This window comes from Narcine bancroftii, chromosome 6 (assembly GCF_036971445.1).
Source record: "Narcine bancroftii isolate sNarBan1 chromosome 6, sNarBan1.hap1, whole genome shotgun sequence".
Lineage (NCBI taxonomy): Eukaryota > Metazoa > Chordata > Chondrichthyes > Torpediniformes > Narcinidae > Narcine > Narcine bancroftii.
Window position 1 is genome coordinate 9,314,266 of NC_091474.1, and position 121,896 is coordinate 9,436,161.

The 121,896-nt window shown below is 39.1% G+C and overlaps 1 protein-coding gene across 1 annotated transcript; it reads left to right on the top strand.

The window, feature by feature from the left end:
• Nucleotides 1-48,791: 48,791 nt before the first annotated feature.
• On the top strand, nt 48,792-97,190 carry slc2a4rg (SLC2A4 regulator). Its single transcript, XM_069883861.1, has 8 exons — nt 48,792-48,814; nt 67,315-67,424; nt 74,657-74,895; nt 83,225-83,325; nt 85,885-86,143; nt 87,225-87,329; nt 92,125-92,240; nt 94,832-97,190. The coding sequence occupies exons 2-8, from the start codon at nt 67,337-67,339 to the stop codon at nt 94,941-94,943; spliced, it is 1,020 nt and encodes a 339-aa protein (XP_069739962.1). The 5' UTR covers nt 48,792-48,814; nt 67,315-67,336; the 3' UTR covers nt 94,944-97,190.
• The last annotated feature ends 24,706 nt before the right edge of the window (nt 97,191-121,896 follow it).

Consider the following 121,896-nt stretch of genomic DNA (forward strand, 5'->3'; position numbering starts at 1 on the left):
CCCTCATCTCTTCTGTGCCATTTATTCATTCCTTGACCTATGAAATATTTATCCACCTCCACTTTACATACTGATGATACAGTTTCCACCACCTGCTGGGGGAGAGAACTCCAGTAATCCAGCATCCCCGGCAAGAAGAAATGTGAATATTATCTCATTTTCAAATGACTGGCCTCTTGTAGTTATGCCTCCTTGTTTGATAATCTTTCAGTCATGAAAACATCCCAGCATCTTCACTATTGAGGTTTTTATGTGTGAAAAAGTTCACCCCTTATTCTTCTAAACTCCAAGGAGTAAAGGTCCACACTATTTAGTCTCTCTTGCTCTTTTTTAAAAAAAAAAACTTGTTTCCCAGAAATTAGTCTTTCTATCTTTTTATATTGCCTACAGGATTACTAAATCTTGAATAAGAAGACAAAAACTCTGCCCTGTCCTCGGTGAGGCCTTACCAACAGCCTGTACATTTGCAATAAAACTTTGCCTATTTTAAACTCCGACTCTTTTTTTTGCAAGCTGACTTGTATCCATGTTTCTGGCAACCTTGGATCTTTCTATCCCTTCCACAATTCTTGTTATTCATTATGATGAAGATGTATCTTCCGTTTGCTTTTATGACGAACTCTTTAAAAAAATTGTAGGTAAGACAAAGCTGAGAAGTGCAGCAAAAAGTGAAGGGGATAGGAATAGACTGCTGGAGAACATAAATAGATTGGCTCAATGGGCACAGAAGTGAGAGGTGAAATTTAATACAGAAATATTCTTTCTGTCCAAGTGTGTCAATTCATCAGGAGAGACAGATAAATGGCACACTTCCAGAGACATGCAGAAATGGAAGGAGCTAGTATCTGTGAGCAAGGAATGCAGTAAGAATTGTTAGCAAAACACAAGATCTCAGAATTCATAAACTGAGACAGAGTATTGTAAATTTTTAAAACCCTAGTTTGGCAGAAACAGATTTCAGGATAAATGCTAAAGTGGTGTGGAAAAGGTTTTTTTTTTTTTTGGAAAGATTTTTCAGGGATAAAGGATTCAGCTGTAAATTTAAAATGGGGGTTGGTGTTGTTTTTGGAGCCAAGAAGGCCAAGAGATTATGGCAGATTTAGAAGGAATAAACGAAGGAAGTTGTTTGTAAGTGAATAATTTTTAAAAAAATCAGGGGCTTTTTAAAATTCACATAGGATATACTAAGTTTTATTTTGACGTGGCATATAGTTATGATCTGAAATGTGCTGCTTATGGTGAGCCAAATGAACTGTATACAAAAAGGACAATTGGATAGTTGTTTGCAGGTCCATGTGTAGCACAAAATTGGCACTCAGTGATCCTTTCTCAGTGAAGAAACATTTCCACATTTGTAGAAAAACCTTATTACTTGTGGCTTGCTTTGCTTGTCAAATGCATATAAATGTTGGCTTAAAGATTTTCATAACGTATGTTGCAACTAATCTTCCCTTAAGTGGAAAAAAATTGCCCCTCAGGTTCTTTAAATTTTTCTCATTTGCTTTGAACCTCTAGTTTTAGACTGCCTTGACCTTGGACAAAATGACCACCATCCAAAGAGCATTACAGTACAGAAAACACGCCCTTTGGCACTTCTAGTCTATACTGAACTATCATTCTACCTAGTCCCACTGGCCTGCACCCAGACCTAGCCCTTCATACCACTCCCATCCATGTTGTTGTCCAAATTTTTCTTAAATGTTGAAATTGAGCCTGTGTTCACCACTTCAGCTGGCAGCTCATTCCACACTCCCACTACTCTCTGTGTGAAGAAGTTCTGCCTTGTATACCCCCTCAACTTTTCCCCATTCACCCTTGACCCATGTCCTCTGTTTTATATCTCACCTATCCTCAGTGGAAAAAAGCCTATCTACATTTACTTTGTCAAATCTCCTCTCTCTTCTATGCTCCAAGGAAAAGTTCTAACCTGTTTAACCTTTCCCTGTAACTCAGTTTCTAAAGTCTCGTAACATCACAGTAAATGTATGCACTCTTTCAATCTATTGATGTCTTTCTGGTATTTAGGTGATGAAAACTGCACATAATACTCCAAATTTGGCCACAACAATGTGTTGTACAACTTTAACATAACATCTCAAAGCCTATACTCAATACTTTTATTTATGAAGGACAATATACAAAAAGCTCTATTTACAACCCTATCTACTTGTGACACCACTTTCAGGGAATTGTGTATCTATATTCTCAGTTCCTTTTGTTTTACTGCATTCCTCGGTGCCATACTATTTGCCTTTCTTGGTTTGTTGCTCCAAAATGCAGCCTCACACTTGACTTTATTATATCCCATCTGCCATTTATCAGCCGATTTTTTTTTTCTCTCTCAATCTGCAAGCTTTGAAGTCATTCCTCGCTGTTCACCACACCTCTAATCTAAGTCACCTGCAAACTTGCTGATCCAATTTACCAAGATCATTGTTATAGATGGCAAAACAACAATAGACCCAGCTCCTGAGATACATCACTAGTCACAGTCCTGCAATCCATCTTATCTATGCCCCTCATGATATTATAAATATTATAAATCTCCTAATGGCTCCCTCAGCCTCTTATTTTCTTGAGAAAGGAGTCCCAGCCTCCCAGGAGATCGTTGTAACTCCAGCCTCAGCAACATCCTTGTGAATCTACTTAATCAGTTCCTTCCTATCCTATGGCAACCAGAACTGCACTCTCAACTCGAGTGGATTGAATACCATCTCGTGACATGATAATCTTTCAATTTTTCACTCATCAGTTTTTAAAACAAATCCCCTTTGCATCAAATTCTGCTTTCACTCAATCCAGACATCCAATTATATGTCCCCCTTTGCTATATTTCTGTATCAGAAGTGCTGTATATTGTAGAACAAAGAACTATTTAAAAAATGACAGGAATAAACTATTTGACTCTTCAAACATGCTCCATTATTCGAGAATCATGGTTGATCTTGATACCATTTATTTTATTCTCTCCAATATCCAATAACATTTATTTGGAAATCCATCTATTTCCTTAAATACAGAATATTCATAAATTTGCCTAAGTTTTCTGTGCTAGAGAATTCCACAAGTTGCCTACTAGGGGCGGGGGATAAGAAAGAGTTTCAGTCACACATGTCTTGCCTCATATCCAATGAAATCCTGACCCCTGGTTCTGGTGGACTCTCCAGTTAGGAGAATTCTATTCCCTTAATCCAGCCTGCCAAATTGTCACAGAACCTTTTTTTTTAATGATTCAGAGAACACAATCTAGACAAACTAATTTCTCCCCACAGGATGGCCCTGTCCACTGAGCCTTTATTGCATCCTTCTTGTGACCAATATCTCCTTTCTTGGGTAAAGAGAGTAAAACTGCACACAATTCTTTGGCCCTGTTTAATTGCAATCATTGCTTCCATTTGTACTCAAAACAGCCTTTTAAAGAACTCCAGGTTTTCCTTCCTTATTGCTTGCTGCACCTACCTCACCTTCAACTCTGCTGTTACTGCCTCTCTCATTTCATTCTTGTCAATTATTATCCCAAATCCATTCTCAGGTTCTTGAATCTATCATAACCTATTATCACTTGGGCTGCCATCCCCAATTCTGTGACCCTGTGGGACCACAATGGTTGATTTACCATCCTCCAGCTTCTCTAGTAATGACTTCTCAAGCATTGACATAAAAATGTGGACTACTGACATGGTTTTCTGAGAACATTAGTGTTTGAATTTTATGTATAGTCCATGTGCAGGCATTGTGCACTTCGAAGACTCCAATTGTGTATCTTAATTTCAGGTGTTCTGTGTCTTTGCATTAGTGTCCTGTTGCCTGCATCTCGTACAGGAATAATAATCACTAAATTCATTGACTTGGAGAGTTGAGATTTTCTTCATACATAATAGTAAGATCAATATTTAACTTATTACTATTAACTTAACCTAACTTGATCCCTTTCTAATTCTCAGCTCATGTATATGTAATGTGTATGTGTTCAGGAAAGTTCTTTGTTTCACTGTCCAATCATTCACTTTTCACTTCTCCAAGTTCACTGGTATCAGGCAATTTTCCATAGAACTTAATATTTATGATCTTCACCAAGCTCTGGTTCTTTAACTTAAATTGTTACTGCAAAGGAAGGTTTTTGTTCCATTCCACTGTTCTGTTGCCTATCATGTTGAAATTCATAGGGTTTCGTCCATATTTCCAATATTTGCCCATCCAAACTGGTGTTTTTGCTGGTTCCGTATAATAAACTGGTGAAAACTTACAACTTTATGATCAAGATCTTTTGGTAGTTTCTGTGCAATTTTTGTTTTTTGGTGTAATACCAGATTTTTCCTGTTCATGAAACAATTGCACCAGCCTATTGTAGCCTCAAAGTCATCACTGAGGTCTGGTTGCGATTTGGCCCACTGCAGTGCAAATGTTCTTATTTTATTTCTGGTAACTTTGTCGCAATCTTGCCTCTGTTCACGTACCCATTCTGCAACGTGATTTTCTAACTCTGGCCAATGAGTGATTCCTTTTCTCAAAGAACATTGCCTTTTTGGTATGTTTCTTAAACTCTCGTCTTTCTTCCTCCAGTCTCTTACCAATTTCTTATGCATATCAAATGTTCTTGCAGCAGCGCTTTGAACTTAAAGCTTGCTTCATATTTTCGTTGCGTGCTGCGTGGTCGATAGACACTCCATGATAGCAATCACCTCCAGCCAATGGCTAGCAGATCAATCCGCGCGTTATATGGGGGTTGATGTATATGCCGGTCACTGGGGCACCAGAGGCAGCCAGAAAATTGGGTTTCGTCTTGTATGCCAGATATACCATAAAACTCTTAAAATGAGGCTGAAAAAAGGGGGTGGAATTATACATCAGTCGACTTAAACACTAAAATATGCGGTAAGCCCACACAATCTACTTTTTTAAATATGTATTTTATCCTAATTTTATTAACCCATTCTGTAGTAGTGGGGGAGGGAGCAAGTCAATTCATGCTGTTTTCCATTGTTGGCATGGGTTGCAGCTCTGAGCTCACTGTTAACAGCTGGCACACATCAGTTTGTGCAGAAGTCCTATTCCTTTTTAATAAAGATTATCTAATTTTTAGATAGTCATGCAGGAAAAGCAGCATGAAAACACTAATCCTTTTGCATCAGTAACAATCATCTGTTTCATTTGTGTGGAACAACCTCTCAAGGAAGATTTTGACCTTGGTTCTAGAATTTCTCTATAGACCTCTTCCTTTCTTAATAAGATCCTTTTTCAGAAAGTAGGATATATTTGCATTTTATTATTGTATAATTATCTTGTTATATGTAAGTGTTGAGTTGAAGAGTACGTAAGCACTTCAGTGAAGTACAAAAAAGCACCGTTCCAAACTATAAGGCACTTCCAGTTTCTTCCCCTCCCCACACCTCCAGCCCACACAAAGTTATGAATCTGAATTGTCAGATAACCAAAAAGCAGAACTTTCCCCTTAAATCAAGAATTTTGAAAGATAGGCAATAGACTATAACCTTGTCGTGTTGAGAAAATGCTGCTTTGGAAATGTAACCTTTTGGATCTGATGAATGATCCTGGCTACATTTCAAAAGTATAAGGGATGAAAGGTGGAATATAACTTGCTCTTTTTTGCCATGTTGATTAATAGCTAATTAATTATCTATTATCAATAGTTTTGTTTCTCCAGTACCTGTTGGAAACTGACAGTGTCCAATATGGCAGCACAATTTCCACCACAAAACTAAATAAAATTTGATGTGGACAGTTCCTCGCGCATGCATAGTGATGTGGATCAGATTTCTTTATATACAAAGTATTGAAATTTTAAAAATGTGTACAATGTCCCTCTTTCAGTCACATTTAGGGCATTTTTTTGGCCACCATTTGCAAATTGTACTTTACCTTGTGCAAGTTGTAATAGTTTTGCAAATTATCAATTAGTGCTTCCTTTTTCAAAGATGTCCAGGTTTAAATATTTCCTTGTGTTCCACAACAAAACCTTTTGCATTCTATCAAAATGAGTAATTTGAAAGTTTTAAAAAGACTGACCAGATTTGCATGGAATATCCCACAACAATGGAAAATAATAATTAGTAATTTGACTTTAAACAGTTGCTCAATTTATAAAGACCTAAACTTTTTAAACAGAAAAAAAATTACATATTTTAGTGTTCCTATCCTCGAGGACATGCATTTGTAATATTTTAACTGTTCATTTGCATTCTGGACTTGCTTGAAAATAAATTATTTGAGAACATAGCAAATTTATTGCCTCCCTTATAACTCCCACACACAATCCCTCTAACTGTTGTGATTTTTATTTTATTTTTTCACTAATAAAGCTATTTGCTACCAGAAATGGTTAGCTCATTTATCTGATCTCTGTAGTCACAAGTGATGGATGCATTCTTGTCGGCTGTAGTTTGAAAGCTAATAGGCATTGAGTCAAATGATAGTCACTGAAATTTAGACATGAAACAGTTTGGAATCCAGTATCGGTGGCTATTTATTTGATTAATAATGATCTGTGGGGGTGGAGATGATTGATCTACATAACTCCTCATTACAGTTTACTGAGTAATAATGACGGTATCTTTGCTTTTAATCTTTTGTAGTTTTTGGGCGAGTTAAATTTTATTATTATTTTTCTCAGAGTCATGTTAAACAAGCAGTAAAAGGTTTGTAATGTGGTTGGGTATTTGGTCAGTGTAGGAATGCACTGGTGAACAAGTGGAAGGAAGTGGTGCCACTTGCCTTGAGACTGCTGGTCGATGCAAGGAAACATACCCCTTTGGCTAACCAAGTCCACATTGACCAGAAAGCACCCATTTGAAGTTGAAACTGAGCTTTTTGTGAACACCAGAATTAAATCTTGTATGGAGAGAAAGAGGTGTGTCACAGATTGCCTTTTATTTACTAATACAGTACAAAATGCTAAATGACATTTCTATTCCTATGGAATTTTAGCACGCACAATAATTTTTTTTTTTTAAAAACCGCAAGTTTCAGTTGATCACAAAACTTGTGGGCTGCCAACTGGTCTACCACCCCCTTCAGCTGGATGATGGGAATACTTGGAAACTGACCAATTTTATTTATGAAAAATAAATTAAGAGCTACATTTTTTTCTGTTCAAAGATGATTGAAAGATAGTTTTAGTTACACTCCAATAGAATAACCTGAACATAAGCCAGGAATTTACCAGGCGTGTTTTAAATGAGAACTTAAACACCAGCATGTTCACTTCTTCATAAATGACTGATTATTGAGAAGATAAAAACAGGCATAAATATCATTCTGTTGTTTGGATTTAATTTTCTTTTATTCCATTCACTTTCTTTCCTCCTTTTAATCTTGTTGCTTCAGACATGATGTCATTCAAGTGTCTAGTTCCCTGGGGGTATTTGGCATATTTCTCATGCCTTACATAAGTAACTATTTAAGATTGGGCACTGAGTGCTGGAAGATGTTCACTGGCTGGACCTCTAATCAAACTCATTTTCTATTCACCTTGCACTCATAACTTTCCAATGGGAGCAAAAATTAAACTACATTTGTAATACTTCACATCCAATAAATTAATTTGAAATACTGTACTACTTACTGTTGGGAAATGTGGTGGGTATCAGTACTGTGATCTTTCTTCTAATGGTAGTGACTCCAGTTTGTAATTCAGGGCTTGGAATAGCCCTTGTGTCTATAAACTTATGGTTAAGAACCAGCAACTAACCCAAATTCAATTGGGTTATCCTTGCTTTTGCGACTAAGACCAGATGACCAGACCTACCTTAAATAGCACCCAAATTATTTTTTAAAAAGTGTAATACAGGTCTACATAATGATATATACTTAATTTATCTCACAGGCCGTGTGGAAAGTTCTTCAACTGTTGTTATGTAACTAAAATCGCTGGGAATTTTGTTGGGGTTTTCAATGAATTGTTCTTATTTAAAAAGTTCCATCTGTTGTCTGTCTAAACTTGTTTTTGAATTTGCCCATTCCTTTGTGTAAATCCTAGTTCCAATGCCTAGAATTGAAATAGGATTTACACAAAGGGCTGATGCAATCTTAACAATTTTAGTGACCGAAAGTAGACTGTTCAATGGCTGTAAATAAGTGGGGTGATCACCTTGTCCAATTAACATTTTGTTTTTATCAGATTGAGATAGGAAGTTTCTTTCCCTGAAAGACATTGATGAACAGGATATTTTTTGTCATCCTGTCATTGTGTAATCACCACTCTTATGATTTTTATTCCAGGTTTAGATGTACTTAAATTTCCCAGATGCCTCAGAATTTGACTTCCTTTCTTAAAATAATTTTCTATCCTTTTGCATATTAGTTTAGACATTTAACCTTTAAGCTGCTGTCCTCTAAAGAATTTTATGATCTTGCACAGGTTGGACAGCATCTGTTGGAGTGAAGGGGGAGAAAGGAATTGATGATGTTTTGTGCATCAAGATACAGTTCCTCCAGCATTTTTTAAAATTTGCTCTGTATTCTGTATTTTTCATCTTTGAAAAATCCTAATCTTGATGTCACATTTAACTCCAAGCTGAATTTGTAACCTTTTAAAGATCAGAATTTTTACCTTTATTAATTTTTTAAAAATTTAGACATACAGCATGGTAACAGACCATTTCTGTGCCGCCCAAGTTAAACACAATTAACGTATACCCCTGGTTCGTTTCGAACGATGGATGGGAAACCGGAGCCCCTGATGAAAACCAATGCAGACATGGGGAGAACATACAAACTCCTTAAAGATGGTACGGGATTTTATTCATGATCGCTGGGGCTGTAAGCTAACTACTGTGTCACCCCAATGACACGGTACAACTCTAATTCCAGTCTTTTGTTCTTTTATCACCAAAATTCTTATGTTAGATTTTTTTGTTCTCTGCACACCTGTAATCTTGAAGTTGCTCAAAACTCACTTGTTCATGTGCTAACTTGTACAACATGCCATGAACATGTCATCCCATGCTGGATAACCAACTTTGGTTCTGAGTTACACATTGGTATTTTAAAATGCTTATCCTTGTTTTGAAATCCCTTCATTCTTTTACCCATCACTATCTCTTTAGCCCTAAAACACTTTTAATGTGTTTACCCTCCTCCAAAATTGACCTTTTTTAGAATTTCCTTAAATTAAATGGCTGTACCATTAGCAGCTATAACTTCAGCGAGCAAAACATCAGCGAGCTGTAATTCCCTCCTTAAGCACCTTTATTCCCTTTTTTAAAGCTACTTTGACCAAGCCATGGTTATCTGTATTCATATCTCCAAATGTAACTTAGTATTTTTCTTGTTATACAATGGCCATTTTGCCCTGCCAAAGTTGCTGTTTGACTAGAAGTGTTGATGAAGCAGACTAATGTCAAATCACCATTGCACACTGAAGTTGTATGATGATTAGCTACATACTTTTCAAAGTCTTCACCCATATTATGTCTAGCTCTGCCACGATTTCATGGACATCTTCAATCTGTCCCTGGCCCAAGCAGTTGTTGCCATGAGCTTAAAGATTGCCACCATTGTACAAATACCGAAGCATCCTACCACCATGAGTCTGAATTACTTCCATCCAGTTGACTCATCTCCATCATTGCAAAGTGCTTTGAGAGACTGGTTTTTATCATATTTGTTTGCCCATCACCTTGGACTCTCATCAATTTGCCTATCAAACCAACAGATTGATTGAGGATACCATTTCCATGGCACTACATTCTGCCTTGACCCACTTGGACAATTCCAACTCTTGTGTCGGAATGCAGTTCATTGACTTTAGTTTGACATTCCCTCCAAACTGACTGCCAAAGTTCATCAGCTTGGTATTAGCTCATCCCTCTGTAATTGGATCTTAGACTTTCAGACTAATAGACCCCAATCTCTTAAGTTAGGCAATCTCTTCCCTTCCATTTTCACCTTAAACACCCAGGTCTCGTGTATTCCCTTTTCACCTATGACTCTGTTCCTGTATATGGTTCTAATTCCATAAACAAGTTCACAGATGGTAGTTGGCCTGATCAGAGGGGGTGATGAGATGACCTATAGGGGTAAGGTCCAGCACCTAGCTATGTGGTGTGCTAACAATGACTTATCATCCAGAAGTCCGAGATCATTGTGGACTTCAGCGTGCTGGAAGCCGCATTCACATCCCTATTTACATCAGTGCAGTTGCGATGGAACATGTATGAAGCTTTAAATTTCTTGGTGTCTGGATTTCTGATGATCTCACCTTGTCCCTGAACAACTCCATTCTGATCAAAAAGACTTTATTTTCTGCGGAGCTTGAAGAAAGTACACCTCTGTCAAAGGATATTGATGGATTTTTACTGCCATACTATTGAGAGCATACTTACTTATGGCATCTCAGTGTGGTGTGGCAATCGTCTTGTATTGGACAAAAAAGCACTTCATTGGGTGGTGAAAACTGCCAAGCAGTTTATTGGCATTAATTTGCTCACCATTGAGAACATCCATCAGGAATGCTGTCTTGGGCAGGGCGAAGATCGTCATCAAGGATGCATCACACCCAAACTTTGGACTTTTTACTCTTCTCCCATCTGGTAGGGGTTACAGGAGCCTTCACTCTCGAACCAGCAGGCTCAAGAGCTCCCCCCCCCCACTCCGCCCCCCCCCCCCCCCCCCCCCCCCGAGGCTGTTACCCTGCCGAACTTTAAATCACAATGTTGAGTGTTCCTACACTCACATTGTACTGTCAGTGCTTTTCTAATTGTTTGCTCGCTGTATGCACTTGTTTTTATTTGCACCTAGTTATTTGTATATAGCACTTTTTAAACTTCTGGTTGGATGCTAATTTGTATTTCATTGGCATCATATTTTACTTTGCTCAATGACAAAGTTTATTTTAATCTAATCTAAAAAAGATTGTGTGTGCTTGCATTTGTCTATTGGCCAAGCAAGTATTTCTATGGTTGCAAGTCATGATTAGTTCAGAAATTAAACAGAGAAGCCCATTGGCTTACAGAGCAATCCAATTTCCTCAAAAACCCTAACCTATTCTCCTCACCATTGTTCATTTCCATCATTGCTGCTCTTGCCCCTATTTAAATTGTGATCACCAAATGCAAAGGAAGCATTCAAGCTGTGTGACTTGGAAAAGGTCTAAGTTATTTGTATCAGAAGGTGGAAGAAACCCAGGCTCCACTATTAATAGTACAGTATATCACAAAGAAGAGATCTCGTGAGTTGCATCGAAAGTAAAAGAAAGAGGAAGTCAAAGAGGAGGCCATGATAATGGCTGTTGGTGGATTTTTAAGATGGAGAACACTGAAAAAATAATTGATTTTTTTTTTAAATCATGATTTTTTTTTAAAGGTTATACTCTGAAATGAAAGTATTTTGGTGAACTAATAGATCCCATGTCACTATCTGAGCAGAAGCCAAGGCAAGGTTCTTTTGGCCAAATATTTCTCTCATTTCATTTGGCATCATTATTTTAATCAACTGATTTGTTGTTTGATGTGACTTGAAAATTGTCGACATTTCAGTTCAATTCATTTTAAACACTACTGTAATCACATCCTCAGAATAGCATTATTTAAATTAATTTGGCTAGACAAGTATGCTTTTTTTTTGCTCAGTATGCAAGTGTGGTTAATGTTATTTCAAGAATTCTGCCTTGCCTATAGAAAATTATTTAAAATGAAAGGGAAGGTGCAGTTCTCCAACTTGCCCATAATTTTTGAGGGTGGTAAAGACTAGCTGTTTCTATGTCCATCTTTCTGGGTATCCCTGGTATCAAATGCATTTGAAGTGGTGCCAGTGGCTCCAAAAATTAGAGGATATCATGATCTGAGAGGGTAGAATTGTTGTTACCTGCAACTTCACAAATATTTGTACTTCGTTTTTTCATTGCTAAAAGAATAATTATTCTGATTTTGAAATTGCTGTAAAATCTGATGATGAGGATGTGTTGAATTCTGCAACACTTAAATTTTAAGAACTTTCACCGGTTCTAAATTTCTTCTTGTTATCTGGTTCAGTACAAGTGCTTCTCCATCAGGGATGTTCTGAGGACAGTACATCTACTGCTCCCTTCAAGTTAGCCAAGAACTTGCAGAACAAAAGCAATTACACCAAATACTACCATAGAAGAAGGGAACCCAATTGAATCACTGAGCGTGATTGGGTGGGGGTGGAAGATGGTGTAAATGTTTACAGTGTTGCCAGGAAGGGTGCACAAGAAGAGTTGTAAAATAGAGAGATTTAAATCTATTTTGCACTGTTAGAATGTAATTGAAAGAAAGCTGGGGTGTTTAAACCACATACCAGTAAATCTAATTAAATATTAACAACCTATATTCTATCCACAGATTTGTCAAAATATTATCTGCAAAATGCTGTTTACTTTTGTGGAAACTATGTTGAATCCTATTAATGATAGTAATTTACTTGGAATAGTTATGTATTAGCATTTACAAATGTTTTAGATGATGAAAGCCGTTCAGCTGATGGATCTAATCTTTCTGGTCTTTGCTCTATTTCTGGCATTGATCACCTTTTGTGACAACTTTTTTAACTGTATAGAGATGCTTCCTATTAAATGTTCCGCATACATTAGATGTGATCTAACAGGAACATTCAATAACATCCCAGATGATCCTTGAAAATCTGTACTTAATTAATTTAAAAAATTAAAATTTAAATAAAAGATCAAAATCTGTACTTTATTAAATTTTACATTTTCTAAATTAATTAAAGATCATTTTTAGTTGCCTCATCCTGAGATTCTTTGAATGCTTGGCGCCTATTAAATGAATGAAAGATTTTCACTCAAAGTTCTTAAATTCTCATTTTCTCTTTCTTGAAAATACTTAACTTTACTGGATGTTGCTTTTTGTGATTTAGATCTTCCCAAAACTTTTCCACTTTCTCACATTCCCAAATTGCATGTACTGTTGTTCCCGTTTCCTTCTTACAACGAAAACATCTGTCTGATACTGTTGGATCCCATTTATTTAACTTTTGGGGCGTGGTGTATAGCCTGTGTAACCAATTATATTGTATCATGCATAACTTCGTGTTTATTGTACTTCTCATAGTTCTGGAGTATAGCTTTTCCCATGTTTCATTCTTTATCTTTATGTTTAGATCTTGTTCTCATTTTTGTTTGGGTTTACAGCTTGTTTCCTCGTTCTCTTTCTCTTGCAGTTTGATGTACATGTTTGTTATAAATCTTTTAATTATTGTGTCTGTAATCACATATTCAAAATTACTTCCTTCTGGTAACCTCAGCCTGCATCCCAATTTGTCCTTCAAGTAGGTTTTCAGTTGGTGGTATGCAAACATTGTACCGTGAGTTATACCATATTTGTACTTCATTTGTTCAAAAGATAATAATTTATTTCCCGAAAAACAATTTTCTATTCTTTTGATCCCTTTTCTCTCCCATTCTCTAAAGGAAAGGTTATCTATTGTGAAAGGGATTAGTTGATTTTGCATCAATATTAATTTTGGTAGTTGATAATTTTTTTTTCCTTTCTATGTGAATCTTCCAAATGTTGAGTAGATGGTGCAGTACTGGTGAATTCCTATGTTGCACCAGCTTTTCATCCCACTTATATGTTCAGGTACCTTCTCCCCTATTTTATCTAGCTTTAATCTGGTCCAATCTGGTTTTTCCTTTGTTTGATAAAAATCTGATAGGTATTTTAATTGTGCTGCTCTATAATAATTCTTAAAGTTTGGTAGCTGTAAGCCCCCTTGTTTATACCATTCTGTTAATTTATCTAGCACTATCCTCGGTTTCCCCCCTTTCCATAAGAATTTCCTTGTTATTTTCTTTAGCTCCTTGAAGAATTTCTCTGTTGGGTGTATTGGTAATGATTAGAATAGGTATTGTATCCTTGAGAAGATATTCATTTTAGTGCAATTTACCCTTCCTATCAGTGTTGGTGGTAAATCTTTCCAATGTTCTAAATCGTCTTGTAATTTCTTCATTAATGGCTGATAATTTAGTTTGTATAGATGGCCTAGTTGTATACCTAGGTATCAGATTGCTTGTGTTTGCCATCTAAATGGTGATTCTTTCTTAAACTTTGTGAAATCCGCATTATTCATTGCCATTGCTTCACTTTTATTTGCGTTGATCTTGTATCCCGATACTTCTCCATATTCCTTCAATTTTTTATGTAATTCTTTTATTGATATTTCTGGTACTGTTAAGTATACTATGACGTAATCTGCAAATAGACTGATTTTATATGCCTTCTCTTTTATTTTTATCCCTCTTATTTTCTGTTATCAGTTCTGCCAGTGGTTCTATAGCTAACGTGAACAGTGAGGGAGATAGTGGAGATGCCTGCCTAGTTGACCTGCTTAATTCAAATTGGTTTGATATATATTCATTTACTGTGACCTTCACCACTGGTCGCTTATATAATGCTTTAATCCAATTAATATATTTCTCTGGTAGGTTGAATTTTTATAGTACTTTGAATAAATAATTCCATTCTACTCTGTCAAAGGCTTTCTCTGCATCTAAGGCAATCGCCACTGTTGGCATCTTGTTTCTTGTACTGCATGGATTAAGTTAATGAACTTACAGATATTGTCTGTTGTTCATCTTTTCTTAATAAATCCAGTTTGATCTAGAGAACTTGGACTCGATTTGGATGGAGCACAAAAAAGATTTATTATGATAGCCTTAGCTGTAGCAAAAAATGTATTATGTCGACCTGGAAATCAGAAGATAGCCTGAGGATACAGCAATGGTACATAGAAATGAATAAATGTATTCCATTGGAAAAAAATAACAGATAATTTAAGAAATAACATCACAGTATTCGAACAAATTTGGGAACTGTACATGGAACACAACAGAGTAGTCCTACTGTAGACCTCCACCACCTAAAATGTCAGAAGGAGAAGAAGACGAAATGAACTGACCCAGTATGTAAAAGTAGATGACACAAATTTCTTGTTTATTTTCATTGTGTGATGACATTGTTTAATGTATCATATATGTTGAACGTGAGTGCGTGGGGAGGGGGGGGTAAAGGAGGGAGGGAAGGGAAGGGGGGAAAGGGAAGAATATGACACTGTGCATATTCAAGAGGGAGATGTTTGTGTGTATTTTGGTCAGTATGGTTCATAGTGTGAAAAATAAAAAAAATTTAAAAAGAAAATATGTAACTTTGACATCAATATGGCCAGTGGCATTTTACACTCCCCATGACTATAATGTTATTATTCTCTTGTCTTGTTTATAACTAATACTTTTAATTCAAGATCACATTTTTTTTTTGCCTGGGTCTTGGCTTATCCAGTGTGGCTTCATTGCAGCTTCTTAAGCCCTTTAGAGGCTAAAGCCAATTTCGTGGTAAAAATGAGTTGTTCATTCTTATTGCTCTCTAGTTGTTGCTTAACACTTGCAAGCACAGACTTGATCATCTGTTGAAGCACACCCTTTTCTACCTGTTTACCATGTAAAGGTCTTTCGCCGTGTTGCCTACTGCTATATATATTATATTTTGGGATATTGCACTTCTGATTATGTTCCCACTCCAAGTTATGTTGCTGTTGTCTTCAAACAACAAAACTGGCAGATAGCACTGTAAATTAAATATCCTGACCATATATCTGGCTCCTCTCCATTACTCATGCATGTGTATCACATCTGTTTGTTGCCTTCCTAAGTAGTTTCAGCTCATTGCTTTGTACTGTTGAGTTTCAGAATGTTACTGTTCCCATATCGCAACACATCAGTCCTTGACTTTCTCAGTCAGAATTCTTTTTTTCCTGTATCAGCAGTTTAAAGGAGTGAAATAGAACTGGAGAATGTTTTTGAAATCAGTCAATACGTGAAACTTGCACACATAAAAAATCTAACCCTCTTTCTCCACCATTTTGAAATTTTTGACTCTGCCTCTGTTTCTCTCTGCAATTTTTCAAAATATATTGTTGTTTTTTAATGTGCATGTCTGTCAATTTGCAAAATGTATAGATGGTTGAGGCAGAAGTATGCTTGCATATAAGCAAGAGCTTGACATTCCTTTTAACATTGATGTTGAGCCCTTTGTTTTTAAGTGTTTTCTTAGATGCCTGTGATGGTTCTCTTTTACCTGTGGCATATAGAATATGCTTACTCTTCAATGGAGAAAATGCGTTTTTGTAGTGTCAGAATATTTCAAATGCTTAAAACGATGCTATATAGTTGGCTGCCGTGGTAGCCTCTTGATAGAATGGATTACAATGTAAAATGCTCTTGTATTGGTGCTAGGACACTGAGCCTGCAAATTTTGCTAATTAAAATTATTGCTAACGGTTCACTTTCACTGGAGTCAAACATTCTATCTCTGCATTCTTTAACACTGATCCCTGAAGAATTGGAAAGTAGTGAACAAATATCGAAATTGACCATATGTTGGGGGGGGTATGGTGCCATGGCCGTGCTATGGAGTTGCTAGATTCATGAGCATTATCGATCAGAATCTGGATTTATTGTAATGAAATTCATACATATTATAATCATCTTACGACATTGCTATAACAATAACAGTGCATGAAAAGTAAGGCAGTGTCTTCAAGAATCTGATGGCAGTGGGGAAGAAGCTGTCCTTGTGCCACTAAGTGTTTGTCTTTAAACTCCAGTACCTTTTTTCCCCCAATGGTAGCAGAGTGAAAAGGGTGTGGCCTGGGTGGTGGAAGTCTTTGAGGATAGAAGCTGCTTTTTTTTTTAAGACACCACCTTATGTCGATGTCCTCGATAGAGTGGTCTGGTTGCTATGATGTTGCAGGAATAGTTAACAATCCTCTGGAGTTTATTCTTGTTCTGAGAGTTGACATCTCCATACCAGGCAGTGATGCAATCAGCCAGAATGCTCTCTACAGTACACCTTTTTGACCCTCTCCTCCACTGAGCCCTCGATGAGGTCTGGGTCTTGTTTCCCGGTCTTCCTCCTGAAGTCCACAATCATCTCTTTTGCTGATGTTAACTACAAAGTTGCTGTCCTTACACCATTCATCGAGCTGATCTATCTCCCTCCTGTATGCTTCCTCATTGCCGTTTGTGATTCTGCCGACAACTGTGGTGTCATCGGCAAACCTGTAGATAGCATTGAACTTGTCTGGCCCCACAGTCATTGGTGTAATACGAATAGAGCAGTGGGCTAAGCACACATCCTTGGGGTACACCTTTGTTGATAATCAGTGAGGAGATGCGGTTTCTAATTCATACTGACTGGTCTTCCGATGAGGAAGTCAAAGATCCAGTTGCAGAGTGGGGTACAGAGGCCTAGGGTTTGTAGCTTCTTGACTAACACTGAGGGAATAATAGTGTTGAAGGTTGAGCTGTAGTCGATGAAGAGCAGCCATATGTATGAATTGCTGTTTTCGAGGTGATCCAGAGTGAATGGAGGGCCAACGATATTGCATCTACTGTGGAACGATTGTGGTAAATGGTCATTATTTTTTCCCCAAAATGGGGGGATCTAAAACTGGAAGGTATAGATTTAAGGTGAGTGGGGAAAGAATTCAAGCACCTTCTTCACACTGATGGTAGGTTATAGAACTAGCTGCTGGAGGAAGTGCTACAAGCAGGGACAATTATTAAAAGACCGGTCAAAAGACCGGTAAGCAGACAGAAAAGTATTATCGGGGTTTGGGCAGGCAAATGGGTCGAGCTGAATTGGCATGGACAAGTTAGGCTGAAGGGCTAGTTTTCATTCTATAAAACTCTGACCATGTTTGTTGGAAATTGTCAGATTGAATGAGAAGCACTGAGTTGAACTTCTATTATGAGGTCTTTCAATCTTGTGTATTGTTTGTTGGTGTTTTAGGGCCATGTTGATGGAATTAACAGAATAGATCAAACCGTGATCTTTTGAGCATCTTTGGCTTCTCTCCTGTTGTGGACAGTTGAGCGGTCCCAATTGTTGTATCTTCACCAAAGATGTCTAAGTTCTGAACTTGATAAGAAAGTTGTTATCGGTTGTTGTTTCAGTTAACTGCGAAGTGCTAAACATAACGTGCCTCAAACTTTATACTGAAAAGCAGAAGATGCCCATATGTGATTTATTTTGTTTTGATGTAGATTAACTATTGCACACTGGCAAGCTGTGACTTTTCAGAGGGAGGGTTTGGTCCAGTGGTAAGGATGATTGTAGATTGGGCTCTGCTTTTTGGCTTTCACACATGAGAGCACATAGACACTTATCTGCACACCACCCATATGGGAACGCTACCCATGCATGAATATATTGTGCTCACTGGAGCAGATGTGCTTGCATGTGACTCTGGCTGGTCTCATGGAGAGAGGCCACTCCTCTCTCCTGGCTGCAGCAACTGACTCACTTCAACACCACCCAACTATTCCCATTTCATCCATGTTTCCAAGTGTTATGAACAAAGCTTTTGTGTTTTTTTTCTGACTTTTAGTTATATCATTCTTGGGCTCCCAGGTGGGCTGTCTACTCCTCAAGCTCTTTTAAATTCATCAGGTAAACAAGTGGGTAGCACGGTTGGCTTAGCGATCGGGACAGGTGTTCACTTTATCTGTAAGGAGTTTGTATGCTGTCTCCATATCTGTGTGGATTTTTCCAGGGGCTTCGGTTTACTCCCACTGCTTGAAACATACCAGGGATATAGGTTAATTGGGCGGCATGGACTTGCAGGCCGAAATGGCCTGTTAACGTGCTGAATGTTGAAATTTAAAAAAAAAAAAAATTTTAAGAAATCAAGTACCTTGAATTAATAAACCATTCTGAAAAATTTTGGCAATGTTTTACTTTTATAACTTGAAGAATACACATGGCATCTAGTTTAATTAAAAAATGCATTATTAATAATCAAATTGAAGAACCTAAGAGGAACAAGAATAGGCCATCTGCCCTGTCAAGGCTGCTTTGCCATTCAATGAGATCATGGCTGATCTGATGACAGGCTCATCTCCACCTAGATGCTTTTTCTCCCCATATCCTTTAATTCCTCTCCTTTATAAAAAAAATCTATCCAACCTTGCCTTAAAAATATTCACTCAGCTCTGGATCACCTAGAAAACAGTAACTTGAACATACGGCTACTCTTCAACTATAGCTCAGCCTTCAACACCATTATTCCCTCAGTGGTGGTCAACAAGTTCAAAATCCTCTGCAACTGGATCCTTGACTTCCTCAGTCAGTACAAATTGCAAACAATGTCTCCTCCTCCGTGATGATAAACACAGACTCCCCTCAAAGATGCATTCTTAGCCCACTGCTCTACTCATTCTGCACCCATGACTGTGTAGCTAGGCATAATTCCAGTCCTATCAACATATTTGCCTATGACACCACAGTTGTCGCAGAATCAAAAATGGCAGTAAGGAGAAATGTACAGGAGAGAGGTAGATCAGCTAATTGAGTGGTATCACACCAACAACCTTGCACTCAACATTGGTAAAACCAAGAAAATTATTGTGGATTTCAGGAGGAAGTCAGAATACGAACCAGTCCTCATTGAGGGCTCAGCAAAGGAGAGGGTCAAGAACTTTAAATTCCTGGATGTCAGCATCTCTGAGAATCTGTCCTGGAGCCTCCATGTCAATGCAATCATGAAGAGGGATAGCCAGCAGCTATGCTTTGTGAAGTGTTTGAGGAGGTTTGTATGTATGTCACTGAAGTCTCTTAAACTTCTACAGCTGTACCATGGAGAGCATTCTGTCCGGTTGCATCACCGTCTGGTACGGAGGTGCCAATGCTTAGGACAAGAATAATCTCAAGAGGGTTGCAACATCACTGGCACCAGTCTTAACTCCATTGAGGACATCTACAAGAAAGCAGTCTCTATCCTCAAGGACCCTTACCAACCAGGCCATGCCCTCTTCACTCTGCTATCATCAGGGAAAAAAAGTACAGGAGCCTGAAGACTACCACTCAGCAGCACCTTCTTTCCCTCTGCTGATTTCTGAATGAACAATGAACCGCAGACACTGCCTTACTTTGACCTTTTCATGCACTATTTTTATTTTGTAAGGTGGTTGCACTGTGATGCAGCTGCAAAACGATGAGTTTCGTGACATATTCATGACAATAGATTCTGAGGTTGCCTCCACTGCTTCAATGGGTAGCGAATTCCATAGATTTTTCACCCTCTTGGAAAAACAGTTCCTCCTAATCTCCGTCATAAATCCCTTACCCTGGATCTTGAGGCTATGTCCCCTTGTTCTCATCTCTTCCACCAACGGGAATAACAACTAAATCTTATCTATGCCTTTCATAATTGTAAACATTTTTATAAGATTCATTCTCATTCTTCTACATTCATGCAAGAACAGCAGCAGACAACTCAATCTCTCCACACAAGCTAATCCCCTCATTTCTGGCATCAATCTGGTGAACCTTTTCTGGACTACCTGCGAAGGAAGTACATCCTTCCTCCTGTAAGGAGACCAGAAATGCATGCAGTACTTCAATGTGGCCTCACCAGTATCTTGTACAGTTGCAGCATATCCTCCCTTGCTCCTTCATTCAATCCCTCTAGCAATGAAGACCAACATTCCATTTGCCTTCTTGATGGCATCTGCAAACCAAGCTTTTGTGATTCATGCACATTCCATCTTACAAATCCTTCTGCATGGCAGGATGCTGCAAGCACTTTGCATTTAAATAATAATTTGTTCTTCCATTCTTCCATCCAAAGTGGATAACCTCACATTTACCAACATTTATTCTCCCAGACCCTTGCCTACTCACTTAACCTATCTCTGCAGACTCTCTGTATCCTCTGCACAATATGCTTTTCCATTCAGTGACATCATCAAACTTAGATACACTAAAGCGGTCCCCTCTTTCAGATGTATAATCATGAAATTTATAATCTGGATGTTAAGCAATGAAGTTTGTGTCATTTCATTTTAAAATCCAGAACCCTGCCAAACTTCCAAACTTGCTACCAAAGTTCTTCAAAGGCAGTAGAAAATGGCTGCACTTTCCTGGCATGATGTGTTCAGTTGAGCCACCACAGCCCTTGTGCAAAGGTTGCTGCGAATGTGCATTTGAGGGGAAGCTGATGTCAATCAGGATTCACTTTTGGCAAAAAGCAGCAAGAAATGCTGATTTGGTTCTTGTTGCAGTCAACACAGCATACATACACCGTTCTCTCTATAGTTCAATCATGACAGGTGAAATGCAACATTTCAGCAGGCCACAGAAGCTGTTGAAGAGTGGAATGTTTGATTTATGTAGAGATTGGAAGAAAAGAAAATGTTATGTTCATATCACAAGATCTGATAGAAACCATTCCTGTCTGAGGCAGTTCAAATGGATAAATATGCTATATATTGGGGTAGAAAGCAGTGTTGCCAGAATCCTTTTCCCATCAATGTGTTTTTGCCAAAAGAGTTGTAGCAGAGCATATTGAAATTTTTTTGTAATCTGTGTTGATTTAATCTTTTTCCTCTTCTACCATTTTATTTCCCAAATGGAATAAGTTTGGATACTGGCTTTGCATTATTCATTTATTTTGCCATTAAAACATAAACAGTAATTACTTTTGTTACATTGCCACATTGTCTGCAATAATGCACAAATTTGGGTTGACTGTATTTTTGTTTGTATATAAATATTTTGCAGAGAAATTGGAAAGGACATAATTGTGATTTTTTTTCTCATTCTCAAAAGCTTGCCTATTTTACAACTTTGGAGGTGAATGTGGTTTGCAAGGAAACAATCCCTTGTCTGTCTGAGCATTAATATAAAATGGCATCATAATGCCTTTGCAGAAAAGTGTATGCATTAAACGTTGCTGTGTGTGCCTTTTATAGATTCCAATATAATATGTTTCCAATTATCCGAAAACCACTTAATTGAAATTTTAAGTTATTTGAAATGTTTTTGGCAGCAACCTGATGTCACAAGTTGAAACATTCTTTTCCCTCTTGACGAGCTCATGTCAGGCTCTGACATGCTGTTAGCGCCAGTTTGGTAACATCAGTGAGCGACTGGAGGAAATCGGCGGGTCAGGAAGCACATAGGGAGATTGTCCTCGTTTCTGGTAACTCCCTCCTCCCTCTTTCCATTCATTTTTTTACCCTCCACTGAATTTGGTTCTCCTCTGTCTCCAGAGTTGGCGTTGGAACAAATCTAATTGGGGAAATAGGGTAACTGGGGTGGGGTGGTGGCACTGATTTTTTTTTTTTGATGGCAGCAGCATTGGACCGTGGCGGGGGTTTGGCGGCGGCAGGAGTGGGGATCTCAGGTTCTTGGGCAAGTTCGGTGACGGCCATGGGGAGGTGTCTGGGATCAGAGTCGGGACCTGGTTCCTGGGCAGGTTTGGCAGTGGCAGCGGGGAGGTGTCGGGGATCAGAGTCGGGACCTGGTTCCTGGGCAGGTTTGGCAGTGGCAGCGGGGAGGTGTCGGGGATCGGCAACAGCCGATACAAGTTTTCTGCTGATGCTACTGGTCTGCTTAAAGCCATTTCTCGGTTATTCAAAAAAGTGCTGGTCCCAAGTGTTTCGGATATTCGGAAATGACGGTACAAGAATTTAGATGTATGCATTGAACTCTTAAAAATATTTTTCATGCTTCTTGCCTTCTGTCAGAGCAGAATTAAGCCATGTAATATTTTGTGGATTTCCCTGTATGTTTGTGGATGGTATTTATTGGTAACAGCTCTTGAGCTTTTTTTTTTTGCAATTTTTTAATGACTATATTTGTTGTTTTTTGGACTACTACTTTATGCACCCTGCAGTTTATAATTAGCAATGTAATCTCTTCATTTTGGCTCTTCATGAATTAAACTCTTTAAACCCATTTAATTTGGTCATCTTTCGTAATGGTACTCTATTTAGGATGTAGTATGTAGATTTCATTGGTGATGTTTTGGAAGATTTGAGCGTTTTAGAAGCTTTACTAATCTAAAGCTTAACATGTAGCTTACAAGATTGGCTTGCAAGGCTAAATGAATCAAATTATGTTAATTATTCTTGTATAATTTTTCCAGTATGCATACACAATCCTTGTTTGGGGTGATGGGGGTGGGGGGGGGGTGGGGGAGAGAAGTGGATTTTGGAATATTTGGGAGGTTGAATAAAAATGATTAAAAAGATAAAGGTTTTATATATTTAAATTTATATTTTCAAAGACAAATCCAAATAAACAAATCTGCATTTCTGTCTCTCTTCTTTGGCTTGGCTTCGCGGACGAAGATTTAGGGAGGGGGTAAATGTCCACGTCAGCTGCAGGCTCGTTTGTGGCTGACAAGTCCGATGCAGGACAGGCAGACACGGTTGCAGCGGTTGCAGGGGAAAATTGGTTGGTTGGGGTTGGGTGTTGGGTTTTTCCTCCTTTGTCTTTTGTCAGTGAGGTGGGCTCTGCGGTCTTCTTCAAAGGAGGTTGCTGCCCACCGAACTGTGAGGCGCCAAGATGCACGGTTTGAGGCGATATCAGCCCACTGGCGGTGGTCAATGTGGCAGGCACCAAGAGATTTCTTTAGGCAGTCCTTGTACCTCTTCTTTGGTGCACCTCTGTGACGGTGGCCGGTGGAGAGCTCGCCATATAGCATGATCTTGGGAAGGCGATGGCCCTCCATTCTGGAGACGTGACCCACCCAGCGCAGCTGGATCTTCAGCAGCGTGGACTCGATGCTGTCGGCCTCTGCCATCTCGAGTACTTCGACGTTAGGGATGAAGGTGCGCCAATGAATGAAACTTGTCCGTGAACTACTCTTTGCAGACGATGCCGCTTTAGTTGCCCATTCAGAGCCAGCTCTTCAGCGTTTGACGTCCTGTTTTGCGGAAACTGCCAAAATGTTTGGCCTGGAAGTCAGCCTGAAGAAAACTGAGGTCCTCCATCAGCCAGCTCCCCACCATGACTACCAGCCCCCCCACATCTCCATCGGGCACACAAAACTCAAAACGGTCAACCAGTTTACCCATCTCGGCTGCACCATTTCATCAGATGCAAGGATCGACAACGAGATAGACAACAGATTCGCCAAGGCAAATAGCGCCTTTGGAAGACTACACAAAAGAGTCTGGAAAAACAACCAACTGAAAAACCTCACAAAGATAAGCGTATACAGAGCCGTTGTCATACTCACACTCCTGTTCGGCTCCGAATCATGGGTCCTCTACCGGCATCACCTACGGCTCCTAGAACGCTTCCACCAGCGTTGTCTCCGTTCCATCCTCAACATTCATTGGAGCGCCTTCATCCCTAACGTCGAAGTGCATTTCTGTATTCCATCGTGTAATATATAGTTGGGAGTCAGACTTCCAATTGACTGCTATACACTTCCTGGCTACCGACAAGGCGACAATCACAAACTGAATTTGGTATCTGGACAGTTTAAAACTCACGTCCTTAATGTTTTCCAGAAGGTACAATTCCAGATCCTGTTGAAAATACACCTTTGTAATTTTTTTTCACAATGTTCCCCAGGTCTTCCCAGATGGATCTTACCTTTGTACACAGCCAGGTTGAATGGATAAAGGTTCCAGCCTCCACACCACACCAAAAGCACATTTCTGAGATTTCTGCATTAAATTTATGTAATATTTGTGGGGTGAGGTACAGTTGACGCAGGAAATTGTATTGCACCAACCTGTAATTGGCATTAATAACTGCTGTTGTGCTGTCCAGACACAGGTCTGACCAGCACCGACCGCTCGTGGATTGTTATGCCCAAGTCCGATTCCGAAGATAAAGTATTTAAATTTTTTTAGTAGGTGTAGTGTGGTGGCCCCTTGCAGCCCCCTCTGGGTGCTTCACAAAATAAAAGATGAATGCAAAGATCCAGCAGGCTGCACGAGACCCACAGCACTGCATTGGTCACAACTAAAGGAGCATAACTGGCCTGTCAAGGAAAGTGGATTGCAAATGCACCAATCAGCGCTGAGGGAATTTTGACCACACCCCTTAGTTTGAGAATAAAAGCAGGGCTGTGAGCCCAATAAAGTTCAGTTTAAACGACATGAAACTGGGATTCATGTTGTTCTTTTTCAGCTAACCTGCATCCATACAGCTATAACCTCTCCTGCACTATAGGCTCTGCAGAGCCATAGCTTGTAATAGCCAGCTACGGTAGTATGATTCAAAATGGGAGTTGAAAATATAGTGAGGCATATTTTTATGATTACCCATGTGGGCTTTTCATTAATCTTGGGGGGGGGGGGGGGGTGATGAGGAAAGTCTCTCTTCCTCCTTGCTGTACTTATTCCCACCCATAAAGAGGGGAAGGAGAGAGGAACTGAGAGAAACTGATCTGCATTGTTATACTCTGCAGTTTGCTTTTACTTGCCTTGCTCCCTTTTGAAGATAGAAGGGAACAAAATTGCATTGAATTAGTATTATTGAAAAAAAAATAGTGGAATAAGAGTGCTTGCCACAGTGTTTTTTTAATTTTGCTTAATTGTTATACTGCTCTTGTTTTTCTGGCTTGGTAGTCATACACTAATTGAAAAAAAATTAGTTTGGGCTTGTAATCATGGACAAGCCAGGATTAGTGTTCGTTAATGTTAATTGAGACAGAAGAATGCTGTTTGTTACTAACTCTGAAGCACAAGATGCCAATTTTATCTTTCTTTTGCAAATGCTTTTCCAGTTATTTTTCTTTTTTCTTTTCTTTGGCTTGGCTTCGCGGACGAAGATTTATGGAGGGGGTAAAAAGTCCACGTCAGCTGCAGGCTCGTTTGTGGCTGACAAGTCCGATGCGGGACAGGCAGACACGATTGCAGCGGTTGCAAGGGAAAATTGGTTGGTTGGGGTTGGGTGTTGGGTTTTTCCTCCTTTGCCTTTTGTCAGTGAGGTGGGCTCTGCGGTCTTCTTCAAAGGAGGTTGCTGCCCGCCAAACTGTGAGGCGCCAAGATGCATGGTTTGAGGCGTTATCAGCCCACTGGCGGTGGTCAATGTGGCAGGCACCAAGAGATTTCTTTAGGCAGTCCTTGTACCTTTTCTTTGGTGCACCTCTGTTACGGTGGCCAGTGGAGAGCTCGCCATATAACACGATCTTGGGAAGGCGATGGTCCTCCATTCTGGAGACGTGACCCATCCAGCGCAGCTGGATCTTCAGCAGCGTGGACTCGATGCTGTCAACCTCTGCCATCTCGAGTACTTCGACGTTAGGGGTGTAAGCGCTCCAATGGATGTTGAGGATGGAGCGGAGACAACGCTGGTGGAAGCGTTCTAGGAGCCGTAGGTGGTGCCGGTAGAGGACCCATGATTCGGAGCCGAACAGGAGTGTGGGTATGACAACGGCTCTGTATACGCTTATCTTTGTGAGGTTTTTCAGTTGGTTGTTTTTCCAGACTCTTTTGTGTAGTCTTCCAAAGGCGCTATTTGCCTTGGCGAGTCTGTTGTCTATCTCATTGTCGATCCTTGCATCTGATGAAATGGTGCAGCCGAGATAGGTAAACAGGTTGACCGTTTTGAGTTTTGTGTGCCCGATGGCACACAGTTATAAAGCATTCACAATTCCCCTCCTTCATTCTGCTCCCTCCCCCTCCTCCACTCTCCTCTTTGGTCAAAGTTGTCATGGATCTCTGCCCAGATGTGGTAATTTGGAAATGTTGATTACAGAAATGATTAGGACTACAGGAAATCTGAAGTAAAGCTGAGGTTTAGACTAACAAATAACTAAATGAAACAAGGTTAGTCTTTTCAGCTGGCTTTTCAACTTTTATTTATAGTGACTGCTTTGTCAGGGATTATTATAAACATGTATCCCATAAAATGATTGTGCACTTTGGAATGATTATTATATGTGTTTTAATAGAAATATCTAAATTTAGTCCTTGCCTAATATTGACAAGGACAAAACTATTCTGAATCTATTTGGGTAAATTGATTTGAAGTTGATCATTCACTTACTGTTGCAAAATATCAAGATAGTAAAGTTTGGATGAAGAATTGAAATAGAGTTCATTGATTTAGATTGCTACATTAACCGCATGAAGGGTAATATAGGCACAGCTTGAGAGCTATTACATCAAACATTTTTGTATGCAACAGTAGGCGTGACTGTTGATGCAGTGATGATTTAAACATACTATTTCAATACTGGTCATTATTGATCAAATTAAAAGCAAGTATAGTAAAACCGCTGGTATCCAGAATTCAAGCAACCAGCAAAAGAATCAAGGAAAATAAATAAGTAAAAAATACAAAAGATTAAAATTGGTGTGCCTCACCATTAGTTTGTCAATCATACAACACACAATCTCAATCAACTGAAAAATATACTCATCTGGCATCTACTAATTCCCATTGGTGCTGGGTACCAGGGGTTTTTACTGTATTTGATTGAGTTCAGTTTTGATAACTGGTCAGATCTCTGCAAAGGCTTGTATATTTCATTCTCTCAATGTGTTGAATGCTTTATCATATGTACTATAAAATAACTAAACCTATCGGACCAAATTGGGCTTCAGATCTACTTTTCATTTTCAAGTCTATAATCTAAAAGTCTTCATCTGGTGTTCTGTAAGCTTTATCATCTTTCTTCATTTGCCTTATCAATCTAATTTGATTACCTTTATCCTATTGGTTAATCGCTTGCTAGTTTACCAGTAATCTCCACGATAAAGTCCTATGTACAGGTCAGTATCCATTGTGTCACATCCCAATTAGTAACCTCGGAGAAACCGCAGCTACTTCATTTACTGATGCAGCTCCAGTTCATTCTGGTATCTGCATGGGCTGGTATGTATGAATGAGTGTCTACATAATGCAGCATAGATCTTTGAGGTTAGAAGGAAGTGCTTCTTGTATCTCATTCTGCCTCCGGCTTCCCACTTTAGATGCACTCCATAAATTACTAAATGGATACAGATCATAAATGACAGCTCAGCAGCCAGAGCAGAACCGTGTCAACAAACTTCATTTAAAAAGATGTTTTGTGCTTTTAAAAAAAATTATTTTAAAATGGTCACATTGTTTTAAGCAAATAAATTGTTCATATTTATAAATTTTAGTTAATTTCTCAGATGATTACATAATAAGATATAGAGAAAAAGGTCTTTAGCAGCCTGAGCTATCAGAAAGCCTTCAAGGCGATTCCCAACCTGCTCTGCCTCATTGATTTCGGGAGTTGCAGAGCTGCAGAAGATAGCTACAAGCTCCGACAGTGTGAACACATGACACATGCCGCTATTGTTGCATTCTGTTCATTAGCATACCTTTTAGAATCACCATTCTCAAGTGCCTGTTTTCAGGACTAAACTTAAACTTCTGACGTTAGCCTTTTTGGCTTTGCAGCGTTATTTCTCAGCAAAAAGAGACAGAAACTATACTCAGTGATCCATCAGCCTAATTTGTTCATGCCTATTGGGCTAGTCCTATTTGCCTACAATTGATTAAAGTCTTCTAAACCCCTCCTATCCATAAATCTGTCCACATGCCTTTTGAATGAGAAAATTCTGCCTATTTCTAGTTTCTTCTGGGAGCTTGTTCCAGGTACAGACTACCCTCTGGGTGGAAAAAGTTGCTGCTTATGTCCCCTTTTTAATCTCTCCACCCTAGTTTTATAATCGCCTACCCTGGGGAAAAAGACAGAGCATTCCCTTCATCCATGCCCATTTATAAACCTCAACATGATTGTCCCTGAGACAACTGAACTCCAAGGAATAAAGATGTAGCTAATCTCTCCTCTTCATATGATTCAAGGTCTCTCGTCTCAGTAACATTTTGGTGAATCTCCTTTGGACCCCTTCCAAATTATTCATAAACTTTCTACAGCTGTTTGTTCTCTATACCCTGCCCATTGAAGGCCAGTGTGCCAAGCTCCTTCACCATCTTATTCACCAAAATTGCAACTTTCAGGAACTATGTACCAGTACCCTTATGTCTTTCTGTTCTACAGCACTCGACGGGACCCTACATTTGACCATGCAAGTCCTACCCTGGGTTAACTTGCCAAAGTGTATCACCTCATAGAGTTAAATTCTATTTGCCACTCCTTAGCACATTTTCCCAATTGATCTAAATCCTGTTGTAACCTTGGATATGCTTCTTCACTGTTCAAGACACCACCAATTTTGGTGTCACCTGCAAAGTTGCAAATCATATCACTGGTAACTGCATTACCAGCCAAATAGTTGATTATGGATTACAAACAGTATACCCAGTACCAACTCCTGTGTAATACCACTGGCCTCCAATCAGAACCCCTCCCCCACAAAAAATCCTCTGACTCCTTCACGCAGATGATTTTTGAATCCAATAAGCCAAGTGATCAATCCCTCCAGACTAACCTGCCACATATGGGACCTTGTCAAGGGTTCAATATTTGATCAAAAGTTCCTCTGAGCCATATTCTACTCACAGCTGTCATTCAAAGCCAACAAAATGTTGTGGTTTGCCATTTTTTAAATTTAATTTTTTAAAAATTGTTTTTAGTTAAGACATTCCTCATTTAAGATCATGTTTGCATTCATTACATTGTTGATCTTCAAGGTTATACTTGATTTCCTTTATAACTTTGGTTGCATTTTAAAATATTTAAATAACTTTATTGTACTTTTTTTAAAAAAAACTGCATATGGGGAATTTGACATGGTTGATAAGGGAAATGGAGTAGGCAGTTGAATTCTTATCAAACTGAAGTGACCAACACAGCCTGAGTTCCTTGTATGATTGAAAGTGAGGCTGAACGCTGTGGGAAAGTATGGTTTAGGTGAATGGTAACTGCTGGAGAAAATGCATGGAAGTTGTTAGTTGTTTTGGCATTAGCATGCTCTGCAATGTTGACAAAAGGGTGTAGCCCAGCGGCACATAATGTAACCCAGCCAGATATGACAATAGATGATTAAACCAGATATACATCAGATATACAGTACTCAAATCTACACCCATTAATAGAATTGCTTCACTAATAGGTGGCATTGGGAAAGAAATTAGAGTAGAATTTAGATAAGATGTGATTATATATTTAAAAATGAAAAAATATAGGTGTAGTAATAGCCCAATGGTTATGGTAACCTAGTGATCATAGTTTAAATACTATCATCTAAACTTTACAAGTTACATTAGTGGATCAGATTCAGAAATGACTTGTGCGGAGGAGCTAGTGGAGTTGTTCAAGTGAACCGGTATGGACTTGAAGGGCCGACATGGCCTGTTTCTGTGCTGTAAACAGTTATATGGTTATATATGGGTCTGGATTTGGAACCTAATGGACTTGGTTATAAATCTGTCCTCCCAATAAAATTTCTGAATGAGATGCAACTCTGTAGTTAACTCTTGTGTCGTCGACTTTGAGCAAGTACCCTGTGGTTGAGCACAATTTGTATTCACTCCAGTTCTTTCAGTTTTGAGGTGATGAGACACATGTGGGGCATGCAGGCCCAGCCACAGATGTTTGAAGCTGTCTGCGAGTGGCTAGAATTGGAGGGGAAACATTCATTTTTATTTTTTTGGATTTCCACAAGCTCTCAGTAAAGAGACTTGCTGGTTCTTGATTCCTTTTTCCAAGGGGCAGGAATTCCCACAAATTGGGGAGTCTGCTACACATTTTTGAAAGGAGTCTCTGAGAACATCCTTGAATTGCTTTCACTGTCCTCCTTGTAATTTCTTGCTGCACCAAGCTTGGATTAGACCATCACTTTTAGGAGTCTGGTTAACAAGTGTGCACCCCTCACAGCATTGAAGAGATGTACAATATCGTCTGTATCGATATTGACAGGAACATTGAAGCAACATCAACATTCTCTCCAAAGCTAAGACTCTTAATGTCAAGGTTCTGTTTACACACCGCAGCTATGATAGGCATAGGAAATTGATATTTGGGAGATTTTATGGAGACTATATTAGCAGGCACTGATTGGAGAGAAGCCACCATAAGTAAAGCATGTTCTGGAAGCTAATCTTCTGTCCTGTTGATCATATACAAGCTTTGAACTTTTAATCCTGATTTTCATCACTGGTTTGTGCCCTCAATGACATGACTCCTGAAATGTGGAAATCCTGTCATATTTCCAGGACTTATCATGGACCCATATTGCCAAAAAATGATGTTGCTCAACAGGGGCAGGTTAGCATCTGCAGACACCTCGTGCAGGACATATTTAATCAGTGATGACTTGGAGCTTGGCCTTGAAGTGCACATACAAGTATTCTGTCATTTGCAGCTTGATGATCAGCTTTGAGTGGCATTGGCTGTGGAATGGAGATGTGAAAGGTTAAACATTTTCCCATTTGGCCTTTTGGTAAGCTTGGGGCAACGAGAATAGTGAAATAATTACATCTTGCTAGTTTTGGCCACCCCCTGGGAAAAAATGAATAGAAGAGAACATGCTAGTCTCATCTGAAGAGTGAAATACGAACCCACATCCTGGGACGTGTCCTTTAACTTGGCTTCGCGGACGAAGATCTAAACAACAATTTCACTAACAGAGAGACAAATTGGAGTTCTGAATGGTCCAATAATGAAAGACAATGGGTGCATACACATTTACACCCAAGGGGAGTGTCTTTAACGGTAGAGATAATACACGGCCAATGTCAGTAAAGCAGGGCTAGGCAAGTGGAAGACTGACAGCTCAGCATAGATTCACCACAAGTTCAGAAATCTAAAAGTTGCATTTTAGTTATTTTTCATTGTGCTTTCCATACTGGTTCAATTGGTTTGGCTCCTAACAGTTCGTTTCACTCTTTTCATGACACTTGAGAAGGATCTCCCATTTTATTCACTGGTTTTTCTCAAGAATCTTGGGAGTAAGTTGCTCATGCAGAAACAACAAGTCTATTGAACCCTTTCAAAAATCTTAATTGGCACTTGATCAAAAGTTTATAACTACCCTCAATTTATCTTTTTAAAAAAAAACTTCTCTACATAAATGTTGTACTTGACTGCCTACATACTGAATAACCAGATAACACTGGACCATTGAATTGCGGTTACCAATGTAAATGATCAGATATTGTAATGTATGTATCTTGCAAAATCTTTAGTAACAGCAAAATAGAACATCTTCAAAACTGTTTTTTTCTTTGTTTAAATTTGGACAGGTTATAACTTAGCAAGTAATATGCCTATCAAAGTTTTGAGCAGCAAAATATAATGTGGAAGGGAATAGTTTGTGTTAAATGTTGAATAGATGACAAGGTCTTACCCCTCCATGCAAAGGAATTTTGAGAATAGTTTCAGTGCAGTAATTTTAAATGTGTTAATCTAGAACAGTATAACATGGAAACAGGCCTTTGAACCCATGTGCGAATGCCAAAAACTGTCCATATGAAACTAAAAATCTGCTGCTTGCTTCTGATAAATTTCTCTCCATCCCCACCATATCCATATGTCTGTCTTGAAATGTCTGAAATACTGTTGCTGTATCTCTTACACCACTACACCTGATAGCCATTCCAGCCAGCTACTACTCTAATTTAAAAAGAAAAAAAAATGCCCTGCACTTAAATATCTTTAAATGCATGTCCTCTCGTGTGTAACACTTTTATGCAGGGGAATAGATGCTGACTGTCCATCTTAATCAATGCCTCTCATTATTTTATACATCTCTTTCAGTCTCCTATGCTCCAGAGAAAACAACCCAAGTTTGTTCAATCTCTCCCCATATCTTCTAGACTAGGCACCATCCTTTGTATCCTCTACAAAGCCTCCTCATCCTTCTTGTATTAGATGACCAGAATTGCACTGAGCAATCCAAGTGTAGCCTAACCAAAGTTTTATATAGCTAAATGTCTACCTATCTAAGCCTCTGGTATCAAATACATCCCAGTCATAATTTGGGAAATTAAAATCTCCTACTACTATGACACCCTTTTACAACTTTCCATAATCTGTCAATGTATCTGTTCCTTAACCTCCCGGCAACTATTGGGAGGCAGATAGTATAAATCTTGTCAGAGTAATTGAACCTTTCTTGTTTCTGATCTCAACCCACAATGCCTTAGTAGTTGAACCCACCATTCTCTGAGTGCAGCTGTGGCACCCTCCTCATTAGCAATGTTCTGCCTCCCCCTCTTCTATCATACCCTATTCCATCCAAGACTGAAAAACCCAGTCCTGTCCCTTTTTTGGCCATATCTAACAGACACATCATAATTCCAAGTTCTGATCCAAGTGCCTTACCCACAATACTCCTTGCATTTAAAAAAAAAACACACTTCAGCCCCTGGTAGGGAAGTGATCCTGAGATTGCAATCCTGGAAGTCCCGGTTGTTAACTTGCTACCTTGCTCCATGAACATGTGCTGTAGGACCATATTTACTTTCCAACCAAATCATTAATACCATTGCAGACCAGTGACCCTCAGCTGATCTCCTTCCCCTCTCAGAATGTCCTGGACCCTGGCTCCAAAGAGGTAACACATTGTGCTCGAGACTCTCTCAGCCACAGAAGAGCCTATCTGTGTTCTCAACTATGGGGACTCCTACCTCTATCACTCTATCTGACTTCACCATTCCCTGCTAAGCCTCAAAGACAGTTGTGGTGCCGATGATGTTACTGCTGCACCATCAGTATCCAAAGCGGTATACTTGTTACTGAGGAGAATGGTTACAGGGTGCTCGGAACTGTCAGCCTTCTCCATTTACTCTTCTAAATGGTCACCCAATTGTCTGCAGCCTATACATCAGGTTTGAACACATTACTCTATGATCTTGTCTGCCTTGGATGATCCTGAGTTCATCCAGCTTCAGTTCCTTAACACTTTCGTTGAGGAGCTATAGCTAAACACACAAAGTTTATTATCATCTGACTGCACGGTACAACGAGATGAAACAGCATTTCTCTGGATCTCTGTGCGTGCACACTCTACATTTTTCACGCAGCACATAATATGAAATAAATGTACTGGATAATTGTTTAATTTATAAGAGCCTAAGGTTTCAGGACACTATTCTTCAATTTCACAACCTGCAGGATGAAACTATTTTCCAGCCTGGTTGTCTTGATTTTGTTGCTCCTCAACCTTCTTGACGGTTAAAAAGTCAAGGATACTGTATGATAGATGGTAGGGATCCTCAATAATTCTTTGAGCTCTATTGAAGTAACAGTCCTGGTGACTGCAGTCTCCCTTTCCCTTATTGAGAACAGTGATCTTTTTGGCAGGCGTTGTCGTCAGTGATGTTAGAAGTCTCCCTGATATCCCACATCTTGCAGAGGGAGCAAAACTCTACCCCAACTGATATTCCCACTGTTCTGAACTAAACTGCACTGTCTGAAAAGCTGAAAGACCTTAGCTGTTCTTACCTGATCATCTTCTCAGTCCTTTTTGTTGAAGCCCAATGTGTCAAAGTCTGCATTTAATCATGGCCCCTTGCCCTCAATCACTGCCACTCCCAAAGCTAAAACCATGGTTCATCTTTGAAAGAAAAACTGAAGGCAAAAAATCTGCATCTAATTGCAAAATAATTGAGAGGTGTAATGAACTAATGGGGCTGAGGGTTGTAGGTAAGGGTATCTGGGGAGGGCAGAGACTCAAGTATAGGGAGAGGAGTATGAACCATCTTGCACCCACCCCAGTCTTTGTCAGAACTTTTCTTGATAAAACTTGCTTTTTGTTGTGGATTTTCTAGCAGTGAGATGAGGAATCAGCATTGGTTTTTTCAAGAGTGTTTTCCATCACCAGCATTTGAATTCAAGGTCTTGGGATACAAGATTCCAGTTTGGTGAAAGGTGCATTGGAATTTGGGATTTAATGAGATGAAAGCATGTTGGTACTCGTCAATAAATCTGTTGGCATCGATGTAGACTGATAATGGGAAGGATCATGAGAGCAAAAAACTGCTCTATATCACATAATTGAATGGGGGAGTTTTAAATAAAATGTGTTTCCATGGAATATTCTGTAATTTCATTAAGACATGGAAGTTAGGTATTGACTTTATTGTGCCCAATCAATACTGCCACCCATGCTCACTTTCCCCACCCCAGCCCTGGCACTTCTACAATGACAAGACATTCCTTTTGTGTTTCTATTTTGTGTATATAAAACCTTGCCACACCCATCCCACAAAATGAGCTGCGATTTGGGCAGTGATCCCGACTGTCTACTTTTGAAAATCTTGATGGCTTTTGTCTGCTCGTCCCACTTCAGCATATTTCAAAGCAAAGTTTGTAAGTCTGAGATGACTGACAAAGGGCTATACCTAGCCAAGGTAAACTGGATCAAGCTCAAGGCTCTGCTTGCTACATGAAATGAAATAAGCGTGGTAGTGCAGATCTATCACCCATGTATATAGTGTATTTAGTTACTGTATCTAGACTGTGCTTACAGCGATTGGCTGAGAGCTAAGCCACGCCTACTGTCTGGGCCTTAAAGGGTTGTGTCCCTAGCCAGGTCGGATCATTCTGGACTGGTCGGCCACCTGTGAAGAGCTCCGGTCTTTTGCTAATAAAAGCCTTGGTTTGGATCAACAAGTCTTTGATTCTTTCGACGAGCTCTACAATAAGATATTGAACAAAATGTGTATTTCTCACTGGCAGTTAAGTGGAGATTTCTATTTCATTGAGTAGCACAATATTGCATTTATTCTAAATACTCTGTAGTTCATGCAGCATCTGTAAAGACTGAATCGGATTTAACATTCTAGTTGCTTATCTTTGTGTTGGAACACAAGATAACGCTGAACATAAAGTTGGAGTGAAATATTTGTTTCAGTGAAATGAGCCATTGTTAGAAACTTGCATGTTAAATCAAGGTATTATGGCAAATGTAGCAAACAAAAATGTGATTTTACAACTCCAGAGTCCAGAAATTGCTTTGCTGTCTTAACACCATTGAGGCAATGTTGTGAATCACCTTAATTTTGATGGTGAAAGTTGCATCAAGATTGATTTTTTTTTAATCTCCCTCACTGTTCGCGTTAGCTATAGAACCACTAGCAGAACTGATAAGAACAGAAAATAAAATAAAAGGGATAAAAATAAAAGAGATGGAATATAAAATCAGTCTATTTGCAGATGACGTTATAATATACATAACAGAACCAGAAATATCAATAAAAGAATTACATAAGAAATTGAAGGAATATGGAGAAGTATCGGGGTACAAGATCAACGCAAATAAAAGTGAAGCAATGCCAATGAATAATGCGGATTTCACAAAGTTCAAGAAAGAATCACCATTTAGATGGCAAACACAAGCAATGGGACACCTAGGTATACAACTAAATAAAAACCTTGGCCATCTATATAAACTCAATTACCATCCATTAATGAAAAAATTACAAGACGACTTTGAGCATTGGAAAGACTTACCACTAACACTGATAGGAAGGATAAACTGTATTAAAATGAAAATTTTCCCAAGGATACAATACCTATTTCAGTCATTACCAATACACCTAACAGAGAACTTCTTCAAGGAGTTAAAGAAAATAATAAGGAGATTCTTATGGAAAGGGGGGAAACCGAGGATAGCACTAGATAAATTAACAGAATGGTACAAACAAGGAGGCTTACAACTACCAAACTTTAAGAATTATTATAGAGCCGCACAATTAAGATACCTATCAGATCTTTATCAAACAAGGGAAAAACCAGATTTGACCAGATTAGAACTAGATAAAATAGGGGAGAAGATACCTGAACATATACTATATAAATGGGATGAAATATTGGTGCAACGTAGGAATTCACCGGTATTGCATCATCTGCTCAACGTTTGGAAGAAGATTCATGTAGAAAGGAATGAAACAAATTACCAACTACCAAAACTAATATTGACGCAAAATCAGCTAATCCCTATTTCTCAATAGATAACCTTTCCTTTAGAGAATGGGAGAGAAAAGGGATCAAAAGAATAGAAAATTGTTTTTCGGGAAATAAATTATTATCCTTTGAACAAATGAAGGATAAATATAATATAACTCCCGATACAATGTTTGCATTGTTTGCAACTGAAATCCTACTTGAAGGACAAATTGGGAAACAGTCTAAGGTTACCAGAAGGAAGCAATTTTGAATATGTGATTACAGACACAATGATAATTTAAAAAGTTTGTAACAAACATGTACATCAAACTGCAAGAAAAGGAGAACGAGGAAACAAACGGTAAACCTAAACAAAATTGGGAATAAGATCTAAACATAAAGATAAAGAATGAAACATGGGAGAAGGTATGCTCCGGAACTATGAGAAATACAATAAACATGAGGTTATGCATGATACAATATAACTGGATACACAGGCTATACATCACACCCCAAAAGTTAAATAAATGGGACCCAACAGTATCAGACAGATGTTTTCGCTGTAAAAAGGACACAGGAACAATAATTCATGCAATTTGGACATGTGAGAAAGTGGGAAAATTTTGGGAAGATCTAAACCTGATATTAAATAAAATCACAAAAAGCAATATACCAAAAAACCCAGAGATCTTCCTCCTAAGTAATATAAGAAACAAAGAATTTGGACTCGATTTGGATGGAGCACAAAAAAGATTTGTTATAGCCCTAGCCGTAGCAAAAAAATGTATTATGTCAACCTGGAAATTAGAAGACAACTTGAAAATACAACAATGGTATATAGAAATGAATAAATGTATTCCATTAGAAAAAATAACATATAATTTAAGAAATAACATGACAATATTTGAACAAATATGGGAGCCATACATGAAACACAATAGAGAAATCCTACCGTGGACTTCCACTACCTAAAATGACAGAAGGAGAAGATAACGAAAAGAACTGACTCAGTAAAATTTCTTGTTTATTTTTATTAAGTGACAACATTGTTTAACGGGTTTAATGTATCTTAGATTGAACTTTAAATAAATGGGGAAGGGAGGGAGGGAAGGGAGGAGGGGGGAAAAAGGGGGGAGAAAATGACACTGTATATATTTAAGAAGAAAAATGTCTGTATGTATCTTGGTCAATATGGCTTATAGTGTGAAAAATAAATTTTTTTTAAAAAGATTGATTTTTTAAAAAAATTATTTATAAATTTATTAACCACAAAAATTCAGATACATTAGCTTCTAAAACTAATGCACGTGTGTGTGTGTATATAGGATAAGAGATTCACAACAGGAGTACTTCATAATTCATATTCTTCTAATGTAAAGAGAGCTTTAGGAGAAAGGGAATGTCTGAATTTCTTTGTAGATATGGGCACCATATTTTCCAAAATGTATAGCTATATGTAATTTTTTCAAGTGGTATGCAACTCCGAACTTTTGCATGCTATCTTTGCATTCCAAATCTGTATTTGATTTCCAACTTTAGAGTAATACATTTCCTAGCTATTGCTAAAGCAATTTGTACAAATTTCACTTGATACATAATCAATTTTAATTTGTGTTTAATTCCTTTAATATCCCCCAATAGAAATAACACTGGATCCTGTGGGAATTTAACCCCCTTTATTCATTCTAACAAATTACCTATTTCCATCCAAAAAGGTTTAAACTTATGACATTGCCAAGTTTAAGGTAAAACTGTACCAACCTCCTGTCGACATCTAAAAAATAAATCCGAAAGTTTTAATCTATTTAATTTTTGAGGTGTCAAATATAATTGATGGATAAAATTGTACCAACCTATATATCAGGTTATACAATTAATTGGGATGAAAGTGAAATGATGCCTTTAGTTAATGGGGATTACATTCAATATAAGTTATTGACGGCCAGATGCTGGAATAAAATATTTGGTAGATGGGTGGAGGCAGAGTTAAAAAAATAAATTAAATTACTCACCATTATTGAAGGAAATAAGAGGACTTGGAAAGATAGAATACGTTACCTATAACTTTAATAGGTAGAGTTAATTGTGTTAAGATGAATATCTTTTCAAGAATACAATATCTTTTTCAATTGATGGCAGTTCCTCAAAAATATTTTAAGGAATTAAATGTTTGCATTTGGAAATTTTTATAGAAAGTGAACATGGCGAGGGTTTCCTTGGAGAAATTAATGTGGAAGTATGATTTGGGAGGTTTGCCACTTCCCAATTTTTATGAATTATTATAAAGCAGCCCATTTGCAATTTATTAATGCAACGTATGATTTAAATAAAATTCCAGCTTGGGTGAATATAGAATTCAGTAACATAGGAGAAGCAAATCCACAAGATCTTATTTATAAATGGAATTCAAGTTTGTTGGTAGCAAACAGAGAAATTCCCATTTTGAAGCATTTAATTGAGCTTTGGAATAAAGTTGTTAAAGAGATTGGGGGAGGAGCTTTGATGTCAGGGAAAATGCAATTATTTCAAAATAGATTTATTCCATTTCCTATGGGGGAGTCAATTTATAAGGATTTGGTAACATCATAGTATTAAGAAGACTGAGGATTGTTTTGAAGCTTTCAGTAGAATGAAGGAAAAGTTTCAGATATCCGAGAATACTAGACTTTATTATTATCAGGTTCTGAACTTTTTACAGGATAATTTTGGTCATGATTTGTTATTGCCAGCAGGGACAGAGATGAAGTCATTGATATGTAATGGCGATTTATAAAAATTTATTTCAGAAATGTATAACTTGTTACAAAGTAAGGCCCAGAAAGAAGGGGTTTATAAACCAAAACAAAGATTGGAGATAGACTTGAATAGGGAAATGGATGAGCGTAGTTGGATTGAATTGTGTAGAGAAAGATTGATATCTTGATGTAACTTTCTTAAAGTTCACAGGGCAGCATTTTTGGGTTTCCTTGTATAATATTGTCAGTTTGAAGTTGATGTTTTTTCAAATCCTTAAAATGGGTTAGCATCTTCACCCAGTTCTCAAAGGGGTATGCAACATTGCAAGCAATAGCTTTTTAGTTAGGATGAAGAATTGCACCTTAAAGAATAGATGCTATGATGATGTGTGGGGTAAGATGATGCTCTCAAGAGTTTGAAAGGGCACAAGAAATAGGTGATGAGCATTAGATGAAGGGGCATATTCTTTTCAAAAGGGGGCCATGGAGATCCTTCATGGATGCAGCCAGATGCCACTCCTGAAAGGTTGTTAGGGAGTGTGAGAACTAATAACATTACAAGTGCAGTTGATAAAATCCTGTTTTGAGGTATCTTATAATGCAGCTAAATACATTTTTTCAATTCTGGTTCTTTCTATGGGTGAAGAAATAGTAGAAGTTTCGAGATGCTGCTCATCAACAGGCCCTTCCTGCCCATGAGCCTGTGCTGCCCACAAATACACCAATTAACCCAAAAAGACTGCATATTTTTGGAGGGTGGGAGAAAACAGAAGGACACAGAGCAAATACAAAAACCTTACCAACAGCACTGGATTTGAACATGGATCACTGGCACTGTAACATCGCTGCAATTTGGTAAACCTAGCTAGTTTAGCAAAACAAAAAGCAGATTCAGAATCAGAATTTATTGTCACGAACAAGTCATGAAATTCAATGTTTTGTGGCAGCGTCGTAGAGCAAACATTCATATTATGACCATCTTATAACATTACTGTAAATAAAAATACTAATGCACGAAAAGTAAGACAGTGTCTTTGGTTCATAGATTATTCAGGAACTTGATGGCAGCAGGGAAGAAGCTGTCCTTGTGCTGTTGAGTCTTTAGGCTCCTGTACCTTTTTCATGATGGTAGCAGAATAAAGAGAGCATGTCCTGGGTGGTGGGGGGGTCTTTGAGGATAGAGGCTACTTTTTTAAGACACCGCCTCATATAAATGTCCTCAATAGAGTGAAGTCTGGTGCCTGTGATGTTGCAGTTAACCACCCTCTAGAGTTTATTCTTGTCCTAAGTTTTGGCTACTCCATGCCAGGCAGTGATGCAACCAGCTAGAATGCTTTCCATGGCACATCTGTAGAAATTTACAAGAGTCTTCAGTGACAAACTGAATCTCCTCAGACACCTCACAAAGTATAACCACTGGTGATATTTCTTTGTGATTGCATCAACATGGATGCTCCAGGACAGATCCTTGGAGATGATAACCCTAGGAATTTGAAGTTCTTGACCCTCTCCACTAACCTTGATGAGGACTGGGTCATGTTCCCCTGACTTCCTCTTAAAGTCCACAGTCATCTTAGTTTTGCTGACGTTGATCTGATCTATCTCCCTCCTGTATGCTTCCACATTGCCGTTTGTGATTCTGCCGACAACTGTGGTGTCGTTGGCAAACTTGTAGATAGCATTGGAATTGTGCCAGGCCACACAGTCATGGGGCGTATAATGAGTAGAGAAGTGAGCTAAGCACGCATTCTTGGGGTGTGCCTGTGTTGATATTTAGTGAAGAGACGACGTGTTTCCATTCATACTGTCTGGTCTTCTGATGAGAAAGCCAAGGATCCAATTTCAGAGTGAGGTAGCCTAGAGTTTATAGTTTCTTGACCAGCACTGAGGGAATAATGGTATTGAAGGCTGAGCTGTCGTCAATGAAGAGCAGCAATGTTCAGCAGAGAAACTTCTCAGTAGTTACTAATGTCCTCTACACCTGGATGTAGGAGATGGAACTGTGAGTTCCTCTCTTCCCCTTTTTCTTTTCAAGTGGGGTGCTCAGTAAAGACAAGGAGAATCCTATGTTTATTACATCTGGAGGCCAGGGTGAATGAGCAGAAATGGAGGAGATGTGGGTAAGGCTGAGTTGATGGTGGAGGGGAACCCACACTTGAGGAAGAAGGCAGATATTTCAGATGATCTTGTCTGGATGATCTCATCTTGGGAGCAGATGTGACAGAGACGAAGAAATTGAGAGAAGGGAATGGAAATCTTGCTGGGGACTGGGTGTGAAGTTGATGGGTTTGTTGTAGCACATCTTGTTTGGTGATGGCCAAATTTTCTTTTACAGTTTTATGTAGATTCCAGGATGCAACTGTGGTGAGATAGCTTGACCACGGTGCTGTTACGTAGATGAATGCAAATTCAAACCCACAACTGAAACAATGAGCCTTTCACAATCATTTGAACGCAGACACAATTTTAGACCAGATTACTCTCATCTCAATTACATAGGATGTCATTACCAACTTTGATATAAGCTATTTTGGTACTGTAGCAGAAGTAGAAACTTGACCCCATTGCCTTTTTCTGCCTTTGTAACTTTGAACATCTGCCTAAATATTTAGATGAACATTTCCTTTTTTTAAAAAAAACGCAGTTGCCTCCCCCACACACAGTCACTCTGTAGCAGACCTTGCAATTCATAGAAACAGTGCGATTACTTGATTCTATTTGCTGAGCGCCCTCATCCTCCACTTATCCAGGAGGTGGTGAGCTGATTATATGCCCTAACTTCCTTTCCCAGTGTGAGAGGTTGTGCCACATTAAAAGAGTTGTGTGTAAGTACTGTAGTTTCTGTGCAGCATTCAAAATCAAAGTAGGGACATGTATTGCACAGACACTCCAACAAGAAGTAGATGTGGGCTAGCTATAATCAAATGAACTGAAGAGAAAGATGAAATTCAATGCTATATCTAAACTTAACATTAAAATTATTTATGGAGAGGTAAGCTTTTTGGAGTTGAGGCATAGTGTTTTTCACTTCCATGAGAAAGGATAACAGCTAAATATTTTGTATTCTACATTTTAAATATAGACATACAGCACGGTAACAGGCCATTTCGGCCCATGAGTCTATGCTGCCCAATTTACACCCCCCTTCTCTTCCCCCCCCCCCCCCCGGAATGTTTTGAACGGTGGGAGGAAAGTGGATTCCCCCAGGAAAAACTCCTACAGACACGGGGAGAACGTTCAAACTCCTTGCAGAGAATGGGGGATTTGAACACCAGTCCCATTTGCTGGCACTGTAAAGTCGTTGTGCTAATTGTGCTGCCATATGTGAGGCCACATTTGGTTAGCCTGGGGTTTTGGCAAAGTACATTTGGGTTGTGTACATTTACATCTGTTATAATTCATGTTGTGCGCTGGTCTCCCTTAATAACTGTGCTCCTTGTCAACCTGTTTCTGTTAAATCAGAATTGTTATATTTGACATTTAACCTTGTCCAGTGCAGAGTCCTTAAATTAGTCTCTGATTGAATTTGTTGTTTCTGAGTCTGATGGTGAAGGCATAGCAACATTTCTTGAACCTGGTAGTAAAAGTCTCGTAGCACCGATACCTCTTTCCTTATGGCAGCAGCAAGAACGGAGCACATGCTGAGTGGTGTGGATCTTTCATTATTGTTGCTCTCTGGCAGCAGCGTTCCATGTAGATTTTCTCAGTTAAAAACTCTCCCCAATACTGTGATGTACAAAGCTATGTCCTCTACCTTTTACAGGGCTTTTCCCTCAGAATGTCCCCATACCAGGCTGATCAGCACACTTTCCACTACACATCTGTAGAAGTTAGCGTAGTGGTTAGCTGTTCCAGTGATCGAAATTGGTGATCACCTGTAAGGAGTTTCTACATTCTTCATGGGTCTACATGCGATTTCCCAAGGACCTCCAGTTTTCTCCCACCATTTGAAACGTACTGGGGCTGTAGGTCAATTGGGTATAATTGGGTGGCATGGCTGATGAGCCAAAAGGGCCTGTTAGCATGCTGTATGTCTAATTTTTTTTTAAGTTTTCCGAGATTTTCGTTGTCAAATCCCTGCAAACTCCTGAGAAAGTAGAGGCACTGACATGGTTTCTTCATGATGATAGTTGTGTTTTGGGTCAAGGCAAGGTCTTCTGAGATGGTAATACAAGAAGAAGCTTGTTAAATATGGAGAAATAAAACCAATTGTGTGTAATTAGTTTTGAGAAGCATTGTCTTGATGTAAGCAGAATGGTTAATAGAAATGAACATCTTCAAAATGTTGCAGAAATGGATTTGATAGCAATGTTAAAAATGGAATTTGATAGGCACTGAAAAGGAAACATTTTCTGAGTGGGGCCAATTGGATAGCTCTTTCAGTGTTCCAACACTAACAGGCAATGGTAGATTGAATGACTTCCTTTCTGTGGAGTGTGATTCTGTTCCCTTTCACTAGCCTTAAGGTAAAATTAGATCTGTGCGCCTGGGGGCAAGAAATAAAACCCTAGTTCTTGTTCAGCTACAACCATATTTGACTATATTTATGTGTCACAAATGCTTTGTACAAGCAGATTTGTAGATTATCTCTAACATTCATACAGCCATTAAAATAGCCAATTACAGAGTATAGGATTGCAATAGGAAGACAGATCAATTAGCACCAAGTAAGGACAGTGTGATAATGCTGTTAAGAGGTTCATCAAGAGCCTGATGAGTGTGGAGAAGGGACTATCGGTGCATGCTTTCACACTCTTTTAAGCCTTCTCCCCAACGGAGTGTGATGGGTCTTTCAGTATGTTGGGTGCTTTTCCTAGGCAGTAGAAGATGTAGATGGAGTCCATGGAGAGAAAATAATTTTTTGTTCTGAGCTGCATTGTCTACCTTTTGTATTCATTGGAACTCGAGAAGAGCTGCTTCAGTGCCATGCTGTAATGCATCCAGTAAGTAGGCTTTCAATGCTGCACCTGTAGAAATAGTTGAGAGTCAAGTGGAACATATCATGCTTTCTTAGTCTTCTGGGAAAGTGGAAGTGATAGTGTGCTTTATTGTCCTTCACGTCAATATCTTTGTCCCAGGAACTCTAAGAATTAGCTATCTACTCCTTCCACTTAAGCTCCAATGAAGTGGACTGGGGTATAATCTCTGCCCCAACGCCTAACGTCAATGAAAATCTATCATCTTACTGATATTGAGAGAGAGGTTATCTTGGCATCAGTGCACTAGACTTTCAATCTCATTTTTTTGTATTCAGTCTCATCATTAGTTCCAGTAAGCTGAGTATAATCAACGAATTGGAAGATGGAGTTAGAATGGTATTTGGCTGCGTAGTCTTGGGTGTAGGGGAAGTATAGAAGGGGCCTGAACGAACATCCTTAAGGAGTGCCACTGTTGAGTGTGATCTTGGAAGAAGTGTTTTTACTCCTCTTTTACTGATTTCTTGTCAAACAGACTCCAGTCAAGGATTGACTTGCAGTGGGGAGTGCTGGGCCTAGATCCTGAGAATTATTTTGCTAGGGATCATGGTATTGAAGATGGAGTTACATGCTGACATGGGTGTCAGAGTGGAGAGCTCAAGAGATGGCATGTGATGTAGATCTATTTCACAGCTCGGTAAATTGAAGTGGGTCAGGCTGGTTGATAGGCTAGAGTTCATGTGAGCCATGCCCAGCCTCTCAAACTACTTCATGGAGGCACATGTCAAAGCCGATTGGTTGTTATCTTGGCCCGATTTTATCCTTCTGCTATGGTGGGCTTCTTGAAGTAAGTGGGGATTGTGGGCTGATGAAGGAAGAAGGTCAAGATGTCTGTGAATATGTTCAGAATTTGATATGTGGAGATTCTCAGGACACATAGAACACTACATCACAGTACAGGCCCTTCAGCTCAAGATATTGTGCCAATCCATATAAACTAACTCCATAGCATTCTATTCTTTCTTCATCTTGCACCCATGACCCTCTATCTTTCTTGTAAATATAGGATATTGGTTGTGAGGTACAGAAAAATTAATTGTTGTGGAGTAGGTTTATATGGATCAGGATCCCAAGACTTCATCTGGGCTAGTGGTTTCCTCGGGCTCATCCACTGGAAGGTCACCCTGACTTTGGCAGCAGTGACAATGGGTGCAACATCACTTGTGGTTGATGTGGATGTCATCTCCATGATGGCTTCCTGTTAACAAAGAGCATAGAATATTTTTAACTCGTCTGGCGCTGTTGCGTGTTGTGCTGCTCAGCTTTTAACATTGGTAGCATGATCGACCTGTCATGATGTTCTTTTGGGATTACAATTTGGTGCACTGCCATCTTGACTTCTCTGATGGCCTTGCAGAGATCATATTTGGATTTGAATTGAATGTCTCTCACCTGGTCTTCAGCAATGAATTGAGTGAAACAAGAAAATCTGCAGATACTGTGATTGTAGTAAAGACTCACCGAAATGCTTGAGGAACTCGGCCAGTCTCGCAGTTTCCATAGGAGGTAAAGATATATTGCTGACATTTTGGGCCTGAGCCCTTCTTCAACGAACAAGTAAAAAAACAGGAAGGCATCTGAATAAAGACTGAATAGCAGGGGGAGGGGTCCAGACCAACAGTCAAAAGGTATTAATTAGATATGATAAGAGGAAAGGTGAGAATTGATTTTAGCTCTGTGAAGGAGACCGAGGGAAAGGGAAAAGAGAGAGTCAAAACTAGAGGAAGGAAGACAGGGAACAAATAATGGTGGTGGGGGGTGGTTTAACAGAAACTGGAGAAGTCTATGCTAATGCCATCTGATTGGAGAGTGCAAGACTGAATATGAGGTATTGTGTCTCCAATTTGCGGATGGTGTCAGTCTGGCAGTGCAGGAGATCATGGACAGACATGTTAGCAACAGAATGGGATGGGGAATTGAAATGGGTGGCCACTGAGAGATCCATGCTATTGAAGCAAACAGAGCCGAGGTGCTGCACAAAGTGATCTCCCAGTTTGTGCCAGTCTGTGGTCTCCTCTACATTGGTGAAATTAGGCACAGATTGGGAGATTACTTTGTGGAGCACCTTGCCTCTGTTCACCACAATAGCGTGGATCTTCAATGGCTACCCATTTCATTTCCTGAGGTTGCTAGACAAGACGTTATGGGAAAGGTACTAATGTGAATGGATAATTGGATGACTGGCAGAAAGAAAAGAATAGGAATAAAAGGGGCCTTTTCTAGCTGGATGCTAGTGATGAGTGGTTTTCCGCAGGAGTCTGCATTGAGCCCGCTACCTTTCATCTTGTATGTAAATGATTTGGATGACATAATTGATGCTGTCTGGCCAAGGTTGAAGATAATGCAAAAATAGGTAAAAGGGGTGGGTAGTGTTGTGGAAGTAGGTGGTCTGCAGAGGGATTTGGGTAGATTGGAAGAAAGGATAAAGAAGTGGCAGATGGAATACAGTGTAGGGAAGTGTATAGTTTGCAATTTTGTAGAAGGAATAAAGAAGTGGACTATTTTCTAAATGTTGAGAAAATTCAAAATCAGAGTGCCAAAGGAACTTTGCAGGATTCTCTGAAGATGAACTTGCAGGTTGAGTCAGTAATAAGGAAGCCAAATGCAATATCAGTGTTAATTTCAAGAGGATGAGAAATTAACCATATAACCACTTACAGCACAGAACAGGCCAGTTCGGCCCTACTAGTCCATGCTGTAACAAATCCCCACCCTCCTAGTCCCACTGACCAGCACCCGGTCCATACTCCTCCAGTCCTCTCCTCTCCATGTAACTATCCAGTCTATCCTTAATTGTAACCAATTAAAGGAAAAGATGTCATGCTGAGGCTTTAAAGATGTTGATAAGACCGCATTTGGGTTTTTGTGAGTAGTTTTGGGCCCCATAATTAATGGAAGGATGTGCTGGTGATGGAGAGCGTCCAAAGGAGGCTTACGAGAATGATCTCAGGAATGAGAGGGTTAACCTCTGAGGAGTGTTTGATAGCTCTAGGCCTGTAGTTGCTGGAGTTCAAAAGGATGATGGGATATTGAAAGTCGAGATAGAGCAGATGTTTCTAATAGTGGGAGAGTTGAGGACCAGAGAGCACTGAATAAAAGAATGCCCCTTTAAAACTGAGATGAGAAATTTCCTTGACCAGAGGGTAGTGAATCTGTGGAACTCATTGCCACAGATGGCTATGGAACCCAAGTCATTAGGCATATTTCAAGCAAAAATTGACAATTCTTGATTAGTATAGTTATCAAATATTATGGGTTGAAGGGTGGAGAATGGGGCTGAAAGGAAATACATCAGCCATTGTTTGAAAGGCAGAGAAGACTTGAATGGCCTTATTATGCTCCTAAGGCTTGTGGTCTTCTACACTTATATTCTGTGGGTGATGATGGTAGTGTATTGAGCTTATTGGCAGAATCCTGGAACATGAACCAGTCGACCAATTCAAAGCAGTCATGTAGGATGTCATCTGCATCCTTGGGCCATCATTGAATTACTTTCTTCTCCAGGCCTCTCTTTTCCCCTCACCTCTGCTTGTATGATCTGACTTGCCAAAATGTGGATATGAGATGGAATGGTAGGCATTCTTCATAGATAAACAGTGTAAACCAGTGATAATTTGCACTTTGGTTCACAATTGCTGCATCTTATTGTACTGCTGGGTGGATTATTATAACAAAATATAATTCCAGAACTTGAAGGGTTAAAAAAAAATTGAGTTGGTTCGAGTAAACTGCAGAAAAGGTCCAAGCACAATTTTGGGCAAAAGATCATCAATACTGAAAGTTTTTTTGCAGCTAATGTGTATTAAGCAAAAGGAAAAGTTGTTAGAAGTAAGTGAGCTGCAGTGGTTTTGATCCTGCCAACAGTTTGCTTTTTATATTTCTCTTAAAGCCCTACTTTGTTTGCAGGCCAACCAATAGAAACAGTTGCATACAACTAGCAAGGCACTGGCTGTCAGTACTGTGACCTTGTTTGTTTTAAATTGCAGCCAGTCAAAATTTGTTGGGGGGGGGGGGTGGGGAGGAGCTAATGTGGGAGGTTGTGAACAGTTCTTTGCACCTGGTAGAGAGACCTTTTGCAGAGATTGCAACTTCACTTTTAATGTTCCTATCGTATTTTTAATGTTTTTGAGTTGGAGCTTGGACAAAAAAAAAATTCCATGCTCAAGTTCCAAAACTTTATGATCTCCCCTTTGGCCTGTATATCAATTGACTGACCAAAGAAAAAGGCATTTTGAAATGCTGTGCTCAGCATCCTGCCAAGTCTTTCTGCTACTTGGCTCAGTTTGCAGTCAGAACCAGTTTGCTCTGGTTGTATTGCATCGTGCATATGGGGGAATATCCTGTGGGTTTTTAAATATTTGTCATCTGGTTTGTTTTCTGTGGATTACAAGGACGTGTAATTTTGTTTCTTTTACAGGGCATTATTTGGATTTTTTTTAGATCTATTAATTGTTTGTGTGTGTGTGTATGTGAATCCTGAAACATTTGGAGGATCAACACTCAAGTAGAGTTTCCAGATGGACCAGGGTAAATGGGAAGGCAATAACTCTTGCTCAAAGCTTTTGATTACTAATACTGTATTATCTTTGGCTTAGTATCAGTTTTTATCTGATCTAGATCTTCTTAACTATTATCAGATGTTATACTAATTGGACAGCACTGTATTGCCAGCTGTGTCTCCATTTGTGGTACTGAGCACAAATCTCAGTTGATCTTCCAGGGAAGGCCTGAGAGTGCTGTGGTGTAGCAGGTGCTGTCTTAAGGATCACATAGTAAACAGAGACCCAATCTGTTTTTCTGGATGGCTATAAAAGATGCTATGATTTTTTTTGATGAAGACAATGGGATGTCCCCATGTTCCAACCAGTACACATCCTTCAATCAATAATACTCAGATAGTAACACAATAATGATTAAACAATCTATTTGTGGGGTTTATTGTCTACATTGTTGGTCATGTTTTAACTATATAATATTGACCATGTAGAAAGTACTTATTGTGATTCATTGATAAAGCACAAAAGTCTGCAGGCACCTTGGTTGAAGTAAAAAACACAATGGTGGAGAAACTCAGCTGGTCAAACAGTATACTTTATATAGCAAAGATAAAGGTACATAACCAATGTTTCGGGCTTGAGCCATACAAGGTATAACTTGATGAAGTGCTTCACCCCGAAATGTTGGTTATGTTCCTTTAACTTTGACCTACTGAGTTTCTCCACTTTTAAAAAATTGTTATTTATTATATGCTGCTTTGTGATTCCATAGTTATTGAATGGTCTCTTTAAATTCTTCACTTTACCACATCGTAGAAGAGAGTTTTTCAATGTTGGTTCCCAGCAGAACAATCCCATCGGTCTGGTTTCCCCTCTTCATATGCCTGTCGTAATAATATGTATTTCTGTCACATGCCCATCATCTTCTCTTGGTTCTTCTGTAATTTAGCACCCTGGGATAATTTACAGTAACAAATTAACCTATCAGTATGTCTTTAGGATTTGGAAGGGAACAAAGGTACAAGCTAGAAATTCTCATATTTGCAGGAAGAACAGGGAAATGCCACATAGACAACAACCATGGACATGGGTCTCAGGAACTGTGTGGGTACTGCATCATGAATCCTAATTCAAGTTCTCAACGTAGATCTGTCACCATCTCTTTGCTTTCACAGATGCTACCTGGTCTGCTAAGTTTCTCCAGCAGCTCATTTTTACACCATGCAAGCTGTTTTAAAGTTTTTATTTCCATTTCGGACAATGTAACAGAGGAGGAGGGACTGAAAATCAAACTATGTTCTGTTCTGTATGACATATTTACATAATTTCCATGATCAGTGGAATGGGAGATTACACTTAGGCAAAAAAAACAAAGAAATGTGCACATTTGCAAGAATAGGAACATTTAAAAGCCATTTTTTTATTTTCCTTAATGACTAGCATACACAATTGGCCTGATAAAATTTTTGCAACAGAGAGGGGAGTCATATAGAATATCTTAACTGGCCACTCTGGTTTTCCAGAACTTTGAGCTCCATGTTATCTTTTGATGGCCAACAAGCAGTAATGTTTTCAACTGTGTGTTGCCACAATGTATGTTTTTGAACCAATAATTGGTAGATCACTCTTTGATATAAAATATCTAAAAGTTATAAAAATCTAAACACTATGTACATTGCCTAGAAATTGTTTGTCTTGATATCATTGGTACACGTTTGATTTTGTACTTTTTTTCAAGTAAATTTTCTTTGCAGAGCTTGCATTTATTTGATTCATTCGAAAATAAGATAATGATAGATAATAATGAGAAATCCAAGGCTTCAACTAAAGCTATAGAGGTTGCCAAACCTTGCTAAATTACTGTACAATTTATGGATATAAATTAATGGGATGTCAATGTGACAGGATGATTGACTGGGGAAGCAGAATTGTTCTCTAAGGAAAAGCTACATTTTTGCTTGCAGGATGGAAAGTTTTGCTCTCTTCCCTGTGTCCATCTTTCTTTAACCACTCAAAATCTGAATGTCAGCATGTCAGGTCATCCAAGCCTTTTGTCTTGGTGATTGTTTATCGCTGCATATCATGGGGCCTCAGAGTCAACCATTTAAATGTAATTCTGTATTGCAATTGTTGCATATATTTTTAAATCTTGATGAAAGATCTATAGAATACGATTTAAATTCTATGTCAAAGACTCCTTTTATAATGCTGTAGGTTAAAAAATGTTGAAAGCTGATTCTTTGGGATTGGAATCTGGATAATTCTTCTTTCTCTTCCTCTTCAAAACATTCCAGTGCTCTGACATTGTTTCATTTGAATGAGTAGTGAGCCATTTTGAATCTCCTGGTTTCTTTTAGAAGTTGTGATGCTGAACGAAATTACTAAATTTAGGAATGAGTCTAAAGTATTGAACAAGACAAATATAGAACATTCTCGCACTGTAATAACACTCAACTCTGATTAGAAATTGGCACATATTTGGGTTCCTGCTGAGAATGTTTTGAAAATAAAATGGTCAAGAATAAGTGTGTAAGGGCATAGTTGTGTTTTACACAAAACAAGCTAAAGCACAGCCCTCACGGTTCACATGGAATTGACACAGCTTAAAAAAAAGCCACTACCTCACAGCGAAAGAGACCTGGGTTCAATCTTGTACTCAGGTGCTATCTTAGTTGTATTTGTATCTTCTTCCTCAGACCTGTGGGATTACTTCAGTTTCTACCCCCCCCCACCCCACCACACCTAATATCCCAAGGACCTACAGATTTGTGGGTTAATTGGCCATTGTAAGTGACCCCTAGTGTGCAGAGGAGAGGTATCGGGGTGGGGGGTGGGGTGGAAATGAAGATGAGAGAATTTGAGACGAATATTGCTATAATATTGGATTAGTGTCAAATGGTGTGGACTCTGTACTAAAAGGCCTATTTCTGTGCTGTGACTTGATTTGAGTCAGTTATTGATGTTTGCAGCCATCAAGGGGAATGTCAGCCCTGTGTGGTACATTCCCCAGAACAACTAGAGAGCAAACACATCCTGTGACCTTCACGAAAGTGAGATGGATTGCAGGGTAGATGGAGAGATTTAAAGAAAAATCCACTAAACAAAAATCATGAATTCTAGGCACTATTTCGCAAGAACTTTGTTACTTGAACAGTTGGACACACTCTGACAGGACTGTTTTGGTGCTACTGAGGAAAGCCACTATGCATCCGTTCAACATTGCCTGATCCCAATAGAGATCTGATCTCTGCTTCATGAAAGCTGCTTGAAGCTTAAAAGGAATATCTTGCACTGCAAGGGAATTGCTTGATGTCCTGCTAGAGCTGAGAGAAGCAACCTGTGAGGGAATTACTGCCCTCAGCGGACATTAATGTCCATGAGTTCCAAAGGAGCAGTTATCGGATCCTAACAAACAGATGCTAAACGTTGGAGAGTAGAGGTTTCTAAAGTGTTGAAACCATTTTAGATGAGCAGCGATGTCACATATTTGACTTTTTATTTGCAGGAACAAAGACCTAATCCTGTTTCCCACCCCACCCCTCCATTGACCCACTCATTGATCAGAAGTACAGTCCTGTTAGGAATGTGCAGAGAAATGATCTCAAGGAGTGAATCAAGTGTTTATCAATTCTTCCCTGCCCTCTCTTGCCTCATATCACCCCCACTACATTATTATTCACCCTTTAATTTCTTGGCTCCATCACTTGCTCAGACACTTAAAAAGTGCTTTATTTCTAACTTTTTTTTGTTCTTGTGACAGATTATCAACCTTAACATCAGCATTGTTTCTCCCTCCATAGATGCAGCCTGATGATATTTACAGTATTTTCTTTCCATTAAAGAACTTTTTCTTCCTAAAGGCAGGCTAGCCAAAGCCAGCGCAGTCACCCGAGAGCAAAAGAGTCACAGAAACCAAAAAAATGTGCTATTACCATTGTAAAAAATTTTTCATGATTTAGGACCACCTCCAGTGCCTTCCATAACGTGTGGGATGAAGGCACTGTTTTTCCTTTATTTTCTCCCTGTGCTCCACAGTTTTATCAAACAATTCACATGTAATTAAGGTGCACATTCCAGATTTTTATTCAAGGTTATTTGTACAGTATACAGTTTGGTTTGACTATTTAGAAATTATAGCATTTTTTATACATACTGTCCTCATTTCAGGATACCATAAGATTTGGGACATTTGGCTTCACAGGTGTGAATACTCAGGTATGTTTAATTGCTTCATTCGTCCAGGTAAGAGAGTTAAGCACCTCTAAGCTTTTGTTCCTTTTTGGAGTCTGCAAGATGCAAACCATGGCTAAGATAGTATGCTTTGAATCTTGGGGAGTTCCTTTACACCTCCACACTTTGCTCTTGCCATGACTCTGATACAGGTTAACCTTGGTCTCATTTCTCCACAAGACCTTTTTCCAGAATTCTGCAGGCTCTTTTAAATACTTCTTTGCAAATTGTAATCTGGCCATCCTTTCTGTGGCCAACTAGTGGTTTACATCTTGTATTGTAACCTCTGTATTTCTGTTCATGGTCTTCGACAGACAGTCATCATTGACAAATTATCCACACCTGTTTCCTGAAGAGTCTTTTTGTTCTGTCTGAGATGCCTTTGTGCCTGTTTCTTCATTATGATGAGAATTCTTCTGTCATCAGCACTGGAGTCTTCTTGGAATACCAGTCCCTTTGCGATTACTGAGCTCACCACAATGCTCTTTCTTCTTAATGATGTTCTAAACTGTTGGTTTTGGTAATCCTAAGGTTTAGGCGATGTCTCTCACCGTTTTATTCTTTGACTTAATAATGCTCTTTCTTCTTAATGATGTTCTAAACTGTTGGTTTTGGTAATCCTAAGGTTTAGGCGATGTCTCTCACCGTTTTATTCTTTGACTTAATAATGCTCTTTCTTCTTAATGATGTTCTAAACTGCTGGTTTTGGTAATCCTAAGGTTTAGGCGATGTCTCTCACCGTTTTATTCTTTGACTTAATAATGCTCTTTCTTCTTAATGATGTTCTAAACTGCTGGTTTTGGTAATCCTAAGGTTTAGGCGATGTCTCTCACCGTTTTATTCTTTGACTTTCATTGGCACAACTCTGGCCCTCATTTTGAAAAATGGCAACTGTAGACTCCAGAGGTGATCAAAAGTTTTGAAGCAAGCCAAGGTCTCTTATTACTTCACCAATGAAGCAATTAAACATACCTGAATACTCACATCTGTGAAGCCAAATGTCCCAAACATTAGATGCTGAAACAAGCCATGAAAGACCTCAACAATGAACATAGGAACTAGGAACAGGAGTAGGCCAAATATGGCCCATCGAGCCTGCTCCGCCATTCAATACGATCATGGCTGATCTAATTTATGACCTAACTCCACCTACCTGCCTTCTCCCCATATCCCCTAATTCCTCTGTGTTTACATCAGGTACCACACGGATGGCAGTCTCTTCAATCTGAGGCGCCTGCATGCTCACACCAAGACACAAGAGTAACTTGTCCGTGAACTACTCTTTGCAGACAATGCCGCTTTAGTTGCCCATTCAAAGCCAGCTCTCCAGCCCATGACGTCCTGTTATGCGGAAACTGCCAAAATGTTTGGCCTGGAAGTCAGCCTGAAGAAAACTGAGGACCTCCATCAGCCAGCTCCCCACCATGACCACCAGCCCCCCCCCCCCCCCACATCTCCATCGGGCTCACTGAACTCAAAACGGTCAACCAGTTTACCTATCTCGACTGCACCATTACATCTGATGCAAGGATCGACAAAGAGATAACAACAGACTCGCCAAGGCAAATAGCGCCTTTGGAAGACTACACAAAAGAGTCTGGAAAAACAACCACCTGAAGAAACACACAAAGATCAGTGTGTACAGAGCCGTTGTCATACCCACGCTCCTGTTCGGCTCCGAATCATGGGTCCTCTACTGGCATCACCTACGGCTCCTAGAATGCTTCCATCAGCACTGTCTCCGCTCCATCCTCAACATTCATTGGAATGACTTCATCACCAACATCGAAGTACTCGAGCTGGCAGAGTCTGCAAGCATCGAATCCATGCTGCTGAAGACCCAACTGCGCTGGGTGGGTCACGTCTCCAGAATGGAGGACCATCGCCTTCCCAAGATCGTGTTCTATGGCGAGCTCTCCACTGGCCACCGAGACAGAGGTGCACCAAAGAAGAGGTACAAGGACTACCTAAAGAAATCCCTTGGTGCCTGCCCCATTGACCACTGCCAGTGGGCTGATCTCACCTCCAACCGTGCATCTTGGCGCCTCACAGTTCGGCGGGCAGCAACCTCCTTTGAAGAAGACCGCAGAGCCCACCTCACTGACAAAAGACAAAGGAGGAAAAACCCAACACCCAACGCCAACCCACCAATTTTCCCTTGCAACCGTGCCTGCCTGTCCCGCATCGGACTTGTCAGTCACCAACGAGCCTGCAGCAGACGTGGACATTACCCCTCCATAAATCTTCGTCCGCGAAGCCAAGCCAAAGAAAAAAAAAGAATTTCTACATGGTCAAAACAAAATGTATACAGATAACCTTGAATGAAATTGGGAATGTGCATTTTAATAACATGTGAATTGTTTGATTTAAAAACAGTGAAGTACAGGGGCAATAAAGGAAAAAAAAAGTGTCTTTGTCCCAAACATGATGGAGGGCACTATACATATTTTGTGAGTGTAACTCCTTTGAGTAAATGAACATATGCCAATTGTTCAAAGCAACCTTTTGGAATGATGAATACAGTCAATGGCTGCCTGCTCTCCAAGAAGCCAAGAATATAAACCCCCGACAATTTTTGCTGATCAGATGGATTAGTAATGGCAGCTAAATTGATCCAAAGGCCAGTAAGTTGAGTTAACTTGGCCACTGTTAATGAACCTCGTGATTAAGAATATAGTGTTTTCCAATTATTACAACTTGAGAAAATCTGAACCTGCAAATGCATTATCCATCAGAGAGTTCCAAATACAGTAAAAGTCCTGGAATCTGTCATCTATGGGGATTGGTACATGCCATTTAAGTGAATTTTCCAGTTGCTTGAGGCTCACTCTTACGATGCCTAACTAATACACCCGCATTAAGAATAAACAATTTAAAAGACAAAAGATCTTGTGGTCATCAGAATTTCCAGTGAACTTCAGTGACATTTGTTTTAGAGATCCATCATAGTAGGGGAATTAAGGCAGGTAGGTGGAGATGTAGCCTAATGTCAAATCAGCCATGATCCCTTTGAACGGCAGAGCATACTCAACAGGCTGGATGGCCTACTGCTGCTCCTATTTCTTGTGTTCTTTGCAGCGTAATAAGCCCTTACAGCCATGGGCCCAGGCCACCCAATTACACACGCTGGCATTATAACAGTGTTGAACTAACCGCTGTGATAACTGTGCCACCAATCGCTTTTGTTTTCTTTTGGACTGTGACTTTAACCTTGGTTTAAATTTTTTGTTTTATTTTTAAAGTTCATCAGAAGTCTTCATTCCAATGTAAATGTCATTTTGTATTAAGAGAGCAGCTGTTTTATAGATTATTGCAGGTGGGTGGGGAGTAAACAATGCAAGATGAAAATAATTTAAGTTGCATATTCTATTTTGGTGCTCAAGAGTTTTTTTTTTTACCATGGCGGCTGCTGCTGTGTTGTAAGGTTGCTTGTTGTGAATTTAGAGAATCTTGCAATATGGAAATGAACTACTTGGCTTATGATTCAGTCAGTCGTGGGGGGGGGGGGGGGGGGGGGGGAAGGTTTGCAGGGAGAGGGAAAGTGGAGATGCTGAAAATCTGAAATAAAATGCTGGAAAAAAAACTTAGAAGGTCAGGCATCACCTTTGGAAAGAAGGTGTTTGAGGTCAGCAATACTTCAGCTGCTGCCTGATCTCCTGATTTTTCCAGCATTTTGTTTTTATTTCTTATTCATTTTCTGTTGTTTAACCAGTGTTGTTGATTTAAAATGTGAGCACATTCTGTAGGGTAAATTTTTGATGTATGATGTGCAGCAGTACCTTGGCCACCACCAAGAATTTTTAGTTATTTATGTCCCCTGTAACTGTTCTAATTCCAACTAATCTGATCCTAGTTTAGATGAATGAAATCCTCTTGCATGAACACAAAATGCTGGAAAACCTTCAGCAGATCAGCAGATTTGTGGAAAGAGAAACCGTTTTTAAGGTCAAAGCCCCTTTGTCAGAACTTCGAAGGGGAATAGGTCTGGAAACACTAAGAGAGCAAAAAAGGGATCCGGCCTGATTGAGAATTCCAAAAAAAGAGCCCAAAAAAAAAGTCCGGTGGTGGGGGAGGTGGTGGAAAGAACTCATGGCCAGAAAAAATAGGCATGAAAATAAGTGGTAGAAAAATAAAGCAACATCCTGTTTGGCTTGAAAATCATTTTGATGGAGATGGAGCAGGACTGAACTGAAGCCTTTGCTAAAGATTGCGTAAGATTTCAAGCAATGGAAGGGTCTGGGGGGCGGGGGGATACTAGAGCGTAGAATTGGCTGGAGAATTTGTGGATTTGAAGGGTCAGGTGGATATTGGAATTCATAAGCAGTTAAGAGTTTGACATCTGAAGATGAGAAGAGAAAAATGATCTGTGGCAACATTGAACATGATGACAGCTTTGAGTATAGTTTTAAGCAGTATAGTTTGAAAGACAGGACAAATGTATGTTTGTGGCAAAGCAAGGTGTTTTGCGTGGATCTGTAAATCTGATTTAAAATAGTGCCTTGAAATAGTGGATGGTTTGAACATGCCTGTGACCCTGGGTGGGTCCAAATTGTAAAGGATGGAATTTTGATGGAAACCAAATAGGGTGAGTTGAGTCCAAATAATTTGAGGGGGGGGGGGTGGAGGGATGAGTTTTGGTCAAGATTAGAGAAACTGACGGAAATCCCAGCAGAGATCACAGCCGAACTTCAAAGTTCACATGAAGGCGAATTCAACAGTAATGGAAAATCTCTGAATTGTCTTCTTTTCAAATTTGCATCCAATATCCTTTCGATACAAATTTGAACCCTTTGGAGTTTGTGTATATATTTTTTAAAAACTCAAAAGAGATATAAATATATAAATAAATTAAAGGATGCGTTTTTGATGTTCAATATTCCATATTTTAAATAATTTCAGCATGCAGGTGTCAGAAAACTGATGTCTACAGCTCAATACCCTAGGCCACTTCTGTTTAGCACCATGGGATGGTGGTGCTTACCTCTGTCTAGATCCTGATTATCTCACTCTTCCATTTTATTAACTCCAGGGAAAATCAGCTATTTTATGAAACCTGTGCCCTCAATTTAACCCATAAAGGCACATGGAATTGAAGTTTTCAGTGGGCTCAATAGTTTTATGGAGCTACTTGCGCTGCTCAATATTACAACCTGTTCTATTACAACTCTGAACCACATCATAGGAAAGATGTATTGGGAGGAAGGTTTACCAAGATTTTAACTAAATCAGAGTTTATAAATATTGCCATTTCCCCAGGAATTTAAAGAGGTGATTTGAATGAGGGCTGAGGGGCCAGTTTCTGTGCTGTAGAACTCTCTGGCTGATAATCCAGGAACATTATCAAGGTAGGAAATTTCCAGAAATTTTGCTAAATGATAGTGGACTTGCCTTTTTTTTAAAAAAAGTATCTGATTATTATTGACAAACTTTTTTTTGCTTTCTCCAATAGTAAGGTTAATATTAGTTTTGGCCAGACTGTGAATTCTTTTCAAACAACTTTGGACTATATTAGCACCACAGAAATCCTTTAACAGAACACCAATTCTTTTGTTTACACAAATCCTCAGTATAGAATATTTTCAGGGAAAATTTGATATTCAAGTGACTGAGTTGTGCTAATGTCACCATGGCTATTTATGCAGATTTCAAGTTGCAAGGCGAGTAAACAGTGTCATTGAATTGAAAAGTATTTAGGAATAGCAGTCCAGATCTTTTTATTATAATGTGATTTATTATCGTTGACTGCCAAACTCCATAGGGGCAGAGGGTGGAGTTAATAAGGGGGTGGGGGGAGAAAACGGCATGAATTGTCACTGCAAAATACCCAGTGACTTGCATTTAAGGAGATCGGTTGTTGGGGATCTGGAGCAGCTGGGAAAAATGGGCTGTAAAATGGCAGATGGAATTTCACCTTTGTGAGGACAAACCAGAGCAGGAGTAGCATGGTAAAAATGATAGGGAACTACAAGAGCCTGTCAGAGGATTGTGGGAGTACAGATGCACAAAGCTTGAAAGTGGTGTGACAGAGAGAGAGAGAGGATCGTAAAAGAAAGTTTTTGGCATATTGGCCTTCACAAGTCATAGAACTGAGTTCAGAAGTTGAAATGTTATGTTGAAAATATACAAGACATTGTTGAGGCCAAATTTGGAGTATTGTATGCAGTTTTGGTCACCAACCTACCGGAAAAATGTCAAATAAGATTGAAATAATTGAGAAAATTTTCAAGGATGTTGCTGAGGCGTGAAGAGTTTAGTTGTAGATAAAGGTTGAATAGGTTAGGACACTGGCGTCACTAGGTGGGGGGGGGGGGTGCAGACCGTGCCAGGTGACGTCGTCAGAGGGGATGACGCCAAAATGACTGTCTAAAATTTTTGTGCAGTGTTTCAGCAATTTGTTATTTTTTTATAAAAATATCCCCGTAGTTAGTTATAATAACAAAAACATTTTTTGTAAGCCCAGCTTACTTACAAGGCTAAAACTCTGTGCTAATTCATTTTTTGAACCTTCTCATGCCCCCACCTCCCCAAAACCCTGCTCAGTGCCACCACTGCCACCCTGGACACACCTGTTTCTTCCATTCTGAAACATTCGTACCTTCAGTGCATGGTGGTGAGGGGGAACAGCGACACCGTGAGTTACCGCGGCAGATGGGAGGAATATTTGAGGGTGTGGTCTGGGTGTAGATCTATAGGACCAGGTGGAATAAATAGTTCACCTTGCACTTGATGGGTTGACAGGCTTGTTTCTGTGTTGTTTGGTAGAACAGGCTCATGGGGCGAAACTGTCAATTCTTGTTCAGTTTCCTTACACCCAGGTTGGACCCCAAGTTTCACTTTGCATCAAACAGACTTCATGTGAGATAGTTTCACATTTTTCATTGTTGGTAAATGTATCTGGAATAAATGTAACCCAAGAACTTGGATAAAATAATGTAAAGCTTGCATCACATTGTACATCCAGATCACTTTTGAGAAATCAATCATTATACTTATAAAAGGTGGCTTTAACTAAAGCTAATAACCAAGGACAAAATGTGCTGTAAAATTCGATCTGTGACAATTTTAACTTTATTTTCAAAATCTATTAAGTGGATTTTCAGAATCAGAATTTATTGTCATGAACATGTCACAAAATTCAATGTTTTGGAGCAGTATCAGTACAAACATTTATATAAACCATCTTACAAAATAAGTTTTTTAAAAGTGCAAGAAAAAGTCAAAATAAAGCATTGTCTGTGGTTTATTGTTCATTCAGGAATCTGATGGCAGAGGGCAAGAAGCTGTTTTTGTGCAGCTGAGTGCTTGGCTTCAGGCTCCTGTACCTTTTTTCCCCGATGGTGGCAGAGTGAAGAGAGCATGGCCTGGTTTGGGGGTGGGGGGGGCAGGGGCGGGGGGGAAGGTGGTCCTTGAGGATAGAGGCTGCTTTAAGACATCTCCTCTTGTAGATGTCCTCAATGGAGTGAAGACTGGTGCTTGTGATGTCTCAGGCCAAGTTAACAACTCTTTGGAGTTTTTTCTTGTCCTGAGCATTGGCATCTCCATACCAGACAGTGATGCAATCAGCTAGAATACTCTCTATGCCACACCTCTTGAAGTTTTCGAGAGTCTTCAGTGGCACACCAAATCTCCTCAAACACCTCACAAAGTATAGCCACTGGCGAGCCTTCTTCATAATTGCACGAACATAGAGGCTCCAGGACAGATTCTACTGTTGACCCTCAAGAAGGACTTCCTCCTGAAGTCCACAATCATTTCCTTAGTTTTGCTAACATTGAATACAAGGTTGTTGTGACACCACTCAATCAGCTGATCGATTTCCTTCCTGTACATTTCTTCCTTGCCCTCTGTGATTCTACTGACATCCATTGACAAATTTGTAGAAAGCATTGGAATTGTGCCCAGCCACACAGTCATGGGTGTATGGTGAGTAGTGCAGTGGGCTAACCACACAACCTTAAAATGTGCCGATGTTGATCATCAGTGAAGAGGAGACTATGTTTCCAATTTGTACTGACTGGTCTTCTGATGAGGAAGGCAAGGAGCCAGTTCAGAGGTGGGTGCAGAGACCAGCACTGAGCGAATAATGGTAGTGAAGTGTGAGCTGCAGTCAATGAAGAGTATGAGTTGTGCTTTCTAGGAGATCCAGAGCTGACTGGAGAACCAGTGATACTTTGTGAGCTGTGAAGCGATTGTGATGGTAGGAGAATTGTAGTGGGTCCAGTCATTTACTTAGGTACATGTTAATTCTGGGCGTGACCGACCTTTCAAAGTATTTCATCACAGATGTTAGTGCTACTGGCAATAGCCGTTGAGGTAGCTCACTCTGCTCTTGGGCATCAGGATAATTGATGCCTTTTTGAAGTAAGTGTGAGCCTTCAACTGCAGCTGAAAATATCAGTTCCATCCAGCTAGTTTGTTGACACAGATTTTCATGACCTGGTCAGGTTCGACATCAGTGCCTGTTGCCTTGCGAGGATTCACCCTCTTGAATGGTGTTCTGATGTCATTCTCAAGGACAGATATCACAGGATCCCCGGCCTTTCCATAGTTATCATAGTAATAAAACAGTTTCATATTGCATGAAATTTCTTTTTGCCTGCTGTAAGGCAGACAGATTTTCTACTGGCAGGAATTGCCTAAGTGTGACTTGCAGTCAGAGAGAGAAGCCAAAGAGAGTCCCCCTTGTATATTTGTAGGCCACCTCTTATAATTGTGATTGAGTTTTTTTGTTTAACATGCAAATAAAAATATTTCTTCGAATGTAGCGGGTAAATATGAGTCTTAAGATTGCTGGCAGGTTCTAAGTATTTTGCCCATCCACTCACACAAATTGCTCTTGATTCATCAGTCCATACAATGTGGTCTATTTAAAAATATTTAATTTTTGTTTCTTTTTCCAAAAATTATACAGTGACATTTTAACTATATACAATATATTAAACTTTTTCTTACAAATGCAACAAACAAAAACAAAACAGTCCCACCCTCCTCCCTTTCCATACATACAGATCCATTCACTGTCAGAGCGTACATTTATTTTAAGTATATAGAGTACATTTGGGGAAACGGTTTTTAAAAAATAGTTACTTTTATATCTTTTTTTTCTTCCTTTTATTACTGTATCTGGGCTCCTATGTGGTCCAGGTATGGCTGCCAGACCTTCACAAAAGTGTCATATTAATTCTTTAAGTTGTATGTGATTTTTTTTCTTTCTCCATAGCTGTTTATTTCTGCAGTCCTTCATGCTATAAGTAGAGGGGAATCGACCTTCCAAGTCAGGGGTGTCAAACTCAAATTCACGGAGGGCCAAAATTAAAAACTTGGACTAAGTCGAGGGCCGAACTAAATATTTATTGAAGATTTTCAACAACATCTGCATGTTTTCTCTTCTTTCAACATATGTAATGTTAAACTTTTTCTTATTAAAATAAATGTTTAATAATAGTTTTGGATAAACTCTTTCATTGTCATTGGCCCATTTCCTTTGGAGTTCTGAAACCGTGCATATGACGAGTCAATGAGGGATGATTAAAGCAGTGGTCTTCAAACTTTTTCTTTCCACCCACAGACCACCTTAAGCAGTCCCTTACTAATCACAGAGCACCAATGGCACAGGGACGCAAGTGGAAAGAAAAAGGTTGAGAACTGTTGTATTGTGGTAACTCCACATCTGATTAGGTTAATTGTTAGGCAAGTGGTCAGAGAAGGACCCCCCCCTCCACCCCAAGAAAGGCTTAAATCACAGGAACAAAATAAGCTTCCGTCTCACTCCTCCCAATCTTACACACAGTCCTGATGTGGAATGTGGGGTCGCAGCTCCACGTTCACCCGAGTTCAGGTGCTGTCTGTGTGGAGTTTGTACGCTCTCCCCTTGTCTTGGACCAACAGGTCGGTCGCCTGACGAAGGCACCCGAACTCCCCGTTGAAACGCCGGCGTCCAGGGCGGTGGAGGAATTGGCTGAGAAGAGCGCGTTGCTCCCACCCCCCTCCCATGGTCGGAGAGGGATTAAACTGTGATCTCACGGCACTGGGCTCATCTCCAACAAAAGGAGCAGGAGGCAGGGTCCACTGCACACGGAGCGAGGGGGAAGGCATCGCCAACGAGACGTTCGGTCTGGCGTCGCCGCTGAAGTGCAGACCCAGCGAGGATGGTCCCCAACTCCAGCCGCGTCTGTGTGTCCGGGAGCCGGGCGGGCTGAGTGCGGCGCTCCGATCTCCAGGATTCGGGGCTCTTGAGATCCCTCCACACCTCCGGTGTCTTCATTTTCACCTTCAGTGTGCATGCGCTATACTGGCGCGGCAGCCAGCGGGCCAACTCTAATATATATTTAATATGATCTTGCGGGCCAAATATAATTATATCGCGGGCCAAATTTGGCCCGCGGGCCAGAGTTTGACATGTGTGTTCCAAGTGATCACAATACATTTTTTTCACCCCTGCCAGTGCCATTTTTATAAATGAGATTTGATATTTGGTCGATTTGTGACTTATTTCTTGAAATTACCTAATAGATGTCGCTCCGGGTCACCTGTGAAGGTCATTCCTGTTATCCTGGTTAACTTTTCTCTGTTTTTTTTTGCCAAAATGGCCTCACTTACATGCAAGACCACATGGCATGTAAAAAAAAGTTCTGTCTCAGACTCACACTTAAAACACATCTCTGAAATTTCAGCTTTTGATCTGTGTAACTGTAATGGGGTAAGATATAATTGATGTCATGCTGTCCTTACACCAATCTGAGCAGCTTCTTTCTGAAATCACCACACCCAAGTCTGACTCCCATCTTTCCCTTGATCTCTGCAACCTTGGTTTTCCACTTTTGCTCTGGAGAGCATGGTACATTTTTGTTATAGATTTGGATGTATTCCCCATCCAAACTATACAATTTGCTCTTGACCAAGAAATTACAACTTGAATGTAAATAATTTATTACAGTAAAAATTCCATACCATGTGTTATGGACCCTGGACAGCTTTCTTTTCGAACCAGGGACAGGACGAAATATGTAGCGGGAAAGAGAGGAGCCCGCAATTTGGGAAGCGCTGAAGCAGTGTACTGAGAAAGCGAACAGCTAATTGGAGTGCGAGAGTCACACACTGGGAGAATTGACAGCTGTCAGAAGCTAGAGAGCCCCACGCTGAAGCCGGTGGGCTCCTGGAAAGCATGCCCACTGTTGTCAACTGCTTTCCACCAATCAGGAGAGAGCTGATGCATGTGGGCAGTTGAAGAGCCCAGCGCATTGAGTTTGAACAGTTAGTCACTCGACAGTTAGTCGGATGGTGGTTAATCAGTCAGTCTGTGTGTGAGTGCTCACCGGGCAATTTCAGCAGGGAAGAGGCTGAGTTGCTTCATTCGTGGGTGCCAACACTGCTGTGAGGAACTGTCTGTCAGTGTGCTCACTCAACAGCTTCAGTTAGAAGAAGACTAAGCAGCTTTGTCCATGGGTGCCAGCACTGTTGTCCAGACAGCAGTTTGTGACACTGATTCCCAGTGTGAGTGTGTCCATCCGACCTGTGCTTCTCCAGTCCCTTTTCAAGAGGAGAACTTTGTGTGGTAGAAGTCATTTGACAACCCTAAAAAGTGATTCGGATATCACTGTGTGAAAATTTCCTTGTGAAGAAATTAAAGGTGGTATCACATTAGAAACTCAGGAAAGTCTCTCATATTCCCCTGTCAAGGTCGTAATTCTGTAGTGATAACAGGCTTTTCTCTCCACATTCAACTAAAAGATCTGTGTGCAACTAAACTAAGAAACCTATGCCTGGAGACCAGATTCTGTGGACTGTTCTTTTGACTGACTGACTTGTGGTTTTGTTTTGGGATTTTTATTTTGGGCTTAATGGTCTGGGTTTTTTCTCCACATAAATGTTACGAATATCTGCTATTAATATATAGTTTCCAGAAAGGCTTATGTTTGGGTGTTAAGTTTTATTGAGTTAATTCTATTACTGAAAATTGTTAATAAATTTTGAGTTAAACTTAGCCCATCTTTTATGCATCTCTCAATTGATGCTGGTGAGGTGTAATACATGAAATATTTGAGATGCTAATTTCTTGACAAACATTTTTAAATTAAAAAAATTAAACCATATTTGTGATCTTCAGTTTTTCTTTTATAGTGTCAGTTGTTCGACACAGAAATTGCTCATCAGCACAACTCATTCACACTTAGCCAAACTGCCTGAATGGGTCTGTTTTAACTGTGTTTGACCCATGTCCTTTTAAACCTGTCCTAACCATGTACCTGCCTAAGTCTTTTAAATGTTGCCTTTGTACCCACCTCTACCATTCATCTGGCGCAGCTTGAACCATAGGCCCATCGATCTTGGGTTCCATTTTAACTTGCCCCTCTCATCTTAAATCAATTGCAATTTCCTGCTGTTCATTCTCAAATTTAACCTTTTTGAATCCTTTCCAACTAATGTATCGCATTCCAACCTTTGTTCTTCTTAAAAAGTACTTGGCAAAGCCAGGATCTACAATCTGTGTTTGCAAAATGTTTACCCTGAAAATTGGCACCCAATCATTCTTTTTCAATCAAGCAGCAATTCCAAGTGTGAAGATGATAAGTTGTCCTCTCAGTCAAGATATTTTCTCACAGGCTTTGCTTGTGTAATCTATATAAAACTTAGAAAACAAGAGTTCATCAACAGTCTATTGAGGTTACTTTTGCTGGCTATTAAGCCTCACCAGCATTAGTTTTCATCGCCGAGGCTAGCATATTATCCATGAATTCTAGGATATAATTATTCCTGTTCCTGTAAAGTAGTGTGTGTTAGGGCAAATGTATAACAGTTTGCCTTGTTGAGATCCAAATGAACAAGTAATCCAAAGGTTTAGATAAAATTTCAGGTGAAATGGATGGAATTTCTCGTTTATCCACTGCCTTGAAATTGAATTTTTATTGCTGTATGTGCAGATATTAGTAGGCTAGAGAAAAAGTTGTAGGAACATTCACACAGGTTGCAGAAAACCAGTTAACGTTCTCTGCATTGATAGCTATGCCCTAATATTAACAGAATGTTGCACAGAAAGCTTGAAGAAGTGCAAGTGTTCAGTGTTTTCTGTGTAGTGTGAATCTGCATCCAGACCTCACCTATAGTTATTAAAAGCTTTGGCATAAATGCACCAAGTGATATTCAATGATTAAGCATTGGGAATATTGCGTTTATTGTCAAGGAATATAGAAAAGTCCAGCTTAGTTTGACAGATATGGTTTTTTTTTTTATTTGTGGAAGATGTTTTGGATGAGATGCATTTTAAACAATGAGTAATGTTATGAGTCCAGAGGGCCCCAAAACCCAGCAGCAATAGAAATTTACCAAGACAAGTGGTTACTTAAACAAAAGTTACTTTTAATTATCTTTAACCATGAAAACAGGATCACACTTTAACTTATTCTTCTTTGGCTTGGCTTCGCGGACGAAGATTTATGGAGGGGGTAAAAAGTCCACGTCAGCTGCAGGCTCGTTTGTGGCTTATTACTATTAACTTATTACTATTAACTTAACCCCCTTCTAATTCTAAGCGCACTTGTTTGTAATATGTGTGTAAGTTCAGAAAAGTTCTTTGATTGACAGACCAAACTCACTTCTCATTCCTCCAAGTGCACCAGTATCAGGCAATTCTTATACTATGCACAGAATTTAACATTTATGAATTTCACCAGGCTTTGGTGCTTGAAAAGTAAATAGTTATCGCTCAGGAAGGTTCTTGTCAGTTTTCAGAAAGAGATTTGTTGCTCGTTGGACACCCACAACTGATTCCTTTAGATCAGCCATTTCAGTGTCTTGCAAAAGAAACTTGCCCCATCAGGGTTTTCCAGATGATAACCTTTCTTTCAGGTCACCACAGAGTTCCTTTTTGTTTCCCTTATTTCAAGTAAAACATTATGCAGCCAGCCCTCTCTTCTTGTATGGACCTCAAGGGCTTTGACCAGGCTGAACTAAGAACTCACAGCCTGTCTTCAAAATGGGTTTTTTCCGCAAGCTGTCCCAGTAGATTTTTTTTTTAAAAATTGAGACTTGCAGCATGGCAACAAGCCATTTCGGCCCACGAGTCCATGCTGCCCAATTTAGACCCATTTAGCCTACACCTCCAGTATGTTTTGAACCAGAGCGACCAGGGAAAACCCACAAAGATATAGGGAGAACAACTTTCAGACAGTGTGGGATTCGAAGCCCGGTGCCAATCACTGGCATTAATCATGCCGCCCCACATTACATCTGAATATAAAAGTAACAATAAATTGTTGACATATCCAGAGTTTTTAAATTACTAATATAATCATGTTCTTTCAGGAAGCCTTCAGAAGAAGCTGACATGGATGAAGTTATGGCAGCTACAGTTTTGACTAGTCTCTCCACCAGTCCACTGGTCCGCAGTCCAACCTCAGGAACACACATGTTGGGTAGGTTTTCAAACTGAGACAATCTTTATGCTCTCTCTGTCAGTTCTTCTAATCATGTTGGAATTAGGGTTGGAATTGATTTGAAAATAAAATGGCTGATGTTTGCACAGCAATTTGATGTTGGCCACTAGGTGTGTGTAGATGGAATTATCCCCATGTGTGATTTGCATATCCTCAAAACTATGCACTAAATTAGTGTCAGACTCTTCCATTATTCTTGATCATAGAGAAATACAGGATTCCTGATACACAAAACATTTTAAATTGTGTATTTGAGTGTGGTTGAGGTTACATCACTATTTTCCTGCAGTTTATAGGCTGTCCGAGTCATTTTCCTTTGGTATCTCAAATAAAGAAGATCTGGAGGGAATTAAATGTACATGCCCCATCTGCCATTGCCAATTCAGAAATGCATGGGGCAAGCGTCAATAGGATATGAAAATGGAGATTAGTTTAGGTATGCTGTCAATTTTTTATTCATTGAGACCCATTGCATGGCTACCACATTGACAATGGCCATCTCAATAATGGTAGTACCATCAACTTTATGGAGATTAGGTCAGTACAGATTTGCTTGTTGCCCTTTAGTTATTGCTGCTTCTGTGTCTTGCCACTTTGTTCTGCAAGAAATGTAAATGCTCTAATTTTTTTCAAACATTGGTCAATCAGTTCTTGGTTGGAGTACTGCATGCATTTGTGGTCATCCCATTATAGGAAAGATATAAAGGTGCTGGAGAGGAATGCAGAGCAGATTCACCAGGAATTTGCCTAGGACAGGGAGTTTCAGTTATGCGGAGAGACTGAAAAGGCTAGATCTGTTTCCTGGGAATGGAGATTAAGAGGTACCAGGTATGTAAAATTGAGGATAGATAGGTAAATGGATAGGTTGACTGGATGGAAACCTTTTCCCTTATTCAGAAGTGGAATTAAGACATAAATTTTGGGTAAGAAGAAATTTAGAGAGATCAAATGGTTTTTTTTTCACCCAGAGAATGGTGAATGCCTTGAAAGTGCTGCTTGGATGAGTGATGGACGTAGGCAAGCACTAAAATTACCACACCATAGGAAGCTATGGGCCAAGTGTTGAAAGATGTGATTAATCTGGATGAATCTCCACTGATCAGCCATGGATATGGTGGGCTGAATGGTCTGTTTCCATTCTGTGTGACTTGATCTCTCTGGAGAAAAGTGAATTGGCGAGTGTCACACCATCTCTTGGCTGAGCTTGAAAGACTGGCAATGTGCTCAAGCTGTAAAATGAGATGTGAAGCTTACAGTGGTGTCCAATATGTTTTGATTTTATGAAGATTCTTGGTAAATGACTGATGAGAAATTGCTGAATTGAACAGCATTTGAACATAGTTGTACAGATAGCAGAAATAATATTTCAAAGAGCATTTGTTTATTTGACCAAGTATATAATAACATTGCATCTTTGGGGTTATCTAACTTCACTGTAAGTATCTAGGTTTAATTCGTGGAATAGGAATGGTGTGAAGTACATTTGGATGTATTGTCCAACCAAACTTGAACAGTTGAATGTGTACTAAATTCTTTTATTTTAAGGTTAGGATGTTAACAGTCTCAAGTAATTATTATGTAGAAGTAAATATTTCAGAATAATTTCAGATAACTGGTATTGATGCAAGGCAACATTGTTCAGAAAATATTCCTCTCTTTGGTTCACATTGAACTGATCAATCTCGTTAACTGTTTTAATTCTGCAATGTGGTACTGGATTCCTCCTGTAGGGGAATGTTAATAGTTTGTTTCAGTCGTTCTGCAACAAGTATTGTATCAGACAATCTTTCCTTTAGAGAATGGGAGAGAAAGGGGATCAAAAGAATAGAAAATTGTTTTTCGGGAAATAAAATATTAATCTTTTGAACAAATGAAGTGCAAATATGGTATAACTCATGCTACAATATTTGCATACCACCAACTGAAAACCTACTTTTTAAAAAAATTTTTTATTTTTCACACTATGAACCATACTGACCAAAATACATACAGACATTTTTCTCTTGAATATATAGTGTCATTTTCTCCCCTTTCTCCCCCCTCCCTTCCCTCCCTCCCTCCATTTATTCAAAGTTCAATCTATACGATACATTAAACCTGTTTAAAAAATGTCATCACTTAATAAAAATAAACAAGAAATTTTTGTATCTTTTACTTTTACATACTGGGTCAGTTCATTTCGTTGTCTTCTCCTTCTGTCATTTTAGGTGGTGGAGGTCCGTGGTAGGATTTCTCTATTGTGTTTCATGTACGGTTCCCATATTTGTTCGAATATTGTGATGTTATTTCTTAAATTATATGTTATTTTTTTCCAATGGAATACATTTATTTATTTCTATGTACCATTGCTGTATTCTCAGGTTGTCTTCTAATTTCCAGGTTGACATAATACATTTTTTTGCTACAGCTAGGGCTATCATAATAAATCTTTTTTGTGCTCCATCCAAATCGAGTCCAAGTTCTTTATTTCTTGTATTACTTAGAAGAAAGATCTCTGGGTTTTTTGGTATGTTGCTTTTTGTGATTTTTAATTAATACTTGGTTTAGATCTTCCCAAAATTTTTCCACTTTCTCACATGCCCAGATTGCACATATTGTTGTTCCTGTTTCCTTCTTACAGTGAAAACATCTGTCTGATACTGTTGGGTCCCATTTATTTAACTTTTGGGGTTGATGTATAGCCTGTGAAACCAATTATATTGCATCATGCGTAACCTCGTGTGTATTGTATTTCTCATAGTTCCGGAGCATAGCTTTTCCCATGTTTCATTCTTTATCTTTATGTTTAGATCGTGTTCCCATTTTTGTTTAGGTTTACAGCTCGTTCTCCTTTTCTTGCAGTTTGATGTACATGTTTGTTATAAATTTTTTAATTATCATTGTGTCTGTAATCACATATTCAAAATTGCTTCCTTCTGGTAACCTCAGACTGTTTCTCAATTTGTCCTTCAAGTAGGTTTTCAGTTGGTGGTATGCAAACCTTGTATCGTGAGTTATATTATATTTGTCCTTCATTTGTTCAAAAGATAATAATTTATTTCCCGAAAAACAATTTTCTATTCTTTTGATCCCTTTTCTCTCCCATTCTCTAAAGGAAAGGTTATCTATTGTGAAAGGGATTAGTTGATAATTTGTTTTATTCCTTTCTACGTGAATCTTCTTCCAAATGTTGAGCAGATGATGCAATACCAGTGAATTCCTACGTTGTACCAATTTTTCATCCCATTTATATAGTATATGTTCAGGTATCTTCTCCCCTATTTTATCTAGTTTTAATCTGGTCCAATCTGGTTTTTCCCTTGTTTGATAAAAATCCGATAGGTATCTTAATTGTGCGGCTCTATAATAATTTTTAAAGTTTGGTAGTTGTAAGCCTCCTTGTTTGTACCATTCTGTTAATTTATCTAGTGCTATCCTCGGTTTCCCCCCTTTCCATAAGAATTTCCTTATTATTTTCTTTAGCTCCTTGAAGAATTTCTCTGTTAGGTGAATTGGTGATGATTGAAATAGGTATTGTATCCTTGGGAAGATGTTCATTTTAATACAGTTTATCCTTCCTATCAGTGTTAGTGGTAAGACTTTCCAGTGCTCTAAGTCGTCTTGTAATTTTTTCATTAATGGCTGATAATTTAGTTTGTATAGATCGCCTAGATTATTATCTAGTTGTATACCTAGGTATCGCATTGCTTGTGTTTGCCATCTAAATGGTGATTCTTTCTTAAACTTTGTGAAATCCGCATTATTCATTGGCATTGCTTCACTTTTATTTGCGTTGATCTTGTACCCCGATACTTCTCCATATTCCTTCAATTTCTTATGTAATTCTTTTATTGATATTTCTGGTTCTGTTAAGTATACTATGATGCCATCTGCAAATAGACTGATTTTATATTCCTTCTCTTTTATTTTTATCCCTCTTATTTTATTTTCTGTTCTTATCAGTTCTGCTAGTGGTTCTATAGTTAACGCGAACAGTGAGGGAGATAGTGGATATCCCTGCCTTGTTGATCTGCTTAATTTAAATTGGTTTGATATATATCCATTTACTGTCACTTTTGCCAATGGTCCCTTATATAATGCTTTAATCCAATCAATATATTTCTCTGGTAGGTTGAATTTTTGTAGTACTTTGAATAAATAATTCCATTCTACTCCGTCAAAGGCTTTCTCTGCGTCTAAAGTAACTGCCACTGTTGGAGTTTTGTTTCCTTGTACTGTATGGATTATGTTAATAAATTTACAGATATTGTCTGTTGTTCATCTTTTTTTAATAAATCCAGTTTGATCTAGTTTTGCTATTTTTGGTACACAGTCGGCCAATCTGTTTGCTAATAGTTTAGCTACTATCTTATAATCTGTGTTAAGTAGAGATATTGGTCTATACGATGCTGGTGTTGGTGGATCTTTCCCCATCTTTGGTATCATTGTAATTATTGCTGTTTTGCATGAATCTGGTATGTTTTGTGTTTTTTCAATCTGGTTCATTACTTCCAGGAGAGGAGGAATTAATAAGTCATTAAATGTTTTATAGAATTCTATTGGGAGTTCCATCCTCTCCCGGCGTTTTATTGTTCGGTAGTTTTTTTAATATATCCTGTATTTGCTCTATTTCAAATAATTTTATTAATTTATTTTGTTCCTCTGTTTGCAATTTCGGTAGTTCAATTTTAGTTAGAAATTCATCTATTTTGGCTTCTTTCCCTTAGTTTTCAGTTTGATATAGTTGCTCATAGAATTCCCTGAAGTTTTTGTTGATCTCCGTTGGGTTATATGTAATTTGTTTGTCCTTTTTCCTTGATGCCAATACCGTTCTTTTAGTTTGTTCTCTCTTACGCTGCCACACTAGTATTGTCTTCATTATGTTTTTCTCCACCTTATATGTTTGTAGTGTTTGTAGTTTTCAACTGAAAACCTACTTGAAGGAGAAATTGGGAAGTAGGCTGAGGTTACCAGAAGGAAATAATTTTGAATATATGATTACAGACACAATGATAATTAAAAGATTTATAACAAACATGTACATCAAACTGTAAGAGAAAGAGAACGAGGAAACAAGCTGTAAACCCGAACAAGATCTAAACATAAAGATAAAAAATGAAGCATGGGAAAAGCTATGCTCCGGATCTTTGAGAAATACAATAAACACGAGGTTACGCATGATACAATATAATTGGTTACACAGGCGATACACCACGCCCCAAAAGTTAAATAAATGGGACCCAACAGTATCAGACAGATGTTTTCGCTGTAAGAAGGAAACGGGAACAACAGTACATGCAATTTGGGCATGTGAGAAAGTGGAAAAATTTTGGGAAGATCTAAATCAGGTATTAAATAAAATCACAAAAAGCCACATACCAAAAAATCCAGAGATCTTTCTTCTAAGTAATATAAGAATATAATATAAGTAATATAAGGGTCCTCTACTGGCGTCACCTACAGCTCCTTGAATGCTTCCATCAGCGCTGTCTCCGCTCCATCCTCAACATTCATTGGAATGACTTCATCACCAACATCGAAGTACTCCGCAAGTATCGAATCCACGCTGCTGAAGACCCAACTGCACTGGGTGGCTCACGTCTCCAGAATGGAGGACCATCGCCTTCCCAAGATCGTGTTATATGGTGAGCTCTCCACTGGCCACCAAGACAGAGGTGAACCAAAGAAGAGGTACAAGGACTGCTTAAAGAAATTTCTTGGTGCCTGCCACATTGACCATCGCCAGTGGGCTGATCTCGCCTCCAACCGTTCATCTTGGCGCCTCACAGTTCGGCGGGCTGCAAGCTCCTTTGAAGAAGACCGCAGAGCCCACCTCACTGACAAAAGACAAAGGAGGAAAAACCCAACACCCAACCCCAACCAACAAATTTTCCCTTGCAACCGCTGCAACCGTGCCTGCCTGTCCCGCATCGGACTTGTCAGTCACTAACGAGCCTGCAGCAGACGTGGACATACCCCTCCATAAATCTTCGTCCGCGAAGCCAAGCCAAAGAAAGAAGATAAGTAAAGAACTTGGACTTGTTTGGATGGAGCACAAAAAAGATTTATTATGATAGCCTTAGCTGTAGCAAAAAAAATGTATTATGTCAACCTGGAAATTAGAAGATAACCTGAGAATACAACAATGGTACATAGAAATGAATAAATGTATTCCATTGGAAAAAAAATAACATATAATTTAAGAAATAACATCACAGTATTCGAACAAAATTTGGGAACCGTACATGAAACACAATGGAGAAGTCCTACCGCGGACCTCCACCACCTAAAATGACAGAAGGAGAAGACGAAATGAACTGACCCAGTATGTAAAAGTAAAATACACAAATTTCTTGTTTATTTTCATTGTGTGATGACATTGTTTAATGGGTTTAATGTATCCTATATGTTGAACGTTGAGTGGGTGGAGAGAGGGGGTGAAGGAGGGAGGGAAGGGAGGGGGAAAAGGGGAGAAAATGACACTGTATATTCAAGAGGGAGATGTTTGTGTGTATTTTGGTCAGTATGGTTCATAGTGTGAAAAATAAAAAAAATTTTTAAAAAAAAGTATTGTATCAGACCATTAGGATAGTCCATGATTGTGTGTCGGTGTAAACCTAAATTCACAGCATATTTTCATCTGAAGTAGTTTCTTGAGTCAATGATGACTTGTTTCCACTCCATTTCTATACTTCAAAGGTGGTTAATGCCTTATGTTCCTATAACAAAAAGAAACTTCAAAAAGTCATTCAGTCTAGTCAACTTTTTGCCCCATTGGACAAAATCAATCAGATTTTGAATTCATTGGGAGATTTTTTGTTCCTTGGAAATAATTAGTTTGATTTGGTAATCATGCCCATTGCTTTCAGCTATTCTAACAAATGACCTGAGCAGATTGCACATTCCTTGGATAGACCTTTTAAGAAGGTAGTGGTCCTGAAAACTCCCCATAGCTCTCTGGCCTATTATATGGCATTACCGCTTGGCAGGCATTCCATACACTGCAACTGTTTCTTCAAATTCCCACTGGGGTGGGAAAGCTTCAAGGAGCTTTTGTTTTGGTTTTTATTTTTCAGCATAGCCCTGAAAACCCTGCTACGTAGAACTCTGGAACCAGATAGTTTTTGTCCATCTCATCAGCTCTTAAAGCTCATTTTAATTTTCATCCTACTGGAAGAAAATAAAACTATTTTATTAATTTGCAAAAAAAAACCTCTTTGTTTCCTTTCCAGATAACTGTAAAGTATCAAAAGAGGGGCCCACTTTGTCTGTCAGCTGTGACAGCAGCACTACTAGTGGTAATTGGAGTTGGGACATTCCAAGTGACCACTCCAATCCGTCTACCCCATCGCCACCACTGCCAGGTGATGTCTCCAAACCTTTCCCATTGTCTGGACAATCAGATGATGGCATTGATGAACCAGAGGCATCTCACTTCCTGTTTGAGGAACCTACTCCAAGGAAAAGAAAGGTTTGGTTTAATTTTTATTCCTGAACTTAATTTATGTAGTGTTTGTATCTTGGACCTACTTCAAAGCTACTTAATTGTCTAATTTACTGTTTTAGCTTTTCTCTGACTGACTCAACACTGTTCAATTTGTTTAATTAACTTGATATGAAAATAGCAGTTTTATTTTGAGCTCTCATTTTTTTCACTGTCAAAGATGAGTTTTCAAGAGAGCGTGCCATTTTATCTTTCTTCCTGTTCCCACTCTGTGTCTTCCTCAGGCTCACCGCGAGAGTGAGGCCTTAACCAAACTAGAGGGGGCAAAATCCTTGTATTTTGTCTTGGTAGTCTACAGCTTAATCGTATGAACATAGAACTTTATAATTTCAGGTAAAGATCCTCCCTTCTCCTTCAGCACCCCTTCTGTACTTTCTTTCTCCCCATCCCCCCTTTTTTTTAATCGCCCTACCCAGCATCCCACCTCATCCCATCCCCTTTCCTCTTTGATTCTTTACCCCTCCACCCCTGTCTCCCCACTAGGTTCTTCCACTCTCTCCCATCATCAGATCCAATTTTATACCACAGTTCTAAATCTCACTACTTATATTCCTGCACTGGCAAGCTTTGTCTTCTAATCATCCACTCAACCATGAATGACTCCTCTTCCTCCACCTGACCCTTTTCTTGCCTCTCTTCTTTTGTCTAACATCTACCAACCCTTGCCTCTGTCTGTCATATTTCACCTCTGCCTTGTTGCCCCAACCCGTGTGGGGGATCTCCCTCACCCATCCCACCCTGCCCTCTCTTCACTGGTTTTGTACTAATTTTCAGTCCTGATAAAAGGATTTGGTTTAAAACATTAACCATTCTTTTTTTTCTCGCACTGATGCTGCTTTACCCACTGAGTGCCTGCAGTAGATTGGGAATTGTTTCACAAGCCTGGATAAATGTAGTATTTGGCTCGAAAACTGCTGAATTGGATTTCCCTTTCCCCTGACCAAACTTGCTACCTCAGTTGAGGATATTTCTATTTGGATCAAGAGGAAGTGCAACTGCCTGAGTTTCTTCACACACTTTGTCCTTCAAAGATTATTTTTATTGGTGCAGTGTGCAAACACTTGGGAAGATGGCTATGTGTCATGTCTGTCTTCTAGTTTCAGATCACAATTGTTTAGTGCTTTAGAACCTGAAATGTAAAACATCCTAACGCCCTTTGAGGGAGGGATTAGTTTAGGGGGAAAAAATATATAGTGGTGGAAGATTATGGGGTCGAAGAGGAGGTTATAAATAGGTAACAAAGCAAGATGAAATGTATTCTTCTATCATAAGAATTATGTTGGCCTGCTGCTGAGAAATGAATGGGGATACATAACTAGGGTATCCAAACAGAAATGTGATGCTAGGAAAATTGCAGAACTAGGGTAGAAGAAAACATCAAAAGTATTGGAATATAGATTGTTCTTTAAGACAGCCTCCATCATCCCAACACCCAAGAGGGCATCAATAACAGGCCTCAATGACTACTGCCCTCTGGCACTGACCTCCACCATTATGAAATGCTTCGAACATCTGCTGTGTTTTTTAAAAAGGTGATGAGTTATCAGACAGAAAATGTGAGAGGTAGAGAGGGAAATACCATGGGGCAAGAGGTTTTGATGGGAATAAAATAAATGCAGATAAAAAAGAGATGGAAATGGTGGAACTGGGTACCTGCAATTAGGAAAAATCAACATTCATACCATTAGGTTTAAAGTGTCCAGGAGGGAATATTATGTTTTTCTTCAAGTTTGTTTGGCCTCAAACTGTTGATGGATGAAGCCAAGGACATGTGTGTATGAATGGTTGGGGGAGTTGAGATGGTTGGTTATAGGAAGATCATGCTTCAATCTATAAACAGAGTGTAGTTGCTCAGCGAAGCAGTCACCCAGTCTACATTGGGTCTCGCCAATGTAGAGGAGGTAACACAGTACACTGAATTCAGTAGATTAGGTTGGGCATTGTGAATGTAAAGCTCTGCCTCATCAGGAGGGTCTGTTTGTGGCCATGGATGAAAGTGAGGGGGGACATTTTTTGCACTTACTGCATTTACAGCAGGAGGTGTCTAAGGGGTAGAAGAGTTGATGGGGGTTTAAGAGCTGTTTGTGGGTTAGTTTGGGGTAAGGCAAATTGGAGTAAATATTGTTTCACAGATAAGATATTACCTGAAAATTGTATGGGGACTTTGTTTTTGTGTACGGTGTTAAAAGGTTATTCCTACATAAGCTGTATTTGCAGTCGGCAGAGTTCAGGAAATATCTTCATGTGAATAACCAAAATAAGAAGATACCATATATGCCAGCATATAGGACGATGCCAAAATTTAAAATTGTCACCTCCAAATCAGGGGTTGTCTTGTATGCCAAGTATAAAATCCGCTCCCTAGCCCTGGTCAACACTAATGGAAGCAGCTATTCTGGTCAAGATGTTGGTGACAGCGAGCCAAGTGAGAGAGAAAATGAGCGAGCTACACCTGGTAATCAGCTTGTGTTAATAGCAGCTTAAAAGTCTCAACCTTGAGACCCAGGAACTGAATTAACTCAACCAGCTGCGGGAGGCAGCCACCAAAGCAATAATCTGGAACAAAAGAAAATCAAACAACAAATTCAAATTACAACAGCAGAGGTTCAGAGATGAGTGATTAGGCACTTTCAGGTGGCCAACTGCCCCGCTTGTAAAGCTGCATATTTTGGCAATGTGCAGCTGTCGGGAGGCCACGTGAATGCGCAGGAGGCACCTGCGAGACGAATTTTGTAACCCTCCTCCGAGAGGGATAATCGTCACACCACAGTGACCTCCCCAGCCATCTGAATGCAGCCGCCTGAAAGCGGCTGCTTTTGGGATGACAGTCAGCTGGAGAGCGCCTGACGGCTCTTCTCCCAGCTGCCCTTCCCCCCCCCCCCCCAGCACAGGACATCAGGGCAGGGGCAGCTGGCGTGGGCTGTCAGCATGGGGACGTCTCTCCCACAGCCCAATATCAGTCCCCACACTGGGGCGGCTGGTGCGGGTTGAGAGCACGGGGACGTCCCATTCACAGCCTGATATCAGTCCCCACACTGTGGGGCGGCTGGCGTGGGCTATCAGCGTGGGACGTCCCCTCACTGATCCCGCTGCCCCGCTCTCCCCGCTGCCCCGCTCTCCCCACAGCCCGATATCAGTCCCCACACTGCGGGGCAAGCTGTCAGCGCGGGGACGTCCCGCCCACAGCCCAATAATGACAGTCCAAAGGTCAGTCCATGGTCCATAACAGTAGGTTTTGAGCTACTAAATAAGACACTGCAAGTTTTGATGCTGGTCATGGACCATGTCTGCTCCATGCTTCTCTAGAATTGGCCAGTACCAGTAACTAGTTAAGGATAGGTGCAGCGCTGATAGCCTGCGCTGGCTGTCCCAGCTCTGACAGCCAACCATCCCAAATCTGACAGCCCAAGGGACAGGAGCCGGAGTGCGCTCAGCTCTCCCTTCAGGTGCCCAGCGCTGTACTTTTAGCACAGCCACCTGAATGATAATTCAAAGGGCCACTTCCTCTTCTTCAGACACATTCTTAGGGCACAGACTGTAATGATCTGGGTTTTTCACATATACACTGTCTACAACTATATCATCTTTATATTTGCTATAGATAGTTATAGTGGGGTTAATAGTGTTCTGACATATTGTTAATAATCATTAACACCTTTTTGAATTGTCTTCTGTTGTTTCTGGTTTGAGACGTAGCACTACACTTTAAATGGAAATTCTGGGGCAGTCTTGTACAGAGTCATCTTTTATGCCCCCATAAAGGGTAATTTGACTATATGGCACAAGTCTTGTATTAAGAGCTTTAATTGTGAAAATCCATTATTGCACATTGTATCACTGCTTTACTGCAAAATTGTTGTCAAGTTTTAAAAATGTTATTTTAGCTAATTTAAAAAAATATATTATTTGATCATTTCAAAAATGCTATTTGTTTTTTTTAAACTTTAGTACATGTGGTTTCACCATTTCATAAAGGTGGTATACATTCAGAAACCTAATAGGTTTTGTACTAAAAAGCTTCATTGAAACAAAATTTCACAAAAATATGAAGTAATTTAGCAAGCTTAAAAAAGTGATAAGAATTGTTTAATGTAAATAAAAATAACTATCCATAACCTGTAATACTTAGTTATAAAAATAATGCTAAGAAGACTTGAGTTTGGGATGTACTGTCAGCTGTGGACTGTTCCTTCTTGGCACCATACGTGGTGATATTTTTGGTTCGTTTTCAATATGTTCCAGAAATACCTCCTACTGGAAATCATTTCACCATATGGAAAAACTGCCTCTTTCTCAAAAGCATATTGAAAGTGTAACTTCAGCTCCATTGAATTTGTAGTAAGTTGCCAACCAGAGTGAAACACTAAAGTCTGTAGATGCTGTGATTGCAGCAAAAAATTAAATGTTGGAGGAACTCAGCTGGTCTCACAGCATCATCAGAGAGGTAAGGATACACTACCTGAGCCCTTTTTCAACCCCTTGACACTGCAAGACCTGTTGAGTTCCTCCAGCATTTCTATATTTTAACACATTACCAACCAAATTTTGTTGCATTTTTACACTAGGGTGATGCCAGAACTTTCTCTCATGCCCACCCTTTGTATTTTGCTTTGAATGTACCCGAAGCACAGTTTCCATTTTTTTTAATAAAATGGAAAGATTTCATTGAATGTATTCTTAAAAATGAAATTTAAATAAGTTTTTTTTTCTTCACAAGATATTTGAGAAAAGTTATTCGATTAAAATGTAAATTATTTTGGAGAAATTGAAATGCAAATTTGTAAAATTTCACACTTTTCTTCTTGCATAAATGTTTTTCATTTCCAAAATCTGTACAGGATTCTGTAGTGGCTGGAAAAATGTGACTGGAATTTCTGCTTCATTTTATTAAGCAACTGCCAGTGCAATTCATGGCACAGTTTATCTTTGAAAAATATGTAAAGTAACTCCCTTTGATAAAGTTTTTATGATAAGTTTGAATTATCTCCATATGTATACTTTAATAATTTTTTTAATGTTTTGGTCTTCTCTGAATGTTTAATTTGAAGGTTGGTATTCTGGAATTGCTTCAGCAATTGGTCTCTGCAGCAACCACAAAAGAGAACAAGCTTTTTTTTTTGTTGCTTAGTTTTTTTTTGTTGCTTTTCATATTCCCTTACAACTATTTTGTTAACAGAGGGAGGAGACTTCTATTGCTCTTTCCAGTATATTAATTAGCTGGGAAGGTCTAAATGCATGTCATTGCCATTTTTTTAAGGATATATTCAGCTTGTTTTTACATGGTGAGGTTAAAACATTACAGATCAAGAATTTTAAACATGAATTTCTTAAAGGATAAAAACTAAAATGTGTAAGGACTGAAGTTAAAGAGAAGGATATTTGAGCAAAGGTAGTTGCTTTGGACAGAAGCTGTGTCCACCTTGACTTTCTACTTTGTATAATATATGGTGATGCATTGTTTTTGGGTGCAAGTTAAGTAAAGTGTGGTGTAATGCTCTTTTTCTTTGCATGAGTAAAATAGAACTTAATTTCTTAAGAATACATTTTTCATCATGTCCATTTTTCTCATGGCCTTTGCCAGCAGAGCCCCAGCCGTTTACAAAAATCTAGAGAGCCATGTGCTTTGCGAATCTCTTGTTTTAACTTTGATTGGAGAACATTGGCAAATGGAGTAGTATAAACTGACATTTCTTTTTGCATAATTTTGGCATGGACAAATTGTGGGGGTTGTCCAAGGCATAGATTTAAAATATCCTTTTCAAATACTTGCAGCTGGATGTGGGCTGAAGAAATAGTTTTCAAATTATTTGAAGAGTTTTCACCCTTTTTTAAAATTTTTGACACTGTGAACCATATCAATCAAAATACATACAAACATTTCCCTCTTAAATATACACAGTGGCATTTTTTCCCTTTTTTTCCTCCCCTACCTTCCCTCCCCCCTTCCCACCCCCCTCCAAACCCATTTAACGTTCAACATCCTCACACAATGAAAATAAACAAGAAAATTGTGTCATCTACTTTTGCACATTGGATCAAGTCATTTTGTCTTTTTATCATTTTAGGGGGTGGAGGTCTGAGGCAAGCCCTCTCTGTTGTGTTCTGAGGGCAATATTAACACTATTTCTTAACACGGTGGCGCTCTTCCATTTCTGTGTAGTAAATTCAAATAGTTTTAATTTTTATTAAAAAGCTATCCATTGAATAATTATGCTGAGGAAGCGAGATTGATGATGTAGTGATAACCCAAGCTCAATTTTGGTAGAGTTCGGGAGTGGTACTACAATCAAGTGGAAGTTTGAGCAGATTGTTTGTAACAAATAACAGCCATCAGAAATTCAGTAGATAATTTCAAAGAAAAGATTGTGAAGCAAGGTGAAACTTTCCTCCTGTTTAGACCAATTTCAAGGTTGATTAGGGATTTGTACTGGCGAGATCCTTCCCCTTTTATCAAGCACTGGCTTTGGTTTTCTCTATTGCCCCTATCTTAATACTATATACAAATAGCACCTGGTGTCTCAACTGCAATTGTACGTAAATCTGAATCAACGATACTGCAGGAGTTTTTCAGTTTGAGGATGCTGGCTGGCCTCCAAGCCACTACAGTAAAGCCACTTTCCTCCTCTGCCCTCTCAAATATTAATGAAAATCAGCTAGGAAATCCACTGAAATACTTAAAGATGATGTTAAATAACACTCTACAGTAAAATCCCCATTATCCGGAATTCAAGCAACTGGTAAAAAAAAATTGCGGAAAATAAATAAAATTGGTCCTCTCTAGCAATTAGTTTGCCAATCACGCAACCCGCAATCTCAAGCATTTGGCACATTCACTTATCTGGAATGTATCTACCAATCCCAAGAAGTGCTGAATACTGTGTGGGGGGGGGTGGGGGGTAGGGGTTTGCTGTATTTTGAACTTCTGCAAGTAACAATGCCACAAAGAAAATTCTGAGCATAGCATCAAAGTAAGATTTCAAGGCAAAAAAAAATCTGAACTGCTAGAGGTTTCGCTATCAGGCAGCATCTGTGGAGGGAAAGGATTGTTGGCTTTATTTTTGAGAGCCTACATCAAGGTGGAGCAAAGTTGGGAGGTGGGGTTGCCGTGGTGAGTGTAGGAGCAGAGTTGGGAGACAGACTGAGGAGGATGGGTGGAAATAGAGAAATAAATAAAGGGCAGAAGGAGCCAAGAGGGGGTGAGGGGAAAGCAAAAGGTGGAGACAGAGATTGGAGGCTTGTGTGGAGGCACAAATGCTAGACTCAAAGTAAGATAAGTGGAACTAGATAGGAAAGGGCTGATGTACAGCTTAAACCAGATAGAGAGAGGATAGGAGACCCTGTAGAAAGATGTGTGTGAGATGGGTGGCGGGGGCGGGGGGGGGGGGGGGAAACAAAGTGATGGTGAGCTAGAGTGTGTTATGGAAAAAAGGAAGGTGGGAGGACCAATGTGGATCAGAAGGTGAAAGAGAGTGGATGTACAGGTGACAATGGTCACGAGAAGTTGGAAAATTATACTGTTATGCCATTCAGTTTTAGACTATCCAGGAGAAATAGGTGTTCTTCGGGTTTGCTTTTTCCTTTGGTGATGGAAAAGGCCTAGGACAGACACACTTGTGTAGGAATGAAAAGGGAAACTGAAAATGTATGTAACTGAGTGCTCAGGATGGCCATTATGTACAGAGTGCTGATGTTCTATGTGGTCCATGATTCTTCTCTCCAGTGTAGAGATCATTTTGAGGGCAACAAATGTAGTAGAAGGATTTGGAAGAGATGCATATGAATCTTTGCCTCAGCTGGAAGGGCTGTTTAAGCCCATGAATGATGGTGAGGAGGGAGGTGAAGAGACAGGTGTTACATGTCTGAACAGTAGCAAAGTTCCTGGGGAGCAGGTGGGTAGATAGGAAAGGATGAATGGATCGAGGAATTACAAGCGTGGTCTCTGCGATTAAGTTTAAAAGAAAATGTTGAAGGGGGCACGAGGGCAAGATGTGGCATATGGTGTGATCCCATTGCAGCTGGCAGAAATGATGGATAATCTGCAGAATATGGATGCCAGTGGGTTGAAAGGTGAAGACTCCATTGTCTGTATGGCTTGGAGGGAGGAGATTTCAGTACTAAAGACAGGGAAATGGAGGAAACGTGAGAAGTCTTTTTGATTGAACTTGAGTCTCTAAAAAACTATTTTCACCATAATTTATCTTGGCTGATGTTTCACCTTGCTAAATTTTCCACTGGTTCTGGTTGAGATTTAGTATCAATGCTTTGTTCATTTGGCTCCATCTGTTCCATTCTGCAGAACTCCATGAAGGTCATGTTTAAATGTTTGTGGAAGAATTGTGGGAAAGTTCTAAGTACGTCATCAGGGATACAGAAACACGTACGCACACTCCACTTGGGGTAGGTTTGAAATATTGGCATTAAAAATAAGAGGCTGTAACAAGGTTTCATTTAAACTGCTACTTCATCCTTTCTGTTATGAATGTTTGAACAATTATTGTAGTATTATGCTTTCTGTCCCATTTTCAATCATTATAACGTGAGAACACTGTAGGAGCAGGCGTCGGGCATCTGGCTGGTCAATAAGGTCACAGTTGATCTCACTGTGGACTCAGCTCTACCTGTCTGCCTTTTTCACCATAACCCTTAATTTCTCTACCTCTTCTCAAATTTATTCAACTCTGTAGGAATACATTTAATGAAGCAGCCTCTACTCCTTCCTTGTGGGGAGAATTTCAGATTTACTCTTCTGGGCAGATCAGTTCCTCCCCATCTCCATCCCTGAATCTTATGTCCTCTAGTTCTCCTTATCTATCAGTAGAAACAAATTTCCTGCCTTTCTCTCCCTTTTACGATTTTGTGCTTCTAATAAGATCCCCTCGTGTTCTTCCGAACTCCAGCAAGCATAGTTCCAGGTAACTCGATGCCTCCCCACAGGCTAAACCCCCTCATCTTTGGAATCAACCTGGTGAACCTCCAATATACACCCTCTACACAACAGCATGCTGCAATCTTTCACCATTTAAATAATAATCTGACCTGTTTTCCTTCCAAAGTAGATCACTTCACATTTAGCAATATTGTATTCCATCTGGTGACCCTCTATATCCTCTGCACAATTTACTTTTGCACTTAATTTAGTGTCACCAACAGACTTCTGTGCACTACACTCAGTCCTCTCTTCCAATACATTAACATATATTGTGAACAGTTGCACGCCCAGCATCATCCAGCACTTTTCTCATTACTGATTGCCAAACAGAAAAACACCCATTATCCCAACTCAATGAATCAACCTTCCATTGATTTACCAATCCTATATTCATACTGCCCTTAACTCTGTGTATCTTTATCTTCTGGGTTAGGGTTTTACACAGCACCTGATCAGAAACCTTTTGGAAATAAACTATACAAATCTACCTGTTCCTCCTTTTCTACTGTGTTTGGTATAGCCTCAAAGAATATCCATAAATTGTCAAACAGAAATTGACCTTGCTAAATCCATGCTCTGTCTGCCTGGTAGAATAATTTCTATCCAGATGTCTTGCTTGTTCTTCCAAAATTTTAGGTTCAAGCATTTTTCTATCTCCACACACTAAGCTAACTTTGTTTTATTTTTACTTAGAAAGACTCTTAACCAGATTCTTTAAAATTATTAATTCATTTTAAAATGAATTATGGTTTGAGACTGTTACCCAATGGTTTCTGAACTTAGAACAAAAACATAAATGCCTTGTGAGATATTTTAATGAAGAATTTCTGTGTAATTGAAACTTGCAGTAGGGACCAGTAACATTTTGAGCTGTTAGTGGGAGTGTGATCCTTTATTTCAGTCATCAGATAACTAAAACTCATTTTTTTAATATTGCAATTTTATTTTTTGGATTAGTGTTTAGCAATTCATTCTATGAACTGAGGGGGTTTTCTTAAATGTGGAATAATAAGATCATTTAAGTAATGATGACACAGTATTCTGATTTCTTCAGAAACCCCATCTAGACATTGATGTCATCCTTCAGTATGGATATTTGCTGTTCTTGCATAATCTGGTCTTTTGTGCAATTCTAAATCAATAGCGATTCAGTTGAACTCCAAACTCGTAGTAAGTTATTCGGTTCTGTTGCTCCAGAAGATTAACCAGAATACCTTTTGAAAAAATGTTTGAAGGAAAGAAAGGAGTATGTTACATAGATCTGTTTTAAAAAATATTGTAATAAATTATCCTGAATATAAAACAAAACATAATGGAGATGGATGCGGCGAGTATCAATTCAACAGTAGACATTGCAGCAACTTGTCATTTGCCTCATCCACAGCACTGACCAAAAAAGGATTAGCTGGGGGTGTGAGGGGAAAAGAGAGAATGTCTAAACTGCTGGGTACATTTAACCCCCTTGCGCACACATTAAGTATTTCTGTATTTAAATTGAATCGGCAAAGTCCAAGGATAATCCTGGAGTGTTGGAATTTAAAAAGGTACTTTCTTATATATGAATCTTTTAATATCAGAGTTTTCATTTCAAATGTGTATTAAATATCGGTCACATTTAGTATCCGATTACAGCTATGAGCCAGTTGTCCGATTTGCAATGAAAATGAATTGATCAATTCTGAACAAGCCCCATCAATGTATATCAGACAGCTTAAGGAAGAAGGGTGAATACAATATAATTCAGGACACCACAACAGTGTTTTGGATAACCCAAGTTCATTGAGAAAATATTTGGACTTGCAATAATGGAGAATGGCTTGAGGTGTAGTGGAAAAAGAAAGTGTGGGTTCACACAAAACCTCTTGCTGCAATAATTAATTGGATTGACAACTGTTAATTTCCAAAACTTATGCAGCACCATAAGGCTGTAATTATACACCAAAAAATAATAAATCATTAATTGAATGTGTTCAATAGTTGACAAAGTGTGTTGTAGAGTTTGTGACAGAGAATGTGTCTCGTTACAGGCATAACGGTGATTCTGACCACTGTGATGGCGAAGAAGATTTCTACTACTCAGAGATCGATGTAGATGTGGATTCATTAACAGATGGTTTGAGTAGTCTAACACCAATGTCTCCAACTGCAACAATGCCACCAGTTTTTCCGAATGTGGATTCCAGATCTTCAAATTCAGCTTCAAAGAGTGAAGAAAAGTTAGTGACACCTTTGAGTCGCTCTGCCCCAACTAACTTGTATCATGTCCGCACTGACCATGCTTATCAGGTAAATTATTAGAAAATTTGAATGTAACTAAAAGTTGACATTTTCACATCTTCGCTATGTGTCGTTCAACTGGCATAGCTGTTGATTCTACTTGTTTAGTTTGGCTTTGTTAACGGTCAGATCTATTCAATCAAATTTTCAGTGAGCTGGAAAGGGTGCAGACATGTAAAGCAATGGGGGAAGGAGGCTCCATTGGTGCACATATGGCCATTTCTGTGGCTCCAAATGGGACTACAGGATGATGTGTTGCCTCCCTTTTTTTGCCAGAGGTGAGGATATTTGTGAGACCTTCTGACAGGGGTGGGTGAGCAGTCAAAACTTGGACCAATGACATGGGTAGGAAGGGAAATATATAAAAACATTGACGTACAGAGGAATTTGGGGTTCAGGTACACCGATCCTTAAAAGTAGCCACACAAGTAGATTGGGTAGTAAAGAAAATTTTTGGTTTGCTTGCCTTCACTGGGCCGGGGTATTGAAAACCTATAGGTAAAATTCAAGATGGGCTTGAAGTGTATCCATTCATTATCACTTTTACAGACTCCGGTCTATTTTTAAAAGCATTAATTTAAACAAATTTAGAACATAATTATATAGCTATAAATGACTCATTATACTCTCTCCAGTCTCTTGGTTATTTTGTCTACAAGGACAGGAATCCAGTATGGCTTTAACAGATTAACTCTGGATGGATAGGTATTTAGTGACTAACATGTTGACCTTCAGTTTTTATTTCGATTAATCTGTCTCTTTTCTTAATCCCCTACTTCCCTTCTACACTCAGTGTTACTATTTCTGCACATTAAATACATTCCCCCTTGATGTTTCCAAGATAGACAAAACGGAAAGCATTTTGTTTCAGAAAGACTGTACAATTGAAGTTGGGGAGGGAGGGTAGGAAAAGAGGGGAATGTGGTTAACTTAATTCATTGGTAAGGATGATGTGTAGACTTTGGTTTGATGAAACAGATCAGGAATGTAAAGATGACATTTAGTGAGAAAATGTTCCAATACCTTCAGTTGACTATTTCATGCCATCTAATTTTTGTTGCTTTTATATCCCTGCAACCATGTTTTATAGGCTACAGCACCTATGAGCATCCCTGTATCATCAAAGTTTGTGCCAAATGGTTCTGGGTTCAGCATATCACTGCAATCTCCACCTATAATTTTTAAAGGTTCGCAGGTGAGTGGTGCACAGTCTAACTAGTTCACTTTGTAAATGCTCAAGATCTGCCCAGTTTACCATGTAGGGTAATTGTATAACATGACACTTGCATTCCAGTGCCATCGCCTTTAGAGTATTTCTTATCATGGTGCAAAAGTGTAATTAATTTCGCAGACTGATTTTGAAAGGCCACATGACTGTATTGAATCAACCCTGTACAAAGCAATGTTGGAAAAAAAAGATAAATCACCTTCATTGGTCTGACAGTCAGAGTTCATTGGGAGTGAAGCAGATCCAAGATCAGATCAGCTTTGATCTTATTCAATGGCAGAGCAGGTATGAGGAAACATATGGCCCAATTCCTACTGTTTATGTTATTATGAAATTAACATTGACAATTTACACAAGATCCTATTTTAAGCGCACCTCTGCGTGTTTCAAGAGACTTGCTGATAACTTTCTACAGGAAATTGAGTAGTGTGTTGAGATTGGATCAGAGGTTAAATTCCAGAAAATGTGAACTGATCCCGCCTACTTTCTGGTTTGAGGATTGGGCAACTAGTCCACGTGTATGAAGTGGTTCTTTATTCAACTAATACAATAAGCCTGCTTGTTTTAATTGAATTGGGTTTCATGTTTAACCGCACATGTGCACATTTTCAAAAATCCAATAGCTGAAAGCAGATTGAAAGGGGCTGAATCCATCTGGTAAGTGCCTTCATGGCACTCGATGTATGCCCAGATGGAAAATAGTTGTTGTAGGCTCATTGAGCTTGATTTGCCTGCTCTCCCCAACTACACCTTGTTTTCACTTTACTTCTCCACTATCCCAAACATACCTCAAAAAATGCCTCCACCCGAGCCCTTGCACACAACCTCCCATTTTTCTGCCCAATCCTCATAAACTCTGATTCTACCCCTATTACCCTGAAATAAGTTTGAATATCCCCATCACAGGTTAGAGAATTTCAAAGATTCAAAGCCTTAATTTCTCAAGTTGATTATCAACTCTTTATCCTGTCCCTCTCACTGTTACAAACCTTATTAGTACTAACAAAGGAGCAGTAATGTAAAATTCACCAGAAAATGGTAAATTAATCCAACTATGCGCAAATTTTAATGTGTGTGTGTGTGTGTGTGTGTGTTAAAGTCCAAAACTATTTCAGTTTAAACTTGAGTCTGAAAAGTTCTTTTTAAAGTCCTGTTTCAAACTTCCTGTTGAACTTCAGGACCTTCTTAAATTGTGGTTCAGAAGTTATTATAAAGCAAATCACACGTCTTTTGATGAATTGTCTTTCAGAGAGATATTCTTCTCAAGTTAGGGTGTGGAACTGTGATCTTCATGATGAGTTATTTCTTAAACAGGAGTGACCATCTTCTGGGCACAAGAGGCTGCCTCTCTTCTTAAAAGAGCAGTCGGAAGTCACTATCTCTGACATCATGTGATGTGACATCACCACAGTTTTCGTTTCATTTCTGCAAAACCTGCCTTTCTTCAAAACCACTCCAAGACCCATAACAACCTTCGACGTTATCGCTGTTCAAGTGCCTTGACATGGTTTAGTTCTGGAAAGTCAACACAGGCATTTCAAATGATTCTGGAGGTTTGAAACAGCTGCCAGCATAATGCTGATTGCACATGAAAATTGCTTTAAGAACCACACCTTGTACTTGAGTTTCAGTTAAGAACACTTCATTTTTGTGGCTGTTTTTCCCCACATGGATCCACTCTGTTAGAAATAGAAGTACCTTTAAAGAAATTGCTCGAGACAAATATTGAGAACAAAGAACATTTATTACAACAACAATGCAAAGTTGGGTGCTTCCCCTTACCCTGGGAATACACACATACACTGGGGCTCACCCAACTTTTATACAGTAAATTTCAGTATCAGAATACCCTCCCCCTTACATTCTTCTGCCCCTGGATGGGTTTGGCAGAGGCAATCCTTCCTGCCTACGTGCAGTTTCAGTATACTTGGAGGACCGGGGGTATCCTGTCGGTGTCTTCTTATGCCATTATTCCCATTGTCCTTATTCACATCCTAGCCCTTGTCCCCATTCACATCTTCCCGACTCTCAGGGCTACAGTCCCTTCATCTGCAGGGTTCGTTAATCTTGTCTAGGGTTTACTAGTTAAATATGCCTACTTGAAAAATCTGTTGTATGGCTTACTAATTAGATATGTATAACTTGCTAATACTGTCTAAGGTCTTCTAATTATTTATGCAAGCCTTGCTAATTCTATCTGGGGCTTGGCGACCCTTATCTCGTTCAGACTAACTCTACTTCTATTCTCAATTGTCTGTCCTTCTCTCCTTCATTCAGTGAACTTGCTGCTGTAGGAGATTCTTATCTTACTCAGTGTCAGCTTCCTGCCTTCTAATATCCATGTCTCATGTTGTTTGCACTGGCTTCATTCATTTACTTATGTATCAATTTTATTTTCTTCATGTTCATATTGCAATGTCAGTTTTTCTCCTCTCTCACAATCCTCACTTTTCTTTTAGATCAGTAATACTGATCTCACGCAATGATCAGTGTTACTGATCTCAGTGTTACTGGTCTCTCACAACTCCAATTGAACACTTTCTCTTATTGCAATAGTGTTTCTACACATGTGCTGTGACCTGTGTGTGACACTGTACCAGCCCTCAACTAACTTACTAAGAATACATATACAATATTTTAACTCTATAACTTAATTTACTAAGACATTTTTATATAAAACATATCTCAACATTAACACAGATCCATGACACTCACTTATATTACAGGTTTTTGGGCAGATGACAATGAAAATAGGAATCAATAGCCCCTTTTCCACTGGCACCTTGTCCCAAGAATGAACTGGAACAGGGTCCAGTGGAAAAAGAAAACTGTCAGCACGTCAGCATCCAATTATATCATTTCACACCGGGGATTAACCACCCCGACCCCTACTCATATCCCCAGGGCCAGCTGACGCCAGTATGCTAATAAAACTAGTGGGAAAGGGACAGCAGTCACTTGTTTCCAGTCGAAGGTAGAATACGATCCCCGGCAATGAGTTGTGTCCCAGTTAAGGATAGCCCAGTGGAAATGGGACAAAGGGCTTCCTTCCACTTCTATAGATCTTGCAGTAGATTTATATGCATACAATGTATAAAGGAGCTTGGGGAAAAAATGCGCACAATGTATAAAAAACCGTAGGAAAATCTGCAATGTTGATCTATAGAAGTGGATTTCAAACTATTTATTTCTACTCACATACCACCTTAAGTAAACTCTTACTAATTACCTATGATCGCTGGCAGGCTGTCGGTGGTGGAGCGGGCTTCAGACTTCACACTGAGGACAAACCCATAGACCTAGTATCAAATCTGGGGTTAGGGTTTACGTTCAGGTTAGTGTTATGGTTAGGCTTAGACCCATCAATGTGATTCACCTGGATTGTTGTCTGAAGAGGGCATGCAAACTCATTGAGGTCCCCTTCCATTCTGCACACATCTTTCAGCTACTCCTGTCAGGGAAGAGATCCAGGAGTATCAGCACCCTCACCATCAAGCTGAGGAACAGCTTTTTTCCACAGCAGTGAGAATGCTGAACAACCAAAGGAACTTCTCACACTAACCATCCGATCTCTCATATTCATAAAACAATATTTATTTGTCTTGTGTGTTGTCTGGTTCTGTGTCTACATGTTTTGCATCGAGGACCAGAGAACGCTATTTCATCAGGTTGTACTTGTGCAATTGGATGATAATAAACTTGGCTTTAAACCCTTACCGCCTCTTAAAATGCACTTGCTGACATGGGCCTAGGCATAGTTATTTGATACTGATTTTTTTTTCAATATATAAATAAAAATGTGTGAAATTAGGATACTTCAGCTCATGAGACAAGAGCCTAAAATACCTGACCCCTCTCGCTTCCACCTTTGAAATCATTATAAAAACACAAAGCTGGAGAAACTCAGCAGATCAAACAGTGTCCTTTATATAGCAAAGATAAAAACACATCACCGACTTTTCAAGCTTGAGCCCTTCATCAAGGCATGAAAAAATGTCAGCAGGCATCCAAATAAAATGATAAGGGGGAGGTGTGTTTGCAAAGGCAAGAGGTAATAGGTGGAGAAGGGAGGGAGGGTACAGGAGTAAGCAAGGGGAGGAGGGATGGCTAGGTAAATAGAGGGGGAAGGGGGTGGAGAGCTGAGGGAAAGAAGACAGGTAAGGAGAGCAGGTTAGTAGCAACTGGAAAAGTCAATGTTAATGCCATCTGGCTGGAGAGTGTCCAGACGGAAAATCGGGTGTTCTTCCAATTTACAGGTGGTCTTGGTGGGATAGTACACGACGCCATGTACTATCCCACCTAGAATGGGTTTGAAGCTCCATTTGTCCAATTCTGCAGTATACACATCAGGATTGGAAGAATTTAATGTAGCATTAACTTCTATCAAGTAAAACAAATCAAAAGCCAAAGGTTTGTTGACCCTTTGAGTAACCGCAGATATTTAAAAAAAAAACCTGAAATACAAATCCAGTGTAAAAGGAATGTTAACCAGAATAAGATACATTCCTGGGTTAGATTCCCCGTGAGTTCAAGCCACAAAATTAATCTGCTCAGCCAACAAAATAAAATTTGTACTTTTCTCAAATAAGTAGGGAAAATTTGGGGATGTACTTGTCGTTTGGCCAGAGAAGAGACAGACTTTATTTCAAATATTTCCCTTTCCTATTAAATTTGATTTTTCTTTGGCAGTGTTTGCTATGTACATTTTGCTGTTACGTCATGGAAAACTAGGAACTTCATGTGAATCTATGATTATCTTTAGGGTCCTTTAACACAAATTCGTCCAGTAAGTATTGTTGAGAAACGCCAGATTTCTCACCCATCCTTGAAGGTACAGACTTCACTCATGTCATCTCCCAAACCAGGGCCAGGAACAAGGTACTATTTTACTTTCTATAACATAATTTAATCTGGTGTAATAAATTTGATGGAAATTATTAATTTATAAGTTGCGTGTTATTTTCACATAAGCACTTGGCCCTGCTAATACTAAATAAATTTTCCAAGTTTCATGACATTAAAGTTTGGTTGCATGCATAAAAGAAAATCAATATAGATGATTTGAATTATTACTAATTGGTATACACAGTTGATCATGTTTTAATTCCACAGAGAAGGCAGATACTTGGGAATTTATAAATGGTGGTCATTCAACCAGTTGCACCTGACAGATTATTGAAGAATGCGCAGTTAATCCAACTCCAAAACTACGCCATTCTCTTCATAGCCCTGAATTAGTTTCAGTTGCCAGAAAATCCATTAAAGCCTAAACCTCTGTAATTTTGGAAACCATTCCTTTTGTGCAAGACAGAAAAGTACTGGAAAAACTCAATGGATAACACAGCATCTTTAGGAAGTAAAAAGTAACCAAAGTTTTGGACGTGAGCCCTTCGGCAAGATGCTTGCTCTTTGCTCATACCTTGATGAAGGACTCAGGCCCATAATGTTGGTTATCCCGTGGCTTCTTGTAAATGCTACGTGACCTGCTAAGTTTCCCCAACACTTTTGTGCATTGTACAACCATCTCTGTTTAAAAGCAATTCTGTTAGTTTCTTGAATATTTTTTTAAAAACCTATAGAGGGGGAGAAATACTGAAGCTATTTTGCAGTAGATACATTGTCTACTATAAAAGAAAAATGAACAGTTTAATGAGGTAGAGATGTATGAAAGCCCTTCTACTGTGGGGATTATAATTGGCTGGTTTACTCCTCCCCACCCCTTCCCTTTGACAGGAACCAGTTTTATGATAAAGTGTCAAGCAGTTTTGGAACTTTACAGTCCTTTTGCCAAGATAATGAAACAAAGTGCATTTTTTGGGACAACTATTCCATAGCAAGGTTAGGCTGCTTTATCAGGAAAGGACACATTATTAATTTCCTGGGGAAATCGATGAGAGAATGATTTGTCTTCCATTGTGAAGATGGTCAGTGAGAAGTTTTGTTTTGTAATTAATGAATTCCCAACATATTACTTACAATTAAAAAGCATTGCTTCTGTAATCACGTGTTTTACACCATCCTACACTGTGACCTTGAACATTTTCCAATAGAGCTTGAATTTCTAATTACTCTTGCCTGTTAAGCACTAATTTGAAACAAATATTACCATAAGAATAAAGTTCATCTTGGGTTTTAATTTTAAATTTTTTTTAAATTTAGACATACAGCACGGTAACAGGCCATTTCGGCTCATGAATCCGTGTCGCCCAATTTATACCCCATTAACCTACACCCCTGATACGTTTTGAACGGTGGGAGGAAAGCGGAGCCCCCGGAGAAAACCCATGCAGACACGGAGAGAACATACAAACTCCTTACAGACAGCGTGGGACTCGAACCCCGGTCCGGTCCCAATCGCGAGCGCTATAATAAAGTTGCGCTAACTGCTACACCAACCGTGCCGCTTTTCTATTTATCTTGTAAAGGTGGGTGTGATAAAAGTGGAAATTTTCGGCTCCAGTTGTCTCTAATGTTTTATACAGTAGGTGAATGAGAGAATTTTTCAAAATACAGCCTTATGAAACTGGTTCTTGGAAAAGTTAATACTGCATATGTAATCGTTGAATTTTTTTTTTGAAACTTTCATGCCAAAAAAAATAAAAGGGGTTCGACTATTACACAGGTCAAACTTTTGACTTTGGTAAGTGCCTGCGTTGTACAAGGCTCAGGAACTCGGATGGGCGGGCTGCTAGGGTGAGGATCTGTGGTCAGGAGATAGGATAGATTGGCAGCCAATGCGCTGGGAGTTAGATGGGCAAGTAGCTGGGAGAGATCTGCGGTTGGGATGGTGAAAGGTCAGATTGGCAGGCAGCTGTCCGCATTGGGACCTCAGATGGGTGGGTGGCCAGGGCCAGGGTTAGCAGTCAAGATCTCGGGAGATCGGATGAGCAGGCGGTCAGGGTCAAAAATAGGGGGGGTGTTGACTATTTCACTGTATCAACGATTACACAAGTATATATGGTACTTGTACACCCACTAGCTATCTAGAGTGAGGACTATTCATACATCTTCGTGACCACAGCATCACATGCACATTAATTGAATGTACATGCCTTGGTATCTGAATATCCTCCACTTACTCCCATTTTCCTTTGAAACTACCCAGTTATTACTGGGGGAAGTTGCCATTGTTTCTGAGCCAATTGAAGTTTATTTTTACATGTCAAGCACCCTGCTTACCTTCAACCCGACTGGTAAAAGGATTAGAGACAAGTTGGAAACGTTATTTCACTTCGTCAGGTGAAGGAGAAACAAAGCTCCCTGCCTGAGTAGGTGACAGAGGCAAAAAAATATATATTGTTTAAAAAAAAACATGGATAAGGACTTGGACAAAGACTGGGAGGTTTTGTTCAGAGAGGATGGACACAATGGGCTAAATGGCCTCCATTGTGTCATTTTGTTGAAATCATTTGGCTGACATCTGGTAGTCAGTAGCTACTGTTTTCAAAGTTGCCTGCATTTCCTTTAAGGAAACCCAGAGGTGAAGGAAAGAAATGCCGAAAAGTTTATGGAATGGAAAACCGGGATATGTGGTGCACTGCCTGCCGCTGGAAGAAGGCCTGCCAGCGGTTTGTTGACTGAATAAATGACACTTTTTGTATTTTGTACACTCTAAGACCTGACTGCACACTGTTTCCTGAACAATCAATTATAATAAAAGGGCAAAACATGTTAAAAGCAGGGCATGCTTGAAGCATGATTCTGTTTGGGTGAAACACTTGTAATTGTGTGTGAATACAATCAAAATTGTATTTTAAAACTTTTTCTTTGAACTTGCTGTGTTTTGAGAGGCATTTCAACCACCTGACAATTTTGCTAGAATTTCTTTTTACAAAATTTTGCCAATTTGATAAACTGCACTCTGATCTGTTCATTTTAACCCCTTGTTTCGGAAAACTTCAATTTAGAAGAACATTTGGCTCTTCGTTCCACTGCAGCACCATGGTTTCTCATGAGACTTGTATTGTTTCAGGAAGCACGAGCAGATTTTAAAAAAAATTGTGTAGAGCTTTGCTTTTACTGCATTAAAGTGTAAATTTTATAGTTTTGATTTTTGACGGTATACAAAGAGGAAAAAAAACAAAATTTTAATTGTTACTGTGGAAACACATTACTGTTGTTGTTTTATAAAAACAACTTTTGCTATAAAATTTGGTTAGTAACTTGGAAGTTTAGAGTAAGGTCAGACCTGGCTGGAAACTTCAGCATGTGCACTTACGCTGTACTGCACAACCAATCAGTCGAGAAACACAGAGGTTGCCAAAGGTGCAACATGAGAGTTGTGAGAGAAGTGAGGTGTAAATAATGTCTCTTCACTGTAATATAAGACTTGTAGCATAGCCTTAGTAATTTTTTTGAGAAAAGAGAAGAATCTGATGAAAGTGGTTTTGTATTTATGATCCATTTTCATGAATGTATGATGACCATCTTTTCAGTGTTTAGTCTGTCTTTCAGTGCTGGTTGCCATTACAATTTTTTTCTTTAAGCTATTCTGCAAATATTTCTGTTGACCACTGCAGTTTTCTTCTATTTCTTGATTGGTTACCTTTTGATGAATGTGACCAACAGAGAATGCTGCACCTTTTTAGAACCAGGATATTAAGCTAAATCCAGTTCAATTTAACAGCAGTTGCATCTCATCTTTAGGCAAATATTTAACAGCAAGTGAAGCCAACAGCTTAAAACTTTCAGATTGATTATATACAGGGTTTAAGATTGCTTTCCATCCAGTTAGTCACTGGCCAGTGAGTCACTTAATGAAGTTTCTAAACATTGAATGGGCAGTTTGATGACCAATATTGCCAAACAAAATTGATTGCTTAACAAAGATGATTACTTTGTCTTTTCAGTTATTTTAAATCATTAAAATTCTCAAATTAAGTTGTTTCAATTGTGCTGGCAAACTGGCCTTTTATAATTTCCAGCCCTTGTGAACCATTTGTTTCTATGGTTAGAAAGGAAAAACTCAGCATAGCTCAAGGTTTGAACAATGTTCATATGTAGTATTTTAGAGATAACATACCAAAGTAAGTCTCTCCACAAACAGTTTTTGAGCTGTATTCTCAGGATTTTAATGTTTATAACTGTAAAATGGAAAAGCAGAGACTCTAATATTTTTAATTATTTACTAGATTTTTTAAAGAAATTACTTACCTGTAAAATAGATATTGCAGGAACTGCTCGAAACTGGTCTTTGACCACAACTGGTGACATAAGCAAATGAATGTAAACTGCTTATTTTTGCAGCTTTCATTAAATCAGTTTGTTCTTTGCCTGTTGGAAAAATAGTCAATGGTTATTTTTCCACATGTCTTTCTGCAAAGGAAATGCAACCCACAACCAAGCTTGTTTTATTGCCAAATGTATTGGTATTTCATAATTTTGGCAGTAAACATTCCAAGAGTAAACTTTTTCTGCTTTGAAGACAGAATGTGTATTACCAACAGTTGTACTGGCTTTGGTTTCAAAATGTAATCAGTGAACAGGTGAAGAAATCAAAATCCTTTAGGGGGAAAATGCACTTTTTGTATGAAAAAGTTATGGATGAAAAATATGTATGTGCTTTTTTATTAATGTCAGAGAGGTGCAGCATTTGTTTTCCATACTGTGTTTCAATGGAGATGTAAAATTCTCGTGGTTTTACAAAGGAACAAAATGACTAAGTTAACCAGAATGGGAAGGACCTCCTTATTTCTGTACATACACCTGTAATGCTGTACCGTGTTCTACATGAACAGCAAATGCCTACTGCTGAGGTTTATGTGCCAATGTAATTCTGGGTTTCATATTTTTTTAAAAAATACAAGAAATAAAGATAATCCAATCCTTTTTTGTCTGAATAGTAATGTGTTTGTCACCAGCAAAGTCCGTACATGACATCACACAACCCTGAAATTTTTTTTGTGGGTGAGGCAGAATTACCACTTTTTGGTTGTGCAAAAGAAAAGTGCACAAGGAAGAGTCCATACTGTAACAATGGACAGATTCTGCTGTCATTTTTTTTTACAAGGAACCTAATTATTACTTTTCAATTACTTTCTTTAAGGCAATGCAAAGAGATCTGTGACTGAATTTATTCCTGATCTGACTCTTGATCTTATAAAGAAACATTGTAAATTGCATCATGTTGTCTTAATGCTCTGTAGAAAGAGGGCTCTAGTTATGTCATCTTAAAATAGTTTATCAACTTGCCTGCATGTGCTATTCACTTAACTTATTGCAGCTGAAGGTGGAGCCCTTGGTGCATTTGTCAGCACAGTACTTTTCTTTGATCAGGACAAGTTGTATCAAAGCCAGGCTACTGTATAAATGAGGTATTGTTAAGCGGGAATGTTTACTGTTGATCTGGCATTTGTAATTAGTAAAAAATATAAATGCAACCACAAACCTCAAATACTGAGGTCTGCCAGAAACATGGTACTGATCTCAGATTAAATTGAGGACATTTGATCTCCATATTATTACAAGATCCAAGCACAAGTTCTTAATATTCAAAATAATTCTTTAATCATTCAAATTTTCACACAGTATTTGGTTCTTTACATTCTACAAGTATAATTTACCTCTTAATGATGGACATCTATAGTGATAAAAGTACATATTTCTTTTACTTCTTGTTGGATTCTATTCCTTTTTAAACATGGGCTTGCATCTACCAAGATCAGGTAAAGGAAAAATTCATGAGCTAACATTAGCCTCAGTGGAGTATATCCCACTCAACCATGAAGAAAATGGTTGTTTAAAAGGAAAGTTTTGCAAACTGAAAAATGTTCCTTTTTATGATGCAAAGCACATTAAAGGCGGCTCAACAAAAAAAAAGGTGAATTCTCCTTTTTATGGAGAAGGCCTAAGGCTGATCTAGCATCGGGAGCAGTCTTCCAGAGCTGAGGGAGGCAGGGCGAGTGGCGCAGTAGCACCGCACGTCGCAGTGACGCCAAAGCCAAGGGGGAGGAGTCACGTGATGGAGTAGTGGCCGGTAGGGGGACTCCAGCCCTCTCCAGAAAAGTAAAAAAAAGCAAAGGCACAAACATAAAAACCAAAACAAAGTGAAAGTAAAAGTGTGGAGAAAATGGCAGCGAAGAAAGAAAAACCAAAAACAACGGGAAGAAAAGAAGAGAGAAGCCCGCTCCCTGAGGTCAGTCAAAGCCCTGAACTCAGGACTACAAAAATGGCTCACGGAGCCAAACAAAAGTGCGCAACCGCGAGACAAAAGTAACACCGACGGGAGGGGGGACCAGCTGAGGAGTCGATCTCCACAGCTGAAACAGACAAGTACAACACAACAGCAAGAAGAGAATAAAAATAAGAAATCAAAGAAACAACAGATGACCAACCCAGAGGAAGAAGACCAACATCAAGACACTTCTAATAAAAATAAGACCAAAAATACCCAACAAAATAAAACAAACAACCCAACAAGAAAACCAGAAGAGACAGAGGTAAAGGACACAGATCCTGGAGTGGACCCAGAAGAAGAAGAGGAAGAACACAGAGAAATGGAAGATGAAGAGAAGGGCAAGTACATGGATATATATTTTTTTAAAGAATATATGGAAACAGTAAAAGAATGGCAGTCACAAGAATTCAGTGAAATATAAAGAATAAAAAGTACAGAAGAAAAAGTGAATAGATTAGAGATGATCATGTCAGATATAGGAAAAAGAGTAGACAAGGTGGAAGAACGAGAAACAGCCATAGAAATGGAAGTAGATGACTTTTAAAAGAAATTAGAAGAATCTGATTAAAAAAAGTTAGAGACACAAGAGCTGTTAGCTCAGAAGATAGATATAATGGAAAATTATAATAGAAGGCAAAAATATGAAAGAATTTATAAAAGAATGGATCCCCAGGGTCCTAGGAAGACCAGAATTACAGGAAGAAATGGAAATAGAAAGGGCACACAGAACATTTGCGCCTAAACCACAACAAAAACCAAGATCCATTCTAGTAAAATTCCTAAGATATACAACAAGAGAAAATATATTGGAGAAGGCAATGAAGAAAATAAGAGAAGACAAAAAACCACTGGAATACAAGGGTCAAAAAATTTTTTTCTATCCAGATAAAAGTTTTGAACTCCTGAAGAAGAGGAAGGAGTTTAATGCAGCAAAAACGACCCTATGGAAAAAAGGTTATAAATTTATGTTAAAATACTCAGCAGTACTTAAAATAGTTATTCCGGGGCAGCAAAACAGACTATTCTCGGATCCGGAAGAAGCACGAAAAGATGTAACAACAACAAAAATGACAACAAACTATGTGTATGTAGGTATATATATGTATTTGTGTATATATATATATATATATATAAAAAATAGAGTATAAGTAAGAACTAAGAAGGGAAAGAATGGGAAGAAAGGAAGTAAGGAGGGAATTAAGAGAGTGATCTTTGTTATATATGAAGATTAAAATCTTTTCTGGGGGGGCTGGGTGGGGAAGAATTACAGTCACTGCGAAATCAGTTGACGCTTGCGAGTGAATTCGCAAATCCAAATGGAGAGGGGAGATGTGGTTGTCCGACAAGGGACAACTCAGAAAGGGGAGGGACTATTTGGGTTAAAGGAATTTTAGATATCAGAATAGTGGAAAAATTTTATGTTTTAGAAATGTTGTCTTATAATGTGTTCAAAAGAAGAAAGCAGAAATGGATAAGAAGGGAAGGTGGTGATGAGGAAACGGAAAGGAAAGATAAACAAAGTATGAAATGGCTATGTTGAACTATATGACTTTAAATATTAATGGAATACATAACCAAATCAAAAGGAAGAAACTGCTAAATTTACTGAAAAAATTGAGAAAGCATTCATACAAGAAACACATCTAACTGAAGTGGAACACAAGAAATTAAAGAGAGATTGGAAAGGACATGTAACAGCAGCATCATATAATTCAAAAGCCAGAGGAGTAGCTATGTTAATCAATAAAAATGTACCAATCAAAATAGAAGAGGAAATAATAGATCCAGCAGGGAGATATGTAATGATAAAATGTCAGATATATTCAGAATTTTGGAATTTACTCAATGTATATTCACCTAATAAAGAAGATCAAAAATTTATGCAAGATAATCTTTTTGAAGATAGCAGACGTGCAAGGGAACATACTAATAGGAGGGGATTTTAACCTTAATTTGGACTCAAACATGGATAAAACTGGAAAGAAAAAAGTAACCAAATTTATAATTAAATCGATGCAAGAAATGCAACTTTTGGATATATGGAGGAAACAACACCCAAAGGAAAAGGAATTCGGGCAGACATAAAACATACTCAAGGATAGACCTATTCCTGTTATCAGCCCACATTCAAGGGAGAGATAGGAAAACGGAATATAAAGCTAGACTGTTATTGGAGCACTCACCCCTGTTATTGGCAATAGAGCTAGAGGACATCCCACCAAGAATGTATAGATGGAGATTAAACTCCATGCTACTTAAAAGACAGGACTTTAGAGAATTCATTGAACGACAAATTAAAATGTACTTTGAAATAAATACAGAATCAGTGAAAGATAAGTTTATACTATGGGACGCAATGAAAGCATTCATCAGAGGGCAAATAATAAGTTATGTAACTAAGATGAAGGACTACAATCGGGAAACAGAACAGTTGGAAAGGGAAATAACAAATATAGAAAAAGAATTAGCAATAAAGGAAGATACAACTAAAAGAAGAGAATTGGCAGATAAAAAATAAAACACTACAAACATATAAGGTGGAGAAGAACATAATGAAGACAAAACAAATATGAGCTAGGAGAAAAAACGCACAAAATTCTGGCATGGCAGCTTAAGACAGAACAAACTAAAAGAACAGTATTGGCATTAAGGAAAAAGGACAAGCAAATTACATATAATCCAACGGAGATCAATGAAAATTTCAGGGAATTCTACGAGCAACTATATCAAACTGAAAACTAAGGGAAAGAAGACAAAATAGATGAATTTCTAACTAAAATTGAACTACCGAAATTACAAACAGAGGAGCAAAATAAATTAATAAAACCATTTGAAATAGAAGAATTACAGGAGATAATAAAAAAAACTACTGAACAATAAAATACCAGGAGAGAATGGATTCCCAATAGAATTCTATAAAACATTTAAAGACTTATTAATTCCTCCCCTTCTGGAAGTAATCAACCAGATTGATAAAACACAAAGGATACCAGATTCATGCAAAACAGCAATAATTACAGTAATACCAAAGACAGGGAAAGATCCACTTGCACCAGCATCATATAGACCAATATCTTTACTTAACACAGATTATAAGATAATAGCTAAACTACTAGCAAATAGATTAGCTGACTATGTACCAAAAATAGTAAATCTAGACCAAACTGGATTTATTAAAAAAAGACGAACAACAAACAATATCTGTAAATTTATTAACTTAATTCATGCAGTAGAAGGAAATAAAACTCCAACAGTAGTGGTTGCTTTAGATGCAGGGAAGGCCTTTGACAGAGTAGAATGGAATTATTTATTCAAAGTATTACAAAAATTCAGCTTACCAAAGAAATATATTAATTGGATTAAAGCATTATATAAGGGGCCATTGGCGAAAGTGACAGTAAATGGATATATATCAAAACAATTTAACTTAAGCAGATCAACAAGGCAGGGATGTCCACTATCTCCCTCACTGTTCGCGTTAGCTATAGAACCATTAGCAGAACTGATAAGAACAGAAAATAAAATAAAAGAGAAGGAATATAAAATCAGTCTATTTGCAGATGACGTTATAATATACTTAACAGAACCAGAAATATCAATAAAAGAATTACATAGGAAATTGAGGGAATATGGAGAAGTGTCGGGGTACAAGATCAACGCAAATAAAAGTGAAGCAATGCCAATGAATAATGCGGATTTCTCAAAGTTTAAGAAACAATCGTCATTTAGATGGCAAACGCAAGCAATGCGATACCTAGGTAGACAACTAAATAAAAACCTTGGCAATCTATATAAACTCAATTACCATCCATTAATGAAAAAATTACAAGACGACTTAGAGCATTGGAAAGACTTACCACTAACACTGATAGGAAGGATAAACTGTATTAAAATGAACATTTTCCCAAGGATACAATACCTATTTCAATCATTACCAATACGCCTAACAGAGAAATTCTTCAAGGAGTTAAAGAAAGTAACAAGGAAATTTTTATGGAAAGGGGGGGAAACCAAGGATAGCACTAGATAAATTAACAGAATGGTACAACTTGTCCGTGAACTACTCTTTTCAGACGATGCCGCTTTAGTTGCCCATTCAGAGCCAGCTCTTCAGCGCTTGACGTCCTGCTTTGCGGAAACTGCCAAAATGTTTGGCCTGGAAGTCAGCCTGAAGAAAACTGAGGTCCTCCATCAGCCAGCTCCCCACCATGACTACCAGCCCCCCCACATCTCCATCGGGCACACAAAACTCAAAATGGTCAACCAGTTTACCTATCTCGGCTGCACCATTTCATCAGATGCAAGGATCGACAATGAGATAGACAACAGACTCGCCAAGGCAAATAGCGCCTTTGGAGCTCTCCACTGGCCACCGTGACAGAGGTGCACCAAAGAAAAGGTACAAGGACTGCCTAAAGAAATCTCTTGGTGCCTGCCACATTGACCACCGCCAGTGGGCTGATATCGCCTCAAACCGTGCATCTTGGCGCCTCACAGTTTGGCGGGCAGCAACCTCCTTTGAAGAAGAGCGCAGAGCCCACCTCACTGACAAAAGGCAAAGGAGGGAAAACCCAACACCCAACCCCAACCAACCAATTTCCCCCTGCAACCGTGTCTGCCTGTCCCACATCGGACTTGTCAGCCACAAACGAGCCTGCAGCTGACGTGGACTTTTTACCCCCTCCATAAATCTTCGTCCGCGAAGCCAAGCCAAAGAAAGAACAAACAAGGAGGCTTACAACTACCAAACTTTAAAAATTATTATAGAGCCGCACAATTAAGATACCTATCGGATTTTTATCAAACAAGGGAAAAACCAGATTGGACCAGATTAAAACTAGATAAAATAGGGGAGAAGATACCTGAACATATACTATATAAATGGGATGAAAAATTGTTACAACGTAGGAATTCACCGGTATTGCATCATCTGCTCAACATTTAGAAGAAGATTCATGTAGAAAGGAATAAAACAAATTACCAACTACCAAAACTAATATTGACGCAAAATCAGCTAATCCCTTTTACAATAGATAACCTTTCCTTTAGAGAATGGGAGAGAAAAGGGATCAAAAGAATAGAAAATTGTTTTTTGGGAAATAAATGATTATCCTTTGAACAAATGAAGGATAAATATAATATAACTCACGATACAATGTTTGCATACCACCAACTGAAAACCTACTTGAAGGACAAATTGGGAAACAGTCTGAGGTTACCAGAAGGAAGCAATTTTGAATATGTGATTACAGACAATTATAATCCAAAAATTTGTAACAAACATGTACATCAAACTGCAAGAAAAGGAGAACGAGGAAACAAATGGTAAACCTAAACAAAAATGGGAACAAGATCTAAACATAAAGATAAAGAATGAAACATGGGATAAGCTATGCTCCGGAACTATGAGAAATACAATAAACACGAGGTTACGCATGATGCAATATAACTGGATACACAGGCTATACATCACACCTCAAAAGTTAAATAAATGGGACCCAACAGTATCAGACAGATGTTTTCGCTGTAAAAAGGAAATGGGAACAACAAATCATGCAATTTGGACATGTGAGAAAGTGAAAAAATTTTGGGAAGATCTAAACCAGATATTAAATAAAATCACAAAAAGCAATATACTAAAAAAAACCCAGAGATCTTCCTCCTCAGTAATATAAGAAACAAAGAATTTGGACTCGATTTGGATGGAGCACAAAAATGATTTGTTATGATAGCCCTAGCTGTAGCAAAAAAATGTATTATGTCAACCTGGAAATTAGAAGACAACGTGAGAATACAATAATGGTATATAGAAATGAATAAATGTATTCCACTAGAAAAAATAACATAATTTAAGAAATAACATCACAATATTCGAACAAATATGGGAGCCATACATGAAACACAATAGAGAAATCCTACCGTGGACTTCCACCACCTAAAATGACAGAAGGAGAAGACAACGGAAAGAACTGACTCAGTAAAATTTCTTGTTTATTTTTATTAAGTGACAACGTTGTTTAATGGGTTTAATGTATCTTATAGATTGAACTTTAAATAAATGGGGAAGGGAGTGAGGGAGGGAGGGAATGGAGGGGGAAAAAGGGGGAGAAAATGACACTATATATTCAAGAGAAAAATGTCTGTATGTATCTTGGTCTATGGCTTATAGTGTGAAACATAAAAATTTAAAAAAAAACATGCGCCAAGAAGGGAAAGCAGCCTATACCCAAAATGGTGACCAAAGAGTAGGTAAAGAGCAGGAGATCTGTTCAAGCAGTCTTAGGACTTGGGCAGATCTCCTCCACAATATCAATAGATACATTAGCTATATGATTTTAAAAGTTGTGCTCCTGGGTCGTGGGCCGGTGATGTCATTAACTGACCCCCCCCCCCCCCCCCCAGGTGCTTTTAGTGGCATTGCCTTCACAGTGGGGGTGGATCAGAGTTTGCCTGCTGAATCCGCCCTCGGAGCTTTCTTCAAGGTAAGTGAAGCGATGTAATGGCAGAGAATATCCTCCTTTACATTTGCTTCCCCCCCACCCCCCGACATCACAAAAATTATTTTTGAAAACTTAATTTTGGTAATCAATATTATACATGTGCTTATGATATACTGGTGTATAAAAGTAATTGATACATTTTTAAATGTGAATTACATTATTTACAGGACTGATTTCTCTCAGTAGTTACGATTAAACATTTTCCTAAAAGTCCAACGTAACAAATTATACCAAGTCAGAGGTTGTGAAGGGTCAGTCTAGGCTACAGTTTTTTTAAGTCTCAAAAACAGTTGAAAAGTTGATATTATAGAGGGGTTGCATTTGGTGACTGAAAATGTCTTGAACTTCAGTTTCATCTGAACTCTAACAGATGGTAATTTTTCTGGTTTTGTCCGATGTTGCTGAATCATTGAGCATGCCCATTTTTAATTCCACTGGGTTGGTTGATGTGTTTGACTTAAACAATTCTGGATAATTATGCACTATTGCTTGAGAATATGATGACCGTGTCTCTAAAGTAAAAGGAGCAAACTAATGGAACAAAGTTTTCCCATTTAAAAAAAATCAGAAGCAAAATTTCTCTTTCAGTGAGAAATTCTAATAAAAAGTCACAGTGTAGAATAGGAGACGATCAACATTGAAAGACAGAAGATGAAACAGAACCAAAATCCTTATTTAATAATATTTTGATTAACGTTCAACATTTTGGAAGATATTCAAGAATAATGAAGTGTTTTTATAGAATTGGGTCTGGTTGCTTAACAAAAATTCTATCTGGATTCTGTTTAGAATTTAACATTCTCCAAAAAGATGAGGAATTGAACATTTTTTTGTCTTTCATGCTCAGGGTCTGACATGTCAAAGCCCATTTAATTATGATACAAAGTTTCAGATACTAGGTACACGAGTACATGTTTCCTCTTTCAGTAGATAAACTCAAGGTATAACAGCAGTATGGGTTGAGCTGTGACATGGGTGAGAGGCTTGCATAGTGCCCCTATGTCTGAACAAGTCGATGAACCTGGACAAATTCTGGAGCGCTATCGACATCACATCTTTCCGAAACTTGGTCCTCGGGATTGTCATTACCTACCAATTTCCTAACTTATTGTGAATGATATAAAAGCAAGTGATATTTATATGGCACCTTGGTGAACAGAGGACATCCTAAACATTTTGAGGCAAGAAGCAAACAGTGAACACGACGCAAATCAACAGACTGTTCACATCTTGATAATTGTTGTTTTTACATTTGATGTTTTAAGTGTCAAGATTGTTAAAACTTTTCAATAGTTTTGCTCCTTGAGTGGAATATATTATTTTAATAAAATTGGGGTTGGCATTGTGGTGAAGCTGCTGTTTCCAGGTTCAATCCTGACCTCTGGTATTGTGTGGATTTGCAGAATTTCCTCTCTCCTTCAAAAGATATCCAGGCAGGTGAGTTAATTGGCAACTGGAAATTAGCCCTTGGGTATTGGTGAGTGTTAGAATCTGGGGGAATACGTCTCACAGGGTGAGGTCAAAATTGCTGTGGAGAGATTGATGTTAATGAGTGAAGTTAGAGCATAAAGGAACAAAAACTGTAAAATGCAGAGTAGTGGTAAATGCAAAGCAAGTTGGGCCGAGCTAAGGGTGGTGGGGGGATGAAAAATTGACCCAATATTACTGATGAATGGCCAAGTTTCCTGTATCTGTTTAATTCACTATTGATCCCTGAAGCATGTCCTGAAAGAGGAGAAGCAGTTTGTCAAGTGAACTGGGGCTGTTTTCAATAGGGAAGGAATTCACAGTGAACTCCTGCTGTGATCGATCTGTGGCTTCCTTTCTTCTTCTTTGGCTTGGCTTCGCGGACAAAGATTTATGGAGGGGGTAAAAAGTCCACGTCAGCTGCAGGCTCGTTTGTGGCTGACAAGTCCGATGCGGGACAGGCAGACACGATTGCAGCGGTTGCAAGGGAAAATTGGTTGGTTGGGGTTGGGTTTTTCCTCCTTTGCCTTTTGTCAGTGAGGTGGGCTCTGCGGTCTTCTTCAAAGGAGGTTGCTGCCCGCCAAACTGTGAGGCGCCAAGATGCACGGTTTGAGGCGTTATCAGCCCACTGGCGGTGGTCAATGTGGCAGGCACCAAGAGATTTCTTTAGGCAGTCCTTGTACCTTTTCTTTGGTGCACCTCTGTCACGGTGGCCAGTGGAGAGCTCGCCATATAATACGATCTTGGGAAGGCGATGGTCCTCCATTCTGGAGACGTGACCCATCCAGCGCAGCTGGATCTTCAGCAGCGTGGACTCGATGCTGTCGACCTCTGCCATCTCGAGTACTTCGACGTTAGGGGTGTAAGCGCTCCAATGGATGTTGAGGATGGAGCGGAGACAACGCTGGTGGAAGCGTTCTAGGAGCCGTAGGTGGTGCCGGTAGAGGACCCATGATTCGGAGCCGAACAGGAGTGTGGGTATGACAACGGCTCTGTATACGCTTATCTTTGTTACTATTGTAACAAAACCCAAAGCAAGCTTGAAAAACAAAATGTCATATTCCATCAGGATAGTTGTAGTCTTCCAGATTCCAGAGTGAATTCAGCACCGATTAACATGCTCTCTCTATTTGTCATAACTTCCCAGTTCTGCTGTAGTCATCAATCAGTGATTATGGGCTCAGTTTTCCTCTGACATGTCAAGTTTAGCATTTCCTACAAGCCAACTGTCTTCACAGTCCCTCCTTCATTTTACCACTTATTAATACATCAACCAAGTTTACTACTTCCGTTTATCCCCCATGGCAATCCTGGCCCCTCCTTGGGAAAATTCCATTTGTCCTAAGCATCCCAAGCCTTACCCTCTACAATTTGAACTAACTAGTTTTTAAAAATTTTTCAGTTCAGATGATTGACTTTAAACTAAAATGTTTACGCTTGCCTTTTTCACCATTTTGGGTTCTTTTACCTCTGATTTCCAATAGATATAGTTCTGACTTTTGTTTTGCTTATCTGTCTTCTTGAGATAATTTGTGTCCTTGGGCATAGAAGGCTAGAATGTTAGGTTTTTTTGAAGTGATGACCTCTTGGGGACCAAGTCGAGATGTACAAAACACCTGAATATATTTGATTATTTGATTCCTACTCCTGGTCAGAGGGGGAAATAACAAATGCTTTTAAACCAAACTCTACTACCAAACATTTGTGGATTACTAAAAGCTCTGCTGAGATCAGGTGCACAGCTCATTAAATTTTAGTTCTCTTCTGGACATTTAACTACCCTGTAATTCTTAATTCACACTAACCACATACCAAGCTATCATGAATCAACATCTATGAAATCTGTTTTATAACCCAATTCCTGAATACCAAAGTACTCTTCTTCATTGAAAGATGCACTTTTCTTCTCTGTTCAGAATTTCCAGCATGTTTACTGTTGCACCTTTCATTTGCCCACCTTTGCGTAATCTCCAAACATTATCAGCCAGAAATACTCATTCATATCAAGCACCTTTGTGGAAATGAGAGACAGCTTTTCACATTGTCGACCTTTCATCAACATTTGGAAAACTTAGAATTAAATCAAGTTTTAAATCTTAAAGAATAAGGAAGATCTGTGAAGGGCAAGGGTGGTTTAACTAACGAGAATGAACGAAAAGGTTTGGAAAAGCAAATGAAACCAGTAGCAATCATCAAGGACCCACATCACCCGGAACATGCCCTGTCGGTGCCACAAGACTCACACCACCAGGTTCAGGAACAGCTGCTACCCCCCACCATTAGACTCCCATTTAAGGACTTTTACTTTTGTACTTTTTTCCCTCTATTGCACAGATTACATTTCTTTATTTGTTTACATATATTGTATCTTGAGTACAGGTACTCCTCTACTTACGTTGGGGTTCCATTCTGACAAACCCATCGTAAGTGGAAAAATACATATGGTACAGTACTGTACCACTGCTATTGGTTGATAACACCATTAACATACATAGCTAAAACAGCTTTTGTTCCCACTTGATTCTTGCAACCTCGTTGATTGCAGACAACTACCCAGATCGAGAAGGTGAACTGTAAAAGGGAGCTCTTCCATAAGTACACATTCTGTAAATCGAATGGACAATAAAGCCAACACCACCAACAGTTTATGAACGGTGATACAAAGCCAGTGCCTCTCAATTTTCCGTTTATCTGCTTTGGGGTCCCCAAGTAGTGATAAACCACTTGTTTGAGCTCCCTGTTGAGATACACATGTCTGATATAGCAAAAACAAATTGAAATGGCCTTTTCACTCATGAGACGACAGTTCCCCTCATCGTCATCTTCCTTTTCATTTGATAATGTTCGAACTTGAAATAAAACAGCTGATGAGAATTTGAGAGACATGAACCAACAGGTAACTGGTGTCACTTAATATTTTCAACAATTAAATCCATATAAATCACATTATAGTGGAATCTTGAAGCTGTCTATTACAATAGTGAACCCAGAGTTCAGCTCAGAAGGTGTAAAATGTCTTCTGTGTTTCTCTCGAGAAACTCGGACATTGACAAATGATCAGTGGAACCATCGTAAGTAAAGGAGCATCTATTTTTTTGATGAACTACCAGTAAGTGGTAATTCTATCTCGTCGGCAAGAAAAAGAATCTCAGGGTTGCATGTGCTCTGACAATAAATCTGAACTTTAAATCTGGGGAATGACCTAAGTAGCAGAATCAATAACTGAATGTGTAAGACATTAAAAAAAAGACTGGAATATCTACATCAAGACTAACCAGGGTGGGAGTTGCAGGTACTCGGTCACTGTCTATTTTTAAGATCAAGTTCCATTAAATTCTGAAGAAATGATGGGATGTGGGAATTACACAGAAAATTGAAGGAGATTGGAGATCAGCCATGAATGAAAGAGCAAGTTCAAGTTGTTGAGTCCTCCTTCTATTTCTTACATATTTGTGCTTTAATATTTAATGCAAGCACTTCTCATCATCAAACCGTACAGTTCGTAAAATCTAGATTTAACAGCTTTTGATGCTTATTTTTAAAAAGCTGTGCCAGAATGCAGTGACCAGTTGTGACCTTTTAAATCATCATTTATTGATGCTATGCACCTCCTTGGGAGAAAGACAAATAGCAAGCCAGTGGTTCACGGGTACATACTGCCCCTCCTCCCATTCTACACAAGTAATGAGCAGGGTAGTAAACCTTGAAATTCTTTTGCTAATCCTAGTAGATTGTGCAATGTTGAAAAGAGATGACATGTAGTCTGGAAAGATTTTGAAGTCAGTTGGCAACTTTCTGCCATAACACTCAGATTAAAGATCTTGAAACTTATCTGTGCATCCTTCTTCCACCCACTCACGTTGTGTTGCCAATTGAATCCATAAGCATTGCTCTTGTACCTTTCAATCAGAAGAATTATTTCACTGATATTTTCTGTAACTTTTCATTGTTCAAATGTTAAAAACAATGGGGGAGAAAGTCATCAGGTCAAACAGTGTACTTTATATAGCAAAAATATATTACATCAACCAGTGTCCGCAGACTTTGAGGTTTTATTACTATTCTAATGGTTGTATCTACTCACCTTGCTTTCCATCTCTTCCACTTTAAATATAATCCAGATCCCCCCATCTTGTAATTATGTTTATGTCTGATCAGCAAGTCCTCATGAAGGTTCTGGGTTGACCCATGAGACGTGCCTTTTTCTCCCCCATCTAGTATCATTAACAATTTCTACTGTTGATTGGCAGACCATTAACAAATGGAAATCTAACCTTGATCCACTTCCCATAGTGGATAATGGGATTTGGAAATAGTATTTAAATCTGTCTACATTTCTGTTTGGTAGTATCGATGCCAATGTACGACTAATTTCAGTTCTAAATTGTAGGTGTACACTTTTGGTGTGACTCAACAAATAAAATGGGTGTATTCATTACATCCTCATGGTAGAAATGGGCAAACAAGAGCTGACAGCAGGACTTGTCCTGTGCTGATTTTAGGGCAATTTGCTAACTCAATGTGAAAATGGCACACAAAACCTTTAACTGCCAACCCACCCTTTCCTTTTAAAGGCTTAGCTGGCTCATTGTGATTGGGCAGGAGGTGAAGTCTTGAGGGGACTACTGACTGAGCAGGGTGCAGTATCTGCAATTCCTCCAGATCTTCCAGTTATCCCTTTTTCCAAGATTATCTTCCACGAGGTTTGCAGAAGAGCAGTGGGCTTGAAAACTAGCCTTCATTCGCCAAGGTGGATGGCTCTAGCCAGCAAAAGGACAGGAAGTGCTTAGACTTGTATGTGACTGATTCTTTGGAGAATGCATCTAGAGCATGCAGCAGGGGAGCCTTGCCTGATTAATCTCAGTGCCTAGAAATATTTGACTCCGATTTCCCTCTGGGATTGTGCTGTTACAGTGCTTCCCATTGGAAGGTCCAGAACTGCTTTTATGCTTAAGGAAACAAACATTTTCTCTTTGGCTTGAGAGTAAGTAATTCATTTGTGTGGGAGAGGGCAGGGAAGGCATTCATATCACACAAAACATGACTGAAACCACATGGGGGTTCAATCCTTAAAATACACACACAAGCCTCTTAATGAGCTTGCAGAAGGAATTTAGCTCTTTTTCAAGCACATACACAAATAAGCTCCCAAATTTGGTTACCATCCTGGATAAGTCCCCAATTTATATTTCGCTCCCCAGCAGCAATTGAGAAACGCATAAACGAATGGGTTAAGTTTAACACAAAATGTAATAACAAATGAACAATAATAGAATTAACCCAATAAACTGATCACCAAACATAAGCCTTAATGGCCTCTCTATACAACCAACAGATTATTATACAGTGTATGTGGGGGAGAAACCCCAGACCATTACAGCCCAAGCTCAAATACCCCCAAAAATCTATTTAAAAATTCCCAAAACAAACCCCCCCCCAAGTCAGTCATGTCTAGAAGGAACAGCTCACAGATCTCGTCTCCAAGCTTGGGATTATTTGTTTCCTTGCCCGCTAGTCTTTTAGTTTGAGGCTGTATCCAGATGACTGTGATCCCTGGCTTAAGTTTTGAACATGGCAACAACCACCTTTACTTCTTTCACCTTGGAATTTTCACAGTAACCTTCAGGTCACCACACGAGTTTTACTCCTTCCAAGTCCTCCTTAAGGTTACCAAGTGACCTTCTGTCATGCAAATCCTTTCCTTTAGATAACTTGACTTGGGTGGTCATGTGACTCCTGTCAAACAAAGTCCTCATTTTGAAAGGGGAACAGGAGAGGCAGTGGTCAGTCACACACACACTGGGTATCATAGTTCCCCAAACTGCAGTCAGGACAACAGCGCTAGCACCTGCGCACAAAGTAGCAACTACTGGTTGAACACGCAGAGTCAGACCAACTGTCTATCTGCCTGCAGTCCAATTCACCAACTAACCTCCCCAAACCCAGTGCGCTGGGCTATTTAACTGCCCAGTGTGTTCCTCCAGCTCTCCCCATTGGTGGAGAGGTTAACAGCACTCTCCTGTGAGCCCACAGACTTCCAGTGTGTGGTTCCCACGTTTTGACCAGTGCTACTACAGCTTCTAGCAGCTGTCAAATCCCCTGCTATTATAGCGTTGAGCTAACCATTCTGCCCCATTTGAAGCTGAATGGGAACCCCTTAACAGAAAGATGCAAGAAAAACTGCAAGCCCCAGTTGTTCAGAATTCTGCTCCCCACTTTTATCCCAAAGGCAATTAAAAGATGGGCATTTAATGCTGAATTTAACTACAATCCATTCCTCTCGCATTTGGCAGATGTCCTTAACACCAGTACTGAGTGCATTTCTGTATTTGCAAATAGAAATCTTTACCTGCTTCCTGAAATCAATAGATGGCAGCATGACGTTGTACAAATGTCACAACAGCCTTGGATCCATTGTGCTTACTTTACACATTTCCCAATGGACACTGACCTAGCAGTCAAAAGGAGGAGAAAAGCAATGAAATGTTTTACATCGTTAGAATTCTATTCCTCAACCATTGATATGAAAAAAATGGAGAAAAATTACAATGAATTTTTGCTTATTTGTCCTCAGTTTTCGTCAAGTACAAAATCCCATAAAATCGGAGGCTATTGAAAGTGTGAAATTACTTAGTTCAAAGAATAGTTAGAGCTGCATAAACTTGCTAGAATGCTTCAAAACGTTATACTCAGTTTATATTGTGCATAATGTACGTACAATTTTGAATATTCATCACTTGATGGCATTGTTGCATTGCAGGAGCTTCGAGTTTATTTACAAAATCATACAGTATATTGAGCCATTATTGGTTGTCTACACCATCTCATCATTCCCATTTCCCTGCACTCTATCAAATTCATATCCATTGCTCTTTCGAGTGTTACACCTTTTCAAGCCATGTATTTCAGACTCTTTTTTTAAAAAAAGCATAAATGGAAAATCTTGGTACAAGTAATTCTGCACCCTGAACTATTCCTATACTGGGTATCAAATTACCTACAATGTCATTTACTGCAAAGGTGTTTCATTTAATCTTTTTAATAACCTGTAATTAGGGCAGTCTGGATCAGATAACCACAAGGCTTTTTTGCTCATAAGAATGAATATGCAATAGAGTGAAACAGCATGGAACAGGCCCTTCAAGTTGGCTCTCTGGGCTCATGCAGATACAGTCCATCCTCTGAGTGAAAAGGATGCTCCTCAGGTCCTTCTGAAATCTCCCCACACTCACCTGAAATTGATGCCCTCTAATTCTAGTATCTGCTTGACCCTAGAAGTGATACATAACCTCTGAAACAAACAGAGCTGAAAAAAAAATTAGACTCTTCTTTCAAAGGGTATCCAACCAATAATGAAAGACAAAGGAATAATTTTAAGGTGATGCAATGAAAAAAAATCAGCATCTCAATGGGTGATAATAAAAGGGGAAATGAGGTTGGTTAATATTGTTCATCATTGGGTTTCAGAAGAAAACGTAACTGTTTATCTTCTTTAAGCCTTTTCCTTGCACGCTATTTTGGAATAAATCAGTTGCTCATGAGTAGATCGGAGTAAAACCAAATATTGACGAGATTTAAAGTAAGAGAACTAAGCAATTCCTGAAGTATTCAGTGAAAAATTACCAAAGCAGGTTTTTACTATAATGGTTGAAATGTTTTAATGGTTAAAAATGTTATAAGGGATGAAAAAGATTTAAACGTTTAGAATTTTTAAGTTGCAACCAATTTAGTAAGGGTCTTATTTCACTTTATAAAACAAAATTTACTTTTCCATCTCCGGCCATGAGAGGATACGATTTATACATTTATTAAGAATCCAGAGAGAGAGAGATGAGTGGAAACGGTAACAAAAGGCTGCAAACCAGACATGGTACAACAATGGGCTAGAGATGACAAAACATTTTACTGTACAGGTGGTTTGATGAAAACAACTGATGAGCAATTTAATACGTGGCAAGTCAATCCAGTAATTGCTTCATTTGACAATCAATGGCAGCTGGAGGCAAATTTAGCATGCTCCCATAAATGACAGTCAGCTGCTTTTTTAAGCGACATTTACGAATCGATAAATATTGGCCCAGATAATAGGGTTATTACCACTGTTCTACAAAATTGGGCTCTAAGTTCTTTTCCAATGAGGAGCAACAGTGGTTGGGAGTTCAATTTAACAAAGATACCCAAACAACGTGCTCTCCTCATTGCAGGGCTCCCTGAGTGAGGACTTCCACTTAACTGTTCAGTTCTCCAGTGCTACTTAGAACACACCATTTTGTGGCTCATAGATGTGAATATTGGCAAATCGGCCAAAGTAAGACTCCAAAATTCTTCTAGCTGATTATCCAAAACCATGCAAGATGGAGAAACCTTCAATCATATTTATTTGTACACACGCGTAGGAGAGCCCATGTACAAGACGGTCTTCTCCATGACTGCTGGAGGAGCCAACATTATTATTGTGAAATCCTGACTGAAAACATCCATGTGACAACATCTCACATCTTTCTGGCATAAATATCTCAATGTAAATGGAACAATGGTCCTTAGCATGAGATACATTTAAGGTAAAGCACAATCAATTTTCTGAAAACTTATTTAAATAAACTGAATAATTGGAAAACAATATTTGATCCCTTATGCTCATCCTACTGCAACAGATGAGGGGTGGAAGGGAGGGAGGGGGAGAGAAAGTTACAATTTTCTTCCTCCTTTCACCATGTCAATTTAACATAAAAAGTTCATCACAGGAGATAACGTCTGTTCCATCAACAGCAGCAAAATTGTGCAACACTGACTTGAAAAGTTCACTGTGTTTCTCCATAGATACAGCTAAACCAGTTGGATCCTTCCATGTATTTTTGTTTAACATTCAAAGTTGATTGTATAGGAAAAAAAATCTACAGATGCTGGAATAAATAAATTGAAAATACACAAATACTGGAAGAACACAGCAGGCCAGGCAGCATCAAGTCAACGTCAGGACTGATGAAAAGAAAGGAACATTCAGAGATTTGAAAAAGGGAGTGGGAGACTAGTGATTGGCCAGAGGGAAGGGGGGTCCATGATAGGCTGAAGGGAGAGAGGTCTAAGAGGAATGCTGGAGTGCCTGGGAGGAATGGAGGGGGAGGGTAGGACAGGAGGTATATGGAGACTAGGTAAGGAGAAACTGTGAGGGGAGAGAGGGAGGATGGGGTGAAATGGGAAAAAAGAAAGGGAGAGTGGGGGTTAACGGAAGTTGGAGAAATCATTGTTCATGCCATCAGATTGGAGGCTACCAAGACAGAATATAAGGTGTTGATCCTCCAACCTGAGTGTGGCCTCATCTCCACAGAAGAGGCGGCCATGGATGGACATATCAGACTGGGAATGGGATGTAGTATTGAAATATGTGACCATTGGGAGCTCCCGTTTCCTCAGGCAGAGAGTGTAGGTGCTCAATGAAACAGTCTCAGTACCACCGAACAAGCCTTTTGCAAGGAATATTCCTTGAGCTTTCAAACGCATCCCCCAGACCTGGATATGTTCTGTCAGCTTTGGACAAGAGACTAATCGAAAAATTAAAAATAAGACACAAGGCCTTGTAGTTATATTAAACTCTGGGTTTTCCCATCTCTTGCTCAGTTCAACATGATCCAGGTTAAAATTGGGCTTAACTTTTGAATCAAAGCCTCCATTAACACTTGTCACCTGAACACTTGTAGTGAAGACCAAAACTGAACTGAAGCACAAATTGATAGGGAAATACAATGCTTCATTCTTAAAATCATACCCTGAAAACTATCCAGTCTGGGATATACTATTTGGGCAGCAACTTGCCCCATAAAATGTCTCAACGATGAAGTCCAAGTTAAATGTGAAAAGTAAAAGTCAACTCTAAATTTGATTTAAGCATCTCAACACCGAATTAATTTATTTGAAAATTGCAACCATCATGAAAGGTCCTAAAAGTGGAAACAGAATGAGTGTGTACTAGGTTATTAGCACCATGTAGAAACACTGCTGTATTTATAGAGCATCCGAAAGTCAGTATTAGATACCACCTGCCTCAACAAGACAGATATTGAAGATCTCTGAGAGAAGAATCTAAGGCCACTAGTTTAGAACTTTAGCATGCTCATAACTGGTTTTGTGCATTTGATTAGCATTGTATAAAGTTGAATAGTTTTTCAGAAAGAAATATTGTAACCCAAATATGAATCTTTCTGGCAAGTTCGTACTTGTAAATTTCCTGATTATCCAATTGATATACCAATGCATTAAGGTGGAATAATTCACGATCCTTCCTCCCTGGTATGAGCATGGAGCAAAGCTGTTCAAAGTCAATTGATGACACTCAGTTTCATGTCTGGACACCAGCTGTCAGAATCTGCAACTCACTGACGGCTTAACAATCTAAGCCCGGGGAAATAAACAAATAGAATGACAGCACGACCACAATTTTCTGTGTCAAAAGGACGGTGCAATAAAAAGAGCTACAAATGTTTCTGCCTGTTTGACACCCTCTGCAGTAATAAAGCTAGTATGACAGCTAGAATAAAGACATTTAAAGATTTGGTATGATATTTGACCTTTTGGACCTCAGCCCACCATTCATTAAGATCATGGCTGATCTCGACCACAGTCCCACTTTAGTAGGCTAACCCCCATATCCCTCCAGGTTCAAATTTCAGTGATCCACTTTACTCCAGATGAAAAAAGATCTTCTCAATTGATCCTGAATGGCCGACTCCTTATTTTGAGACACAGAATTTACTCCAACCAGAATAAATGTAATTCCTGCATCTACCCAGCCAAAAACTGTAAGAATATTGAATGTTTCAATGATATTTATTTGTTTTATTCAGGTCATTGGAGTTTAGGTCCTATTTAATCTCTTCTTCAAAGGTAAACCCCACCCCCTCCTCACCCAAGACACAGGAAATAGCAAGTGCAGGAATTAAGAATTGGCTTTTTTAAGACCCACCAATCAAGAAAGTCCAGGATCATTAAAGATACAGCTAGAAATATCTGCTTTGTTTCTCTCAGTTACTGGCAGAGAGCCACGGAGCCCAGATTTGATTGAAAACATTGGTTTCCTTGCAGAAATGTCCTCAGTCTCTATTTCTGGAAGTTTAGGAATGGTGATAGAGCTAAAGGATCAGTTTGGTCATTCACTTCTGCAGTCACAGTCTGGCAATAAATATTTTACCAATTAAAACACGCTTTCTTTCTGACGCTGTTCATCCAATCATGTATAACTACAATTGTATCTAACGGAATAAAGATTATAGAATGGAAAAGACTAAGAAAATTGTTAACATTTGAGGACTTTCACCACAAGGCCTGTAGGCCAATGGTGTCTCATTATTGATCCAGGATCCAGATGTGGTGTTTTGGCAGAAACAGGGCCAAGTGTGGGCTGTAGCACCACTGGGAATGGGCTCAGGGAGTCAATAGAACACTGAGGGGAACAGGGCCAAGTGTGGGCTGTAGTACCACTGGCAATGGGCTCAGGAAGTCAGTAGAACACTGAAGGGAACAAGGCCAAGTGTGTGGCTGATTGTTACGAACCACGGGTAACAAATAGCAGTAGATAATGAACCAGACAGTTTTTAAATATGAAAACACTAATTTTATTTCTTACACTTAAGCTATAATTTTAACTCCTAAGCTATCCTTAACACTAAATCTGTGCATGTGCGCATGCATGTGTTAGTTATACCCAGACCATTACAGTCCAGGCCAAAATCTAGAAAGTCACTTCAAAGTTCAGTCTTTTAAATTCAGCCTTTGTAATCTGATGCCCAGAATTAATGTTGAACTGGTGAGAAGACTGGGGTTGTGGCTGCTACAGACTCTCAAATTCTCCTTGCATTGCCTTTGAAGAAATGTCCATCCACACGAGCTGCGGACATAACACTCCTGGTCCTTTTGTAGGCAAGACTCAAAGTGGGCGGCCTCCACAAAGCTTCCAAGACCCTGGGACTGGTCTCCAAGTAACTTCACTGCTAGTCACACTTGAAGCAGTCTCTCCAAGTCACCTCCACAATTGGCTTCCCAAAAAGACGCTCCTGGCACAGGTCAATTAATCCACCGAAAAGGCCCAGTCATTCACAGAACATGCTTTGCTCTGAATTCCACAAAATGGCTGGCCACAAGAGCTGCTTCAAAAAGCTGTTTCCTCTTCAGCCGTCGGAATGGCTCTCCTTTGCAAAATCACGTCTTTCCAAATGTATCAAATCTGGAACTGACTGTGACAAACCTTCCCTCAATTCAATGCATCGAAATGTTATTGTGCTTGTGTGAAATGTTTAATGTTAATGGTGACCATTCACTCCCTCCTGTCTATCCTATCCCTTAGAGTGATCATCCCAGTTTACTAAAACATGAGCTCGTAATACTGATGGATGGAACCTGGCTGGAATCTGGAGCAAGTGATGAGAGCATGGATGGGAATGTGAACTAGTGTGCCAGAGAATGAGGACAGCTGTAGACCTCTAAATAAAGGGAAAGGGCGAAATGAAGAGCAAACATGTGTCTGTGTAGGCAATGCGGGGCACAAGTAACTCATAAGCATTGGGTAAATTTGAGAGCTAATGTAGTTTCCACATTGAAGAGTGTTTTGCTAGAGTGCCACCTTTACAACCCTTGGAAAAAAGGATGGTGGTCACAGCACGACAGATTAAATCAGAATATTAAAATGCAACAACTTTCCTGAGGATTCATTGAACAATAATGTTCACTTGAAATTTTACCAGGCAAGCACAAAAAGAATGTTTCACTCCTAGGAAACATAAAGTTGTCCACGTAAGACGAGAATTACTTACCTTAATACTACAGATCTTATTAAATGGGCAATTCCTAAAATAGGAGCAAGGAGGTAAAAGTGATACCACTCTCATAGCCTGAGAACTCCTGTTTAACATTTCAATTCAAATTAAATTGCAAATTTTCACCTCGTCTTTCACAGAAGCTCATTGCCAAGCATCTGCCAACCTTATGAAAAGAAGTACCAGCAGTGCAAAGGATACAAGTCCTTCTGAAAGAGCCCAAGTGAGATTTTACCTATTTGAAGCAGCTGCTCTCAATTAAGAGATCCCACAGTTGGATTGTACTCTTGGGATGTCGGGAAGGGGGAAATAATCCCCAAGGTCCAAATCAAACGCCACTTGCATGACCCTTATTGGCACCGACGTGAATGATTCAGAGGAAGTTACCACGTGCCAATAATACGAGTTGGGAAAATAATTTTTGTGGAAGATGCTGAAGGACAGATTTGATTGGTGAATAATCAAGGGGGGGGGGGCAATTGAGAAATGCAGATGAAAACTTATCCATTTTGATAAAGATAAAAAAAGCATTTTTTTTGGTTGAATTCCATGCCATATAAACGTTAGGACTTGGAAGGAATTGGCACAGCAGTGGCTCTTTGTACAAAAATAATCACCAGAACATATACTGGAGAACCGTCAAAATTAGATCTCAGCAAAGAATGGATGGAAGTAGTAGGAGAAAGAGAAAAACTTCAAATTAAAGGTCACAGCAAGTCCAACAAGCAATTAGGAAGGCAAATAGTCTCTTGGTTTGCATTGCAATGGGATGGATTAGAAAAGTACAAAGCCTTGCTGTGGGGACCACACCAGGAAAATATTTACATCTGGGTTTTTTTTGGACTGGAGACGCACTGTTCCCAGCACTGCTAAAGTCGTTTAATGAGATGGGTTCCGGATGGGAGAGCTGCACTTATAGAAGTTGCATATATCCCGCGAGTTTAGAATCAGAGCTGCCCTTATTTTAAAAAAAAGGGGGGGGACTTCAAGAGTTGGTGACCGTAGTCTTTTCCACTGCTAGATGGTCAGAATGTGCGATAATCTCAGGTAAGCAATGAACTGGTGCAAATCATCAGATCCTCTTTCCACTTTATTACCATGTGTTTTGGTGGATACAGCAACCTTCAGATAAAACGAGACCCCAATTTCAGTCTGAATCTCATTTTAACTCATATCAGTTGTATAAAACGACCCCCAAACATACCAATATGTGTGTTGACTGACGTGGTGGGTGAAGTCATGCCAGTTAAAGATCATGTGCGTGAAGAATGGAATAATTGGATGATGAATACTGAAAAATCCTTTACAAAAGGTGGGGCAAACGAGCGCTGCATCACTTGATGTGATTGAAGCATGGGATGAAGTGAAAGTACTGCACCCGGATCGGGTGAAGTGAAAGTACTGCACCCGGATCGGGTTCAGCATTCTAGTGACTACTTGACTGATACGAGTTTTCCCTATGCTGAACCAAGTCCAGTGATTCCAGTAACACTTTCAAGTTTTCTTTCTTCAGTGTTAAGAGTTGAGCAGCTTTGGGTGAAATAGAGACAATGGATCAGCCTGGAGGAGTCATCAGGCCAAGCTTTACAAAGTGGAGATTTGTAAATACAGTGGGTGCCAATTGAGAATTAGTTGGATGATTTCATCTGCTTCCACAACTCAACATTTCTTTCCTTTTCTAAAATATTAGTGAATTCATAATTTTAAAAAAAAAAACAAGCTCTGTCCAGCCAGATTCTTATCAAGTAACATAAGCAGTATGCAATTACACAATTAACTGTGCTTAAACAATTTAATCATCTAATATTAATAATTTTTAAAAGCTGAAATGGCATTGCCTATTTTGGTTGATAGATAGAGTAGGGAAACCAATATAATCCAGCATTTTCTCAGCTACTTCTTGCAGGATTGTACTGTACAAGATTGCATATTCAGCTTCATGCTCGTTATAAATGCTCTAATTCAGTATATAGTCCATACTTGTTATAAATGCTCTAATTCAGTATTTGAAATAAGTTTAAAAGTGAACCTTTGACAAATTTCTACTTGTATCTTTCAAGAAGTGGCTTCTGTAAGCCAGCCCATAAGACACATTTCTTGAATCAACATTTATGGAGTTTGGAATTTTTTAAAATGTGGTAACATCCCGTGAAGAACCCAAGGACATTTTGATGGGCTACAGATGTTATATCAATGAAAGATTTGGACAACAAAAATTTTGCTTCCTGAACACTTTTGGGTGTATTTAATGGATTTTGGGCGGCTGATCACAAAAATCACTTTAAAAATTTCCTATCACATACCTTTTTTAAGATATAACCTTTTTTTGTGATTTCCTGTCATATTTTACGTATACCAGGATATTATGCAAAGCAAGCAGTTTTGGTCAGTCCAAGCATGCCTGGGAATGCACTCAGGGCAAGTGCTATGCCAATGTTGTCTTAGGCCTGGGCATGCTTGGAAGACAGTTAATGAGAATTTTCTTGGCAACAACAGAGCACCAAAACTACACCCAGCTGATTGACAACCTGCTTCAAGCAGACAAAACCAGGAAGTGCAAAATGTCATTGAAAATTCATTTTCTG

Bases quoted from the DNA above. Each gene is read 5' to 3' on its own strand.
- slc2a4rg (XM_069883861.1), top strand. From the start codon at position 67,337: ATGGATGAAGTTATGGCAGCTACAGTTTTGACTAGTCTCTCCACCAGT. The intron at 83,326-85,884 runs GTAGGTTTGAAA...GTCTCGTTACAG, and splicing joins GTACGCACACTCCACTTGGG to GCATAACGGTGATTCTGACC. The intron at 92,241-94,831 runs GTACTATTTTAC...ATTTCCTTTAAG, and splicing joins AAACCAGGGCCAGGAACAAG to GAAACCCAGAGGTGAAGGAA.